This window comes from Vigna umbellata, chromosome 1 (assembly GCF_029865625.1).
Source record: "Vigna umbellata cultivar VRB3 chromosome 1, Vumbellata_1.0, whole genome shotgun sequence".
Classification (NCBI taxonomy): Eukaryota; Viridiplantae; Streptophyta; class Magnoliopsida; order Fabales; family Fabaceae; genus Vigna; species Vigna umbellata.
This window is the reverse complement of record NC_142165.1, coordinates 46719035-46860488: the sequence shown is the minus strand read 5'-3', so window position 1 is coordinate 46860488 and position 141454 is coordinate 46719035. Positions and strand designations below refer to the sequence as shown.

General features: G+C 35.8%; 15 protein-coding genes, 1 long non-coding RNA gene and 2 other non-coding genes across 24 annotated transcripts in view; 6 read left to right on the top strand and 12 right to left on the bottom strand.

Annotated features, from left to right (window-relative positions):
• The window catches only part of LOC148205505 (uncharacterized), a 3195-nt gene extending 432 nt beyond the window's left edge, over nucleotides 1-2763 (top strand). The window contains exons 2-5 of one of the 2 annotated variants that reach the window (XR_015785428.1): nucleotides 959-1126; nucleotides 1210-1252; nucleotides 1469-1546; nucleotides 1779-2763. This is a non-coding gene — a long non-coding RNA (uncharacterized LOC148205505). The other variant, XR_015785427.1, reaches the window with a different exon arrangement.
• A 1069-nt stretch (nucleotides 2764-3832) lies between these two features.
• LOC148205504 (uncharacterized) lies at nucleotides 3833-6901 on the bottom strand. Its single transcript, XM_088104678.1, has 6 exons — nucleotides 6771-6901; nucleotides 5309-5534; nucleotides 4906-5031; nucleotides 4671-4826; nucleotides 4486-4609; nucleotides 3833-4047 (listed from the first exon to the last, which is right to left on the bottom strand). Exons 1-6 carry the CDS (start codon nucleotides 6899-6901, stop codon nucleotides 3833-3835), a joined length of 978 nt encoding a protein of 325 aa, XP_087960804.1.
• A 1570-nt stretch (nucleotides 6902-8471) lies between these two features.
• On the top strand, nucleotides 8472-16519 carry LOC148205503 (signal recognition particle 9 kDa protein-like). Of its 3 annotated transcripts, none has more exons than XM_088103392.1 (5): nucleotides 8472-8621; nucleotides 10333-10469; nucleotides 10725-10793; nucleotides 15921-16014; nucleotides 16239-16519. In XM_088103392.1, exons 2-5 carry the CDS (start codon nucleotides 10398-10400, stop codon nucleotides 16313-16315), a joined length of 312 nt encoding a protein of 103 aa, XP_087959518.1. In that variant the 5' UTR covers nucleotides 8472-8621; nucleotides 10333-10397; the 3' UTR covers nucleotides 16316-16519. The 3 variants fall into 3 exon arrangements, with proteins under 3 accessions (XP_087959518.1, XP_087959517.1, XP_087959516.1); XM_088103391.1 differs by having other exon boundaries at nucleotides 8531-8810; XM_088103390.1 differs by having other exon boundaries at nucleotides 8532-8803.
• Nucleotides 16520-49498: 32979 nt separating this feature from the next.
• Nucleotides 49499-49570, bottom strand: TRNAK-UUU (transfer RNA lysine (anticodon UUU)). Its single transcript has one exon. It is a non-coding gene; the product is annotated as a tRNA-Lys (tRNA).
• A 772-nt stretch (nucleotides 49571-50342) lies between these two features.
• On the bottom strand, nucleotides 50343-51626 carry LOC148205502 (tubulin-folding cofactor C-like). Its single transcript, XM_088103389.1, has one exon. The coding sequence runs from the start codon at nucleotides 51513-51515 to the stop codon at nucleotides 50511-50513; it is 1005 nt and encodes a 334-aa protein (XP_087959515.1). The 5' UTR covers nucleotides 51516-51626; the 3' UTR covers nucleotides 50343-50510.
• An 11127-nt stretch (nucleotides 51627-62753) lies between these two features.
• On the bottom strand, nucleotides 62754-64502 carry LOC148205501 (uncharacterized). The gene has a single exon (XM_088104672.1). The coding sequence runs from the start codon at nucleotides 64500-64502 to the stop codon at nucleotides 62754-62756; it is 1749 nt and encodes a 582-aa protein (XP_087960798.1).
• Nucleotides 64503-66104: 1602 nt separating this feature from the next.
• LOC148205500 (large ribosomal subunit protein uL29c-like) lies at nucleotides 66105-68611 on the bottom strand. The gene is made up of 2 exons (XM_088103388.1): nucleotides 68229-68611; nucleotides 66105-66440 (listed from the first exon to the last, which is right to left on the bottom strand). The coding sequence occupies exons 1-2, from the start codon at nucleotides 68547-68549 to the stop codon at nucleotides 66258-66260; spliced, it is 504 nt and encodes a 167-aa protein (XP_087959514.1). The 5' UTR covers nucleotides 68550-68611; the 3' UTR covers nucleotides 66105-66257.
• Nucleotides 68612-80833: 12222 nt separating this feature from the next.
• On the top strand, nucleotides 80834-85949 carry LOC124821359 (ubiquitin carboxyl-terminal hydrolase 4). Its single transcript, XM_047293227.2, has 6 exons — nucleotides 80834-81190; nucleotides 81710-81826; nucleotides 82854-82952; nucleotides 83910-84101; nucleotides 84515-84696; nucleotides 85239-85949. The coding sequence occupies exons 1-6, from the start codon at nucleotides 81074-81076 to the stop codon at nucleotides 85642-85644; spliced, it is 1113 nt and encodes a 370-aa protein (XP_047149183.2). The 5' UTR covers nucleotides 80834-81073; the 3' UTR covers nucleotides 85645-85949.
• Nucleotides 85950-86951: 1002 nt separating this feature from the next.
• Nucleotides 86952-93487, bottom strand: LOC124821358 (calmodulin-binding transcription activator 3). Of its 2 annotated transcripts, none has more exons than XM_088103387.1 (13): nucleotides 93355-93487; nucleotides 92743-92862; nucleotides 92201-92316; nucleotides 91969-92057; nucleotides 91588-91630; nucleotides 90890-91094; nucleotides 90624-90734; nucleotides 90070-90395; nucleotides 89192-89749; nucleotides 88390-89087; nucleotides 87673-88246; nucleotides 87269-87592; nucleotides 86952-87200 (listed from the first exon to the last, which is right to left on the bottom strand). In XM_088103387.1, the coding sequence occupies exons 1-13, from the start codon at nucleotides 93398-93400 to the stop codon at nucleotides 87090-87092; spliced, it is 3321 nt and encodes a 1106-aa protein (XP_087959513.1). In that variant the 5' UTR covers nucleotides 93401-93487; the 3' UTR covers nucleotides 86952-87089. The 2 variants fall into 2 exon arrangements, with proteins under 2 accessions (XP_087959513.1, XP_047149182.2); XM_047293226.2 differs by lacking the exon at nucleotides 93355-93487 and adding an exon at nucleotides 93059-93344.
• Nucleotides 93488-95790: 2303 nt separating this feature from the next.
• On the bottom strand, nucleotides 95791-99480 carry LOC124821365 (putative mitochondrial adenine nucleotide transporter BTL3). The gene is made up of 4 exons (XM_047293235.2): nucleotides 98834-99480; nucleotides 97914-98217; nucleotides 96681-97148; nucleotides 95791-96184 (listed from the first exon to the last, which is right to left on the bottom strand). Exons 1-4 carry the CDS (start codon nucleotides 99244-99246, stop codon nucleotides 96110-96112), a joined length of 1260 nt encoding a protein of 419 aa, XP_047149191.1. The 5' UTR covers nucleotides 99247-99480; the 3' UTR covers nucleotides 95791-96109.
• Nucleotides 99481-102579: 3099 nt separating this feature from the next.
• Nucleotides 102580-105814, bottom strand: LOC124821363 (ras-related protein RABH1e). Its single transcript, XM_047293230.2, has 6 exons — nucleotides 105498-105814; nucleotides 104517-104587; nucleotides 104282-104370; nucleotides 103796-103907; nucleotides 103359-103449; nucleotides 102580-103108 (listed from the first exon to the last, which is right to left on the bottom strand). Exons 1-6 carry the CDS (start codon nucleotides 105612-105614, stop codon nucleotides 102965-102967), a joined length of 624 nt encoding a protein of 207 aa, XP_047149186.1. The 5' UTR covers nucleotides 105615-105814; the 3' UTR covers nucleotides 102580-102964.
• A 3256-nt stretch (nucleotides 105815-109070) lies between these two features.
• Nucleotides 109071-112674, top strand: LOC124821356 (BTB/POZ domain-containing protein DOT3). Of its 2 annotated transcripts, none has more exons than XM_088103386.1 (6): nucleotides 109071-109301; nucleotides 109430-109499; nucleotides 109974-110872; nucleotides 111061-111334; nucleotides 111436-111564; nucleotides 112116-112674. In XM_088103386.1, exons 1-6 carry the CDS (start codon nucleotides 109180-109182, stop codon nucleotides 112491-112493), a joined length of 1872 nt encoding a protein of 623 aa, XP_087959512.1. In that variant the 5' UTR covers nucleotides 109071-109179; the 3' UTR covers nucleotides 112494-112674. The 2 variants fall into 2 exon arrangements, with proteins under 2 accessions (XP_087959512.1, XP_047149181.2); XM_047293225.2 differs by having other exon boundaries at nucleotides 111058-111334.
• A 2706-nt stretch (nucleotides 112675-115380) lies between these two features.
• Nucleotides 115381-120371, bottom strand: LOC124821362 (UDP-N-acetylglucosamine transporter ROCK1). The gene is made up of 7 exons (XM_047293229.2): nucleotides 120026-120371; nucleotides 118301-118349; nucleotides 117969-118195; nucleotides 116947-117145; nucleotides 116717-116860; nucleotides 116208-116282; nucleotides 115381-115759 (listed from the first exon to the last, which is right to left on the bottom strand). Exons 1-7 carry the CDS (start codon nucleotides 120157-120159, stop codon nucleotides 115598-115600), a joined length of 990 nt encoding a protein of 329 aa, XP_047149185.1. The 5' UTR covers nucleotides 120160-120371; the 3' UTR covers nucleotides 115381-115597.
• Nucleotides 120372-122797: 2426 nt separating this feature from the next.
• On the bottom strand, nucleotides 122798-126720 carry LOC124821361 (uncharacterized). 2 transcript variants are annotated; one of them, XM_088103385.1, is made up of 9 exons: nucleotides 126325-126720; nucleotides 126118-126237; nucleotides 125438-125955; nucleotides 125270-125342; nucleotides 124328-124408; nucleotides 124150-124213; nucleotides 123717-123804; nucleotides 123492-123576; nucleotides 122798-123300 (listed from the first exon to the last, which is right to left on the bottom strand). In XM_088103385.1, the coding sequence occupies exons 2-9, from the start codon at nucleotides 126226-126228 to the stop codon at nucleotides 123217-123219; spliced, it is 1104 nt and encodes a 367-aa protein (XP_087959511.1). In that variant the 5' UTR covers nucleotides 126229-126237; nucleotides 126325-126720; the 3' UTR covers nucleotides 122798-123216. The 2 variants fall into 2 exon arrangements, with proteins under 2 accessions (XP_087959511.1, XP_047149184.2); XM_047293228.2 differs by having other exon boundaries at nucleotides 126118-126720.
• Nucleotides 126622-126694, top strand: TRNAR-ACG (transfer RNA arginine (anticodon ACG)). The gene has a single exon. It is a non-coding gene; the product is annotated as a tRNA-Arg (tRNA).
• Nucleotides 126721-128420: 1700 nt separating the features above from the next.
• On the bottom strand, nucleotides 128421-131035 carry LOC148205499 (uncharacterized). The gene is made up of 5 exons (XM_088103384.1): nucleotides 130900-131035; nucleotides 130241-130366; nucleotides 129205-129275; nucleotides 129015-129101; nucleotides 128421-128906 (listed from the first exon to the last, which is right to left on the bottom strand). The coding sequence occupies exons 2-5, from the start codon at nucleotides 130362-130364 to the stop codon at nucleotides 128652-128654; spliced, it is 537 nt and encodes a 178-aa protein (XP_087959510.1). The 5' UTR covers nucleotides 130365-130366; nucleotides 130900-131035; the 3' UTR covers nucleotides 128421-128651.
• Nucleotides 131036-132382: 1347 nt separating this feature from the next.
• Nucleotides 132383-135469, top strand: LOC124821367 (annexin D2-like). Its single transcript, XM_047293237.2, has 5 exons — nucleotides 132383-132586; nucleotides 133480-133625; nucleotides 133819-134037; nucleotides 134459-134671; nucleotides 134946-135469. The coding sequence occupies exons 1-5, from the start codon at nucleotides 132511-132513 to the stop codon at nucleotides 135237-135239; spliced, it is 948 nt and encodes a 315-aa protein (XP_047149193.2). The 5' UTR covers nucleotides 132383-132510; the 3' UTR covers nucleotides 135240-135469.
• Nucleotides 135470-135603: 134 nt separating this feature from the next.
• LOC124821366 (uncharacterized) lies at nucleotides 135604-139829 on the bottom strand. Its single transcript, XM_047293236.2, has 5 exons — nucleotides 139523-139829; nucleotides 139311-139384; nucleotides 136717-136846; nucleotides 136303-136617; nucleotides 135604-136069 (listed from the first exon to the last, which is right to left on the bottom strand). Exons 1-5 carry the CDS (start codon nucleotides 139631-139633, stop codon nucleotides 135797-135799), a joined length of 903 nt encoding a protein of 300 aa, XP_047149192.2. The 5' UTR covers nucleotides 139634-139829; the 3' UTR covers nucleotides 135604-135796.
• Between the last annotated feature and the right edge of the window lie 1625 nt (nucleotides 139830-141454).

Genomic DNA, 141454 nt, shown 5'->3' with positions numbered 1-141454 from the left:
ATCGAGACTTACGGTGGTGACAGCCCGTGAGCGTCTCAGTGTTGTTTTTACGGTATCAATTTCTTGTAGTTCTCATTTTACGTTTAATAAAATTTCCATTTCCGCTTTGATTTCGCTTTTGCGTAGAGATAGGTTTTCATTGCTTTCATAGAATAGATTTCTACTGGCTACTGGATTGTGCAGAGGAGTTCCACGGAGTGACAAACCGTGGATCATTTCTCAGTGTTCTCTAGTATCGTGTTCTTATAATTTTGTTTCAATTGCAATAAAATTCAGTTTATTCTCAATTTCCTTGTTTTCTCTTTCATTTTCTGCCATTTAAAAATTGATTCTTTCCAACACTGTTATGATTTCAGGTTTTAATTTCTTTCCTGATTAGAATTTTGATTTCTTCATTCTAGAATTTAGTTTTTATTTCTGTTTTAGAAGCTCAGTTTTACTTTTGATATTTTCTTGATGATTCTGTTATGCTCCTTAGTTAGGTTTTTTTTTTACTCAATTGTTCTTCGTTTTAGGTGTTACTTGCTTTTAATTTTCTTTTCAAATTTAGATTCAATTCACGTTAATCTTTCAACTCACTATACATTTTTTTTCACTGTCCAAACTATGTCATTTCAGCATTTCATATAGCTCATGTTAATTAGCATTTAGGTCTCTTAGCTTTTACATTTGTAAATACATTTTGGATTGTTCCAACTTTAGTATATAGGTGATGTTTTGGATATAATTAGATGTTATTTCTTCGTTACTTTAGCTTAGGTTTTATTTCTTTCTTATTTTCTTTTATACAAATTTTTAGATTTTTTTTCCTTTTTAGTTTCATTTTATTCATTTTATTTTCCCCACCTAGTTTTAGATAGTTTTAGTAAATAAATAAAATAGGAATTAATTCTACATTCAAAAACTTAATTTTGCCATGTCCTTGGATTGATCCTTGGTTAACCCTATGCTTCATTAGTGGGGAAACCGAGTTTGTTCTGTTTTTGCGCGACGAAAAGCAGTTTAACAACTGGTGAAGGTGATTATGATATGTTTGCTGACGAGGATGATAATAGTAAGCCATCTACAGATGAAAATAATACAGTTAGTCAATCTTCATCGGACGCCATAAATTCTGGCACTGAGGGTAGGTAGATTGGCCTCCAAAGTCTTTGTTACTGATTTTTATTTGATTAGTATTTACTTAACATTGTTCTACTTTTCTTTCAGGTGGAGCATTGCAAAATGATTATGTGTATGATGAATCTTCTGGGTATGGCTCTTATCTTCCATGTAAATTTTGGGAAATAGTCTGATATACATGACATTATTTATCTTTGTTGTAAATTTCAAAACCAAAAAAAAAATCATTATGGTATTAAGGAGGTGGCAAAAGTTGAGGGTTTGTACCCACTTCTTCTTCTAATGAATTCTGTTACCAAAAAGAGCTGTTATAAGCTTGTTCTGACATCAATATTTGATGGTCCAGGTACTATTATAGCAGCAGTTTGGGCTATTATTATGATCCAAATACCGGGCTTTATTGCTCTGCAGCATCAGGACAATGGTACAACACATTCCTTTATCATCTTTTCGTGTGGTTTGTCAATTTTTATGCTGACATCTTTTAGCCTTTGTTTACAGTAAGTGGTGCCAAACATAGATGTGGATTTGGATGTGTCTTTAGTTGTTTGTTAAAATTTAATCTTGATTTATGATATTTTTTGTTGGAAACTATATCAAGAGATGTGATATGTGTACGTCAATTTATAGATCTTTGGTGGCATAAAAACATGCAGGGTGATTAGTTGTATAATTAACACCTTTGGCTGAGAGGAGTGATAGGTGTAAATTTTACTTGTTTTTGTTGCTTAAATTGTTGTGCTTTTGAGTAAGTTTTAGTGTTAATTCTCATGAAAAGTATGTAATTGTTGATATAAGTATAATTTTGACTGTTTAAATATTTTTTGATGCTTTTGTTTGTTTATTTCGAAGTAGAATAAGGATTGGATACTATCAAAGACTTGGAGCGCATCATTTGGCTGTCGGCATCGAGAAGAGGACGCTGTTCTTCCGAGAGTTTCACGCCCAGGTGCGAGAGAGAAGGCGCCGAGCGCGATTTTACAGAGAGTCTAGCGCCCGGGCGCGAGAGAAGGGGTGCCGGGCGCGACTTAGAAGGATGAAATAAGCCTGCGCGGACGCTCGTCGCCCAGTGAGTGGACGCCCGTCGCCCAGCGAGTGGACGCTCGTTGACCAGAGAACGAACGCCCATCGAACAGCAAGCCAGGACGTTCGTCAAGCGCGCAGCGCAGACGACGCTCGTCCAGCGCGCAGAAGAGGCTCGTCCAACGCGTAGAGGACGCTCGTCCAGAAAGCGGAGAACGCTCGCCCAGCTGGTAGAGGACGCTCGTCCAGACGCTTGTCGCCCAGAGGGGAGGCTCGTCCAGCGCGCAGAGGACGGTCGTCCAGAAAGGAGACGCTCGCCCAGCGAGAAGTGGACGCTCGCCCAGCGAGTGCACGCCCGTGACTCAACAGTGGATGCTCGCCCAGCGAATAGATGCTGCTCGCCAAACGGTTGAATATTGGGTAAAAACAGACTCCATTGGGCACATGATCCAAACAAAGTTGATGAATGAAATCACAAATATAAGCATGATAATGTGAAATATTAGGCAAAGATTATGATATTTATATCGAAGTTCATCCCAAGGAACCATTTTTTGCAGAACTCTTCATGCAAAATTGCATTGGTACCAATGGCTAAATAACTGGGGACTTAAGGCAAAGGTTTTGCACAGTCAGGTCAACAAAGAAAATGCCGTTAATTTTTAAGTGCAAATTTTTTTTTAATCGTTATTGGACATACAAGTGATGTTTAGGCAATGATTATGACATTTATATTGAAATCTATGTCCAAGGAACTACTCTTTGTAAAACTCATTATGAAGAAACAACACTGGGAGCAAAGGCCAAATAAGTGGGGAGTTCAGGCAAAGATTTTGCATACACAGGTCAACTGTGAAAATGACATTGATTTTTAAGTGAACCAATTTTTTATAAGACTTATTGGACATGTAAGTGATGTTCAGGCATTTAATATCACATTTATATTGAACTCCATGCCTAAGGAATCATTCTTTGTAAAACTCATTGTGCATAAAGAACACCGGGAGCAAAGGGCAAATAAGTGGGGAGTTCTGACAAAGGTTATGCACCCAGGGGTCAACTATGAAAATGACATTAATTTTTAAGTGAACCAATTTTTTTTTAAGACTTATTCGACATACAAGTGATATTTAGTCATTTATTATCACATTTATATCGAACTTCATGCCTAAGAAACCATTCTTTGTAAAACTCATTGCAGAAACAGCACCGGGAGCAAAGGCCAAATAAGTGGAGAGTTCAGGCAAAGGTTTTGCACGTAGGGGTCAACTGTGAAAATAACATTGATTTTAAGTGAACCAATTTTTTTTAAAGACTTATTGGACATACAAGTGATGTTCAGACATTGATTATCACCTTTATATCAAACTCCATGCCCAAGGAACCATTCTTTGTAAAAATCGTTGTACAGAAACAACATTGGTAGCAAAGACCAAATAAGTGGAGAGTTCAAGCAAAGTTTTTGCAGAGATATTTCAACTTTCAAAATGACATTGATTTTTTAATGAATTTTTTTTAACACTTATTGGACATGCAAATGATCTTCAACCATTGATTATGTCATTTATTGAACATTTCTTTGATGATTTGTAACAAAAAATATGTACATTCAAACCTAATCATCACAATTTCAAATAGTGATAAGAAATCCATAAATGACATTCGTACTATCCATTTTGTAACAACCCTAAATGTTGCAACACTTCATTCCTCCACACAATATGGCGTCCGATGAAGATTGACTAACTGTATTATTTTCATCTGTAGATGACTTACTGTTATCATCCTCGTCAGCAAACATATCATAATCACCTTCACCCGTGCTAGAGGCTTCTCCACTAGCCAAATCCAAATGTTGATTTGATGGGCCTTCTTTTGCCCGGGCTAACTTCTCATATCCTTCTGAAAAGGGGAGAATGTAGAAGGCATAAGCATTAAGCAGTTAATACCACGAAACAGGCACCCTTCACTCCTTCTCATAAACCTAAATATCGACAACATCATAGAAAGAAGAAAGAAGAGCGAAGGAAAAATTGAAAATTAATAACCTGCCCCAAAATCCAACACTTAACTAATATGGAGGCCCAAAGATAGTTTCTCCAAACACTAAGAATAAACAAACACCATGTATGATATTGATAATAGAACAATAAGTTCTATCTTGCATCATGACCATAATAACAACATAAGTTGAACAGTATTATAATAGTAAAACCAAGTAGTTAAATCAAATAAATTATAAAATCAAACAGCATATTACATCATGTTGTTAACAATGTAAACATAATGAAACAAAAAAACATAATATAAGTAGAATAAAGCATAGTGTATAACACTAACCCGCTTCACGATCAAAAACCTCTCGCTTTTCATGATAAAAAACCAGTGATTGCCTAAAACAAATGGATGATCTACAACTACTCTGGAGTGAATTGGAAAATAAATATTGTATTTTACAATGATACTTCAGTAGAACAAAGAAATAAAAAAATCAGAAAATTAAGAATGATAAAATACATACATACCGTTTCCCCAGGTTCAAGAACATTTGCAATCCGCCTCTTCATGACGGCAATATCTTTAGAAGAAAGGTCAGGCATGCCCTCATCCACATCATTAGTTGGTACAGATTTTAATGAAGAATATTTTGGATCAAATTCAATATTATCAAGCCATGCATCCTGCAAGGATCCCTAATTTATTAATAGAATTCAAATGAAATATCACAAATAAAGAAAGAAAACAACATAAATCCCTCACCTTAATCTCATTCTCTCTTACATATTCAACAAAATTGGCTGCTGCATGAAAATAACCTTCTTCCCTTTCTTTATCTAGGTTGAAAGGCTCAATTTGAATCCCGTCATCGACAAAATTCTCGCTATCCTGCCACAAGATATCACACATCACTGCCTGCCTATCTTTTACGTATCCAGTAACAGCTCATTGCACCAATAAACTTACTATAAAAATTATGTCAAATTAGGAATAAATCAGACTACAATAATACATTTGAACAGAAGCCCACATGAAATAAGCTTTACAAGCAAAATATTTACTCTACTAGTGTCCATGAAAAAGCACTTGATAGAAAGAGTAAAGATTTAGTTTAGATAAAAAAGTTCGTCCAGGTTGAAAACTTAAAGAAAACTTCAAAACAAACCTCATATGTCACTTCACCAACTGATAAGTCTATTCCGATACCTCCAGTGTCCTCACTAAAGAGTTCAGCAGTAAATTGATTTCTTAGATTTGCCCGCTCTTTGGCAGCTTTGGCAGCTACTTGGGGATTCGTTAAGTCAACTTCACCCTCCTCGACATTTCCTTTGTCCACAACTTCATCTCCTGGCTTCCCTTTCTTGCCCTTTGGAAACCTAACCCTTTTTGCTCTGTATAAATTCAACAGAAAATCTCAAAATTCAGTTCCACAAGCCAATCATTACAGCCTCTAAAGTTAAAGCCCCAACAAGGGGACTCATACACACACAACATATTACCACGAATGGGGTGTGAATGAACAGAAAACGGAAACTTAATACATAGTATTCATATTCAAGCACAATGAATTTAATTTAAACTCTCTTTAAGAAATGTCAGATATTTGAACTAGACAGGAGGTGACCAACATGATAGCAATCCCCAAATCAAAATGACGTCGGACCTGCGGCGCCCCTGAAACGGAACGGGCTGGAGGCGTTCGATCTCTCCGACACGGCCTTCAACAGTGAACGGCGGCACTCCGGCAAGCACTCCGTCTCTCTCTCTCTCGCTCGTGAACCCTTTCTCCAACTCTCTCGTCTCTCTGTCTAGGTCACAACATCCGTCCCTAATGTTCGCGCCGCTTCTCTCTCTACGAAGTTCGAAAATGAATTTCAAATTTGAAACGCAACTTCTACTCTGCCCGTGCCCGTCCCTCGCCACGTCAGAATTGAAGCAGGTTTTCTCAGATTTCAACAGCTTTTTCCCATCAAAACGTGGACCGCTCACATGCTGACACGTAGGCTGTGTCGAAATGTTGTCAAATTAAGTTGTTCGAGTATCATTTTCCTAAAGTAAAATAGTTTTACATAAACAATTTAAACGTCTTGTCAAATAAAATATCTTAAAAAGCGAATGGGTCATTTGATTGTTATTTTCTTTATTTCTAAATTCTTATTTTTTTATTGTATTTTAATACATAAAAAACGAGTCATAGTAAGAAGAATAACAAAATTGAAAAAAAATTGACATTTGATATAAGAAATTTAATTCAAACTTTTTCAAAAAAACTGTTTATAAATATTGTTACGTTTTTAGAATGAATTGAAATAAAAAAAAAAACTTTAAATTACTTATTTATAAAAATGATAATCTTTAAGGATCTTGGACTAAAATTAAAGTTCCAGGTATACATTTACAAATGTGATAAGCTTTCGTTCAGCATTAATTAATTAAAATTTAAAGTCCTTATTTGTAAAAAAAGAAAAAGGTAAACTTTTGGGGATATCTGTGTATTTTATTTTTCCTATTTGCAGAAGTTAAAACGCCTCTCTAAAACATGACGAAAAAAAAACTGAGTTTTTCCTTTAAGCAGATCTAAGTCTAACCCAATTTTATTGTTTAAAAGGCTTGCTTGCAGTGCCTACGAGCTTTCGGCTTTGCCACTATTGAGGCTCTTTCGGATTGAATAGAAAACGCTCGAAGTGCTCCCATCGAAGGTTTTCACTGCCTCATTTTGTTTCTCGTAGTTCGCGGTAAACACTGAATCGATTTTCATTTTTCTTCTATGGATCAAAATTGACTCAAATTGATAATATGTTTTACTTTTCATGGATCATTTGATTTGGATTGATTCTTAAATGGTTATTGTCACGTCGTTGTTGAATGATGAGAGTGATGTTAGAAGGATTTTTCCATTTTTGTTTTGGTTGTATTGTACTGAGGATTTCATGACATGCTGTAATTGATAGTTGTAGGTCCCCACTTATGTGGGTATTTACTCTATGCAATTAAGTGAGTTTTCTTTTTTTTAGCTAGTCACTTGTGAGTGTGTGTGTTCAAAGTGTAGGCTTAAATGGCTTGCAATGTGGCATTGGTGGGTTTTGGATCCTTGAAGGAACCTGGTACTTCTTGAATGACTTCTCTTGTGATGTTCCTCTCTTTTAATAGGGTAACTTGCATTGTTGTTTGCATAATTTTCTAAGAAAGTAGGGTTGTAGACAAATCAAAGATTGATAAGAATGAGATATTCCTTCAATATAAATCTAATTTGTTTTTTTTGACAAGTTTTTTATTTTATTATAAACGTGAGTTTCTTTTTGTCGGAGAATGTGGATTGGTTCATTCGGTTGATAATATTCGTGTGAAATTTCGGGAGGTGTGAGACTATGCATTTGAATTTGTTGTTTTTTTAGTTTTGTTGATATAACGAAATTCAATTGTTGACTATAGATCCTAATTTTTCATCATATGTACACTTTGTTATCAATTTAGTGACACTGGTTTTTTATATTTTCATTTTTTTCTCATTGACATGCAAGTGAACTTAGTTGACCAGAGCTTGCCAATTGGTAGAAAATTGTTTCGAAGTCTCTGTCTGGTGCGATGGTTTACATAACTGAGTGGGACAAATTTGTGGAGCAATCCATTCAGTTGTTCCGTGTTGATCCTGATTCTGTAATTCTATACCTTCAACGTTTTCTCGTTTCTTAAAGTAACAGAAGCCTGACAAACTTCATTCAGACTTTTGTTTTATTTTACTGTTATAAAAGCCTTTAATGGGTATATTTGCTCTGTTTTCATATTCAGTTGTGCAATACTCAATTGATTTTTTATAATTTAGTTTCTTGATTGTCCAAGTTATCCAACTTGTCCTTCTTGTTCTATTAAAACGTACTGAAAATGAAATTTCTTCAATTGTATTTGGAGCAGACACGGTATGTCATTAAGTGGGTGATAACTCCTTAAATTTGCATTCTTTTAGGTGTTTATGAGTCTATGTTAGTCTATTTTAGTCTTTACTTGTTTAGAATTAGGCTAGATTTAGGTTTTTCTTTAAATTCTTTAGTTTTGTATAATTTTAGTTAAAAATAGGTTTTTAGGTGTATTTTGTAGAATTTTTAAATAATTAGAAAATTAAAATTGTTTTTAGAAAATCTTTTGATAAAAGTTCTTTTTTTTATTTGATTTTCTCTTTTTTTCTTTAATTTTGGATTAATACTCTTTGTGCAGTGGTGCTCCTGGACTCTTTGGGCTGTTTGAATTGAAGCTGATTAACATTTGGGCCACTGCTGCCACGCTTGAAGTTGGTGCTGATGCCACTGAATTGGGCCGTCTTAAGCTGGGCCGCGAGGAAGCTTTCTGCACCGCTGCTGGAATGCACTGAATTGGCGCTGCTGGCATAGACCGGGTTGATTGCACAAGCAGCAGCTGCCTTGGGGGTCTCTTCCCCTCGTTTTTATTTGAAGAAAGAACCCAAAGCTAGGGCAAAGCTAAAGGTGAGAGAGGAAAGCTCCCAATGTTCATAGAGAGACAATTCTTTAGTTTCATAGAGTAGAGAGCGGCGGGTGACAGACACTGCGTTATAGGTTTATCGCTTTCATGGTTTATCGCGCTTTTCTTCGATTCTAGATTTCACTGAGTTGCGAGGGTGACAGGCCGTGATTTTCGGTGATTTCTGGTATCATGTACTTTTATCTTCAATGTTTAATGTTTAATGCAATTCTGATTCCTTTTATGGATTCTTTTGATTGGTTGATAATAGTTTAGGTTTTATTACTTGATTTCATTTGCTGTTCACGATAAGTTGTTTCTGGCAGTTTGTTTTCATTGAAAATTTATAGGTTTTTAGAATTAGATTGTATGTTTTAAGTGCATCTAGACTAGACTGTGCATTTGATATTGAATAAAAGCTTGCATCAGACTCACAATTGCTATGGTTTGGTACAGAGAGTATACAAGAGGGTATGATTTTACAGGATGTCTTCCTGAGTTGCAAGTGAATACTATTCTGCACTAATCTTTGCTTTTAGGTTTCTGATTCATGGTTTTAACCAATGAGTTTGTTCTGCTCCTTAGTTAGGTGTTACTTGTTAAATTGTTCTTCATTTTAGTTTGAGCATTCTATCTGCAACCTGTAGGTCTAGTTACTTGTTTTCTATTTTTTTTAAATTGGAACTCTTTCTCATAGATTAGAAATTCTTTTCCATGTTAATTTCATTTTTTTATGTTACTGTGGATTGGAAATTAAAATAGTTTTAGTTTAGATTTTTCTGTATTTTCAATTTCAGATTTTATTCTTTGATCATGATACACAGTCTTAAGTTTTGTTTCAGTTGTGTGTAAATAGTAATAGATCCAGTTTAATGAGTGACAGTTAAATAGCTTTTCATATAGGATGTTGTTCATTTAGAATAGTTTAGTTTTGACATTTTCTCTTTTTGATTAATTTCATTTTTTTCTTTTAAACAGTTTACAGATTTTAAATTCTCTTTTCCTTTATAAATTTCATTCTTTCATTTTTATTTCCCCACCTTGCATTAGTTAATAGGTAGTAAATAAATAAAATACAAGAGTTAACTTTAATTGTACTGAGTCCTTGGATTGATACCTAGGTTGACTCCTACATTAGTGGAAAAACTTAGTTTGTTCTGATTTTAGGTGACAAAAATCAGTTTAACAGTGGGTTTTGTATTTTTAGCTAGTCACTTGTGAGTGTGTGTGTGTTTTCAAAGTGTAGGCTTAAATGGCATGCAATGTGGCATTGTGGGTTTTGGATCCCTGAAGGAACTTGGTACTTCTTGAATGGCTTCTCTTGTCATGTTCCTCTCTTTTAATAGGGTAACTTGCATTGTTCTTTGCATAATTTACTAAGAAAGTAGGGTTGTAGACAAATCGAGGATCGATAAGAATGAGATATCTTCAATATAAATCTAATTTGTTTTTTCTGACAAGTTTTTTATTTCATTATAAACGTGAGTTTCTATTTTTACCAGAGAATGTGGATTGGTTCATTCGGTTGATAATATTTGTGTGAAATTTCGGGAGGTGTGAGACTATGCATTTGAATTTGTTGTTTTTTTAGTTTTGTTGACATAATGAAATTTAATTGCTGACTATAGATCCTAATTTTTCATCATATGTACACTTTGTTATCAATTTAGTGACACTGGTTTTTTATATTTTCATTTTTTTCTCATTGATATGCAGGTGAACTTAGTTGACCAGAGCTTGACAATTGGCAGAAAATTGTTTCGAAGTATCTGTCTGGTGCGATGGTTTACATAACTGAGTGGGACAAATTTGTGGAGCAATCCATTCAGTTGTTTCGTGCTGATCCTGACTCTGTAATTCTATACCTTCAACGTTTTCTCGTTTCTTAAAGTAACATAACCCTGACAAACTTCATTCAGACTTTTGTTTTATTTTACTGTTATAAAAGCCTTTAATTGGAATATTTGCTCTGTTTTCATATTCACTTGGGCAATACTCAATTGATTTTTTATAATTCAGTTTCTTGATTGTCCAAGTTATCCAACTTGTCCTTCTTGTTCTATTAAAACGTACTGAAAATGAAATTTCTTCAATTGTATTTGGAGCAGACACGGTATGTCATGAAGTACAGGCATTGTGATGGCAAGTTGGTACTTAGGGTCACTGATAACCGGCAGGTATCAGTTTGTTTTTCTAGAACAAAACAAATATATATTCAATGTATTTTAATTTTTAAATGCCAGTCTTTTGTGCATGTTTGAGATTGTAAATGTGGATTAACATGAAATCATAATTTGATTCTTCTATACAAAATGTGTTAATGGGTTTAAAGTGTTCAGCCAAGTTTATCTGCTGAGAGATAGAGTTAACTTGTTTCCTCCATCCAAAATTACATAACAGTTTATTAGTTAACTAGAGAGTTTGGCAATCTTGCAGTTCATGGTTGTCTATTTTTGCTGCCAACTTAATGAATGGCATGATCCAATTATTTTCTTTGCTCCCTAATGAGTTGTGTGCCATGCTGAATTGGTTCCATGGGTGAATTACTTTGGATTGTTACTCCAAGGTCGTATCACCCATTTTGATCAAAATACCCTAATTGCTGCACGACCCTTTCCTAATACATGATCCCTCTCTCTGCCTTTGTTTGTTCCTCTTTTCCCTTGTAATTCTCCCTCTCTACTCTAACCTACTGGATCCTCTCTTTCCTCTTGTTTTGTGTTCTGTTCTCCTTCTAAAGTTACTGTAAATGTTAAAAAGGTGGAGGTGCTTGTAGAATAAATTACACTAATCAGTCGTAAGGTTATGTGAAATTACACAAGCACCTTCTGCTTATTAACATCTACCTTATAGGGGTAGACGGTGTAATGCTTTCAAACAATTAGGGTGGTTACTGTAATGCATAAAGAATGTTAGTATAATGTTTTTTAAACAATTAAGGGAGGTGTGCAGGGATGGAAAAATTCAGGAATGTTTTTTGTATTTTTAAGAGGTGGTTAGTGCAATTTACTCTACTATTTATTTTGTTGTTGATGTGATTTGAAAGTTGAGGTTTGTAATCTAGTGATTATTTACTATCTGATTATATTAGTATCTCACTTTATAAGGTATTTGGTTTGGATAGAGGATAAATGGACTACTCTTCTTCTAGGACTATAAACACCTCATTCTGTTTTGCTTAAAGTCTAAATTAGTTCTTTTGTTTTTTGGCGAGCATCAATGTCATGAACATTGCCTGACTGTGTTTCCAAATAATTTGGAATGAAATATGAGTTTAAGGCTGATCAATGGCCTAATTGGACATTAAGTTAATGTTTTGTTGAATGTTCCGTTCTCCTCTGGCATATATATAATTTTAGAGAAATGTTAGCAATACACCAAGGAATTCAACTTGGGATTGTATTGAGACTTGGAAAGGGGATACAAAATCGTAAACCATGGAACCACAACATGATGCATAAGGTTCTATAAGATATATAAAATTCGTACAAATGCATGTAATATAAGAGAGAAAAACCCATGTAACATTTAATTAAGGTTAAATTTATAATCACATACTAATAAGCATATGAAAGTCAGTGGCTAAACCCCACACAAAGCTCATTTCACAAGTCATAAATAACAAAGCAGCATAAAAATGACTGTAGTAGTGCCAAGTAGCAAAACACAACATTTGAACTCTTAGACTAGACCTCTAAAATAGATCATCCAAATTGAAATCATAATTGCTCTAGAGATCCTTATTTCTTCCACAGTAGAGAATCAATGGACCAACCAAGCCGAGCAGCAGAAGTAGAGAAACCAAACAGAGAGTCTGCAACCTCAAGCACACAATAAAGAGCTCTGGTTGCAGTGGTTCATGCAATGCATTTTGGGGGCCTGGTACGAGATGACACATGTTGCAATAGAGTTTGAAAAGGATGTGGTGATGTCAGGTCAATGAAGGTGTTTTTCTCTGTTGCTAGTGGGTTTTATGGGCTTAGGTTTACAAGAGCCCAAAATGAAAAAGAAACTTAACACGGTTCCAAAAGTTGGCTCTCAAAAAGGATCCACACAAACTTAAAAGCTCTCAAATTCCACGTTTTTTACACAATAAAGGCATTTTTGACGTCAAGCTGAAATTGTCTAATGGTGAATGGCTGTAATGGAAAAGAGAAGTCAAATAGATGTCATTTTAGTAATAGGAGGGGAGGTGTCAATATAATCTTGGCCATAGATTTGTGTGTAGCTTTTGGCAACCAGTCCAATTTTATAGCGACCAATGGTTCCATCTTGTCTTGTTTTAAGAGTATACAACCATTATCACCAAACAATTGATTTTCTAGCTGGAAGAGGAACCAACACCTAAGTACCACTACTTTGAAATGCACACTTCTCCCTCAATCATTGGTTGTCTCCACTCTGGATGGGATAGAGTTTCACCGTGTGACTTAGGAAAATTAATAGAAGATAATGTGGATATACAAGCATAGTGTATGGTGGAAAGTTGATGATAACTAAGGTTTGTATGGTGCGGACGAGGGTTAATGATAGAATGTATACCTTCTGAACAAAAATAGGCCGATCATTTTTAGAGGAGACCGGATCTAGTGCAGGAAAGGTTGATGGGGAAGGATTAGGCATGTCCTCCACTATACCTATGAAGATCAGAAGAGAAAAGTCGATACCATTTTTGACAAGGATTATATCCCATGAAGACACATTTAAATAACCAAGGAAAAATTTATCTCAACCAAGTGTGATGTTTTGTACAATAAAGATTGTACAGAGGGCAACAAGGAAAAAAGGACACAGCGGGCTACCCAATTCTTAAGGAAAGATGATGACATCCAATTAATGAGATAGCATGTTCTAAGGATAACATGTCCCATGTCCCCAAAATTGGTGAAGATGACTATGAAGAAGTACCCAAATAGTATGAATAAAATATATGTTTTTGTTTTTGGCTTCTCCTTTTTGTTGAGGATTATGATTACACGAAGTCTGGTGAATGATATATTTGATAACTTATTGAAATTGGCTCGACAAATATTCACATGAGCATTGCCACCACGAAAAAAAGTTATGCATATATAATATTGTGTTTTGATTTCATAAATATAAGTTTGAAACATAGAAAACACTTTCGATCATTCAATAACCATGTCTAGATATATCTAGAATAACCATAAAATCCAAGTACATGTAGAATAACCATCAATAAAGGTAACAATATTTAAAATAAAAAGGGGTAATAGTATGGGAAGGATGCCAAATATCAGAGTGAATTAAAGGAAAAGAGACAACTTGTTTATTAAGACAGTCAAGAAAAGATCGAGGAACATGTTTACTTAATTATGATTCACATTTCAAAGAAGACAGACATTGCCTTTTGCAATTTTGTCAACCTGGGATGTCTTAATTTTTAATGAATCATCATTGATAGATCACCGAAGCACATAGCCGTGGTGATGGAGAGAGGTAGTAAAAGCCATGTGACTCAAATCTAGCATCAATTGTCTGGTTTGATATCCGATCCTTCAAGGTAACATTATTTTTAATAAAGTTCAAGATAATATCATGGGAATTGGTTAAATGGGTAATAGAAAGTAAATTAGGAGATCAATTACGGGTATAAAAACAACAAAGTCAACTGTAAGGTATGAGAAGGGTTATGTAGTACTTATGCTACAAGCTTGTGTTTGTGAACCATTAATTGCAGTTATAAAAGGAAAATTGACAACGGTAGTAAAGGAAGAGAAAAGAGAAGGATTACTAGATACATGATCAATTGCACTGGAGTCAATGACCCAAGGACCAAGGGAGGGAGATTGAGAGAGACCAGTGAATGAATTACGGTGTGTGCCACCAAAGCAGTGTTACTGGAGGATTGGCATGTTGCATACCATAAAGTGTTTAAACATTGGTGTAGATAAATCAACCAATAAGGTAGGAGCAACAGGTGACTTAACAATATATGGTTGGGCAATATTGTGTGATTGAGGGGTTTTCCCATTTAGCTTCAAATACCTATCAATTGTATGTCCAATGCGATGACATAACATGGTTTGCATTTTGGATGATGTTTGTGGATGAATTGGCACGATGCGATCACAACCCTATATTTGCTGGAAAGAGTGGTGGTTGTCAAAAACTCATTGGAAGCTGTGCCTAAATAGTGAAAGGGAACCTGTGAAAGGTTTGCAAAAAAATAAAAATCCTTCAAAGACAAATGGGTCTACCGGACACATTTCCGAAAAACAAGATCTTATGATAAACTTTAGAAAAGAAAGAAACATTGAGCTAAGACCGTGTTTATGAAGCAACGTGGGTGTTTCAATTATATCTATCTAGAAAAAGGAATGAATGCAATGAATAGATGAAATTTGATATCCTCTGAAAATAAATGTGATATGGAAATAAATAAAAACATTCCTAATAATACATATATAATCTAGATTATGTTGATTATATAATATCAATTTTGTTGGAATAATAATTAAATCTGTGTATGCTAGTGTAATCACTAAGTCTAAAGTAGGGAGTAGTGTGTTGGGAAGTCTCTTCCAACTATACCTAGTTCTGTTCCTAGCAGTCAAGTACAGTCCTTTGATTTTTTCATCTCCCTAGTGTATCAGCTCTTTATTGTTATAAATAGAAGACCATAAGAGGGTCCTTTAAGCCCTCCAAAAGTGTTTTCTCTGTTTTTAATCTTAAGTAACTCCATACTTCTTTAACTACGGCAATACACGTGAAGTTACCCATTAATGTTTCAGTTGGGTTGCCCTTTTAATTCGGGTGGTATATAACTCTGCCAATAAAATTATTCTATCAGATTCTCTAAAGAAGAATATAATATGCATAAAAGAAGCTTAAGATTAAAACAGAGAGGAAATATATTTTTGAGGGCTTGAAAGACCCCTCTAATCATCTTCTATTTATAATGATAGAAATCTGATATAATGGGAAGATGAAAGATCAAAAAAGTTTACTAGATACCTAGGGACATAACTAGGTACAACAGGAAGCAGCTCCCAACACACTACTCCCTTCTTAGACTTAATAATGACTCTAACATTATAATTATTCTGACAAAGAAAATAATATACTAATAAAATTCTCATGATTGTTGGTGGTGAAAATTTAATTTAGCCGCGTATGAGCTCTCATTTTAATTAGCAGAACAAAATCTGTTATTCAATGATTTGTAATAATTATATTCCTAGCAATTAGCATCATTTTCCATTGTTTTATGATTGACTGCCTCTTACATTATTAGCCTCGTAATCTTAATTTCTAATTGTCAATTGTTGTACTTTTTACAGTGTCTAAAGTACAAGACAGACCAAGCACAGGAGGCTAAGAAGATGGAAAAACTGAACAATATGTTCTTTGCTTTGATGGCCCGTGGTCCTGATGGTATGTCTTACTCTAAGCTGTTAATGTGATGATGCTTTAACTAAAAAGACTTCTGTGCAACATTCGTGTTATCTATAAAACTGGTCAAAGACAGATTCTTTTGAGAATACGAAACCACTCAGTGCAATATTCCTTTATGGTTTACATTGATTGTGTTTTGGATATTCTTTCTTGTCTGGTGCTGAGATTTCTTTCTACATTCTCCGTCACTTGTAATTCTGCAGTTGATCTATCAGAAGTCACTGGAAAAGAGCAAATGGATGCTCAACCAAGCAAGAAAGGAAGAGGAAGGAAGCAATAACTTGCTCTTTGCGAGACATGATGGTTTTGAGTCAGAGGACTTTCTAAGAATTTGAACAGTTATACTTTTCCCGATCTAATTATTACTTCTTCAGATTCTATGATGAAAGTGGTTGTATATTGAAGTTTTGAAGTCTGAATTTCTGATCTTTTGGAAGTCTTGAGTATTACAGAATTTAGTTATGCCACCAAGATTTACTGTGCATCGTTACCGTTATTGAATCCTTTTATATCCAATGGTGCAGCCAAACCACTGTGTCAGCAGTTCATCATCAAACTAGAATTTCCTTACTAACTTAGCAATTACAAAATATTGTTGAAGCTACAACAGGCTAAGGCCAACTTACAGGATTCATAGTTCATAGTCACTGGGAGTGAATATTGGATGCCATCCCCCAAGGAGTATGGAATTTTAGATTACACGTTATTGGTATGGTATGGTATGGGATTGACTGCTGCTTCCAACACCTTTTTTTTTTCCTGCACCGTTATAAAACTATAAATTCCATTTTACCCTTATTCATTCATTCTTTGACCACCACAAACCCATGACGGTTTTATTCAATCACTGTTCAAGAGATCATTCTAACGTGACTTTGCAACGTAAACCTGCGTTACTTATTTTTTCGTATGAAATTAGTTCACCGCTTCTATGTTAGTTCATGGGCATGAATCTCGTTAAGGAGTGGTATTAAAATTAAGAAAATAATTGATAATATAAAATTACAATTGCTTATAGGGCTAAAGGGTGTACATAAACCAAAAAATTTAAATACTTATCTGAATTAATAGTTACTTATCTGAATTAAAAAAAATTCAAGATATTTTAATAAAATTTAAATGGTTCTAATACTTCTGTTAGTTTAGGACATGCAGATTCTTAATCTTATTCTTCAAAATTATAAACTGAAATTGTGAAAGATACCATTATAATACAATCAACAAATTATGTTAAAGTAAAATAGTTTTACATAAACAATTTAAACGTCTTGTCAAATAAAATATCTTAAAAAGCAAATGGGTCATTTGATTGTTGTAACATCCCAAAATATAGTAATACCATAATTCAGAATTAATTACAATTAACAGTGAACAGTAAACAGTCTTAATATTAACAGTAAACCAAGGTTCAAAGCCTAACGGCTGATGTACAATTAACGAGCGTATTCAAGTACAGAGAATTTAAAACAGAACACTTAAGGTTTCAGAGTTACAATTTCAGCTCAAAAATAACGAGCACTAATAACGAACGGTTTTACAAAAATGATAACCGAACGTTCCAAAATGAACTAATACATATACAGTACTAAACTAACGAGCGCTCTAAGGCTCGGCTTTAACTTCAACTTCCACCAGATTTGCATCCTCCAAATTTTCTTCTTCCAGCATGACTTCAAGGGATGCATCACCATCTGCTCACATCCACAACGGATGATCATTGCATTTTGACAAGACGGAAATACATGGACAGTAGACAACACAAATGGAAAACGCAAGGGTAAGCTTATACTGTTTAATTAATACAACACACATACAGTTCGTAATTCGATTCACACACACATCAAGTAACTTGTTCATGTAATTTAACATAGAAAGTTATATAAGACAGACCGTCCGAACTGTATGAACCGTGTAGCTACAGGCGTCCTTGCACCCGAGTGATGTAGTAACTGGGATACCCTCAACAGCTGCCACTCGAGGTTAATCCTTCGCCCCTGCTAAGTGAGGGATACGAAAGACCTCCTGCCATTCCCACACATGACTACTCCCTTCTACGTGAAGATGAGCATCACGGAATATCAGGATGGACCAAGCCAGCATTAGCTAACCATAGTCATACTTTACCAATTCAATCTTTCAATATATATATGTGAGACGTTCCTCCCTGGAACGCTCGTCCAAAATCCAACATCATAAATTCAGTTCTCATAGTGTTCACACTTTAACTTATCATATTCTATCATCGTTTACATCATTAGGTTCAGGAGTCAAAAATAACGAACGCTCAATCCATTGAAGAAGTAGGACGAACGTCCAAATAAAGTTACTGGATACTCAGGGAAATATACAACAAACAGAATTTTCTATTTGGCCAGTTAGATGAACTGACTCGACTTGAAGTGTACTGGTGCTTAGAAAATATTTGTGATAAAAATATGGACCAGATTTAATACACAATGGATTGTCAAGAATACTTAGAATCATATTTGAAGATGGTTGCATAATGAAAACTAAGGCCAGAGATTTATCGGACGTACGGAGAATGAATGTCTAATACTTTAGAACGAACGCTATTTTATCAAATAATTATTCAATTAGTACGAACGCGAGGTATGAGACCAAGCGAGATTTAGAATGGACGCTCGTGACAAGACCGAACGCATTATTAAGAACGGACGTTCGACATAAGGCCGAACGCTATGAATGACGAATCGCTCGACATAAGGCCGAACAATATAAAGGACGAACGCTCGACATAAGGACGAACGCTATCAAAGACGAACGTTCAACAGAAGGCCGAACGCTATTTAGGACGAACACTTCGGTATAAGACCGAGCGTTACTTATTCATAAAGTTTTAAATATTTAAATACGGCTGAGCTAGACGAACGCTCAGACATTCAATTTGGGACACTCGTTCATGAGCAGAATTCCTTCCAAATGAAAAAATCCCAATCTAAGTTACTTTACTGAAAAACCGAACGGTCTAAGACCGTACAGTGACGAGCGTCATTTATCAGAAGGGATGATTTGAAATTTCAGATTTTTCAATCTTAACAGAATTTTCCAGATTTCCAATTTTATAAACTTCATAACTTTCATTCCAGATTTAATTCACTGTAAACATCATCATCATACAGATTTCAACATTTTAATCATTCCAACTATACAATCACCATAATTCCATTTATACATGATCAGATCAACATGCATTTAATCAAAATCAAAAACAACATACATAATACATACAAGCAGTATTTGTCCATGACAGATTAAACCAACACCAGAAATCATATCAGATATCAGAAATCGTTCATAACAGTTCCAACATCAGACTTTACATACATGCAACTCAGATCACAAAATCAAGCAGTATGAATTAAACTTATAAGCTTCCCTTACCTGATCTAGCAGTGTACTTCCAATTGCTTAAGATTTTCTCTGTCAATAGCAGCTTTCTACCCAATGAATCACTCCACGATTTTCACTAAATCTAAGATACCAAAAATGACATAAGATTCAAACCTATAACCCATGCATGCAACCAGGATTTTGGTTTGCATGAACTAAATGAACGAAGGTGCAAAGGCGAGAACTTACCAGTTCAGTTCTCAATTCTGTTCGGATCAGAATGAGGTTCACAGAGCAGGGAAGGTTTCTATGGTGTCTGAAATGAGATCAGAGGTTTGATAGTGAGTTATCTTAGAGAAAAGATGAAAACGGTTTAGAGAGAGGGTAGAGAATTTGGAAGCAGAAATTCTGAGAAGAAGATGAAGCATGCAGGAGGAAGAGGGAGAGTTTTTCAGAATTATTTTTCTCATCCCAATGCAGAATAAACTCCCCAACCTCCATACGCCACTTGTCTCCCACTAACCATTCTCAGAATACTCCAAACGTGACACATGGCAGGCGCATGCAGTGGAAGTGTGAGTGCATTTTGACGTGTCACGGTGCATTAAAATAGTGATCAGAGAATGAATTAGTGTATATTAATTTATCAGGTTCTCACATTCCCCCTAACTACAAAAATTTTCGTCCTCGAAAATTCTAAAGCTTACCAGGGAATAGGCGAGGGTACAATTTCTTCACAGCCTCTTCCACCTCCCATGTTGAGTCACCAGTCTTGGCATTCCACACCACTTTCACGAGACGAATATCTTTGCCTTTGTAGAGTCTGGTGCGGCTGTCTTCCACACAAACAGGTTGCATCTCCAGTGTCCGGTCTGGGCGAATTTGGATGTCTTCTAACTCCAGTACATGTGATGGATCAGCTATATACTTCCGGAGTTGTGAAACGTGAAAGACTGGATGAAGGTTGGACAGTTGAGGAGGTAAAGCCAGTTCATACGCCACTGCTCCAATCTTTTTCAGAATCTGATAGGGTCCTACGTACTTTGGTGAAAGCTTCTTTGGACGAAGAACTCTTCCCACACCAGTGATTGGATTCAACCTCAGAAAGACGTGATCTCCAGCAGCGAATTCTAAGGGTCTTCTTCTCCTATCTGCATACGATTTCTGCCTGCTTTGAGAAGTCTTCAAACGTTCTTGAATCAGTTTCACCTTCTCAGTTGTTTGCTGGATTAACTCAGGTCCAGTTACTGCAGTTTCACCTTCTTGGAACCAACACAAAGGAGTTCTACACTTTCTTCCATAAAGAGCTTCAAACGGTGCCATTCCTATGCTTGCTTGAAAGCTATTGTTGTACGTGAATTCAACAAGCGGCAGAACCTCATCCCATACTCCCATATGATCTATAACGCAAGTCCTCAACAAGTCTTCAAGAGTCTGGATGGTTCGCTCAGATTGGCCATCCGTTTGAGGGTGATAAGCGGAACTCATTTGCAGTTTGCTTCCCAATTCTCCTTGCAATGACTGCCAAAAACGAGATGTGAATCTCGTGTCCCGATCTGATATAATACTCGAAGGAACTCCATGCAGTCTAACAATCTCTCTAATGTACAATTTGGCCAAGTTTGTCATGGACATCTTTAAATTAACAGCCAGGAAATGGGCGCTCTTAGTCAATCTATCCACAATTACCCAAATTGAATCATGGTTTCGGACTGTACGTGGCAGATGAGTCACGAAATCCATGGAGATGCTATCCCACTTCCATTCTGGAATCTCCAACGGCTGCAGTAATCCTCCTGGTCTTTGATGTTCAGCCTTGGCTCTTTGACAGGTTAAACAAGATGACACAAAACGTGCAATGTCACTCTTCATACCAGGCCACCAGAATGACAAACGAAGGTCCTGATACATCTTAGTCATGCCAGGATGCATGCTAAGACGACTATGATGTGCCTCTTCTAAAATAATCCGCTTCAGCTCTCCATCATTAGGGATGCACGTTCTACCAAGGTAACGTAGCATACCGTCCGTCCCAGCATTAAACTCCTTGGCCTGATCTGTACCAAGCACGTTAAAAATTTTCACCAATTCTTCATCCTCACGTTGCTTCATCCAAATTCTGTCAAACACATCACTGGAAATTCTAAGATTACAGCACTTTATAACGTTCGCTCCTAAGTCAAATTGTAATCTTAGATCTCTAAAACTCTCCACCAATTTCAGTTCCTTCACCATCATTGCAGAAACTCTTACGGCCTTCCTACTCAAGGCATCAGCCACCACATTAGCTTTTCCAGGATGATACAACAGTTCGAATTCATAATCCTTCAAGAATTCAAGCCACCTCCTTTGCCTCATATTTAATTCCTTTTGATCAAAGAGGTACTTGAGACTCTTGTGATCACTAAACACTTGAAACGTTGCACCATACAGATAATGCCTCCAGATTTTTAATGCAAACACGACTGCTGCTAGCTCCAGGTCATGAGTGGGATAATTCTTCTCATGAATTTTCAGCTGTCTGGAAGCATAAGCCACTGCCCTCTTTTCCTGCATCAGTACACAGCCCAAACCTTGATAGGATGCATCACAATACACTTCAAAAGGTTTGGCTGTATCTGGAATGACCAACACAGGAGCGCTTGTCAATTTCCTCTTCAATTCCTGGAAGCTCTCTTCACATTTATCTGTCCAAGCAAACGGCTGGTCCTTCCTGGTGAGGTAAGTCAGAGGGGCTACTATCTTAGAAAATCCCTCAATGAACCGCCTATAGTAGCCCGCAAGTCCCACAAAGCTTCTAACTTCCGTGACAGAACGTGGACTCTCCCAATCTAGCACTGCCTTCACCTTGGCTGGATCCACTGCAATACCCCCAGCAGAAACAACGTGCCCCAAAAATTGGATCTCCTTCATCCAGAATTCACACTTTGAACGCTTGGCATACAGCTCTTTCTCCCTCAATACGCTCAAGACAATCCTCAAGTGGTCTTCATGTTCTTCAAAGTTCTTGGAATATATGAGGATGTCATCAATAAACACCACAACAAACTTATCAAGGTACGGCCTGAAAATTCTGTTCATATAGTCCATGAAGATTGCAGGTGCGTTTGTCACTCCAAAGGGCATCACCACATACTCATAATGGCCATAACGAGACCGAAATGCAGTCTTCTGAATGTCCTCTTCTTTCACTCTAATCTGATGATAGCCCGAACGTAAATCAATTTTAGAAAATACACACGCACCGTGCAACTGGTCCAGCAGGTCATCAATCCTTGGAAGAGGATACTTGTTCTTGATGGTCAGCTTATTAAGTTGTCTATAATCAATGCATAGCCGTGAGCTGCCATCCTTCTTCTTGACCAACAATACAGGCGCTCCCCATGGTGAAGCACTTGGCCTGATGAACTTCTTATCCATTAACTCTTCAATTTGCTTCTTAAGCTCCACCAACTCAACTGGTGCCATTCTGTAAGGTTGAACCGAGATGGGTGCAGCAGTGGTTACCAAATCAATTGTGAATTCTACCTCACGGATGGGAGGTAGACCAGGTACTTCATCCGGAAAAACATCTGGAAATTCATCCACTACTGTTCGTTCTCCACTGTTATCAACATTGGATGAACGCTCCATCTCACTGCCTTCATACGTCATGATAAGGAAACAGCTTGCTCCCTCCATGATGTCCTCCCTAAACTGCCCAACAGTGATTGACAGTTCTTCCTCTTCTTCACTTGGAAAAACTAATTCCTTCTTCCCACAATCTATAATAATATGGTTGGTAGCCAACCAATCCATTCCTAGAATTATTTCCAAGTCCTTCAAAGGTAAACAGATTAAGTTCACCTTATAACTATGCCCCTCAACCACAATAGGACATCTAGTGCACACGGTAGATGTCCTAATCTCTCCAGCCGCTGGTGTTGATACCACCAAGTCAAACTGCATATCCCTCTCCACTATTCCCAGCTTTTCAACACACGCCTTCGAGATGAAGGAGTGCGTCGCCCCAGAATCAAACAGTACATGACAAGGCATTCCAAACAGCAAGCATTCACCAGTTATAAGATTACCTGCGCTTGCTGCCTCCGCTCCAGTGATAGCGTACACACGACCTACTGCTTGTGCTCGTCCCCCCCTGGGCTGATTTCTTCCAGCGTTTGGTGGTCTCATCACTGCTCTTCCACTCATGTTACACTCGTTCCCCAAGTGTCCATTTCGTCCACATCGGTTGCAGTATTTTCCTCCCACTAGTTGAGGGCAGGACGAACGATAATGCGGCCCCCCACATTGAAAGCAAGTTACATTTCCTTGTCCAGTTTGGCCGACAGGAATCAATGCTTGAGAACCACTCTTATTGGCTGATTGATTCGGACGAGAGTAAGGTAGTCTCCTTTGAACAGAACCTCCCCTGGACACAATTGGTCCCCTACTAACTTGTTGTTGCTTCTTGTGTCGTTCCGCCTCTGCCAAGTTCTTCTCCAACACCTTGGTCCTCTCAACCATAGCAGGGAACGTTCTGATACACAAACTGGAAATTACAACCTTTAGATCACTGCGTAGACCGTTCTCAAATTTTCTGCACTGCCACTCCTCACTGGCGGCCATCGTATTGAAACGAATCAAGTGTTTGAACTTGTTCGTATATTCAGAAACTGACATTCCCCCCTGAACCAGCTGTAAAAATTCAACCTCCTTTGCAAAACGGACACTGTCAGGAAAGTACTCTTCATAGAATTTGTTTCTGAACACTTCCCAGGTAATCTGCTGGTGAGTGTCCGTTAAAATGGCTCTAGCACTAGCCCACCAGTGGCTTGCTTCTCCCGTCAACAAGTACTCAGTGTACGCTAAACGGTTCTCATCCGGACACCTCTTAGCATTGAAGATCCTCTCCATATCCCTTAGCCACTGGTCTGCCTCATCAGGAAGGCATTTCCCACTGAATTTAGCCGGATGATGTTGGAGGAAACTCTCCAAACTCCATTCAGCTGCAGGCTGGGCAGCGTTAGAAGAAGATGCTCCAGGCGCACCCCTAGTTGCAGCCAAGATCTCCATCAACTGCCTTTGCGTGTTTTCAGAGTTAACACGCGAGGCCTCTAAACCTTGCATAGCAGCTTGGTTCTGCTGCATCAGAGTGGCGTTCTGCTCCAGCAACGTTGTGTTTTGTTGATGTAGCCTCTCAACCACAGTTTCCAACAACCTAGTGTTGCTGGACGTATCGGACTCACTCGGTTGGGGAGGAGGAGGAAGTCTAGGTGCCATTTGTTCTCTGGATGCAGAGAAAAACAAACGAGCGTTAGTTATGTCCAAGAGTTAAAACAATAATAACTCATTAAACATGAAATAAGCACACAGCAAAAACTCAGTGCACTCATAACCCTACAGTGTCCCTTAATAGAACAAAACTGCTCTGATACCACTAATGTAACATCCCAAAATATAGTAATACCATAATTCAGAATTAATTACAATTAACAGTGAACAGTAAACAGTCTTAATATTAACAGTAAACCAAGGTTCAAAGCCTAACGGCTGATGTACAATTAACGAGCGTATTCAAGTACAGAGAATTTAAAACAGAACACTTAAGGTTTCAGAGTTACAATTTCAGCTCAAAAATAACGAGCACTAATAACGAACGGTTTTACAAAAATGATAACCGAACGTTCCAAAATGAACTAATACATATACAGTACTAAACTAACGAGCGCTCTAAGGCTCGGCTTTAACTTCAACTTCCACCAGATTTGCATCCTCCAAATTTTCTTCTTCCAGCATGACTTCAAGGGATGCATCACCATCTGCTCACATCCACAACGGATGATCATTGCATTTTGACAAGACGGAAATACATGGACAGTAGACAACACAAATGGAAAACGCAAGGGTAAGCTTATACTGTTTAATTAATACAACACACATACAGTTCGTAATTCGATTCACACACACATCAAGTAACTTGTTCATGTAATTTAACATAGAAAGTTATATAAGACAGACCGTCCGGACTGTATGAACCGTGTAGCTACAGGCGTCCTTGCACCCGAGTGATGTAGTAACTGGGATACCCTCAACAGCTGCCACTCGAGGTTAATCCTTCGCCCCTGCTAAGTGAGGGATACGAAAGACCTCCTGCCATTCCCACACATGACTACTCCCTTCTACGTGAAGATGAGCATCACGGAATATCAGGATGGACCAAGCCAGCATTAGCTAACCATAGTCATACTTTACCAATTCAATCTTTCAATATATATATATGTGAGACGTTCCTCCCTGGAACGCTCGTCCAAAATCCAACATCATAAATTCAGTTCTCATAGTGTTCACACTTTAACTTATCATATTCTATCATCGTTTACATCATTAGGTTCAGGAGTCAAAAATAACGAACGCTCAATCCATTGAAGAAGTAGGACGAACGTCCAAATAAAGTTACTGGATACTCAGGGAAATATACAACAAACAGAATTTTCTATTTGGCCAGTTAGATGAACTGACTCGACTTGAAGTGTACTGGTGCTTAGAAAATATTTGTGATAAAAATATGGACCAGATTTAATACACAATGGATTGTCAAGAATACTTAGAATCATATTTGAAGATGGTTGCATAATGAAAACTAAGGCCAGAGATTTATCGGACGTACGGAGAATGAATGTCTAATACTTTAGAACGAACGCTATTTTATCAAATAATTATTCAATTAGTACGAACGCGAGGTATGAGACCAAGCGAGATTTAGAATGGACGCTCGTGACAAGACCGAACGCATTATTAAGAACGGACGTTCGACATAAGGCCGAACGCTATGAATGACGAATCGCTCGACATAAGGCCGAACAATATAAAGGACGAACGCTCGACATAAGGACGAACGCTATCAAAGACGAACGTTCAACAGAAGGCCGAACGCTATTTAGGACGAACACTTCGGTATAAGACCGAGCGTTACTTATTCATAAAGTTTAAAATATTTAAATACGGCTGAGCTAGACGAACGCTCAGACATTCAATTTGGGACACTCGTTCATGAGCAGAATTCCTTCCAAATGAAAAAATCCCAATCTAAGTTACTTTACTGAAAACCGAACGGTCTAAGACCGTACAGTGACGAGCGTCATTTATCAGAAGGGATGATTTGAAATTTCAGATTTTTCAATCTTAACAGAATTTTCCAGATTTCCAATTTTATAAACTTCATAACTTTCATTCCAGATTTAATTCACTGTAAACATCATCATCATACAGATTTCAACATTTTAATCATTCCAACTATACAATCAACATAATTCCATTTATACATGATCAGATCAACATGCATTTAATCAAAATCAAAAACAACATACATAATACATACAAGCAGTATTTGTCCATGACAGATTAAACCAACACCAGAAATCATATCAGATATCAGAAATCGTTCATAACAGTTCCAACATCAGACTTTACATACATGCAACTCAGATCACAAAATCAAGCAGTATGAATTAAACTTATAAGCTTCCCTTACCTGATCTAGCAGTGTACTTCCAATTGCTTAAGATTTTCTCTGTCAATAGCAGCTTTCTACCCAATGAATCACTCCACGATTTTCACTAAATCTAAGATACCAAAAATGACATAAGATTCAAACCTATAACCCATGCATGCAACCAGGATTTTGGTTTGCATGAACTAAATGAACGAAGGTGCAAAGGCGAGAACTTACCAGTTCAGTTCTCAATTCTGTTCGGATCAGAATGAGGTTCACAGAGCAGGGAAGGTTTCTATGGTGTCTGAAATGAGATCAGAGGTTTGATAGTGAGTTATCTTAGAGAAAAGATGAAAACGGTTTAGAGAGAGGGTAGAGAATTTGGAAGCAGAAATTCTGAGAAGAAGATGAAGCATGCAGGAGGAAGAGGGAGAGTTTTTCAGAATTATTTTTCTCATCCCAATGCAGAATAAACTCCCCAACCTCCATACGCCACTTGTCTCCCACTAACCATTCTCAGAATACTCCAAACGTGACACATGGCAGGCGCATGCAGTGGAAGTGTGAGTGCATTTTGACGTGTCACGGTGCATTAAAATAGTGATCAGAGAATGAATTAGTGTATATTAATTTATCAGGTTCTCACAATTGTTATTTTCTTTATTTCTAAATTCTTATTTTTTTATTGTATTTTAATACATAAAAAACGAGTCATAGTAAGAAGAATAACAAAATTGAAAAAAAATTGACATTTGATATAAGAAACTTAATTCAAACTTTTTCAAAAAAAACTGTTTATAAATATTGTTACGTTTTTAGAATGAATTGAAATAAAAAAAAAACTTTAAATTACTTATTTATAAAAATGATAATCTTTGAGGATCTTGGACTAAAATTAAAGTTCCAGGTATACATTTACAAATGTGATAAGCTTTCGTTCAGCATTAATTAATTAAAATTTAAAGTCCTTATTTTTAAAAAAAGAAAAAGGTAAACTTTTGGGGATATCTGTGTATTTTATTTTTCCTATTTGCAGAAGTTAAAACGCCTCTCTAAAACATGACGATAAAAAAACTGAGTTTTTCCTTTAAGCAGATCTAAGTCTAACCCAATTTTATTGTTTAAAAGGCTTGCTTGCAGTGCCTACGAGCTTTCGGCTTTTCCACTATTGAGGCTCTTTCGGATTGAATAGAAAACGCTCGAAGTGCTCCCATCGAAGGGTTTTCACTGCCTCATTTTGTTTCTCGTAGTTCGCGATAAACACTGAATCGATTTTCATTTTTCTTCTATGGATCAAAATTGACTCAAATTGATAATATGTTTTACTTTTCATGGATCATTTGATTTGGATTGATTCTTAAATGGTTATTGTCACGTCGTTGTTGAATGATGAGAGTGATGTTAGAAGGATTTTTCCATTTTTGTTTTGGTTGTCATGTACTGAGGATTTCATGACATGTTGTAATTGATAGTTGTAGGTCCCCACTTATGTGGGTATTTACTCTATGCAATTAAGTGAGTTTTCTTTTTTTTAGCTAGTCACTTGTGAGTGTGTGTGTTCAAAGTGTAGGCTTAAATGGCTTGCAATGTGGCATTGGTGGGTTTTGGATCCTTGAAGGAACCTGGTACTTCTTGAATGGCTTCTCTTGTGATGTTCCTCTCTTTTAATAGGGTAACTTGCATTGTTGTTTGCATAATTTTCTAAGAAAGTAGGGTTGTAGACAAATCAAAGATTGTAAAAAGCCGAACGTCTGTGATATTCGATTCTTGAACGAACGCCTCAGACTCTTTGGACGAACTCTAAGAATCACGAAGGGCGAACGTTAAAAACGAATCAACTGGATCCAACACTATTGGGCCGAACACTGACATCAAATCAAACTAGACCGAACGCACTAAACTGAACGCTAATCAAAATAAAGCACCATTAGTACGTACGCAGAAGACCAACATCATGCAGACCGAACGTTAATTTCACCAACCGAACGTTCCAATGAAGAGACCGAGCGTTCTTTTAAACAATAATGACCGAACGCTAATAATTACTAAAGAACGAACGGTAAACATGCGAGGCCGATCGGTCGAATACTTGAATAGTGGAACACTTGAGGATGACGGTTATATATTGAAACGCTTGAGTATGACCGAACGGTAGTGTGTGGAAAGCTTGATGATGACCGAACGGTTGAAACGAAGGACGAGCGTCCTAAAGGACCGAGTGGCCGAACGGTCGACTAGTGAATGCCTCATGGATGACCGAACGTTTAAGGTGAGATCGAAATGCTGAACAATTGAGGATGAGCGATCGGTTGAGGCTGAGAACTAACGAACGTCCTATCAAACTGAATGACCGAACGGTTGAGCACAAGCGGGCGAGCGTCATTGAGACGCATGGTAAAGGACGATAGGTTTCATGCAGAGGATGGAACCGAACGCGCTCAATGGAGGACGAACGTTGTTTTTTTTTTTTGTTATTTTTTTTATTTTATTTATTATATTTTCTTCTTCCCTTGTTTATTTATTTATTTATTTGTTTATTTGTTATTTTTTTCTTTTTATATACATATATTTTTTTAATTTTTCTTTTTACGATAAAATAAATTTATGGCTTAATTACCTACTTAGTCCCCATGTTCGGAGGTAATTTGCTGTTTAGTACCCGGTTTTAAAAATGTAGGCATTTGATACCTATGTTTTGAAATTTGTATCAATTGAATCCTACCCACTTAACGCCGTTATAAATCTAACGTTTTTCTGACTGTGTATGTGATTTGTGAACGAGCGTTTGTGGACGAGCGACGAGGACGCTCGTCCAGCGAAGAGGACGCTCGTCCAACGAGGCAGAAGAGGACGCTCGTCCAGCGAAGCGAACGCCTAGTCAGGCAGAAGAGGACGCTCGTCCAGCGAAGCGAACGCCCAGTCAGGCAGAAGAGGACGCTCGTCCAGCGAAGCGAACGCCCAGTCAGGCAGAAGAGGACGCTCGTCCAACGAAGCGAACGCTCGTCCATAACCGCTCGTCCACAAATCACATACACAGTCAGAAAAAACGTTAGATTTATAACGGCGTTAAGTGGGTAGGATTCAATTGATACAAATTTCAAAACATAGGTATCAAATGCCTACATTTTTAAAACCGGGTACTAAACAGCAAATTACCTCTGAACATGGGGACTAAGTAGGTAATTAAGCCTAAATTTATCTAGTCAATCCGGACGAAATTGGGTGTTGACAGTAGTTATATATTGACTTGTGTAAAATTTGGTTTTCATGATTATAATTTCTTATTTTCGAGTTACTGTGGTGAAAAATTTCTATTAATTGTTTTCACCGTTGGATTTAGCTAAAATTTTAGTGTGTGAATCCTAAGACCTATTACTAAACTTTGACCGTTCGGATTTGAAAATTGAAGTCTGTACTTGGAGAAACAAATACTGCAATTTTGAGTAAATTAGTTACCCTGTAGTTCTGTTACTAAGTTGCCTCGGTAAAAATATAGATTTTGATCTATTTAACCGTTAGATCAACCTCAAAATTTGATATATGATTCTTAGGACATATTAATACAATTTGACCGATCGGATTTGTAATTGAAGGTCTATGTTTAGAGAAAGAAATTTCGAAAGTGTGAAACAATCGAATGAACACTGTATTGCTGTTCTTAAGCTATCATGGTACAAATTTCATATATATTTCATCTACCGTTAGATTGAGCCCAAACTTTAGTATGTAGTTCATTACACATATTAAGTGATCTTGACCGTTCAGATTTGGAATTAGATGTCTGTGCTTAGAGGAATTCATTCCGCATTTTGAGTTTAACCGAGAACCACTTAAATTTCTGTCTCTGAGTTACCTCGGTAAAATCTCCATATCTACTTAGATAACCGTTAGATTAATCTGAACTTTTAGTATGTTGTTCCTAAGAGATAGTGGCATACTTCGACCGTTTGGATTTTAGATCGGAGTTACAGATTTAGAGATATTAATTTCGTATCTTCTCAGGGATCTCAATATTGCTTAATTTATGTTTTTGGATCATTTATACAAAAATTATGATTTCCGCCTCATTAACCGTTGGATTGGACTGAAAATTTTACCATATGAGTTAAACATGCTGATTATTAGTTTGATTGGTTCAGATCTGTAATTAATGATATGAGTGAAGAAAAATCTTTTCACGAAATAGTAAATTTATTTGCATTGAGTAAAAAAAAAAACTTGGATAATTATATCCTTAAATTGTATGTGTAGTTGTATTTTGGAGATTGGAGGATGAGTAATATAATATATTCTATATTATAAAATTTAATTATATTGAACATTCTGAGTTGTCATAATTATTTGAGTTAAATCATGAATTGTAAATAAGTTGATGGTAAATTTGGATGGGTAGTATAGGCATTATTGTCATAATTGTAAATCTGAATTTTTATTTATTTTCCTACGACTTTGGTAAGTCGAGAGGGGAAAGGTTTGAAGCCGGACACTACTTTGGTAAGTAGGTGGGAAAATGAGAGGTGAATTTAACATAAACCGTACTACTTTGGTAAGTAGGCTGAATATTACCTTCTTGTGCTACTTTGGTAAGTAGACAATATCACCTTATTGTGCTACTTTGTTAAGTAGACAATATCACCTCATTGTACTACTTTTGTAAGTAGACAATATTACCTTATTGTGCTACTTTGGTAAGTAGACAATATCATCTTGTTGTACTACTTTGGTAAGTAGAAGATGTCACCTTATTGTGCTACTTTGGTAAGTAGACAATATCATCTTATTGTACTACTTTGGTAAGTAGAAGATGTCACCTTATTGTGCTACTTTGCTAAGTAGACAATATCATCTTGTTGTACTACTTTGGTAAGTAGATAATAAAAATCACCTTGTTAGATTACTTTGGTAAGTAATCAGTATATCATGGTTATACTACTTTGGTAAGTAGACAGAAGGATTGTTGACTATTGTGCTTTGGTAAGTAGGCAGATTAATAATATGTTGTATTGACTCTAGTGAATCGACTGATGATTTTGACTGGAGAAATATTATGAAGTATCAGTGTAATAGTTGGTTTTTGAGTATGTTTGAGATGCATGTATTTGACTGATTGCCACACTTGTGATGTTAGTAAGATTGTGGATGATGTATATTTCTTGAATCGGTTAGCTCACCCTACTGTTTGTGTTTGTGCATGTGAATGCAATGATCGTATAATGTGTGATATTATACGGGAGCAAAAACTATTTCAGATGAATTAGCAGATGGTTCTGGACTTGCTTAGAAGATGAGAGATCTGTGGGGGAAAAAGGAGACATGGGGAATTTCTAAAATAAATCTGTATTTGAATTTCCGAACTGTGGGAAATTTTAAATTTCAGAAGTTTATGAACTGTGTGGGATTTTATTTTCAGAAGACTTGTGTTGTAATAAAGAACTTAATATTTTGTTGATGTTGAAATTAAATTTAGAAAAAAAAAATTATATGTATTTTATGGAACATAAATTGTAACGCCAAATTCGGGGTGTTACAGGACAAATTTGTGGAGCAATCCATTCAATTGTTTCGTGCTGATCCTGACTCTGTAATTCTATACCTTCAACGTTTTCGCGTTTCTTAAAGTAACAGAAGCCTGACAAACTTCATTCAGACTTTTGTTTTATTTTACTGTTATAAAAGCTTTTAATTGGTATATTTGCTTTCTTTTCATATTCAGTTGTGCAATACTCAATTGATTTTTTATAATTCAGATTCTTGATTGTCCAAGTTATCCAACTTGTCCTTCTTGTTCTATTAAAACGTACTGAAAATGAAATTTCTTCAATTGTATTTGAAGCATACGTGGTATGTCATGAAGTACATGCACTATGATGGCAAGTTGGTAGTTAAGGTCACTGATAAACGGTAAATATCAGTTTGTTTTTCTAGAACAAAACAAATATATATTCAATGTATTTTAATTTTTAAATGCCAGTGTTTTATGCATGTTTGAGATTGTGTAAATGTGGATTGACATGAAATCATAATCTGATTCTTCTATACAACATGTGTTAATGGGTTTAATGTGTTCAGCCAAGTTTATCTACTGAGAGATACAATTAACTTCTTTCCTCAATCCAAAATTACATAAAAGTTTGTTAGTTAACTAGAGAGTTTGGCAATCTTGCAGTTCACGGTTGTCGATTTTTTCTGCCAACTTGATGAATGGCATGATCCAATTATTTTTTTTCCTCCCTAATGAGGTTTGTGCCATGCTGAATTGTTTCCATGGGTGAATTACTTTGGATTGTTACTCCAAGGTCGTATCACCCATTTTGATCAAAATACCCTAATTGCCCTAATTGTTGCATGACCCTTTCCTAATACATGATCCCTCTCTCTGCCTTTGTTTCTTCCTATCTTCCCTTGTAATTATCCCTCTCTACTTTAACCTACTGGATCCTCTCTTTCCTCTTGTTTCGTGTTCTGTTCTCCTTCTAAAGTTACTTTAAATGTTAAAAAGGTGGAGGTGGTTGTAGAATAAATTACACTAAGCAGTCGTAAGGTTATGTGAAATTACACAAGCACCTTCTGCTTATTAACATCTTCCTTATAGGAGTAGACGGTGTAATCCTTTCAAACAATTAGGGTTGTTACTGTAATGCATAAAGAATGTTAGTATAATGTTTTTTAAACAATTAAGGGAGTTGTGCAGGGATGGAAAAATTCAGGAATGTTTTTTGTATTTTTAAGAGGTGGTTAGTGCAATTTACTCTACTATTTATTTTTTCGTTGATGTGATTTGAAAGTTGAGGTTTGTAATCTAGTGACTATTTACTTTCTGACTATATTAGTATCTCACTTTATAACTTGTTTTGTTTAGATAGAGGATTAATGGACTACTCTTCTTCTAGGGCTATAAATGTAAGGAATCGTAAGTTAAAAAAAAAAAAAAAAGACAAAACAAACGGGGAAGGAAGGAACGAGCGCTGGAAAGCGCCAGTTTTGTTGGCCACAAGGGACAGCAAACGTTGCTTCCATTCCCCATTTAAAAAAAAAAAAAGGGGAGGCTCGTAGGAGATAAAAAGGGGTATGGGTTCTGCACTTAGGGAGTAATATCCTTGCTGCAAAATTCTGTGAGAGGTGAAGTTGAGAGTTCTGGAATTGGGAGAAGGCCTTGGTATTGCAAGTTCTGGGAGAGGAGAAGTAGAGAGCTTTTGGAGTTGAAGAGAGATCAAATCCTTTGGAGATATATTCAAGGAAGTCTTCAAGAGGTAAGGGGAGTTAGATTTTTTGTTTGATCGTTGATTCATACTGTATTAATGCAAATCTGGAAATTGGGGATGAATATTGGGTTTCTGGTTTTCTGGGTTTCTGGATTTTGCGATTCTGCAGAATTCTGCAGAACGTGCGTACGTCCAATTTTGATGAGTCAAAATTGGACGCTCGTCCAAATGGCTCGACCAATTAGTGGTCGGCCAAAATATTGAACGTTCGTCCGCACAGTGCTCGACCAGTGGTCGGTCAGAATATCAAGAACGTTCGGTTTTGTGTTCGGCGAGCGTTAGCGTTCGTCCTTCTTTCTCAGTATACCGTTCGGTCGAGACTTGTGTTCGGTTAAGTGTGGTTCGGTGAGGATGGTAGACGTTCGTCCTAATTTGGTAGTCTCGGCTGGTGAACCTGAGCGTTCGGTCTTGAATTGATAGGTTGCAATTTTGAGCGTCCGGTCATGGTGAAATAGTGATCGTTGGTGTTCGTCCATAAATTGCTATTCTCAGGAAGTGATATTAAACGTTCGGCCTCGGTAGGGTTGTGAGGAGAGCGTTCTTACTTGGTATTGTTGTGAGTGTAGCGTTCGGTCTTCATTTTGATATTCTAAGTTTGAATCTTAAACGTTCGGCTTTGGTGTATAAGAAAGTATAAGCATTCGTTCTTAACTTGGTATTCTCGGGTAGCAATCTTGAGCGTTCGTTCTTAACTTGATAGTGTTAAGTGTGGATCTTGAGCGTTCGGTATTTTTATGTGATTAGTAAAATATAGCGTTCGACTTGGAACAGGTATTCGAGGTTTAGACTGCAAGCGTTCGGTCTTGATAATGGTTGATCTTTTAGCGCTCGTTCAAACAATGATGAATTCAATATGGTGTCCAATGGTTTAGCATTCGGCCTAGGATCCGATAACGTCCGTTCTTATAATATTCAGGAATTAGCGTTCGGCAGAGAGCGTTCGGCCTTAAACTTAGGGTCTCGAACGATCGGTTTTGGAGTATTCGTGAACGTTCTGTAGATCGCGTTCGCCAGATAGCGTGCGTCAGATAGCGTTCGTCCAGATGGTGTTCGGCCTTGATATTTGAGCGCTCGGCCAAATAGTGTTGAATCCAATATGACGTTCGGTTTTAGCGTTCGGCCTGATAGTGTAGGATTTAATAACATTCGTTCAAACAGTGTTTAATTCAATAGGGTGTTCGATGGTTTTATCGTTCGGCCAAATTGTGTTCAGTGTTCGGTTTTAGCGTTCGGCCTAATTGTGTTCAGTGTTCGGTTTTAGCGTTCGTCCAATTGTGTTAAATCTCTTAGCGTTCGTTCAATTGGCATAGTTTGCGTTCGGTTTATAACGCTCGGTGAATAGTGTTCGTCCATCTAATTGTCTGCAAATGGTAATGGGTTCTAAGTTCCTTTGCTCTTGGGTTGAATTATGTATACCAATGTTTGGAATATATGCTGTAACGTGAATTATGTGAAAATATGTGAATGTATGAGATATGTTGGATTTGTTGAGATAATATGGTGGTATCTGGTTATTCATGGCTTGGGTTAAGGTTCAAAGTAACAGTATGATTCATGAACGTAATTCCATGATCCTCAAGGAGAGGATACATGGTGGTGTTTTGGGGTTGTATAGAATGATTACATGGTAGCTCAGTTTTGGGGGTCATCCTGAATCTCCAATGGTCTTTCTTCTCATGTAGAGAGGATTGAACATGTGGTGAGAAGTAGCAGGAGGTCCTAGTCTTGGATGCTTCCATATGATCCAAGGTGAGTGATAACGGATTAACCTCGTGATTGTGGCCGGGCGGGAGTGCCCAAAAGTTCCACCAGGCGGTAGTGCCCAAGTTTCACAAGGCGGTAGTGCCAGGGCGGGAGTGCCCAAGTTTCATAAAGCCACCACGAGTGCAAGACCCGCCATAGCTCGGTAATCATTCTAGTCTGGACGAGTCGGTCTATAAAGCAACAAGTCGGGGTTTAAAGTAACAAGTCTTGTGATGTCAGTTTACCATGTTTGGATGAATGTTTACATGTCATGGGAGTGTGTGAAATATGGATCAATGAGTATGCTTTAATTGTTCTTTTATATGAATCTATGAATGATTGCATGAATTAACTGTGCTGTATGTATAACATGCTTTTTATATCTAGCTCACCCTTGCATTGTTTGTGTTGTGTGCTGTTTGGGTATGTTTCTTTGGCGATGATCATCCACAAGAGGAGCCTCGGCCTCGAATCATTTTTTCGGATAAAGCTACCCCATCAAGATGAAGCCGCCGCATCACCGCCAGGAATCTCCTCCGCAAGCCATTAATGCCACTATAAATACCTTTGCGAAATTGTGCCTCTTTGCAGAGAACGCCTCCAAATCAGGTCCATCCATCAGCCTCCGTCGCGCCACCGGACACCGCTGCCACAGGGGAATCATTAATTCATCCCCATCGCCTCCCAAACGCGGTCACGCTGATCCTACTAAAGTGGTGGAGACCACCGAACTCCTATCCACGGTGCATCTCAACAAGAACAGCCCACACCAGCACCTTCATTGGCGCCACTCCTCAGATCCCAAAACGCACAATCAAAACCAACCCCAATTCGGTCATGGTTCATCCACCAGACTTCAGTTCCTGTCTCCTTAAAACTTAAGGACACAGAGGTACACCAGAAAACCCTAAAATTCCCAAATCACAACCCAATGCCAGGAGCTCGGTTCCAGTCACCTGAGCAGGCTCGCCGGCAGCAAACTCGCAGTTTTCGCGGAGGACTCCCACACGAAAGATCACCTCGCCGTCCGGTTCCGCCTCCGCGCCATCCGCAGCGCCACGAGCCAGGGCTAGGTTTGCGTTTCCGCCAGTCCATCCCAAACCTAGGGATTCCATGGTTTTCGATCACCTTGATCGGCCGTTCCGCAGTGTGGCTGGTTCTAGGGTTTTTTAGGGCAGAAAAGGATTTTACAGAGAAGCGGGAAGAAGACGGTTGTCACCCAGGGTAAACCCTTTCGGTGTCTTGTCAGACCCATTCTCCACGTCTTCCGTAACCCTCGCACAATTCACGCGTCGTTCGATTCTGCCTCCACATCATCCAACTAACTTGGCCTGAACCCTATTTTTAAGGATGAGATACTGAACCATCCGATCCGTCCGACACATAGACTCAACGATCCTCCAGGATCGCCCACTTTGTCAACCATTGGCGATAGACAGCAGACGGTCGTCCTCGACCGATCGTACATTTTGTCGACCACTGATACGACAACACCTCGATCGATCGTCCACTCAGTCGACCACTAGTGAATCCACAACATACGGTCGACCTTAACCGATCGGACGCTCATTTAGAGGAACGACAGCGAGGCCATCAGTGACCATAAGCGCTGCAGCACTCGATCGAACGACAGCGAGGCCGTTCGATCATTTTCTTGTCGACCGTCACGAATAAGCCGCCACCACTTAGGTCGTCCACCTTGGTCGACAGCAAGACCGGGTGTCGACCGTGACCGCTCGACAAAACCTTCCTCATCACCGTTCGACAATGTCCGGATCGGCCATCCGTGGCCTCGAGCATTCGGCCACCGGTCTCAGTAAGGTTCGGCCATCCTTGGTCTCGACCGTTCGGCCACCCGTCTCCCTTACGTTCGACAATTCCCGCACGCAGGAAGCGTTCGGTCATTCAGATTCACTCACATTCAGCCATTCGGTCTATTTCGGCCATAGATTCCCGAACGTTCGGCGATTCAGCCTATTTCGTTCGGCCATCCGCCAATCAAGCTTTCCAACGATCAGCCATTCGGCCTCCTGACGTTCGGCAGTTTGGCCTTGACCGTTCGGCCTTCCTTACAGACGTTCCTCATTTTGTTTCAAACAGTCGACCATAAATGTCAACGAACGTTCAAAGAGTCGACCGTTCGGCCTTAAAAGCGTTCATCAGTTGGTTTCAACCGCTCGACAATCTCTGTGTACGAGCGTTAAAACAGTCGGCCGTTCGGCCTCAAAGGTATTCGCCATTTGGTATCAACCGCTCGACAATCCATCTGTATGACCGGTCAACATCTGTACGAGCGTTCGACAACCTATGTGTCGAGCGTTCAAACCGTCCTCACGTTCGGCCTCCCTTAGGTTTCAACCGCTCGGCCTCACATGCCACCCGGCCGCTCGACAACGTATGTGTCGAGCGTTCAAACCATACTCATATTGGGCCTAACTAACGTTCGGCCCTTCGGCCTCTATCGCTAGACCATCCATCGGCACGCGCACTCAAGCACTGGGCCATTCGACCCCACTGATGTTCAGCTAGTCGAACTCAATAATGATGACCGCACATTGGTCCTGACGTTCGCAATCTTAGCTTGACCCGTTCGGCCAATCGCTTTATTGATGTTCGGCAATTCGCGTAGGAAGTGTTCGGCCATTCGACTAACCCGACGCTCGCCCATTGGCCCTCAATGGCGTTCGGCGTCTTTGCGTCAACCGTTCCGCCAACAACTCTCATTGACGTTCGGAAAAAAATCAACATGAAGCGTTTCAGCATTCGTTCGGACGGCCGTTCGGCCTAAAGCGTACGACATTTCGCTTACCATTGACGTTCGGTCACTACTGCTCGACAATACACCAACACGAGCGCTCCAACATTCGGCCACACTCATGATCGGCCTCCTGACGTTCAGCACCTGGGCCTTAACCATTCGACACTTCGGCCTCACTGGCCATTAGCCATCCGGCCTCCCTGGCGATCACCCATCCGGCCTCCCGAACGCTCAACCTTTCACCCATTCGGTCTCATTTGTTCAAAACATTCAACCTCGAACGTTCCGGCTTTCGGCCACTCAGCCTCATTGACTCTCGGCCTTTTGGCCTCTACCGCTCGACCATACATCTATACGAGCACTCAACCCCAGTGATGATCAGCCAGTCGGACTCAATAACGTTCGTCCGTTTGCCTTAGTTCAGCTGTAGGTCTCAATGACGTTCGGCTGCCTGGCCTCCACCCTTTCGCCTCAATCATTCGGCGATTTGCGTCTCAAGCATTCCAGCATTCGTTTTTCACGAACACTCTACCTAAAGCGTTCAACACTCAGCCTCCCTGACGTTCGACCACTCGGCCTCTACGGCTGACCATATATCGAAACGACCGCTCTACCATGCGATCCTATTGACGTTCGACCGCCAGGTTTAAAACGCTCTATATTTTTATATATTGTATATCTTATGCAGGTCACAGTAGACGGCCAACAGAAAACCGAGCGTTCTACGGGATACACTCCCTCTGGTAGTTGTTCGCCCAAGAACACCCAGAACATCAACCGCTCGACAAATCATGTCCACGAGCGTTCTACGGGATACACTCCCATCGATCACTGTTCGCCCAAGAACACCCAGTACATTCGGGATACACTTCCATGGGTAACTGTTCGCCCAAGAACACCCAGTACATTCGAGATACACTCTCACGGGTAACTATGCCCAAGAACACCCAGTACATTCGGGATACCCTCCCACGGGTAACTGTTCGCCCAAGAACACCCAGTACATGCGGGATACCCTCCCACGGGTAACTGTTCTCCCTTGAACACCCGATATACCCTTACTCGACCATCCATTTGTATGAGCGTTCAAAACAGTCGGTCGTTCGGCCTCAAAGGTGTTCGCCCTTTGGTTTCAAACCGCTCGACAATCTCTGTGTACGAGCGTTCAAGAAGTCGACCGTTCGGCCTCCTTTTGGTTTCAACCGCTCGACCATCCATGTGTACGAGCGTTCAACATCTGTACGAGCGTTCGGCCTCAAAGGTGTTCGCTCTTTGGTTTCAAACCGCTCGACAATCTCTGTGTACGAGCGTTCAAGCAGTCGACCGTTCGGCCTCCTTTTGGTTTCAACCGCTCGACCATCCATGTGTACGAGCGTTCAACATCTGTACGAGCGTTCGGCCTCAAAGGTGTTCGCTCTTTGGTTTCAAACCGCTCGACAACCTCTGTGTACGAGCGTTCAAGCAGTCGACCGTTCGGCCTCCTTTTGGTTTCAACCGCTCGACCATCCATGTGTACGAGCGTTCAACATCTGTACGAGCGTTCGGCCTCAAAGGTGTTCGCTCTTTGGTTTCAACCGCTCGACAATCTCTGTACGAGCGTTCAAACAGTCGACCGTTCGGCCTCCTTTTGCTTTCAAACCGCTCGACAACCTTTGCACGAGCGTTCAAAGCAGTCGGCCGTTCGACGCCATTAATGTTGTCCATTCGGCCTCAATGACGTTCGTCCGCTTGGCTTCAGTCATTCGGCCTCACATGCCACTCGACTTCTACCGTTCGTGGCCTCACGCATTCAGCTCCTATGACCTTCGGCTATACAGCCCCTACCGCTCGGCCATCCAGGTCCTCACATCTTTTCGGTCCTTCAAACTCAACCGCGCGGTCATCCTTGGTTTGAAACGTTCAGACCACAGCAAATACAGCCTCCCCCCTCAAACTCATAAGTCCTATAGTTACCACGTCCGTAAAACGGAACCGTTAACTCGGACTTGGGGGGCATGTTATGTAGTAAGATATTTATTACATAAAATATCTTAGATATTATATTACATAAAATATCTTAAGATATTTATAAAGTAACTAACCATATTTTTAGGTAAGGTGGTTATTTCTTATTTTGCTTATAAATACAGTAACAGGGCAAAGGTCCAGGTACATTCTCTTTAGGTTCTAGAGACCCTGAATAATATTTCAGAGCAGTATCATAATCACTCTCTTGAGAGCTGAGGCTCCATAACTCACATCTGACTTGAGCGTCGGAGTATCTTTGCAGGTACCTCCCCCTCCTTTGGAGAATATGAACAACAACAATTGGAGAAAAGCGCGCGTCCCAGACAGCAGGAGCAACAAAGACACACTGGAAAATATCTACACCGAAACAAAACGTAAAAGAAAAATATTCTTTTAATAATTTTTTTTTACAGATAATTTATGATTGATCCGTTTGAAATATTCGAATAAAAGAAATTATTATTATATTATGATTCATCACAAAAATCATCTTCACGAAAACCATCTTTCTCTTTCTCTCATTTTTTTATTTTCTTTTATTCTTGGATATTAACCTTTTCTAGTGTTTATTACTAAATATAATATCATTAAGTACTTTTTGAATTTTTTTGGAATGTATTATGAAAGACATGCACAATATATTATGTCAGACCCCATTAAAACACATCCAAAATCTCAAGTAGTGGGATCCATGTACCAAGAAGAGACTGAGCGTCTCAGTTAGTGGAAAACAGGTGGCTGCAGGAGAGTGGTCGTTCATTATGAGTGACGACAGTATTTAAGGACAAATTTCAAATGTTGTGCCACTTCTCTGCATGCCTTTCTTCTTCTCCAAACTGCTGAAACTCTTTTCTCCTCCTTCTCTCTAAAATCTCCTCATTCTCTCTAAGAAAACCTCACTTTTTCTTCTTCCGATCACCTCTCAGGCACCGCTGGAACACTCTCGGCATCAAGAGCTTCCGTTTAAACCGATCGGTTTGTGATTCTGAGCTGGTGAGTTTCTTCCTCTTTAGCACGTTCGTTTATTCTCGCATGCAAACCTCTATTCCTGGTCGCCTGAGCGAGTGGTATTATTCTGAACGTTTCTGGTTTTCTGTGTGGTTCAGTATTCCTAAAACGTTGTCGTCGGACATTAAGTCTTTGGTAGTAGGGAGCTCTAATTCTGCATAGTTGAGCGTTCAGTTACGTATAGAGGTAAGAAAAGCTTATATAATTTGATTTAGATTGTTGTGTTGAATGTTTGTATGCTTGCATGATACGTTGTTTGATTATTTGATGAGTATGAAATATGATTGTACTGCTTGTTTGGATGTATGGATGGATGTATGATATACGCTGTGAACTGAGTTGGGATAGAGTTTAATCTTCGAACCGTAGTATTCTGAGCAAAGGTGATAGTATGGTCGAGCGTCATTAGCGAGCGTTCGGTTCTTCTTGGAAGTGCATGGTCTTACTTGAATTATCATGCATTACGAATAGTGTTTAAGAGTCTTTCTGTAATATTAGATAGTAATAGATAAACTGTGACCGAGAGTTTGTATTCATCGTTCAGTTTTCATTGAGCGTCCGTTCATATTAAGTTCTTCTTCTAGAAAGGATTTCGTTAATGAAGAGCGTGTTATAATAGTAGATATGTATATATGAGTGTTCAGCCTAAGTGTAGTTCTTCTTTAGACTTCCTAAACAGTTTAGTTAATGTGTTATATACTACTTAAGGTTGTAGACGTTATTGTTCTTTTTCATTTAGAATAAGTGGTGGCTCAATTGTATAGATTTATATTCATTCGTTTTATGTGAGTTTATTAGTGATCGGTCTTGGATCAAGCGTTCAGTCTCAGTAGCGCTCGTTCTTGATAAGCACTTGGTCTTGGATTAGCGCTCGTTCAATAGTGTTCGATTTCTACAGGGCTCGGTCTTAAACCAAGCGCTGGGTCTTGTTTTCTATAATATATATTATTACCACTCTTAGAATAAGAGTCTTTATTCAAACTTGATAGCGTTTGTTACTCATAGTTTATTATTCGTATTAGTATTATGCGTCAAACAGTGTTGGTCTTTAAAAGGTGTTTGGCCTAGAGTCTTAGTACTCGGCCTAGGCTTCGTGACGTCCGTTTTGAACTCTTAGTGGTATGTTTATTTAAGTTAATAAGTAACGCTCAGTCATGTTAGTTTCTAAGAAGTGTTATTCCAATCGAATTTATGAGATAATGAGAGAGTGTGATCGTATTTCAGTCGAATGTATTAATGATTGATTTTAATGGAGTTTGACATGTGATGTGAATGAAATAGCGTGATTATGAACGAGTATTCCAGGGAGGAATATCTCAGGAAGTGGTTATTGATTGGTAAAGTATGAATGTGGGCAAAACTTAGCGGGCGTTCATCCTGATATTCCATGATTACTCGTTCTCATGTAGAGAGGAGTAAGTCATGTATGGGAATGACAGGAGGTCCTAGTCCATAAGATTAACTTGGACGGAACGGATCAACCTCGGGTGGGAGCTGTTGAGGGTATCCTAGTTACTACATCACCCGGGTGCACGAACGTCGTAGCTACACATGATTCATACAGTTCGGACAGTTAGAGTCAAGTGGTCGTTATTTGCATGCATTGATGTATGAATGATGAATTGGGTGTTGTTGGTTTAATTATGAATGTTGTATGTTGTTATTGAATAAATTAAATTACATAAGCTTACCCTGTTTATCATTTTTGTCTGTGTTGTGCGTCCTGTCGTTGTCCTGTTGCAATGATCATCCGTGTGGATGTGAACAGAAAGAGAAGAGCTGCTGGAAGAGGTATTGGAAGATGCAACGGAAGTGAAGGCCGAACCTTGAGAGCGTTCGGTATGGTGTTGGCTTTATCTTTTGTAAAGACCGTGCGGTATTAGTGTATTTTGTTAAACGTTCGGTCTAGAAGTAGTTAACGTACTTTTTTTTAAATCCCTTGTTATTGTGTAAGGCCGTTCGGCTATAATCGTATCTCGTTCTGTGTAGAACTGATCTGTAGTATTATTAATATGTGATGTGTAACATCCCAAAATTATACAGTCAGCAACTATATAATAGAATATTTACATGTATTAATATAATAAAACAGTCTTACAGATAAGGAGATAATTCTCGCAAGTGGCCGAACGGCCTTACATAAATACCAATAAACATACGAGCGTTCACTAAAATTTAAGAACGAACAGTTTACAAAAATAGAAATACCGAACGTCCAAATATTGATTTAAAGAAAAAGGCGCACGTTCTAGAATGGCCCACTATTCTAACTAAACTAGCAAATAACCGAATGTACTACTGTTCGGCCTTCACTTCAACCTCTACAAGATTCTCTTCAGCAATGAATCCTTCCTCAAGTGCTTGCTCCAGAGAAGCATCTCCCTCTGCTCACATCCACATGGATGATCATTGCATTGACAATACGAACGTACATATACAGACAACACAATGGAAAATGCAAGGGTAAGCTTATTGAATTTAATTCAAGTAAAACATACATTTCATATCCTATCAATTACACATCAAGTAAGTCACAATACATACTTCAATTCATTCATTAAGTCAATACAAATCCTGATACTAGACCGACCGTCCGGACTGTATGAATCCTATGTAGCTAAGGCGTTCGTGCACACAGGTGGAATAACTGGAATGCTCATCAGTCGCCACCTGAGGTTAGTCTGTTCTGTCCAAGTTACAGTTATGGACTAGACCTCCTGCCATTCCCACACATGACATACTCCTCTCTACTTGAGAACGAGCACTCACGGAATATCAGGATGAACCACCATCTAAGCTTACCACGTTCATACTTTACAAATCTAAATTTCCATTCAAGAGTCGTTCCTCCCTGGAACGCTCGTTCAAAATCCATAATCATAAATTCAGTTCTTATAGTGATCACACATCTTAATACTTCCTCTTACTAACATTTTCATTCTTTGTTCCACTCCCATAAAAAGACGAGCGTTCAATCCTCTTCATAACGAGGACGAACGTCAAGAGCGAGACTGAAGGAACTTCTTTTCCGTAGAGATAAAACTGACCCACCTTTCATGACGAACGTTATTACCATTTGAATCAGTTAAATGAACTGATTTTAGAACAATTCAACTTATACTTAGAATAATTCACTTGACAAGATTTCAGATTCAATTCAACTGAATGAAGATAAAATACGAGTACTAACAAGTAATAAGTACAATTTAGTTGGAATAACCGACTTCCAGTGAATGACCGAACGCGGTACGAAAATTTACTGAAATTTAGGACGAACGCTATTTAAAATTCATGGACGAACGCTATTAAAATTCAGGACGAACGCTATTTCAGCTTGTTGATAATTACGGAAAGAATAAGCGTTTGGTATAGGACCTAGCGCTACTTATCACTTACAATTTTAGGACGAGCGTTCGGTCTAAGACCGAGCGCCACTTAGGACGTACGCTTTTAGTTCGAGGCTATTCGCTGATACAAAATCATAGAAATTTATGATTTATATAAGATGAAATACTTAAAGTTTATGTTTTAATAATTTGACTAAGAGTTCAAAGGTATATTTTCAGGCTTTTCAAATTCTCACACAGCACTCATGATGTCTACGTTTGGCCGAACGCTCAAACGTAAAGCTAATATAAGAGGGCGTTCGTCCTCAAATAGAATCCTTTCCCAATGAAAGGGTTCAGCTATTTTAAAGAATTTACTGAGAATACCGAACGGTCAAAGACCGTTTCGATAACGAACATTCATTATCATACACCTCTCATATTCAATTTCTCACTTACAGTAACTCATTTTCCAGTATAAACTTTCATACATTTTAATTAACCATATCATAGTATATCCCAAAATTCTCATGCATCGAATCATAATCATATACCAAACATCCAATATCAAAATCATACTGCATACAAATTTACAAAACGTTCATACAGTACAACACATCTAATTTACAGAACATTCATACATCACAGTATAACGCAAGAGTTAAATCTAATAAGCTTCCCTTACCTGGTTCAGTAGTGAACGTCTAAGAGTGTGATTTTGACTCGTCCAACTATGGTTCTCTACTCTCAATAATTTTCTTACGTTCTTCAGCTAAATCTAACCAAAAGAAAACGCAAGGATTTAGTCTACACCCTTGCATGCAGCTGAATCTGGATTCGCAGGTAATCCAGAAACGAGCTTCTAGGTTGGGAACTTACCGGTTATAGAATCGGGAGTTGTTCGGTCCAAAATGGAGCTCACAATGCAGGGAACGTTCCTACGGCTCTGAAACGTGATCGGAGAAGAGAATGGTAAGTTGCAGAAGAGAGAAGGAGAATGGTGTTTAGAGAGAAGACAGAGGAAGATGAAAAATCAAGTTTTTGGAAAGAAGGTGCATGCAGAGGAGAATGAAGGGTTTTTCTGAAAAACTCAGTTTTGCTCCATGGTTGAAAACGAACGTCCCCCTCTCCAATTGACACCTGGTTTCCACTCACTGTTTTCGAACCTTCCGAATGGACATATGGCAGACGCGAGTCAGAGAGGGGATAAGTGCACATTAATGGCACTACACGTGTGACGTGGGTGCATTAATGGAAGCATCCTGATGACTCAGCAGTCCAATTAATTGAGACGTGACATGATGATTCTCGTATATGATTTTATACTGTATTGTTTGGATGTTGCATATTAAAACTTAAAAAATTATAAACATCACTTTATATCTACATTTTTAATATTTAAAATATTCTAAATTTTAAATAATCTTTTTTATTGAAATTTAAAATGTAAAAAACAAAATTAATTTTAATATATTTAAGTGTAGTAATTTGATGTATAAATTTTAAAAAATATTTTAACATGTTATTTATATATATATATATATATATATATATATATATATATATAAAAATTATAATTCTTAATTATTATTTAATTTCATTTTAGAGAATGATAACATTATTCTATTTAAAAAAATAGAGTTAATTGTGACAAAGTTAGAGAATGAATTGAATATCAACACCAACACTTTATGCTCATAATTACACTGATACTTACACTAATACGTGAGACAACAATAACGTGATACGCGTTAAAAAATTGAAAAAATAAGGTTTAATCCTTTACTACATTCCTATTTATGTACGAATTTCTCAATTGGGTCCTCGTTTTTTAAAGTGTATCAAAATGGTCCCTAATTTTGAAAATTGATATCAATTGAGTCCTTTCCGTTAAGTTGGCTGGACGGCGTTAAAAAAATTGATGAGTGGATGCTGAGATGACAAACGAGCGCTCGTCCACCAGCGAACGAACGCTCGTCCAGCAGCAAACGAACGCTCGTCCACCAGAGAACGAACGCTCGTCGACCTCTTACTGCTGGACAACTGTTCGTTCCACACTGGACGACCTCTTAATTGCATCAGTGAAATCTTTTTTTTCAGCAAAGTATGTTCCCAGTTGCCATTTATATTCTTTCATAGTAACTGGCTCTGAAAAGATCCCAAAATCTCCATATCCAGTTGTTTCATTATCTGACTCATCACTTAAATAAATACTGCCACAACTATCAGATTCCCACTCACTATCAGATAATCCCCGGGCCTGTACATGCTTTTTTCGAGTAGGACATCCACTTCTTGTACCCACTTCAGCAAACAAACTACCTTCAGATTCCTCTTGTTCGGGTTCTTCATCTCCTTCCAATATAACATCCTCCAAATCATCTCCTTCCAATATAACATCCTCCAAATCATCTTCATTCACAGAAGCTTCTTCATCAGAACCTACCCAACTACTAACATCAAACTCATCCTGTACATCCCCTACACCACCATCTACACCACCATCTACACCACCACCAATGATATCATCTTCACCAACTTGTTGTTCACCATCCTCACCATGTTCAGGCAGTTGACCTTGAACATCCTCAACATCCTCACCAACTTCTTGTTCACCATCCTCACCATGTTCAGGCAGTTGACCTTGAACATCCTCAACATCCTGACCAACTTCTTGTTCACCATGCTCACCAATTCCTTCTTCACCACCATTCTGACCAACCTCACCAACCTCATCATCGTGATCTTCACCTTCATGACGATGTTCCAACATTTCTATATAATCTGGTTCGGACACCGTGTGAACCACAAATAAATGAGCTTGACCATTCAATATCGCAATGCTGACCACATGCATTGCACATATGTCATCACTTACCAATTCCAACCTAGCTTCTAATACAGAACCACCCAGGGAATACCACACCTCCTTAACATTTCTATATCCCATCTCCTTCAGTATGGACAAGATTTCAAAATAACTCCATCTGTCTGTGTCAACCATCAAGGTACTGGTAGAACCTCCATGGTATCTAAATGACCCATCATTCACAAACTTACCCCCATGGTGAAACACCACCTCAACATCAGGGTCTGACATTTTCTTTAATTGTCAACTATTATATGCCTATATAAAAGTAAGTGTCAGACTACATATGGAACAATTTAATGACCTTCACATGCATCTACTATCATTATTTAATGACCTTCACATGCATTGTAAAGATGCCACGTTTTTAACAGCTATTAAACAATTAGGCATACAAAGTTAATTACACCAAAACTTCTGGATTCACCTACAACATTCCATTTTGTCTCAATGCTTAAATAAATACGCAAGGACCACACAATAAACAACAACCACTCATGGGGAACCAAAAACATACAAACAATAAGCATAAGAAAACGACAGGCACTAAAGAAAGGGACCACTCCAAACACAACAAAGGGGACCACGATAGGAACACAACATGACACACTAAGGGGACAAGAATCCAACATATTACCATGGGGGACCGAAACTACATAAAAGAAATCATAAAAACTGCACCTTTCACCTTTTCGCCTCCAAAGGGATACCGCTATCGCTATCGCTCACCCGCCGCCAAAGGGATACCGCTATCGCTCACCTTTTCGCTCAACAAATCTCGTTCCACAACCACGACAATCCTTCACTCAGTATCAACCTTTGCTCGCAAATCCTTCCACACTATCAACCACAACAATGAATGAAAAATCCCCAATTTCTAACTTACTATTCGTAGCCCTCTTGAACGTACAAAAAAAAAAACCCTAGTTTATTTCCCCAATTTAAAAAACGTTACCCCATTTCAATTTCCCAAATCAGCCTGCCACGTCAACTCACTTAAGCCACCTCATTGCCACGCTTGCACAAATCACGTACACAGTCAGAAAAACGTTATCAATTATAACGGCGTTAAGTGGATAGGATTCAATTGATACAAATTTCAAAACATAGGTATCAAATGCCTACATTTTTAAAACCGGGTACTAAATAGCAAATTACCTCCCAACATGGGGACTAAGTAGGTAATTAAGCCTTAATTAAAATAACAAAGAGACCAACTTAAATAACTAAAATGTATGTTAAAAGTATTAAAAAACCTTACATTATTGGTGCATATGACATGACGGCCAATAGGCACGACTTTTTTTAACCTAAACTTAATCACTTTATTTCATTTCATTGATAATAGTAAAATAAATATAACAAGGTTACATAGATGTGAGGTAGAGTTGTAAGTTTATAAAATATAACAATAAAATTAGGAGGAAAATAATATGGAAATTTCTTGACGATGATTTAAATGATTTTCTAGTAAGAGATACAAGATTTTTATCTAATATTTATCAAATATGAAATATGTTATTCTTGAACGGAGAGAATTAATAATACTGTAAGGAATATATTCACTAATATAAAAATTTTGTAATCGTAAATTCTAAATGATTCACTAATATTATGTTTAAATATTTAAATAAATATATAAAATATCAAACGAAAAAAAACAAACGCCGTCTGTGGGGATCGAACCCACGACCACGTGGTTAAAAGCCACGCGCTCTACCACTGAGCTAAGACGGCTTTGATGGAGGTTAACCTACAGTAATATACAATCCTAGGTATTTTTCTAGCGCCCTTCCTCCATTATCATCGAAACAAATGCTTTTTTAGATTCTGGTATTACTGCTGTTTCTCGTTAGATATGTTCACCAATTTCTGTTCTTAACTGTCAACAAAATATGTTTGTTATTCCAATGTTCAATTAACGCATCATCTCACTCGCAAATGTGTTGAACATCCCTTTTTTTGGAGTCAATTTGTAGTGTTCAGGAATTTTATCATTTGAGAACAATTGATCATGCACCCAACAAAGTTCAGATCAAGATACAAGAAAGTAAAAGATGAGGAGAAATTGGTTAAGAATAACCAAACCGAGTATATCTTTTGATTCAATGCTACACTTGTAGCCTCGAGCTATCATGCAACAAAACAAAACAACACTAACTATAAATTCGAAACAACATCATCATACGTAATGATAAATCATTTGAAGCACAGTAAGAACATGTACTTGCAGTTCATTGATCACTAAATTCAGACACCATACTACCAATGTTTCAAGTCTTTCATAACACATTCATAAACAATTTGGCAAGCCGTGATTATAATTTGCACAACACTGCAGTAAAATGTATAGTTAACAGCTTCCTAGAAGAAACAATCCAACCATTATTTACCAATGAATTACAAAAGCAAACAAATACTTAACAACCAGCAATTCCAAACCATGATAAGATCAAACTAACATTGTAGAAGCCAAACAATAATAGAAAAGAGAAAATGGAACCCTACATGGAAGCAACACAGAAAATTCATTCCTACACCGAAATTAAACATGTCCAAAACCATTTCAATTGATTGCACTATTGAAACCAAAATCAGCTTATCTCAACATCAAATTCCGATAAAGGAACATACCAAGACTCAATCACACATAAAAGGAACAATGCTGAGACTCGGATCAAATTTCCTCATCCCCATTTTTCAAATTCGATACATCAACAATCCCAACCCTTTCACTCTCCGGCAAAACCGACCAATTCGGAGACTGCACCGCCCGCAGCCACCGGAAATCATCCACATTTTCCCAATTCCCGGTCTCGGTGTCGAGACCGGCGCTGCGAAGATCCTCCTCGATCCCTGAGTAACTCAAACAATACGGCGCAAACCTCACGCCGTTACTGTCCTCAATTATTGGCTTACTCCTAACCCTAAGGTAGAAATCGCTTTTTCTGGCAGAGTGAATCCGAATCTGATGAGACGCCATCACGAAGACGCAACCCTCAGCTTCCTCAATAAGAACAGAGCCAGTCACGGGCCCCACGTAAACCCTACAATTCTTCAACCGGTGTACAAAAAGCGCCCTAACGGAACCTATTATCCTCACTTCGCAGGAATCGAGATCCGAAACGGCGAATTCCCCTACCTCGGAGCCCCTGAACTCGGCGACTAAAACCTCACCAACTTTGTTTCTGAAGCCGGGAGATTCGCGCGTGGCGAGGCGCGTGTCGGGAATGGAGGGTTGAGGGGGTTGTTTGGGTTGCGGAATGGCAGTGTCCTTGGGGTCCTTCTTGGTGGGTTTATTCTTGAAGGAGAATCTGGTTTTGGGGATGAGTTGGTTGGTGAGGTTTTGGAGGGATTGTCTTAGGTCGGAGACGGTTTTGAGGGAGGTTCGGACGTCGTAAGAGGGTAGGAGGTAGGAGTTTTGGGCGACGAGTTTTTCCAAATCGGAGATTGATTCGGAGATGTTCTGGAAATGGAGTTTGAGGTTTGGTGGATCGGAGGAAAGAGATTGGGATTGTTGGAGTTGGAACTCTATGGAGGTTTTCAGTTGGGAGAAGTGTGAGAGGACGGAGGAGGTAGATTCTGTTGAAGATTCGGGCTTTGTTGAACGGCTTTGGGGGCGCTTCGAAAGCCTTTCCACCATTGCTAAGTGCTTCTTCTGTTTCTCTGTTTCGTCTTCCATGGAGGATGACTGTTCGCCTTTCTGGGATTCCTCAAACTCAATTCATAGTACATTCATGGTGTTCAGATTCAGACTTCATTTTTCATTATCAGACTTTTCCAAACAATGAATAAGTAGTTCATTTTTTGATACGTTAACTTTAATTTATTCATTTTTTTTCCTGCCATGGTATTGATTTAAACTGTTGCCATTCATTTATTTGATTATAGTTTTAATTTAAATACAAAACCTTTTCATATTCTTATCTAAACAGAAACATTCCTCGTGCATCCTATAGGTCTTATTCACTTGAGTGGATTTGTGAGAGAATAATTGAGGGGATTTGAAAGAATTTGAAAATAAATTTTTTTGTTGATTATTTGAATGAATTTGGAGGTAAATGAGATTAGATTTGGAAGTAAATTTTTTTAATCTGTCACGTCAATCAAATCCTACACTAATTCTGAGAATCTTTACTTCCAAATTCATTCTCACTTACCTCCAAATTGACTCAAATAAATAACAAAATAATTTATTTTCAAATCCTCTCAAATCCCCTCAATTACTCTTTCTCAAATCCACTCAAGTGAAGAAGGTCTTCGTTTTATAATTAGTATCTTTAAAATCATTCAAAAAATTATTTGTATTCGTCGATTGTATAAAATTTTCCATATCCTAGATAATCACAATTTCTTCTTCGTAATTAAGTTAATTTTCAGTCACATGATGTGACATTTTATGTTCAAAAGAAAAGTTGTATTTAGAAAACAAATTTTTATAATAAAAAAAAGAAAAAATGTGTGTGAGATCTAATAAATTAGAGTAATACATTATTATCGGATAAACTATTGGATTAATTGTTTTATGAATATCAAATTTTGTTATAAATGAGTACTTTACTAGTTATTTTATCACTTGTTTGGTTATATAGAGGATAAAATATGTCAATTGTTTGGTTACATAGAAAAATTAGAATAAAATTTGTGTTTTTTAAGAGATTTAGAAGTAAAAATAAATTATATAGAAATGAAGTTTGTAATTAATTTGACTTATAGACAAATGAAAAAAACTTAATAAATTAAAATATAAGATTATTATTTTACTTTTATAGTAAAAATTAATATATTATTATTATTATATAAACCAAACATATATTAATACCAACCTATAAATTTCTTATCAGAAATTAAGAAGTTATATATTAACAAAGTACATTTATTTGAATACAATGGTAAATAATGTGGGAAAATAATAAATTATAACTGTAACCAAATATGTTTGACATAGACTGCATCAATTTAGTGAATGGAAGAGTTTGAAGAAACACACAGCACTAAAATCCAATGCAAACGACTTAATGAAAATAGAGGTTTGTTGAAATCATAATATCCTTATTTTACAACTTACTTTAATTGATTTGATTTTGTCATTTTAGACTTAAAACTCACTTTTTTTTTAATATGATATTAAAGTTATAAGTTAAAATCTATCATAGTAAAATTAGTCATTTATTTGATATATTGTGTCAATCATTATTAAAAAATTTATTATTGATTAAATCAATTTTTTTTACCGTTATCAGATTATCTATTAATATTTTGTTTCTGACATATTGTGTCACTTGTTATTAAAAAATTTATTATTTATTAGATATATTCTTTTACCGGACTACATATTAATATATAGTTTCACACACGATATATATATATATATATATATATATATATATATATATATATATATATATATATATATATATATATATATATATATATATATATATATATATATATATATATATATATATATATATATATATATATATATATATATATATATATATATATATAAAAGAAAAGTATATTAGAATTCCCACGTTGACGAGTAACAAAATCAATTTAAAATATATAAATGAATGTAAATCTTACTTTAAAAATCATACTGTTTCAGTAGGGATGTGGAGACCGAGATACAAACCTAACAAAACTGGACTGCTTCTTCCAGTAATGCCTGTTACGAAGCTTCCTCCCTCTCTCTACACTCTGTTCTTTGGGAAAAGGTGGGCTGGGTACCTGCAAAGGCACTCCGACGCTCAAGTCAAGATAGGGATATCTGATTAATCTTCAGAATAAGAATCTATTGATTTCTCCTAGGGGAAAAAACGTACCTTTTTTTTGGTGTGCTTTGTATATTTAAAACAGTCAAATAAACCGTTACCTGCAAATCCGGACTGTTACTGAAGTGGATTATTTGGAAGTTGTAACTGCTAGATCGTGTATTGACACTGAGTCAACTACTTCCGTGATTCGTGGCGTTGGTTAGCTCGTATGTGTAACTGCTTATCCGTAACCGCTAAACCGCCTACTACGATATTGCGTTCCGTATGTCGATCGTCCTGTGTGTCGATATGGAAGGTCGACATGTCGTGCGAGCACTACATGTCGTGACACTACTGTTTGGTTGTCGAGCACCACTGTTTGGTTGTCGAGCACCTAGTGGTCGACGACAATATGTGCTCGCACGACACTACGACCTTGAGAAGATCTTGCATTGGTTTCACTGTCGCCAGGTCGTCCAGGTTACTGGTCGACCATTGGAGGATCAGGTATCCTATAGTACATGCCCCCCGAGTCTGAGTAATTGAGCATAGCTTTAGCGGGCGAATTTACGAAAGGACGTTGAGTGTTGTTTCATAGGGAGAATGATGCGCACCGTTTTGACGTTACGCTTTTTTATGGTTTTCCCGCTCTTTTAGGGAAGCGAGGGGACGCGAATTGGTAGCCCTTGGATTAAAAAGAATCCTGCGGCGCCAGACGATTAAACGCTCTGCCTTCTTCAACACGATTCAGGAAGGAGTTTGTCACTTTTGCAGAAGAACAGAGATTGATAGTGTGCATCGAGAGTGAGATTGTTTCCCCTCCATCATCATTGCTTACGCTGCTGCAAGTATCTACCAGGTAACCCTAAAATCTCCTTCGTCTTAGTGTATTTACTGCTGACCATGGAAGAAAGGGGGCATAATACCGGTGACGATACGCCGGGGCCGTCATCAACGGCGGAATGCCCCGAAGTCACCACTATACCTTATGGTGATGAAGCGTTTGTATATGGGAACGTGTATAGTGAGGGTCCAGGGGGGCGCGTAGTGTCTCCGATTAGCGGGGATGAGTACGATTGGGCGGCGCGTGAGGTAAAAGGACTTATGAATCAGTTCAGGAGTAGAGCAGTCATAGCAAACTGGATTGAAAATAGCTGTATTTTGAGGGCTTTAGGGTATCAAACCTGTATTAGGTTAATAGCCTGCCGAGACGATGAGAGGGTATGCTATGGTGGGGAGAATGCTTCCACTGAATTTTTCTACTGTTATGCCTCACTGTTCTACGATCTGTATCTGAGATTACCTTTCACTGCCTTTCAAATGGATGTTTTGCGCACCCTAAACGTCGCACCGAGTCAGTTGCATCCCAACAGCTGGGGGTATGTGCAGGCTTTTGCCGTAGTGTGTCGGGCGTTAGCAATTAGGCCCACTGCAGGTTTGTTTCTATATTTCTTTAGATGTCGACCGGTGGCCACGAAGGGATGGGTGTCATTGATTTCTGAGCCGGGTAATGCGCTGTTAGAGCTTTACCTGCAGTCATATAGGAATTTTAAAGAGAAGTTCTTTAAGGTGTCGATCACCGATATCGGTCGGAGGTATTTTTTCGATGGCGAGGGGAATCCCCGATTCCCCCTTTATTGGACGCAGGACCCGCTGAGGTTCACCTCTTGGCCGGAAGATAAGATGACGATTGAAGAGTTAGAGGCGTTGAGTGTGTTGACCTCATTGCCACGCCCCTTTTCTTCCCGTCAGCTTATAAATTGCCTCGAGTTCGACGACGCGGAGGCAAGGGTGTTTGGTATGTGTCTTTGCTTATTATTTTTGTAAATTGCTTTGTTGTGGCTGACCGTGCTGGGTTGTCCTTTGTTTTGCAGAGATAATGGGAAGAAAGGGCAGCGGTATAAATTGGTTTCAGTCTATTGGCAATGAAAGGGCGGAAGGTAACCGCCCAGGGCCATCCGCGGGACGTGCTGGTGGTCAACAACATACACCAGCCCAAACAGCTGAGCCAGCTCCCGTTGTACTGTCGGTGTCGCCTGATGAGGCGGTGGTGGTTGAAGAACAACTGAAAAGGAAGAGAAAAGTGAAGGGTGTTGGGACCAGCGGCGAGGCAGCAAAGAAGAGAAAAGAGGGGTTTGGGGAGACAGAGCGTCCCCTCCCACTCGGCGTATGGGATCCTGCTTTTACCATGGGTCATAAGGTTGAGCTGAACATGGACAGCTCGGAAAAGAAAGTTGTGGAGAACATGAGTGAGCAAGAAATAGCCGATACCATGTTGGAAATGACGACACGAGCGCAAATGTTGGCTTGGCATTTGGTCTATGCTTCCGACAGAGGTAAGCTCCGAGTTGAACTAGAGAAGACACGGAAGCAGCTGAAAGAAATCACCGAGGTTCATGCGGTATGCGACGCAAAGCAGAAGCGTTCAGAGCAACTCTTGAGAGAGGATGAAGTGCTGTTGAATGACTCTCGGGATGCTGGCCTGGCCTTGAGAAAAGAGCGTGATCAAATGTCGAGCGATTTGGAGCAGGCTAAGAAGGTGGTGGCGACAGTGGCCAAAGAGAGGGACGACTGGCGAGCGGAGGCCCTAGATAGTAAAGAGCTAGTGGAAGAGCTGAAGGATGCTATAATGATTGAACATACCAGGGGCTTTCGAAAGGCTATAAGGTAGGTCGGCCATTTGCTCGAGGTGTCGACTGAAGGGGTGGCGTTCGACATTCAAAAGGATGTGCATGAAGGCCAAATGAAACCTCTGAATGAGATTCCTGAGGACGCCTTCCTAGAAGCGGAGAAGGATGAAGAGGCGGCTGCCAACGATAAGCAAGATGAAGTCGTCGTGGAGGCGGTTGGAGACGCTGCTGATGGCGCTCCTAACATTGTAATAGATTAGAATTTATCATTAGAATGTACATATGAACATAAACTTTATGCTTGACTGTGAAACTTTAAAATTTAGAACTCTGTGAATATTTGATGTTGAAGCAGGATTTGTTGAACTTTGTGAATGTTGAGCGTTTAACTTTGCTGATTTTGCGATTTATTTGTCGTAACGACCGTTCAGTATCATTGTCGAGTGTGTTGATAACGCGGTGTATGACCGTTGAGAGTGAGGTTCGAGTAGGGGAATTTTGGGTGTTCCAGGGAGAACATCTACCAGAGGGAGTGTATCCCAGGCGGACTGGGTGTTCAAGGGTGAACATCTACCAGTGGGAGTGTATCCCAAGCGGACTGGGTGTTCAAGGATGAACATCTACCAGTGAGAGTGTATCCCAATTCGTTTGTGTGCAAAAGTGCCCGAGACGATGACCCTGGGACTCGACATGGTAGAAGTTATAAATGATACTAAGTAATAATCATAAGGAAATGTACTCTAACGAAAGTAGTAATCATAATGGAAGCGGGTCTGAATAATGTTTCAAAAATAATCGACAGAAAATGAACGTTAACTAAAGTAGTATTTAAGGTGAGTGGCATTCCATGTGTTGGGAACTGGTTGTCCATCAAGGAGCTGTAGGCGATAGGCGCCGTTCGACATGTCTTCTATAATTCGAAATGGTCCTTCCCAGTTGGCTGCAAGCTTGCCGTGGGCTCGGTTCTTCCTGGCCTCTCCCCGCTTTCGCCATACGAGATCTCCACTTTTAAAGGCTCTGGGCTTGACCTTAGTGTTGTATCGGCGAGACAGCATTCGCTTCTGTGCCTCGGCACGGATGGTGGCGACCTCTCGACGCTCAGGAAGGATGTCGAGATTCATCCGCAACTGTTCTTCATTAAGTGACATATCAGTGATATTTCGCCTTAAGGAAGGCTCGCCAACTTCGACTGGGAGCATGGCATCAGTGCCGTAAGTCAGGTTAAATGGCGTGTCCCCTGTAGATCCGTGAGGAGTGCACCTGTATGCCCACAAAACCTCTGGTAGTTCTTCCACCCATAAACCTTTGGCTTCACCGAGTCCCTTCTTTAACTCTGGCAGTATGGCTTTGTTCGCGACCTCTGCTTGGCCGTTTGTTTGAGGATGCTCGACTGAAGAGGTGACATGTTTGATGCCCAAGTTGCTAAGGAAATCTTCTAGCTTGCGCTCGATGAATTGGCGGCCGTTGTCGGTAATAATCTTCTGAGGGAGGCCGAACCGACAAATGAGGCGCTAGATGAATTTCTGCACTCGTTGGGCACTAATGACGGACAAAGGCTCGGCTTCTATCCACTTTGTGAAATAGTCGACCGCCACGAGAAGGAACTTGTTTTGCGCTTTGGCGATCGGTAATGGTCCAACTATGTCGAGGCCCCACTGAGCGAATGGCCAGGGAGACATAATACTGTGCAAATCTTCGGGAGGTGCATGGATGTCGTGACCGTGGGCCTGACAGGAGATGCATTTCTTGACTAATGTCTCACAATCTTGGTCGAGCGTGGGCCAGTAATATCCTGCGCGAAGAATGCGTGCCCTCAGTGTCCGCTTACCAGAATGAAGTCCGCATATCCCGGTATGCAATTCGCGCAGGACGTAGTCTGCCTCTTCCTCTGATATGCATTTCAACAGAGGAGTGCTATGGCGCGACGGTATAGGTCGTCGCCTATGTATACAAAACGTGCGATGCGTTTGGAATCGGTCGTAGTAATATTCTCTCCTTTGTCTTGTTTCTCCATAAGATCTTTGATCTTCTGGCGCCAGTCTGTTATGGGTGTTGATATATTGGTGACGAAGGTTTCCACCACAGGATGGTCGAGCGTTATCTTAATGATTGAAGCTAGCTGTGCGCGCTCCTTAGAATGGGTTAACTTAGACAAGAGATCTGTGATGAGAGGGTCGCACCTCCCAACAAAAGTTGTGCATAAAAGAATGCAGTATAGACTAGGAAGTGACTCCTAGGTCGTCTCTCAAGGACCAATTTGGGTTCAGTCTCAGATCAAACACGTAGTGGGGGGTTTGTGATTTTTTGGTTGCGGTAAAATTTAAAAGCGTTGAAATAAAATTCAAAACAGTAAAACGAAATTTAAAACAGTAAAATGAAATTGGTACAGTAAAAAAAAAACGAAAATACAGAAAAACATAAAATACAGAAAATAGTAAATGCAGAAAACAGTAAAACATCAAAAACAAAAATATGAAATTACAGCAGTAAACAATAACAGTAAGAACAGTGAATACAGAATTTCAAAATCAGTAAAACAGTAAAAGCAAAATACAGAAAACGAAAATACAGAAAACAGTAAATACAGAAAACAGTAAATTTAGAAAACAGTAAAAACAGAATCAAAATCACTGCAGTAAAATACAGAAAATAAAATTATAGTAAATGATCAACATGCAAAAATAAAGAAGAGCAGAAATTAAATTGCAGAAAACAACAACTGAAATTAAATTACAACAGAAATTAAATTGCAGCAGTAAAAAGAGACAGTAAAATCTGGAAATTTAGAAACAGAATTTGAAACCAAACTTTGCTTAGAAATTAAATTGTGCATGAAATTATTACAACAAAGAGCAAGAAAGCTAAATTGAAAATTAAACATTACAGCAAAGAAGATGAGTGCATCAACCGTAAACCTCCATTTTCTGTACTGTGATTCTTCTTTCTACAGCCGTGACTATTCAGCACAAATGAAAAGAAATGAAACACTCACTGCCCTCTCTACTCTTCCAGCTCAACCGTAACCCTCCATTTTTCCAGTCCCCCCCTTTTTTCTAAGTGAAAGATGATGCCTTTTTAAGGGTGGCGGCTGCTCTTTTTTTTAATGAAGAACGATTGCCCTGCTGGATGCCTTCTTCATGTGGTTGAATGTGCTGGAAGCCAAACCCAATTCAAATTGCTGGAGCTGCTGGATGCACCCTTCTGGACCAGCCCGTGCACACCCCAAGCTGCTGGGTGGAAGCTGCTGCCAAGTGTGGGCCAGGTGATGCTGGAGCGTGGATGGATTTCTGTGTGCACCTCCTAGCTTGCTGGACCGGTGGAAAGGCTCAAAAGCTGCTGGACCGTGTACCTTTTGCTTTTGCTGGAATGTGATTGTTAATTGCCTTTTGCACATGGGCTGCACCTCCTAATCTCTCTCGGTGCCTTTCTTTCTAATCACCATGCACCAAATTTTTACCACTTCTTGTCTTTTTCCCAAAAAGCAATTGGCATTTACTTCTCCTGCAAACCCCTTCCAATTGAACATATAATAAAATATTCCAAAGTTGATCTATCATTCCCGTAACTCATGCAGAAAATGAATTTGGAATTTCTTCTACCATGTAAACCGTGTCTCCTTCTTTTAGGTGTCTAATCCAAAGAAAAATGGGTAGCTTTCTACGTGGCCTTCCCTTTGTCAATCAATACACCTCCTTTCCTTACTTCACTAAAACAAATCCACCTTCTCCACTTGTTTTTTATTCCAGCCGTGGCTTCTCTATGGTGCTGGATGTGCATGTGGCTGCTTTCTTTTTTTTTCTTTGCTATTCAATAAAGCCAAGTTGTTGTATGCCTTGTTTAAGAGTGTTGGGAGGTTTTAGCACTGTCCAATTATCAATTCTAGCCACCACAATTACTAAACAGCAAGCAAACAATGCAAACAGATTAGAAATCACTCAAACAGTAATCACTGGACTGACATATGAGAGTAAAATAAATACTGGGAACAGCACAGAACGAATTTGAACAAAGTAAAAACTATACGTTAAAATAGACATCTAGACGAAACTATGAAAAAAAAATTGCATGGAAAACGGATAAGAATTGAACTCAAACGAAGACACACAAGTTGACACAAACAGCAGTAATCACTGGACTGACATATGAGAGTAAAATAAATACTGGGAACAGCACAGAATGAATTTGAACAAAGTAAAAACTATATGTTAAAATAGACATCCAGACGAAACTATGAAAAAAAACTGCATGGAAAACGGATAAGAATTGAACTCAAACGAGGTCACACAAGTTGACACAACATTCACGCGGCAGCCAGCGAAAATAAAAATGGCTAAGATGCATTGGCTCAATTGCCATTTCTCATTTAGCTTTTAAATGTCCCAAAAAGTTATCCAAAATTTTCCCGTAATTAATAATGCAAAATAATAAGCTCAGATAATTCAAATTAGTTAAAATAAGAATTTCTGATCAAATTAAGCACAATTAGGAAAAACAGGAAAATACCGGACGTTTAAGCATAATTCCCCGACTAATTCTAGCACATTAAACTAAGTGAAGTGAGGAAAATATTGGTTCATCAATCTGCTCTTGCGTTTTGCTCCCTGGGTACATGGATGACGCTAACCTCGACGAAATTTTGGAGCAAGGTTTGAGCCTTGTGGAAATAGCGTAACAGCTGATTATCCTTGACTTGATAGGTTCCGTTCACGTGGCCGACCACCAATTTTGAGTCCATCCGACACTCTAAACGATCGACCGCGAACTCTCTGGCCATGGATAGGCCAGCAATCAAGGCTTCGTATTCGGCCTGGTTGTTGCTAGCTGGAAATTTGAATGTAATGGCTTGCTCTATGACTAAACCATCCGGTCCCTCCAGGACGACACCGACTCCTCCCCCCTTTTGTCGGAGGAACCATCCACACTAAGGAGCCACTTTGTGGTTGAGTCTTCCGGTGCAGGTATTAACTCAGCTGCAAAGTCTGCCAAATGTTGACCTTTGATGGACCCCCGCGACTCGTAACGAAGTCCGAACTCTGACAGTTCCACAGACCAAGAAACCATCCGTCCTGCCAAGTCTGGTTTGCGGAGGATCTTGGCTATGGGATGATCGGTTCGGACTACTACCTGATGGCTCTGGAAATATGGTCGAAGCCGCCGTGAAGCTGTGAGCAGGGCCAGGGCAATTTTCTCAATTCGAGAATATCGTTCTTCGGCTCCCTGCAGTGTGCGGCTGATGAAGTATATCAGCTTGAGGGAGGGTGCCTCCTGTATCAAGGCGGCACTAACAGCGTGGGGGGATGCTGCGATATACAGCTGCAAATCGGACCCATCGTCCGGTCGAGCCATAATTGGAGGACTGGTGAGAATGTGTTTAACAGTGTTGAATGCTGTTTCACAATCATCGTCCCAGTGTCGAGTGGTGCCCTTTTTCAAATTCTTCAAGATGGGCTTGATGTGGTCAGCTAACTTCGGAATGAATCGGGACAAGGCTGTGAGCCGACCCACTAGGCGTTGGACCTCCCTTAGAGTTGTTGGAGCAGTCATGTCGAGTACAGCTTTGCACTTGTCTGGATTAGCTTCAATGCCTCGACGTGTAAGCATGAACCCTAAGAACTTACCTGCCGGGACACCGAAAGTACACTTGGAAGGATTAAGGCGCATGCTGTACCGTCGGAGTTGGCCAAAATCTTCCTTTAAATCCTGCAGGTGTTGTTCCACAGAATTGCTGCGAATAACCATGTCGTCGACATACACGTCCATGCATCGTCCTATTTGATGATGGAAGACTTTATCCATGAGGCGTTGATAAGTGGCCCCAGCATTCTTCAATCCGAATGGCATTACTTCATAACAGTAATTAGCGCGTTCGGTAATGAAGGCTGTCTTACTTTGATCGGGCTCGTACATTGGGATCTGGTTGTATCCCGAGTAGGCGTCGAGAAAGCTGAGTATAACATGACCCGAAGCTCCATCTACCAGACGATTGATGCTGGGTAGGGGATACGAATCTTTGGGACATGCCTTGTTGAGATCGGTGAAATCGACACACATTCTCCACTGGCCGTTCGACTTCTTGACCATGACGACGTTGGACAGCCACGTAGTGTAAGTTAACTCCCTGATGAACTGAGCGTTCATCAACTTCTCGACCTCGACTCGAATGGCCTGGCGTTTCTCTTCTCCAAACCGTCGCTTCTTCTGAGCGACAGGTCGTGCCTCCCGGAAGATGGATAATTTGTGGGCCATGACCCCGGGATGGATTCCTGGCATGTCGGCGGCCGTCCACGCGAACAAATCTGCATTGTTCCGTAGTAGATGTCCCAGATCACGCTCTTCGCTTAAAGTGAGATCTCCGCCAATGGTGGTGGTTTTTGACGCTTCTGCCGTCAATGAAAGGAGTTTGATTTCGCCTTGCGGATGAAGACGTTCGTCTATATTGGTTCTGGGGTCCAATTCGACCGCCGCTGTCTCTGCTCCTTTCGCCTTTCTGGTTGGTACGAAAGGAGTGACCTTTAGCCCGGCTACATAACACTATCGGGCTGTTCGCTGATCTGTCCTCACAGTACAAACAGTACCACGTTCTGTCGGAAACTTCATGGCGAGGTGGGGGGTAGACACAATTGCCCCAAATGCATTCAGACAAGGTCGTCCTAGCAAGGCGTTGTACGATGTATTTGCCTCGACCAACAGGAATCGAACTCTAAGTTCAGGTGCCTCCCGACTTGTTCCGAGCCGAGTTCGCAGGTCAAGGTATCCTCTGGTGTCTACTCTTTCTCCTGAGAATCCTACAATTTGTTCGTTAAACGGGGCGATGAGGTCCTCAGATAGGTCCATCTTCTGGAAGGTGGACCAATATAAAATGTTGACTGAACTCCCCTGATCGACGAGGATCTTGCTGACATCATAGCGAGCTATGTTAGCAGTGATGAGCATGGGATCATCATGATCAGGGTCGGGTGCATGGAAGTCCGCGTTCGTGAATGTGATGTCAGGGATCGACCTAGGTTGTCGATCGACCATATGGACCGACTTCAACTGTCTCAAATGTCGCTTCCTGGCTGAAGATGACCCTCCCCCTCCGGCGAAACCGCCAGATATGGTGTCGATTCGGCCCCGGACTGAACGCTCCCTCTCTATCCGTCGAGGCGGGCTGCGTGATCTCCTGCGGTGTCGATCATCTCTCGGGGGTGATCGTTGAGGACTTCGCCTAGAAGGATCCTTTCGGCGAGGGGTGGCGGCTCGAGTGGAGACTCTATCCTTGATGTAGTTCTGGAGGTAGCCTGCACGGATGAGTCGCTCTAGTTCGTCCTTCACCATGTTGCATTCCTCCGTGTCGTGCCCATGGTTCATATGGAACCGGCAGGCTTTGCTATTGTCAGCATTCTTTGGAGTAGCCTTTCGCCGCACGGTCAAGAGTTCGGCGTGCAAGGCCTCTTCAAGCACCCTCGCCCTTGGTGCATTAAGGGTCGTGTAACGATCGTATTTAGACATCCACCCTGACTCCTTCCGGGGTGTTCGGTCTGGCTTGTAGTCGTTGGTGGATCGCTTTGCGGGTTTCTTTGTCTCGTGATTGGGGACATCCGGATGTTGTTTCTTCCTAGAATTACGGTGGTCCTCTATGCGGATGAACTTTGCAATAGTGGATTGCAATTCTTCCATAGATGTTGGAGGGTCCGCATATAATTGTTCTGCAAAATGCCCCGGCCTCAAGCAGGACGGTAGATTGCTGATGATGAAAGTAGGAGTGATATCCTTCACGCGTCGGGCCGTCTCGGTGTACCGTTGCATGAAGGCTTTCAGGGTCTCATCTTTTTCCTGTTTGGTATTGACGAGCTCCGCAGCAGTCATCGCCGGTTTCTTATTGGCCGCATACTGCTTTCGGAATAAGGATTCGATTGTTGCAAAACAATCTACAGAATTTCGTGGAAGAGTATGGAACCATTCCAGGGCTTCGTCCCTAAGAGATAAAGAGAAAGCTCTGCAGATCACCGGGTCATTGTCAGTATAGAATGCCATGGCATCTATAAAATTACGTAAATGGTTGTCAGGATCGTCGGAACCACTGTAACGTTCGAGGGCTGGAGGAGGTTTATCTGGCATATTTGCTTGCATAATGGCCTCTGTGAACGGAAGCATGCTGGTGAGGCGCATGGAAGTAGGTCCCTTCCTCCCCCCGCCAATGGGATCAGAGGGTCCTCCATGATGGCTTACTTCGTTATCATCTTGTCTGTTCGACGCAGACAACTCCGGTGGTGGGCGCTGTGCCCTTAACGCCGCCATCTCCTCCGCCTGTTTGTGCTAGATCTCCTGCTGCTCTCTGATAGTTTGTGCCTGGGCCTCAATTTGAGCCTGCAGCTGCTTGATCAATTCGCGAGTGTTGAAGTCTTCCATTGCTCCGGTGGTCGTTGTTGGGATATCAAATCTCGGCCTCACGGTGGGCGCCAAAATGTTTCAGTAGGGATGTGGAGACCGAGATACAAACCTAACAAAACTGGACTGCTTCTTCCTGTAATGCCGGTTACGAAGCTTCCTCCCTCTCTCTACGCTCTGTTCTTTGGGAAAAGGTGGGCTGGGTACCTGCAAAGGCACTCTGACGCTCAAGTCAAGATAGGGATATCTGATTAATCTTCAGAATAAGAATCTATTGATTTCTCCTAGGGAAAAAACGTACCTTTTTTCTGGTGTGCTTTGTATATTTAAAACAGTCAAATAAACCGTTACCTAAAAATCCGGACTGTTACTGAAGTGGATTATTTGGAAGTTGTAACTGCTAGATCGTGTATTGACACTGAGTCAACTACTTCCGTGATTCGTGGCGTTGGTTAGCTCGTATGTGTAACTGCTTATCCGTAACCGCTAAATCGCCTACTACGATATTGCGTTCCGTATGTCGATCGTCCTGTGTGTCGATATGGAAGGTCGACATGTCGTGCGAGCACTACATGTCGCGACACTACTCTTTGGTTGTCGAGCACCACTGTTTGGTTGTCGAGCACCTAGTGGTCGGCGACAATATGTGCTCGCACGACAATATGTGCTCGCACGACACTACAACCTTGAGAAGATCTTGCATTGGTTTCACTGTCGCCAGGTCGTCCAGGTTACTGGTCGACCATTGGAGGATCAGGTATCCTATAGTACACATACCTTATAAGTCAATCTTTTAAAATTAAATTAAATTTAAAGTCTACTTCTTCCTTATCTTTCCTCGTAAAAATTACTTCGTAAATATGGGAAAGTTGATGAGAACCAATTCCCTCACATGTAAGGTTCGAGAACCGATGTCTTTCGTATTAACCATTCAAAGAACTAGTTCCAACAAACCAAGAACCGATTCCCCCAACACTCCAACGTCCACACAAGTCTGTTTTCTCCCTAAAACATCGTGTGTCTAGCAGCTCCTTTGCATTACACAATCGCAGTGAGGTTGCCATGGCAACCATGGAGGTGCAGCACCCTTCCCTGACACGAGCAGGTTCGAGAAGAACAAGACCACACTCTTTCCTGTATGTTCCATGAATCTCCCAGTGTGAAGCTAGAACCAAAGTCCGAGAGTGTGTGCATGAAATAAAATATGTCAACCATGCACGTGAAAAAAGCCAATGCACGTGATTATTTACCAAGGACATTATTGCTAACACACATACGATCTTTTTTCCTCAAGTGAGATTGGATCAGGTCACCATCCTGATAATTCGCTCTCTCAATCGCTCTCAAATCAGTGCAAACAAACACATACCATCTTTGCAAATCCGCGCTCTCTAATCCCTTTACACAGGAAATCATCTTAAACGAACATAGTCTAAAGCTCAAAAAAAAAATGGTGATCATCATTTATGCAAGCAACTACAAGCGAATTTTTGATAAAAATGAAATTCCAAGTTAAGAAAATGTTTATCTTATTTTTGATCATGAATCTCGTCACAAAATAAAAGGCATGAACCTTCTCGCAGGAACAAAATAAAATTACTACCAACAATATATTATACACAATGAAAACCACTGAACTCTGAAAATTGCAAATTAAGTGTTAGCTCACGCAGCCTTTTCAGCTTCTGCGGCTTCTGCTGCTGCTTCTTCCTCCCGAAGCTTCTTTAAAGATGGAGGTGGTCTTACAACAATGCTTTTCTTCCATTTTTTATCAAGCTTTCTGGACAACCTCTTACCAATACCCTCCTCAATTTCTCTTTCCCTCTTCACAGTAAGCATACGAGCAATCTGTATGGATATTTGCAATCACGGTATCATTCACCTAAAATATAAATAGAGACAAGAAATGCACAATGTAGACTCCAGAAAAGGACCTCATTTGTTAGTAATTGGTAAAGCCCTCTAGCGTCATTTCATCATTTTAAGTTGTAAAGATAATAAGTTAATCTCAGTAGGAGTCGTGAAGGTCAATATAATTTAAAAGATGAAAATGGTAAATGGCAGCACAAATGAATTTTATTGGGGATTTAAATTTAAAATTCAGAAAAAAAGATTGACGTATTTATCTATTACAGCTCAACAGAGTGAAAATTATACCATGATCAAATGAACATTGGAAACCAACTTGGACAAACCTGGGAACATGAGTTATAGACATTGTAATTACTTCACAGAGAAACTGAAGTACACATCTAGCATAACTCAAAAAACATACAGAAATTATGAGAAGAGGGCCTAATCAAGAAAAAGATAAAGCTACTTCACTGTGTTTCTTAGATGTGTTGAATTACTTTGCACACATGAATATATTTTTCACTGTATTTTCATGTTCATAGCTTAGAGAGATGTGATGCTAATATGCTATAATTTTAATTTTGAAGTAAAAGTTGGTACTGAATCTATGCCCGAAATTGGAATCAAGTGTTAGAGCTCGAAGGACCATTCAAGGTTTTATTCTGATCCGGCTAGTTGTCAGAGAAATTTGTTTCTAGGTGAGCTTTCTTTTTTCAGGTTCAGAGAATAAACACAGTATGAAAAGGAGATTGAAAATTATGAGCTCAGATTGGATTAATTCATGTGAATCTAGAAACAAGAGTTCTAAAATCTTAACATTTTAATGAATGAACGACAAATGTTGTAGTTTAATCAATCAAAACAACTGAGTTATATAAGCATTCAAAGCACAAAGAAAACAAGGAAACAAAAGGTAATGGATGAAATGGTCTTCACATAATTTGTCCAGAGGATCACCACTTCCTGAAGTAAAATACATTAGTAGCTGAGTACACCAGATACTTGCTTAAGGGTGCATCTGAATAAACAAATAAATTGTGACACATCATACAAGGGTTTATGCCATAAATTTGATGGTAATACCAGTTAGAATAAGATTTAAAAGAGCTAATATTAACAAGTCAAACAAAGAAATTTATTGAAATATGCTAAAAAAACTTGTTAGCATTATAAACTATTTCTAGAAGCTCTAGTAAGCTCATAATAAGCTCAACCAAATGCCACCTGAATAACTACCGATTTACAGCCTCTCACCTTGCCTTCCAAATTCCAATGTTCATCTCTCTGTTGAACCTGATGAAATTCCCTTTTAGTTTTAAATTTTACCCTAACAGAGAGAGGAAAGAACAGAAACAGGATCTGGATCAAGGCTTCTTGCCTCAACATTTCCCTTTACAAAAGCCAAGTGGAGCTAACACTCAAGAAGATTTTACAAAAGGGTCACTACCATATGTTTTATTGCAATGTCAAGGTTTCTGGAGTCTCAACAACCGCAACGTGACGGCAATTGAGGCTCCATTGGCTACATTTATTCATAATTTCCTACAATATCAAGCTTTGAGACGTGACTGCAAGCGCAATTTGAAACATTCTCAAGCTAATCACAGTAGTTAATTTCAAAATTAAAGCAGAGAGGACCAAACTAAGCTCTCTCACAAACTTCCACAGTATGTAACCCAGAAAAGAATATATCTTAACGTATGCACATAATCTTATTTTTAGTTCAAGTGAGCTTGTAATCAAAAGCATACCAAATGAACTTAAGCGGAAAAAAAAAAGTACCCTTTTGCGCATACGACCGAATTCACTGGACTTGAACTCGTTTCGAGCGGATTTCTGAAGGCGAAGCATGACAAGCTCTCCCTTAAGGTCAATAACCTCTTCGTTGATTTGTTCGGTGGTGAGTTGTCTAATTTCCTTCAATTCTTCCACCCTCTTAGCCATCATCACCACCGGCACCGAAGCGGTGCGTTTCGTGAGTTGAACGGAGCATGTGGCATTGCGACGAAGCTGAATGCCAGTGAAGGAAGATTTGAACGGTAACGGCTTCGGGAGAAAGCTTATGGTTGAAGAAGAAGATGAAGCCACAGAGAGACTCAACATTCTCCACTCTCTCCCTTCTTCTTACCAGCGAAGTGGATACAATACAATAGCGTTGCAGATAAGATCCAACTTCCTCTTCTTTTATGGGCTACCCAATTTTATTTTTACGCAATTTTTGCAACATTGGGTGAATTAAAGTAATCTCTATACCCAGAAAAAAAAAACATTGGCATTTTTGTTAATTTTAATTTATTTTATTGGTTATTTTATTATAATACGTTGTTCGATTTAGTATTAGACAAATGAGAAGCACTTGTATGGTTTATATTTTTCAAAAATTTAACTGTGCTTTTAGTTTCCGAAAATTAGATTAATTTTTAAATATTATAATGTATAAACTATATTATATTTAAAATATCATATTTTACAATATTAGAAGATTTTTAAAAGGAATGACATTATTCGAGTAATCGTTCATTATATTTAATAAACACGATAATTAAAATATTATTTATTTATTCATTTACAATTTCATAAACTTTTTATGAAATGTAAATAAATTCAGTATATCTGATCATTGTGATAATAATTAAAAATCGTCAACGTATGTGGTTTAGATTACTTGGATTCTTTGATTAATGTTTGAGATTTAACCCTCAACTAGGATATACACTATAAGTTAAGAAGAGATTAATCTATTGGAATAGTTACTATATCTTCAAAGAAATACTATACTTTGAGAACTTCAATAACTAACAACTTTTGTTATTAATATAATAATAATAATCTGAGATACTTGTGAACTGCTTGAGTTTAATTTGTTAAATGTTCTTTAAAACTATATGTTTTTTATTAAATAAATATATTCAGACACAAAATTTAACTCAGTTCTTTGAAATGAACTTGTCTAAATTTTAAAGTGGAGGTCAGTGATTTATTTATATATTTATTTAATTTTTAAAAAATGGAACTTCGTTGAAAACATTAAAATTAAATTTGAAATTTCTGTTTTATAGTGAGGTATGGTTTATTTATTTACTTGTTGCACTGTGTAAACGTAATAGTCTAAATAATTACGGAATTGTTTTCTTTTTCACGGATTTATGTAAACTGTTCAATTCTTACGTATAATTGCTATTAAAAGATGGTAAACATGTTATCATGTAAATAAACACTAAGAAATTTAAATGAAAAAAGAATCACTCTCGTTTTGTCATCAAAACTTAGATCAGAAAAGATTTAACACAACATTAATAGAGTTTTATTTGTAAATGAAGTTTCAAATTTCACATTCAATTCATAAAATAAATAAGAAATTGTCAAAGAAATATAAGATCAAGATCAAGGTTAAAAAAAATAAAAATATGAAAGAAAGTACAAGATCAGGTGAAGTTTAAATGGGTGTTATGTTAGTAATATGTTATTATATAAGATTAATATCGTCTGTGGAAAAAAAAAAGTCTTAAAACACTTTTATGCTTTAATCATCATACTAATGTTTTGTCTCGGTACTTTTACTTTATTTAGAGTTAATCTTGAATACAATTAATAAACAATTTTCTTCCATAATTTATTTAGGTTACTTTTAAGACAAAATTATCACATAGTCACTATAAATAAAGTGAGTGAAAAATAATCATAACATCTCAAATATTATGAATAATAGTTTTAAAAGAAAATGATATGAAAATACATAATTATCACATAATTTAAAATCGATTTAGCTTGAATTCTTATTATTACCTGTCAGAGTCATTAAATTCAGCAGCAAGGATCCAAGTGGGTGCAGCGGATTGGACCAAATGGATTTTGACGGTAGGATATAATTAATTTTCTCAAAAACCTCGAGGCATTTTCTGCATGTACCTTCTTCTCCAAAAGTTTCTGAATTTCAATTTTCTCCTCCTTCTTTCAAAACTTCTTCTCCTTCTCTCTACAAATTCTTACTTGTTTCTTCCTCCGATCATTACTCAGGCAACACCTAAGTATTCTTGGTGTCAAGCTCTCTCTTTTAAACCGATCAAGTTGTTGTTTTGGAGTTAGTAAGTTAAATTCCTTCGTTCTTTTAAGATTTATGCATTTACTGTTACATGCAAGCACTGTTCAGCTTGCATGTATTCATCAATCTTCCCCTCTGAATATATCTTCTGTCTTTGGTTCTATGATTGGTTCATTTTCACCAATCAAAAGTTTGTAGGAGATTATAGAAGTTACTAGCAGTATAGGCAATACTGTGGAAGCATAGAAGTTTTATGGGTTTCGAGGTAAGGGAAGCTTGTAATTTAATTATGATTCCCTGGTTGTGAATGGTTGCATGTTCGAATGATGTTATGTTCGGTGATTAGTTGATATTGAATATTGAAATTGTTGTATGTCAATTTGTATGTGTTAGTGATTGATAAATGGTATGAATTGGGTAGGAATAGAGTTTGATTCTAATTCTGCAGTATACGGCGAAATTCTGTAATTGTCACCGAGAGTTATTCGTGACCGTTTGGTTTTCCATTGGTGCATTCGATCTTGACTAGATTCTCCTTCTATAGAGAATTTCAGTTAATGACTGATCGGTTTTCTATTAATATATTCGAAAAATAAGCACTTTGTCTCAATAGTGCTCGGTCATGTACTAGCACTCGGTCTCAGTAGCACTCGGTCTTGTACTAGTACTCGGTCTTAGTAGTGCTCGGTCTTGCACTAGGCATTCGGTCTCAATAGTGCTCGGTCTTGCACTAGCACTTGGTCTCAATATTGCTTGGTCTTGTACTAGCACTCGGTCTCAGTAGTGCTCGATCTTGCACTAAGCACTCGGTCTCGTCATAGTACCCAATTGTGTAATTGTAATTGAAACTAAGAGTGTTCGGCCTAATTTAAGAGTGTTCGGCCTAATTTAAGAGTGTTCGACTTAAGCTTGTAGTGTTCGACCTAGGCTCTTAGGTTTCGGTTAAAAGCTTTTAGTATTCGGTCATGTCTAAGTATAAGTGTCCTATAGTATTTAATCAATTGTGTGGGTTTTGTCTAGTAAAGATCGTTCGGTTATAGCCTTTGAGTAGCAAGAAATCGTTCAGTATCATAATAAGTATTCGGTTCAACTAAAGTGTTTAGCCTGGTTATAGCGTTCGGTTATGTTAGCTCTAAGAAGTGTTCTCTCGTTCGATCTTGTTCATAAGTATGATGATATCTCTTTCGGTTTTGTTCAAGAATGGGATTTTATTTTATTGTTCGGTTTGACTGTATTGATGGTTAAGTATGATGATATCTAAAGTATGACATGAATTGAATAGTATGGATATGAAAGAGTATTCCAAGGAGGAATATCTCATGGTTGGTTACTGAATAGTAAAGTATGAATGTGGTTATGCTTAGCTGTCATTTATCCTGATATTTTGTGATTACTCATTCTCACGTAGAGAGGAGTAACTCATGTGTGAGAATGGCAAGAGGTCCTAGTCCATAAGGTTAACTTGGGCGAGGTATAACGGACTAACCTCGGGTGGCAACTGTTGAGGGAATCCCAGCTACTACACCATCCGGGTGGATAAATGTCGTAGTTACATAATTCATACAATCCGGATGAGGCAAGACAATGGTCGGTAATTACATGTATATTGCTGTTGGTTATTGTCTGAAATTTTATGTGTGATGATTGTATGCTATACGTGAATCTGTTAGGTTTTTATGATTAATTAAATTACTCAAGCTTACCCTACTCTCCTGTCTTGTCTATGTTGTCCGTTCGGTCATCCTTCTTGTTGCAATGATCATCTTGTGGATGTGAGCAGAAGGGGACGAGGGTTCGCTAGAATAAGCTTTGGAGGGAGAGAATATTGAAGTTGTACCTTAGGACCGTTCGGTCGGTAGGATTAGTATCATTTGGTACCACTATTCGGTTTAAGCGTAGTTTTGGAACCGTTCGGTTTGTTCTTCTAATCTGTACTAGACTTTATTAGTTATTGTAAAGTTTTAAATGCTCGACATTTTTAGTTTATCTAGAACTCTTATTGTAAATCTGATAACTGTCCTATCAAATTATTATATGTTGACTCCTTCATATAGTTTTAAGCTATATTGTGGGATGTTACATTACCACTCTAGTTTTATTAAGAAATATTGAGATGTCATGTATAAGGAGATTATACATGTTGTCCAAGATTTCTACATAAATGGTATTGTACCAAATGAAAGTAATGCATCCTTCATCACCTTAGTGTCTAAATCAAATAATTTAGGGCTTAAACAACTATAAACCTATCTCTTTAATAGGATGCATGTACAATATAAAAAATCTTGGCTTATAGATTGAAGAAGTTCTATATAAAGTAATAGACGGGTCCTAATCTACATTTATATTAGGTAGAGAATTGCTACATAACATACTTGTAGTTAATGAGGTGGTGAAAGTGATCAAATAGAAAACATAAAATGCGGTAACATTGAAGATAGATTATATATGATTCGGTAAACTAGGAGTTTCTTTATTACATGATGAAGAGACTAGGTTTATGTAGGTAATGAATAAAGTGGATTAAGGAATATTTAATTGTCAGTCTTTATCTTAATCTTGATGAATAGTAACCTAATCAAAGAATTTAATACATCTAGAGAAATGAGACAAGGTGGAATTGAGATAAGGTGATCCTATAACACCTTTCCTACTCTTAATAGTGCTATATGATCTTTTTGGAATGGTAAATCGGACACCTAGAACATAACTCTATACAAAATAGAAGTAGGACACAATAAAATTGGTTAACTTGCCTAGGGTTTTCAAAATGGGTTGGAACCCGTGAGCCGGGTTATTTATTTATTTTTTTAAATTTTGATATGGATTAATTTTGAATTCGGCTCACTAAGAACCTAGCTCACCCATTGAACCTGTGGTGAATTGGATTGTCTCACAAACCCACCTAATTTTTCTAATAAGTATATTTTTAGGTTAGTTATTTTACAAAATATTGAATGGAGGCTCGATTGAAATTATTTTTGTATAGAATAATTATACAACATGAAAAATCCACAAATCTATACTTATTAACTCAATTTTTATGCAGAAACAAATTTGAATCGCTATGAAGTCATTAAAATTTTTGTTGAGGAGATTCTGTGATATCTTTAGATTTTGTGATATCTTTGTGTGAATGAAATCTTATATTTGATTGATGATAAATATAATTTAAGACCCTTCCCCTTTATTTAGAATTGAATTAAAAAAAATTGTTAATTTTTTTAATAGAAAAAAAAACTTGTAATTAAGTCAGTCAACTCGTTTAACCCACCAACCCGTGATGGGCTGTGTTGGATTCAAATTTTTTCGGTTTGCTAATAAGTGAGTCGAGTTGGGTTAGCTCACTAAATGACTAACCCATAGTGGGTCGAGCTAGGTTAGGCCGAATGACCCATTTTGACACCTATAAACTTACCACTATTTGTTAAGGACAATTAAAAGTATGCTTAGATGCTTTATTATGTCTTTAGCGCGCAGGGTTAACTTCCACAAAAGCAAGATTTAGGAGTACACGATAGCATAACACATGCATTTTTTGAATTGTAATAGTATGGAAGTTATGTTCAAATACTTGGGGTTGAGGTGTAATCCAACAAGTCTTTTGGCAGATCAATAAAATATAAAAGAAGTTGTCCATGTGGAAAGAGAGGAACTTATCATTTGTAGGATGAATATGTCTTATAAAATATGTGATCAAAGCGTATTCCTTACCATTTTTCCTTTTTTTTAAAGCCTCAAAAGATGTATCTAAGACTATCAAGAAATTACAAAGAAACTTTTTGTGAGGGGTGAGAAAATGAATGTAGGAAAATAGCTTAGGTCAGATGGGAGGAATTATGTAAATGAAGAATGGAAGGAGGAATGGGTATAAAAGACATTGAGATGTTCAATAAAACTATACTTACCAAATGAAAATGGAGGCTTGGTAAGGAAGAGTGAAAAGATATTTTGGAATCAAAACATGGGTTTTGGAGAGCCCTCATGGGGAAAAGTAGTCATTATATGTTTATGCGATGGAAAGACTTAAGGAAGGTAAAAGTAGTCATTATATGTCTATGCGATGGAAAGACTTAAGGAAGGTAAAAGTAGTCATTATATGTCTATGCGATGGAAAGACTTAAGGAAGGTAAAAGTAGTCATTATATGTCTATGCGATGGAAAGACTTAAGGAAGGTAAGCGGGGAAAAGGAAGAAGGGAGATGGTTTGACCAAAATATATAATGTAAAGTAGGATCAGGCTTCGTCATAAAATTTTGGGAAGATGCTTGGCTTGGACTAGATCCCTTAAAGCTTAGGGTCCTTATGTTATATAGAAATTCTATACTTAAGGACAAAGTCGTAATGGAGATTGGGAAACAGGAAAATAACGAGTGGGAATGAGGAGTAAAATAAAGAAGGAAATGGTTTTAGTGGGAGTTGCCTCAAGTAGATGATGAATTTAGGCACCTTATACAATGAACAACAGTAAAGAAGGAGAGTGGGGATTCATGATTTTGGAAAGATGAGGAAGGTAAATATATTGTCAAATATGGATATGTAAAAATGGAAAACTTTTTCTAGTGGGAAAAACTTTAATTTGTACAATATGTTATGGATGGTAAAGATAACTCTTTTTGCACAATTTTTAGCTTGAAAGGTAATCATGAATAAGATGCCTACAAAGATAAATATTAGGAGGATAGAAGAACAATTAAGTGATGTTTCCGATGTATTGTGTGGGTTGAAAAAAAAAACTAGTACACACACTTATTTCTCACTTATAATATAGCAAAAGAGATTTGGAACATGTGAAACAAATTAGTGGAAGTGAGAACGATGCATCATAATCAACTTAAATCCTTAATAGTAAAGGAAATAAGTTATGGAAAGGGGGTATGAATTCCAATTATAAGGAACATATGGATCTTAAGAACAAAATTGTGTCTAGGCAAGGAAAAGTATACGCAGAAGAAATATTTACTTTGACACAATTAAATGCTTGAGTTGGGATGAAGAATAAAATTGGTAATTTTAATTTATCTTATTTAGACTAGATTCTTTTCTAATTCAGTGTATTCATTCAGTCACTTAGAAAATATAACCAGAACTACAAATAAAAAACTAAACAGGGACTAGGAATTCTTATTAGTAAGCACCAAATGAGAGTCTCGAGTTATGTTTTAACTCTTTCAAGACAATCTAACCATGTCAAGCTTTTAGTTTAGAGTTTGTTTCATCTGTGCAGAAAATCATGGAAGAATTTTATCCGAAACAGCACTTAACATATTTAGAGGCAACTTGGACAAACTAGCAAAATCACACAAAGCAAAAGAGTAATGTAACATCCCAAAATTATACAGTCAGCAACTATATAATAGAATATTCACATGTATTAATATAACAAAACAGTCTTACAATAAAAGAGGCAGGGTTCGCAAGTGGCCGAACGGCCTTACATATAAACATAAATGTAGCGTTCACTAATATTTAAGGACGAACGGTTTACAAAAATAAAATACCAAACGTCCAAATATTTACATAAAGCAAAAGGGCGCTCGTTCTAAAGCAGCCCGCTAACTTATTAAAACTAACATATAACCGAACGTTCTATTGTTCGGCCTTCACTTCAACATCTACCAAATTTTCTTCCGCCAGGATACCTTCCTCTAACGTTTCTTCCAGAGAAGCATCTCCCTCTGCTCACATCCACATGGATGATCATTGCAAGGACAAGACGGATACACATATACAGACAACACAATGAAAACGCAAGGGTAAGCTTATTGCATTTAATTCAAGTAACATACATTTCATAACATATTAAATACACGTCAAATAAATCACAATACATACATCAATTCATTCATTTATTCAATCCAAATCCTGATACTAGACCGACTGTCCGGACTGTATGAATCCTGTGTAGCTAAGGCGTTCGTGCACCCAGGTGAGTTAACTGGAATGCTCATCAGTCACCACCTGAGGTTAGTCTGTTCTGTCCAAGTTACAGTTATGGACTAGACCTCCTGCCATTCCCACACATGACATACTCCTCTCTACTTGAGAACGAGCACTCACGGAATATCAGGATGAACCACCATCTAAGCTTACCACGTTCATACTTTACAAATCTCAATTCTCTATTCAAGAGTCGTTCCTCCTTGGAACGCTCGTTCAAATTTCACAATCATAATTTCATCTCTTATACCGTTCGCACATCTTAATCTTTCCTCTTATTCACATTCTCAATCTTAGTTCCACTTTCATAAAAGAACGAACGTCCAGTCCTCTTTGTAATAGAGGACGAACGTTAAGACAATACCAAGAAAGGCTCATTAACGAATAGAGTAAAACCAACACAGGTTATTAGACGGACTTCATTACAACTTGAATCAGTTAGATGAACTGATTCTAGTACGATCTGGAAAATACTTAGAATAATTTAAGTTCAATAACGCTAGAGCGAATCCAATGGATATATACATCACAAATTTGTTTAGATAAATAAACCGAGCACGATTTAATTCAGGAGACAAACCGCCAGTCGATGACCGAGCGCGAAAATAGACATTTAATGAAGTTTTGGACGAACGTCACTGAAGTCTTGGACGAACGTTAATAAATCTATTGGACGAACGCTATTTAACTCTTCATTCAAGAATAACTGAAAAGAACGGGCGTTCGGTATAGGACCGAGCGCTACTTATCACTTACAATTTTAGGACGAGCGTTCGGTCTAAGACCGAGCGCCACTTAGGACGTACGCTTTTAGGTCGAGGCTATTTGCTGATTCAAAATCATAGAAATTTGGGATTTATGTAGGATGAGACACTTAAAGTTTATGTTTTAATAATTTGACTAAGAGTTCAAAGGGACATTTTCAGGTTTTTCTCAAATTCTCACACAACACTCATGATGTCTACGTTTGGCCGAACGCTCAATCGTAAAGCTATATATAAGAGGGCGTTCGTCCTCGAATAGAATCCTTTCCAAATGAAAGGGGTTCTGCTATTTTAAATAATTTACTGAGAATATCGAACGGTCAAAGACCGTTTCGATAACGAACGTTCATTATCATACAATTTCAATTTTCAAACTCAACTTACAGTAAACACATTTTACCGTAGAGATTTTCATACATTACAATGCTCATATCATAGTACAAATCCATACTTTTTCATGCATCATCTCATCATACAGCTCATTTTTCAATTTAATCAAACCATAGAACATTTCATCATTTCCATACATAAATTCCTGATCATATACCAACATCCAATATCAAAAACTCATACTGCATACAATTTACAGAACATGCATACAGTATATTGCATATACTTCACTGAACATTCATACAACACAATATTACTTAGGAATTAAATTTAATAAGCTTCCCTTACCCGGATTAGAAGTGTGCGTTCTAAGAGTGAGTGATCTTGATTCGTCCAACTAAGACTCTCTCAACCTTTCTCTTAAGCTCTCCAACTAAAACTAACCAAAAGAAAACGAAAAGGCTTAGTTTACACTCTTGCATGCAGCTGAATCCGGTTTGCAAGAGTTCCAGAAATGAGCGTCCAAGTGGAAACTTACCAGAACTGGAAGTTGTTCGGTTCAAGATGGAGCTCACGGTGCAGGGAACGTTTCTGCGTTTTCTGAAACGTGATCGGAGAAGAGGATGGTGAGTTGCAGAAGAGAGAAGGGGAAGGGTTCTAGAGAGATGGAGGAGAAAAGAAAAGTCTGAGTTTTGAAGGGGAGGAGGTGCGCGTAGAGAGTGGGAGATTTTCCAGAAAATTTTACTTTTGTTCAATCCCACTGTCAGACGGACGAGCGTCCCTCTAGTCGACACCTGCACCCCACCACTGACTTCAGAAGTTTCCAAATTGACAAGTGGCGTGCATGCATAGTTCGGTAGTGGATTTTTAATGCACTGAACATGTGGCACGGTGCATTAATGTAAGCAGCTAGGTGACTCAGCACCGAAATAAATGGGACGTGACAAGTAACAACAAACAGATAGGAGAGACTCAATAATAAAACTTAGATCTCTTGAAGTATATCATTGTCTGATATAACTCCAATTTCTTTGGTCTTAAATCTAATAAAATTGATTTATGGAATGAATTTTGGTAAAATGAAGTCATTTTTAGAATGTTTTTTAAGAATAACTTTGACATAATTTATAGTATAATTACTAAATGAGCATATAATTACAAAATTTTGTTATATTTGAATGTATAATATCTATTATTGTTTTCATAAACATAAATATGTCATTTTGTAATAGTATTTAATAATGCTGTCAAAATGGGTTGTAATCCACGAGTCAACCCGACTCACCACGGGTTTGAGCCGAGTTTGGTTTGAAAAAAATGTAATTTTTTTATGCGAATTAGTTTTCAACCCGGCTCAGCACGGTGAGTCGGATTGGCTCACCAACCCACCTAATTTAATTTAATTATTTATTATTTTGTGTTTCAATATTATTAGTTAGCATTTTTTTTATTATATTGTAGATGGTGATAAAGAAGAAGATGTTTCAAGAGGGAAAAATATTATAGATTTATCTATTCAAGACTCTAATATTATAAATGGACAAAGTGATACAAAAATTATCAATATTAAAAACTTATTTGTTCGCCTTTTGTACATGGTTGTGAATTACGCTTGGATTCTATGATATATTTTTTTATTTTGAATTGTTTGGAGTTTAAGATCATTTTAGAGTGATATTTATTTATATTTGAATAAAAAAATTATAATTTTAAGAAAAACTTATAATTAAATGAGCTAGTGAACCAACCCGTTTAACCCACCAACCCGTGGTGGGTTGAGCTGGGTTCAAATTTTTTCACCTCACTAATAAGTGAGCCGGGTTGGGTTGACTCAATAAGTGATCAACCCGTGGTGGACCGAGCCTGATCGAGCTGGATTACCCGTTTTGACAGCTCTAGTATTTAAACAACCAAATGCTTTGTAATTATTTTTTATAAAATTTGTACTGTATGGTCACCTGGTGAGCCAAGGGTTGGACGATCAACCATGGGAGAAAATGATCAACTGGTCTAGAACAACCATTAATTAATAATTAATCTGAGTAATAACAACTATTGATGAGAAATTAATAGAAATAATGAAAGTCATTTATTAGTAATTAGTGGATCACCTAGTGGTAAATTGATTATAATATTTATAAATAAATGTTTGACAGAGTAGGTGAGGTAATTAATTCTAATTAATAATTTTTATTACAAGATTATTTGACAAACATGACTTGAACAAAAAGAAAAAAGAGCAGATGACATAACTCAAATGATGAGAAGATTATTAGGGAGCTCATCCGGCCTTTAAAATAGCCTCAAATGCACTTCAATCCCTTTCTTAAAACACAAATATATATTATTTTTTGTTAATAAAAAAACATAATTGAAAATTCCATGTTCGCTCATTTTTATTTTTATATTTCTTACATCACATCATTTTAAGTCAGCATAGTTTCAAATAAATTCCACCAAGTTGAATGGTGTACAATTTTCTTTTTATCATATTTCTTTAATGCTTCCTTTTTATACGAGCTTTGTTTTTATTTTTTAAGGAATAAAAAATATAAATGATGTCATTATTAAGAGTCCAGCTAAAATCAAACTGATTTATTGTGTTTTAAGTTTTGTTGTCATTCTCATATTTATTTTCTCCTTCTTTTCAATGAAGTTTATTTGTGCAACCACAAACTTAAAACTTTATTTGCGCAAAAACAAAGAATCACTTTCAAAAGGATTGTAGACAATCAACATAGATACAAATTTTTTTATGGCTTTTCTTCTTTTCGTTTTGTTTACTTATGAATGAATTTCCTCCAAGAATGGTGCACATTTCTCGATTGTTCAAAATAATGTATGATAAATAAAATCGATTATTAAGCACAAACTTTTCTAAAGGGCATTTCACTCACGTGTTTGAAGCAATTTTTTTCATTAAAAACAATAGATATTCAAGAAGTGTTAGTGTATAAATTAAAGTTCATAAAAAAAAGTGTACATTAAACATGCCATTTAAGTATATTTTTACGAACCAAACAAATAGTTTATTCTTGTATTCATAAATTATCTTCTTAAATTGTTGTTACAAAATTTATATGTAACATGTCGGATATTTACAGATTAATTAATTATCATAAAAACTTTTACCTCAAATAAAAGAGTGATAGTTTGTGTGTTTATTTTCTTTAACGATAGTCATATTTATTGACTTTTCTTTGAATTGAGATGTTTGAGATAAATTTCAATTACACGAAAATTTAGTTTTCTTTTGTCAAGGATACAGAGACATATAATGTTTTAGAACAAATCCGTTATTTCTTTATTTAATTTTCCTCAACTCCTCCTTAAATTTTCATCAGCATTTCGTCCTTCTTCGTTTTCTTTCTCTCTCACGGGAAACCCTTGTTTCATTTCTTGCTATCATATCTATAGAGAAAACCTGAAACCAGAAAGAGGTTCTTTCTGCGATAAACCCTAGCGATCCAAACGGTCATTCAGCATTTCATGGTGCGAATCACCGAGTTGAATCGCATAGCAATCTGAGTTTCTGATCGGTTGACGCGGTCATGGGTGCTGCGGGCTCCAAGCTTGAGAAGGCTCTTGGCGACCAATTCCCCGAAGGAGAGCGTTACTTCGGCCTTGAGAATTTCGGCAACACTTGTTACTGCAACAGCGTCTTGCAGGTCTTCAATCTGATTTACGATTTTTCGTTTTTCGTTCTATTTTTTTCGCGTTCCATCGATACTCCAATCTTTACTGCATCTTTGCTTTTTGTTCTGGTTTCTAGTGGTGGATTCTCTGTTCTGTTAGAGTTGTTTTTATTGCAATTTCGAGTGTATTGTCAGGAGAATTTAGTGCTTTAATGCATATCAGTGTTTTGGACGCTCTGTTGATCTGTTCAGTGGACTCTTCAAGCACTGGATTTTTGTTATAATTCATAGTTTTGTTAAAATTAAAAGTTGGATATACTGTTCAATCTTTTATACGTTTCATTCAATTTTATCATCAGCGTTTCTTTTGGCGTAAACGTCAATTTAAAAATTGTTGGCTGGTTGCACTCGATATGTCTGCCATATATAAAATATCAGTAACGGCACTTGAAGTGTCTGGAGAACTTACTTGAAGATTGTCGGTTTGCTATTTTTCGCCATGGTTTTTAGGTTCTTTTGCTAACAAGTTTCTTGTTCTGCCTCCTTGTACAGGCACTATACTTTTGTGTTCCTTTTCGTGAACAATTACTGGAGTATTATGGAAATAACAAAAGCATACTGGATGGGGAGGAAAATCTTTTGACGTGCTTGGCGGATTTGTTTTCTCAGGTAATCAGTCTGTAGTTTGTAATTTTTTGGCATTTCATACTGGATGCCCCCCAAGCTTGTTTATATTTGGTTGGTCAAGCGATATTCACCATTTGAAAGTTGTACCGTCTTCACTAATTGTGGCTGTATTGCTTGGCATGGACTTTTATAGAAGGAGCTCTAGATTTCCTAGATTTGTTCGATTCTTCATTTATTTGATCATATGAATCAAAGTACATTTTTTTTCTTTGAATGCCTCATTGTGGATCTTGTCATCTTTAGTTTTGGATTTGTGACCTTGCTTTCTCTAGTAACATTGGCTACCAAATGACATTGACCATTCAATAGACAGCTCTGAGGAAACTTGGATGAATTCTTAGTCTCCATTTAATGTAAAATATTATTTTCATGATCTTATGCACTTGCTGTTCTTTATAGATTTCATTTTCTTAACCATATGTGGAAGGACTTTTGCTATGCTGATGAAATTTGTGCTTGTAACATAGAGAAATGCATATTTGTTCATTTTGTGGTTCAGTTCAGTTCTTCCTTGCAAAGCATACTGTGATTGTATTGATCGGTTGAAGTTTATCAAACAGGACTTCCTGCCTATAATGTATAAAATATATATAGGTAGCTGACATTTGTTGTTAGCTTTGTATTGTTTCATGTCGCTCTTTTTCGGAGAAATATGGAATTGACATAGATTATCTAAATTTAACATTAAAGTATCTTCGAATATGAATGCTATTACTTTTATCTGAGAAATTGTCTCAAATTATTTGTCTAATTGTCTCAAATGTCTATTTAATAGTCATTTACATGTCTATTTAATGGGCACTTAGATACCCATTTCCTATGATGCTCAAGAACTTGCTTCAAGATATTTGTAGTGTGTTTTTAGTAAGTATCTTCATTTTGTATGTCTTGAATAATATTTTCCAATTATTTTTGTGAATCAAATGACCATTTAATTTTAGTGGCATTTGCATGCCTGTTTATTTCTCTCCTGGCTGTAAATGTAACTTATTTATTTCTTTTGGTGTAGATAAGTTCCCAGAAGAAAAAAACTGGTGTTGTTGCTCCCAAACGATTTGTACAGAGGCTGAAAAAACAGAATGAACTCTTCCGTAGCTATATGCACCAGGTATGTGTTTAAACTGTCAAGAATGAGCTTCATGTGTAGAAAGGCAATTATTCTAGAAAACCTTTAAATTTCTTTTGACAGTAATGTTTGTATTACAATAAGGAGGTTAATTTTTATCATGGTCACAAACAAAGTTTTCTATGTTTTTATTTTTCTCCGTGCTTATGAAAGTATGTCATGCTTATCGGCATCTTATGCACATGCCCTTTCCTATAAGTTGCAGCTTATTTAAACATGAATCCTAGCTAGAGATGCTACTGTATGTATTAAAGATTTCTCGCTGGCCTTGTTGAGGTATATTATCAGTTGTCATGTTGGCAGATCAAGAGTTAGATTAGTGTTACCTTTGTAATGCATCTCGTCTAGTTTGGTTTGGACCAAATTTTCAGGTTTACAATTTGTGCTCTTGAACTTGGTATGAACATCTTTTAATAAACAGGAAATTCTTTTGAACTGTTTGTAATAAAATTAATTTGAAATGTTCATGTTGCTTGTACATTTTTGGGCCTTTTTTATATACTTTAACTGGAACATGTACACTTCAAATTGGATTCCTATTATATATCCTGTTGGAAGCATATAATACCATTACTTTGGCAACAACTCTTTTGACTTTGGCATATTGTATCATTGCTTTATTATGTCTAGTGATGCTTTTACTGTGTATCAGTGCATTGTCTTATTAGTTTTCCCCCCTTCTCTTTTGAGTAAATTATCTTGTGACTCATGTTCAGTGTTCATCTTTGGAAATGGCTTTAACTGAGTTTGTACAATGACAATTTGTTATTTTTGAATGAGGTTGTTTATTATAAATGTTACCAAACTCGTGTGCGTATAAGGGTATTTTTTATTTCTTGATTGTTATTCTCTGTTAAACTCTGCTTCATTGATTGCATAAGGGCTCTTGTTAAAGTTTTTTAGCAGACAACATTTTTATTGTGGATCTTTTTATGGTAGGATGCCCATGAATTTTTGAACTTTTTGCTGAATGAACTTGTTGACATTCTTGAGAAAGAGAGCCAAGCTGCAAAAACTGCTGATCAGGAGACCTCACCACCTTCTGAAAAGGCCGCTAATGGCCCCAAGAATGGTCAAGCTAATGGTGTTCACAAAGAGCCCTTAGTTACTTGGGTACACAAAAATTTTCAGGTGACTTGCTTTGTCAATTCAATGTTTATATTTTTTAGCATGTTTCCTACTGCATGAGAGGGGACCATAAATAGCTAACTTTCTATTTAATCAGTCAATTACATCTCTTTTAAAGTGCACATGAATTGTTGTTTGCTAGTTTAGGTTTCTTAAATTTATGGATAATCCATTCATATTGGCTTCTATGTAAATTATAAGAGAAACCTGTGCATTTTCGTAGATTCTATTACACTATTAATTTATTACAGATTAACTTTATTACTAAACAATGTGCAAAATAGTAATTTCACTCGTACTTTATTTATTTTTATTGTGGGGAGAGGGTGTGGTTGATCTTCCTCTGCACTCTAGTGATACAATATATTTTACTTCTATTTTTGTGGAATTTTATTGTTGTAACTTGGTCTGACCAGGGAATACTCACCAATGAGACAAGGTGCTTGCAATGTGAAACAGTGACAGCTAGAGATGAAACATTTTTAGACTTGAGTCTTGATATTGAGCAGAACAGCTCAATTACAAGCTGTTTGAAAAATTTCAGTTCCACTGAGACACTGAACGCTGAAGACAAGTTCTTTTGTGACAAATGCTGCAGGTATACGGCTTTTTGGCACAATTTGTTTCTGTAGTTACCTGTTCAACCGTTTTGAATCATGTGTATAGCTGAACTAATCTGCTGCTTGTTTATTTAGTAAGGGCAACAGCAATCGAGTCTTGTCCCACTAGATTTAATTGTCTGTGTGGATTTGTCATGTCATTTTTTATGTTGAAAACCAAATTTTCAGAAAATCTTTTGGATCAAGATCATTTCTAACAGTTTTTCCTCAAGTTTCTAGAGTGCATCTTCTACCTCTTGTAACTGGAGTGAAATAGTTTGTGATCAAACACATCTTAAAAAGCTTAAATATCTTATTTTGTTTTGTGGAAATTCCATCTTTTTATAAAAAAAATGAAATTCATGTTTATGAACCAATACTACAATTTTAAAAAAGCAAACGATGCTATGTTCACTTCTCCATTCATTGATTGTTATTTGAGTGAGATTTGTTGGTTTTCAGTTTAGTGAGTGAAATATGTGCAGTCTGTTTTCTTGTTTTTCATGTCCGTACCGAGATGTAATCTTTTTTATGGGGTTAGTTTGCAAGAAGCTCAGAAGAGGATGAAGATAAAGAAACCACCTCACATCTTGGTCATCCATCTTAAGCGTTTTAAGTACATGGAGCAGCTTGGCCGCTACAAGAAGTTGTCATATCGGGTTGTTTTTCCCCTGGAGCTGAAGTTGAGTAACACTGTTGAAGATGCAGATATAGAGTATTCTCTATTTGCGGTAGTTGTCCATGTTGGGAGTGGGCCCAACCATGGGCATTATGTCAGTCTTGTGAAAAGCCATAACCACTGGTTATTTTTTGATGACGAAAATGTAGAGATGATTGACGAATCTGCTGTGCAGACGTTCTTTGGATCATCACAGGAATATTCAAGTAATACAGATCATGGGTACATTTTGTTCTATGAGAGCCTTGGCTCTGGTAACAGGAATTAGATGGAGGAGTTCTACAACTCTTCTGTAATCATTTGGACTTCTTTTCACCAGGTTTCCATATTTATTTTCCTTTCTACCGTTTTCCCTTTATTCAACATCCCCCAGAGGATTCGGGTTGTGAAAATTTATACTTAGGTGGTTGCCATGTACAGTGGATAGTGTTAGCACTGTCCTTTTTCTTTTTACTCTTTCTCACAATAAGAACAGTATATATATCGGGTGAAAATTTCACCAACGATGTGTATTCATGGTTGCAAACGCTCAACCAACATTAGAAACAAATGGAAATTGATCCTTGATCCAAACTCGTGGTAGATTATTTTGTATTGTTTGTTAGACCAATTCATAGGTCGTAGGCAGGCATTTTTCTAAGGTCTAGTAAACATAAATCATGTATATAATTTCATAATTATTGCAGTTGTCCACTATTCCAAATATAAACTATTTTTGTGCATCCCTTTAAGGGGGATGTTGGACATTAAGTAACTGTTAGGGACGACCTTGGCTCTCCTGACGGTTAAGCATGCAATGAAAAATTGACTGTATACTTTCATTTTGAAATTTAACCAGATTATTTTAGTGAATGAAGTTTTTGCATTGATATATAGTTATAAGGCGTGACTTAATTTTTATAATATCTTCTTACAGACGATTTTTGATTGATTAAAGTATACATCTTTGTTCCGGTAAAAAGCTTAGTGTTTTAAACCGAAGAAAAAAATACGGTGAATTATTTAACTCAGATCATGATTACTTTAAGTTCGTTCCTTGGCCATAGAGATTAATCTTTTATTTATAAGTAAATCTGTTACAAATTAGTTTTATTTTCCGGAAAATTCAATATTTCACTTAAAAAAAATAATAAAATAACAAGATACAAATCTCCTATACAATAATATCGGCTAACATTATTTAACCTAACTACAGCATGGTACTTGGCCCAATTTGTGGCCTATTTCTTGAAGTTTCCCCAGCTGAACTAGCCTTTGTGGAGGCAGACATGGATCAAAATGACACTTGTTTTTACATTTCAGTGTGAATATAGGGTTGGATCCCACCAGGTGGTTAAAATAAAACTTTCGTAAAGGCATTGCAATCCGTATTTGACAGGAAAATCTCGTCTATTTTGCACTTATAACTACAACGGAAATATTTTAGTTGTGTACATTGAGATATTTTTATCCATAACTAAATTATAGTAGAATTAATACACACTTTTCTTCCCCCTATATACTTTTCTATTATTTTTAATTTTTAAATAGAGAGAAAAGGATTGTCTTTTTCGTAGTTCTAAGGTTGGTTACACATTTTTCTCTTAAATGTTAGCAAGTGATACTTTAAAAAGAATTAGAATTAATATTACTATAACGATCAACATAAGACGGTTCATGACCTGACTGTGCTGTTAAATTATAAGCCACACAAGTGACGATGAAATCTAACTTCTAAGTTGCTGTAGGCATGAAAATATCTTCGTCCAACAGTGCTTCAAGGTCAGTGAGGTTATTGAAGTCTCTTATTTCTTCTGAATTGTTACAACTGCTATCATGCTTTACCTGCAAAACAAACACTACATGGTGTGAATATCATTAAAATTAGCGATGAGAGAAAAGGGGTAAAATACCTGATTTTCTTGGATCTGAGTTACTACATTCAACACCCTATGGTATTGGTCCCTTGCCTCTGGATACTGAATCATTGACTTCACCCTGGCCAGGGCTTTCTGCAATCTTTGCTCTGTTTGCTTCCTGCCTTCTTTTAAGACATCATAGTGATCCTCAGAGGATGTTACATCTTCTATCATAGTTACTTCAGAATTGGCCTCTGATTTAAATCCTCGCAAACCACTACCTTTTCGACGCCAACGCAAAATAACTTTCTCCAATATCCCAACAGACCAAATTATCTTCCCACAATTTTTCCTAACCTGGTGTCCTCTCACGTGAGCCTATAAAATAGACACTTGTAAATTGGATCTAATAAAATCAAAACCATAATAAATTCTATTCATTTCCACACAAAATGTACCTGAATTTTTACTATACGTTGTCGAATCATCAAAAAATCTTTTCTGCCTTTCCAACCGCGGAATTTGTTCTGGATACGTATTGCAGCAGCATGGACCGGCTCATCGCGTGATCCAGACTTGTGTGATTTCCCATTCTTTTTTACAAGTGAAAGAGCACGTTCGTCAGATATTCCAAATTTGTCATCACCAAATTCCTTCAGCTGCTTTCTCTGGAATGATTGCATTCTGAAGACTTGATGAATACGAGCCGCAGCTTGGGTGGCATTGCACACTGCAGCCAATGAATCTTTCAGTGACTGTTCATATGATAGAACATCAAGATCATTAACTGGGGCAATGTCTTGGATTCTTTGGACCACTTTGTTTCCCGAATTTTCTCCCACATCCTTGTTCAAATCAAGAGTAGTGAGCTGTGCACTTAGTGAAGATTCTGCGAGATACCCTGCAATTCCTTTATGCCCGTTTGTAGAAGCTAGATCAGCCGGTGTTCTACCAGAAGGATGTTCTGGACATGGGTCAGTCAGTAATCCAGGTGCTGCGCCAAGGGATATGAGGAAAGCAACCGTGCGCTCCCTGATGAAGTAATACACAAGAAAATGAAAATAAAATTCAAAGCATTAAGTTAATGTAAGGTATATCGTGCTAGATTAATACGATGAACTAAAAATTCAATTTTTACGAAATGTGCTTCATACTGCAAGCACTGAGGTGCTCACCTGCCATAAAATGCTGCCCAATGAAGAGCAGTCCATCCATTTATGTCACGAAAGTTCACATTCACACCAGCAACTACTGTGGGTTCTAGTGCCCAATCGTAGCCAAGAGCAGCAGCAAAATGAAGCACACCTTGGCCACCCTCATCCAATACATTGGGGCCTTTTCCATCGTCTGTAATTTTCTGAAGGAGCCATGCGTGCAACTTATCTTTTAGAAGATTTTGAAGCAGCTGCTCCTGTAAATCTTCTGGAGAAATATCTTTCTCTTGAGTAAGTTCCAGTAGCTTGTCCCAAACATCATCCTCCCCCCTTAGCAAAGAACTGATTTTACTTCTCAGTTCAGATTTCTCATTTTCGCTGATTGAATCTGAATTCTGAGGAACGGCATGCCCCAGGGACAACAGTTCTCCAAATCGTCTACTAAGAGTATGAAAAACGATGGCTCTATCCTCACCTGCAGTGTTGACTTCTTGAGTACAGTTGACCTGGAAATCAAATTCTCGGACTTCACTGCATGCTAACCTATTGGAACAAGTTACATAGAAAGGTACCCTCCCAGCCTTGTGCAGAGGAGTATGACAGCAAAGAACATCTTTTGCAAGTATCACTGCTGGCACTTCTACCTCACCAAACATGCATGACCATTTACATTGTTCTGCTTCTTGTTGGCTTCTTAAGAATCGTCCAGAAATGATAATCTATACATTTTTTTTCACAAGTGAAGAAATAAATAATCAGAATAACTGACAGATGAGTAAAAAGGAAACTAGAACAATTCCATGAGCATATCGAAAGAGAATACCTTAACTTCTGACCCTTCAAATGCCCAGCTTGGTGAATAGTCAATAATGCTAAAAAGCTGCTCATTGGAAACAGATGGATCCAATACATAGGTGTCTAGGTGCCCTTGGGAAGGAATAGTTGTGCTGCCAACCTCACTTTCACTTTCAACTGTATCCCAATAAGCACCAGAAGTAGATGGTTTATTTGATTCTTCCACATCTCCAAGCTCTTTACTCATCCATTGGTTGAAACTGTCAAGCTTCTTCAGACCCTCTTCTGCTGGGGATCCATCTAACAGAGTCCTTTTAAAAGTGAAACGTTGGTCTTCTATTCCATCCAGGGTTCTACTGGCCTCAAAATCTGATTTTAGATAATCAAGCATTATCTCTTGAGGATCATTTTGCATGAGAACCTTGTTTTGTTTGTGTTGATGGAGAAGAGACTGTTGCAAGGATTTCTGAATATCAAATTCATTAACTTCATGCTCACAGTTGCTACAACTAACCTCACATGTTGAGCTTGAATGGATATTATCTATAGGCCAACTGGACACACGTAAAGAATCAACACTATATCCCTGTTAACAGATTAGACTTTAATCAATTAAATGAGTTTGAAGGAAAGAAATAAAAGTTAAGTAACATGTTATCGGTCATAAAGCAAAATCAGTTGCTTGATTATATATTTTTTCCACAGAAACATGAAACAGGTAATTCAAAAATCAAAAACATTTGCAGCATCATACCAATATCATTTTGTTGTGACACATTAGTTTCAAGTCTTTTTACTTTTGACAAAAGCTACAATACCATTTCAAAGCTCCTTATCATGCAACATAAAAATATTGCAAAAAGTGCTCCATGAAAATGAAGTACCAATAGTACCAGTACACAATACCTGCCAACTTCCTTCAGCTTGTATGAGACTTCCATTGTCATGCAGCTTAGCAATGCTGGTGGTCAAATGTGGCACCATTATGTCATATCCTTGACAAAAACTGCTATTGACTGCCATTTCATCAGGTTGCATTTCAGGAAATAAAGGCTGAAAAGGCATGTGTTGACTTTCACCATTATTTTCTAAGATATCTTCCCATGAGGAAAATCCCAGGGGTTTTGGGGATTCATATGTCAATCCACCATTATGAATGTCTATGAATTTTCTGTCTTGGGTGAGTGAGATATAATTCATATCATCAATGACAGGTAACTTCTTTTGCTCATCTGTCCCAGTTTCAATAGAAAAACTTATGTTAGTTATGGACTTTACTGATCAAAAGGCCAGTATGTATAAAAATATGAACAAGGTATTTGATTTTGAGAACTCTGATTCCTATAATTACCTCAAAAGCTATACTCTTCAATTGATATGAATGTAAGACTGCGCTATGGTGTAAATTTATAGTGACAAAGCATAGAAGTTAAACTAACAATTTAGAATGAAGAACTTACTTATGAGTGGGTGAGGAGAATAAGAATCAGCAGGTTGATCTATAATCTTCTCAACAGGGCGTTGTAACTCAAGGAAAGAATAAAACTCAGAACTTGCATGGCTATTGAATGCTGTAAAAATTACATCAATTTAAAAAAAAAATTAATACACAAGAAAAAGTGACAACGGGGGACAAAGGCTTAACAAAGGTTACTATAAATGTCATCTAGATATGAAAAACTGAAAACAGAACATTTTAATTATTAATGTGCAGCAAAAGAAGTACCAGATTCAGCTTCCTCATATTCTGATACTTGAGCACTGTTCATGCTTGAATCCATAGTTTGTGAAGGAACCTGGTAACTGTTTGGATGAAGAGCGGACGAAAAAGAAGTGTCCATCTCTGCTTTGAGCATAATTTTGTCAGTTTGTTCAGCACAAGGAAGAGATTCTTCATTTTCTTTAGCACACGTATAATTTGCCTTGGTTCCCTAATTATTTTGAACAAGACAGTTGAGTGAAAGGAATGACAGCCCAAAATGAAATTATTCATAGATGGGAAGACATAGCATATCACGATTATATTCCATTACATGCTTCAGAAAATTTACTCCTAAAAGAATCAAAGTATAGAGTCAACATCCTTGATGAGGGAAGAGAGAATTGTACATAGTCTTAGACAGAAATTATGTTACAAAATTATAGTTTCTAATATCGAAAAAAATAGTATGATGCTGAAATTTCTCAGAGCAACTTAAGAAAACGGTGGCAGCTTTGTTTGGGAAAATCTAGTAACATAATGCTAAAGTTATGATGGAATTTCCATGTTTTACTTTCCTACTTCATACATATTTCAGCAACCCAATTATATTTTACTAGTTCGTTATTCTATTAATGGAACTGGAAATGTAGAAGTAGCTATTCCTCGAGTTATTATCAAATGACAACTAGGAAAGAAATACTAATAAAATCTTAACCTGTTACCTTCACTTGTCGATAATGAACGAGAACAATGTTAGAGTGTTCCCTGCAACAGCGTTGAACAAAAAAGGGTGAGAAGGGAAGGCCCATCCATAGACAAAAACCATAGAAAATAAATGAGAAATTTCTAGAAGCCTATTATAATTAGTTTAAACCAATAAAATGGAGCAACATGCACTGTTCTATCTTATTAATTATAGGTTAAAGCATAGCATCCTCGAGAAAGAACAAACACATTAAAAGAAAATGTTCCTTCTTTCTGGATACTACCTAATATGAGATGGAGAATGAGAAGAATGCAAAGAGCAGAATCAGGCAAAAGAAGACAAATAAAGAGGGAAATTTTTGCAGTAAACTTTGAAAACATTAAACATAAACACTTACTCTTCAAGCAGCCAATATGTGCGTCTCTGAAAACTCTCATCTTCTTCTCCATGAGCATAATAGCAGTGCAACACATCCACACTTCCAGCCTGAGAGCATCATATTATCCCTCATTCAGTGCAACAATATACAAAGAAGAAAGATTCTCTCAATACATTCTACTTCCTAAAGCGTAATTAACTTCAACGATAGAAATAAAGCCTACAGCAACTTAAACGCAGTATAATTTTACCTTTAGTCTCTCATGTGCTTCTCTTACTGTTTTTCCATCTTTTTTCTTCCTCCAGTTGTGGCCATCCTTTCTGAAGTATCTCAGCACCTTCCGATCAAATAAGAAAAGTGAACCACCTAACGTCAAGGAAAAAATACGATAAGACCTAACGATGAGCATTATTACAATTAGGTTCTACTTAAATAAACTTCTCTATAAATGAATTGAGCTTCTCTCACAAAGGTAAAATTAACTTATGTACTTGGGTTTTTATATAGAAGTTATGTACATGAGTTGAAGAATTTCAATTTCACCTTTTTACTTTCTTCTCCTACAAGAGCATACATGCAGAGAAGTTTATTGAAACATGGATGTGATATTTCGCATAATTTTGTTAAGTTTTCAGTGTCCCAGTGCCAATAAGATATAATTTCTAAAAGATTAAAATCCTAAACCTCCAGCTTCCCCTTAAATAGAAAACCAAACACAATTTTACAAATCCTTTTCTCCTAATCAAGCTATTAAGAAACTAAGACAACTTCTTGGCAGAAAAGAAACCATACTTGGTGGCATAGTAGCAGGTTCTGGAGCAATTCGAAACTTCTTATAGTTGCTGAGAATTGCACAAATTTCCGCCGGACGCAGCCATCGATGCTGTGCTTCCACGATAATTTGCTTGATATCTATGCCCATAAAGAAACATAGAAATTCAAAAATAGAGTCAGCAACAATAAGTAACAAACTTGAACTTTGCGATAAAGGGTTAGCATTTCAATGCTCCACTATCATGGGTACTTCTAAAAAGGGTTTCTTTCTTCAGAGTTTGAATTATTGGAATGTCAAGCAACAAAAGGGGAATCAAAGAGAAGAAAAGCTGACCCAATTGAGAGGGGGGAAAGTACTGTCTGGCCTCAGCCATGAAAGCTCAAAGCTGAGCTCAAAGCTTCAATTTTGTTAGGACCAGTAAGGCAAACAAGAGGTAGGAGAGGACCTTTTTTCTAAATCTAAGAGAAGCAAAAGGAAAGATGGTAGTATATTGTGATGTATGTATAATAAATTGCAATAACTGGGAAAGTTCCACAATGAATTTTAACGCGGAGAGAGAGTGTAACGAGTGTTCAGAGGCTGTGACCAATGAACGAAAAAGGAAAAGTTTTCAACGCGGGAAGTCTTACACTCTGAAAGCGTTATTGTGTTGTGTTGCATTGCATTGCATTGCATCGCAGCGAATAGAAGAGAAGAAAATGAAAGAGAGAAAAATATTGTTTAAGTGAAAACCGCAAAAGCGATTCCACTTTGACTGATCCTTGGCTTATCCTTTCTTCGTCGCACCTTCTCACATCTTTTTCTTGGCTCAAACTCGGTCACTGTATGACGTCATTTTCATGTCTCTTCACAAACATACCAAAAAAATAGTTTCTCAGTTAAAACAAAATAACACATTTTTATTTAACAACATTAAAATCTTCAAAATTACATATATGAAAAAGCTCTAAATTTAGATTTTGAATTTCTTAAAAAAATTAAATTTTGAATATAATATTTTATTTTAAGACAAATGGAATGACACATTGGTCTCTGTAACCTTGTAGGATTTTGAGAAACTGATAAAGGTGGGCCACCACAGGGTGGTGTATTGAACCACCTGGCTTACCATTTTAGAAGCATGGTCCAACTCACTTTACAGAATAATTTTATCAATTATTTTATATTTATTTCATTTAAAAATAAATATTGTGGAACTTAATATATTCATATGTACTCACCAGATTATATTATATATTGTCTAATGTGTAAAAATATAATGCTTTAGACAAAATAAGATAAATATAATAAATGAATGAATAACTCAATAAGTAAAAATTCATAAATATTGACAACTTGTCCAAATGTATTATATTATATTATATACAAATGCATTATTATTTATCGCATAAGTTAAAGAGAATATGTTTATCTTTTTCCTTAAAACATGGTTTATTTTGAATTGTGTGATTTTCTTCCGAAATAGGTGTAACAAATGCCTATAATATATAAAATAGAACTAAAACCATTTTCACGTAAATAAATGGGCATGTATATATTTACTTATTTAACACTATATTCTTATAGTTGTCGTAAACTAATTCTCATCTATTTTGTTTTTTTACATTATAGTAATCTTAATGGCATAAAGAGGTCATATTACTAATTTTGTTATTTTGATGTAGGTGTCTGCATTTGCGTGTAGAGGGTAGAACCATCAACACATAAATTGTAATGATTTTTTTTTTTTATATTATCTATTTAGGGTTAAGAAAGAGAATAATTGTGGAGAATAAATCATCCAACACACTTTCGTTATCATGGGTTTGTCTTTGTAACACTTCTTGTTGTCTACTTCTGCTTTATAGTGTTGATTAATACTTACTATTCGTAGGATTTGTTTCAAATGGAAATTCTTTTTCCAATATTTGAGTCTTGGACAATTATTCTTTATGAAAAGTTTAGCTACTACTAATATTCCTTTTTCGACTGATAATATTCACACAACTCAATTACACAAACTATTTTCGCATAAGGAATAAATACATTGAGTTTTCTTGGTAAAAATACCATTTTTTTTCTACTGTCACTCGGTTAATCATATAGTTTATATATATACTATATTGAAAATATCGACCATTCTTGCTCATCGTAGTACTTCAAATTGGGATGATGAATTGAAGAGGTTTTGTTTAACTGAAATAGAAAAAGTTATGTGAATGGGAAATCCTTAAAGAATTTGGTTCAATGTTGTATTTGATGTGTTGATGATCTTTTTACTAGATTCACAATAAGATATCAATCCAACTCATAAAGAATTGTGACTTCTTTTTACCAAAAACCTTAAAAAATAATAAATTGAAAAACATTTTTTTCTATATGTTCCTTAATATTCTTACTAGTGTTCATACTTATATGAAAATAGGTTGTTGGTTGATGAATTGAACTACGATAAAAAAAAAAAAAAAGGTTGTTATCCATTATTCTTTATTGAACTCATCAATTCTTGAACAAAAATTTGTTTATAACCAAAATATGGATGCTTTACTGGTATGGAAGTATTAAGACAATTGTTTTGAAAGTCTCATCTACTGCTTTAAAATCAAAGCGATTAGTTGTTTTAAATGTTTCTTGCATCTTTATTATTACATGATGGTAAGACAGCTCATTACATATTTTTCATACCATTGGTCACTAATAATTTTTCTAGTTACAATGTAGGGAAAACAAGTGCTTGAGCTAACTTCCTACTTCTTTAAAAATTAATAATTTGGGATAAATCCCAATACTGAACAAATTCTGCTTTAAAGCAGTTGACCATACCATTAGCTATGAGATTTCCTTTCAGTTTCAGAGAAACCAATTTTCATTGTCTGTGTTTTCTTACAATATCTATAAATAAATGTCAAGAACAATTTATTTTTTTGGTTGGATTGTACTTACCTAGACTCTTTCACTCATGTGCAGTTGTATGTTGCAGTATCTGAAGTAAAAATTGGAGAAAAGGTATGAAAATTTTTATTTTAGATGATGAGATTAGAAATTTTCCTGAACTTCAAATGTTGTACACTTATTTTAGATGTTAATAAGAATAGAACCTTTCGTGAACTACAAATGTCGGAAATAGGGAAATGTTCCAAAATATGTACACTCGACCTTTTAAATTCTAATAAAGCGTTTTTCTTTCTTTGGATTATTATTAAGTAAACAACATAAAATCAGTAAGAGATCCAACAGAAAAACATAACTAATTAGTTCTACGAGACACCCTTGATTCTTCTGACATCCAGCAACATTCCAACACCCAGCAAAAACAGGGGTGACAGACTAAGAAAATAAGCAGAAAATTCCCATTTTTTCAAAGATCAAATATATTTCTAGCTTTAGTATCGCTGGCCTTATCATCTATGTTGACTCTACTTTGAGAACTACCTTCATGAACTCGTAAACAAAATAACTAATAGCAGCTGATGGTAACACCTGAAAAGTCACAAAATTAAAAACAACATATTGAAACATCAATAAAAGGTTGTCAGTAGTATTAAGAACTTGTCATAAATAGACTAAAGATGAAAACCAGCTCTCAAAACTAGCTGAAACTAAAAGAATAGAGAAGTTGGTACAAGTCCATCCTCTGAACTTTAGGAAGGTTTGGAACAATTAATCCAATCTACACAAGGTTAATACAGCTAAAATAATTTTTTATCCTCTCTTATCTTGCTTATTATTTTATAGCTAGGAGAATTTCACAAGTTATACATCATGCTGAGACACTCACTGAAACTAAACATTGTTCATAGCAGGCGATTTCACTTAAGGCATTGATTAAGAAACAATATTTCATGGACTGGACATATGCTGAAATTTTTATGAAGTTTAAGTTCACTGTCAATTATCATAGACTCATTTTACTTGTTTACTGAAATTTAAAGAGTTTTCACGGATCAAAGCATATTATCAAGAATAGAAACCATACCTGCAATAAACTAGGAGTTAGTCCTGCATAGAGGGCGGGAACACCTCCTTGCTCAACAATCTTGACACAAGTTGCCAGTGCATTCAACCTTGTTGCTCGTACTTGCAATTGAAGCTGTCTCCTTACAACTTCAAAGGGGTAAGTAGCAGCTTCAGAACAGCAACCAGCAATAGCACCATATAATAGAGTTCTGATAGGACCCAATTCCAATTGTTCCAGTGCATTCAAGTCTTGGGCCTCTTCTTTCATGCGTTGGATTCTTTTCCTTCCTTCAGGTGATTGCAGATATGCTGACTTTAAGATATCATAAACACCATAGTAGACAGCACCTGAAGGTGCCATACTGATAATGGAGGGTACTAAACCCTTGTAAAGAGAAAAGAAGCCCTCTGTTCTTATCATGTGGCGGAAGGCACCAATCACACCTCCTAAGGCTTCACCACCAGGTGCTACCATTACCGTCCTGATCTGAAAGAAATCACTCTTAGAACACAAGCACAAAAAACTCAATAAAAGATTGAACTATGTCGTACTACTTTGTTTGAGTAGGCTTCATGAAATTCAAGAGAAAGACTTTTTTAGTGCTCCAAATGTTGAAGGCAAGGCACACGTGAGTGAAGTGACAACAGACCATGAAAAATTTCTGGTATTCAACCAAAATCTTAAGCAACGACAAGATTTCATAGAGTGATTACAATCAAGAAGCATCATGGAGGAACATATATATCAAAAGGTAAGATGGGAATGCATGAATATGTGACAAAAGAGAACATGCTTACAATTTCCAAAAGTTTATCAATGTAAAGAGCTCTAAACAATTATTGTTGCTAGCAAATAAGAATAGGACTAAGCATCAACTAAACTCACAGAATCACCTGAGAGAGGTGGGCAGATAAGAGGAACATCACTATTCCTCTTTAGTTTTGTAAACTACTAATTGAGAGAGATTGAATTGAAGTTAGCTAGCAACATTGCCAATTCAAAGTCAGTAAATAAATTGGACCTATGCGATTGCACCAAACCGGTGTACAAAGACCACATAAACAAGCCTGCATTAATTCATACCCATCATTTCACCCTTCTTATAGCATCACACCAAAAGAAAGTGTACCTATACTTAAACAGTACCTATAAAGTCATAGCAGTCCTATCCTATCATACTCTTCAAATCATCAGAATTCGAAATGCTAGCACTAGAGAGAACAAATAACATGATTTTGAATTTCCACTCACAGTGTCCATGGGCAAGCAGAGCAATGTAGCTGTTATCCCAGAAGCAGCACCAGCAACAAATCTCTCTAAGTTAGTAGATTCTTCATTCCCCAACATCCTTGTCAACTTGTTTCTGTAAGTATCATAGGCATAAAAATTTATAGCCTTAAAAGGCGCTGTACGCAGAATATTCACAAAGTTCCCTTTCCAAAAGCCTTTCAACCCTTGAGAAGTCGCAATTTCCTGAATGAGCACAAAAAGATTCTTCTGTTCCCCACGAACTATGTACTCCAACTTAAGTCTCTCGAGAGGCGCAACAAAAGTCCTGATAGAATAAGCACATATCAAACTTATACCATTGTGCATAATGCTTTTAAATTTAATGCTTCAGACGAAAGAAGAATTAATAACAAGGACTTCTATGCTGTCATCATATAGAAAATCACCACATATTATATGATAATTTTGTTGACTTTTATAACAATTAGTTAAAGAGAAGTGTTTATAACACACTCTTTGACACATTCCTTCTAGCACTGCGTCTTTATTTATTACAATTTATTGAAAGAATGCGACCAGAAAGGAGAAATTGTTACATAGTATCAGACCGCCATAGTCACAGTAAGCAATTTCCTTGGGACACATAACCAAGTCTTAATAACTCTCTCTTGTAAACTAAAAAATTCGGTTCATATGGTAATCTAAATCATCTAATTATTTCTCATTCAAAAAAGTGTGTTAGAAAGGCGTTGCTGAATTTCTTACTGCCTTAAAAGTACAAATTTTACACTAACACCCTATCAAAATCGTACAAGAATGAGTGCAGTGGGCAAACGTAAGGAAAGTGCAAAGCTGCAGAAAATATGAAATTAAGCAAAAGCGAGGTAACGTGCGTGTGAGTGGAACGATAATGTAGAAATTAAAGGAATGATTTTGAAGACCTGGAAACCATGGCAGCAAAAGCACCAGACCATAGATGTTTAGTCATGTTGACAGCACCCGATCCATTGATCTCAACCTTCTCTTTCTCTTCACTCAAACCATCATCAACATCTTCCACCTTCTTATGATGGTGTCCAAGAATTTCACCCGATTCTTTTCCATACTTCTGATCCCCACCGGTTCCGTTTAAGGACAAACTCAATGACAAGAACGCACGGCCACCTACGCCACCTTCCACCCTCAAACATCTTTCCCAACAAACACATGATACTTTTATAGGATCAGAAGAAGAAGGAGAAGGAGGAGGAGGAAGGTAGCAAGTGAAGGAGGAGGGGAGTGTGTGACCGTTGAGGAACAGACCACCGGGGAGGAACGAATCGGAGGATTCCGGCGGTGTGATTAAGTGGAGCATTGTTGTAGGTTTTGTCGTGGTCGTTGGTTTTTGTTTGTTTCAGGTTGTTTGTTTGGTACAACGTAGGAGCAGTTTTGTTGGGTCTGACTCAGTTTTTGAAGAATTGGAAGAATTGAAATACATGAGAGATGATAGAGAAAAGAGAATCTGATGCGATTTCAGATGCATAGCTTCCACCGCCGCATCTACAATGCTGCCATCCGTCACCGGTTAGCTAGCGTGGGAGGTTGATGCTCTCCTGCTTATTTATTTAAGTAATATAATAATCACTAATTTACACAACTGCAAAAAAAACGTTTTTTTTCTGTTGAAAGTAACGGGTTTTATGCGTCGTGTTTTGTTGAAAAGTGTTTTTTTGTACTTTTTTTTTAATATTTTTCTTAATATAATTTTTAAGATATTTTATCATAAAAAATGATAAAATAATATAATGTTGAAGATTTGTTGAGTTTTAATTTTTGTTTTTATTCTTCATGGGTGAGGTTTTATTTAAGAGGGGTGAATTCTGTTCATATTTATTTATGGTTATAGGAAATTTCAACTTTCCTTTGTTATTATAACTTAATAAGTAAATTAGTGAGAGAATGGTAAAAATATTGATAGTGCATGCGTGTGGATTTCTCACGTGTAGAGCACATTCGTGTGGTCGGTGTGGGCCCAAAAGTAATAACAACGCCGTTTGGTTTGTATACGCGGCACCCCGAGTCATCTTGTTATTTTAACGGGTAAATAATATTATGGTTTTTTTAAGAAAATATAGCTCTCTAATATAACCTCTAGTATTTTTCTCTATTATTTATAATGACTGTAAAATGTTATTTTTTGTGCTTTGGATATAAAATGTTTAAGAATAAGATAAAATAAATAAATAAAAAACAATATATTGGATACCTAATATTCATTAGATGGATGAGGCAACCCTTAGCGCAACTATGGTGGGGAATACTATCCTAGCATAAACACTAAATAAAAACTATTATAGAGAATTTTGTTGTTAAGGAGAAATTTGGTGGATCCAATTTGAATTTGAGTTGAGTGCAGTAGCAAATATTTATCGAAGAAAAGTTTATGTATCTTTAAAGTATTCCAACTTTTGTATTATACAATCTATTTGATGAATCTTGTAAGTGAAAAAATTGATTGAGTTGTTTAAAACACGAAATATAATTTGACACCGCAAAAAATATAAAATATTATTAAAGGAAAAATAGAAGAGAAACTTTAGGGAGTTTGTAGGCTAACATGCTATTAGTGGGATTGTGTAATTTGCTTTCTGTAACTTTCGTCTTTAAAGTTACACGTAACTTTCATGTTGAAGAAAACGAATTTTTTGTTTTCTATATTGAGTTTGAGAACGGTGTTTCTTTCCTTCGTACAGTTGTCACGAAGCTTTTATTTTATATTGGGGCATAGTGCCACTCCATGTAACCCTGAGACAGATAACTTAATAAGGTGTGGACAATATTCTTAGACAGCTATATATATTGTTGCCATTTTTGTTATTATTTATCAAAGATAAATCTCAATTCAATTTAAAACAAGCTATTTTGGTAGTAAGAAACTTTTAATTTTAATTAAATGAAACCCATGTCTCTTTGCCTTCCTCATTCTATTTAAAATAAATACAATAATTTATTGTGTTAAAAAGGCAAATGCTGCTAGTGGAAAATTTTGCCTAAAGCGTATCATCAAGCTGACAAACAAAAGAAAGTTCATATAAAATATGAACAAAAATTCTTTTATTTTATTATAGGTTTAATCCTATACTACATCCCTATTTATGTACCAATGTCTCAATTGGGTCCTCATTTTTTAAAATGTATCAAAATGGTCCTTAATTTTGAAAATTGATATCAATTGAGTCCTTTCCGTTAAGTTGGCTGGACGGCGTTAAAAAAATTGATGAGTGGATGCTGAGATGACGAACGAACGCTCGTCCACCAGCGAACGAACGCTCGTCGACCACCGAACGAACGGTATTCCAGTGTGGAACGAACGGTCGTCCAGCAGTAAGAGGTCGACGAGCGTTCGTTCTCTGGTGGACGAGCATTCGTTCGCTGGTGGACGAGCGTTCGTTCGCTGGTGGACGAGCGTTCGTTCGTCATCTCAGCATCCACTCATCAATTTTTTTAACGCCGTCCAGCCAACTTAACGGAAAGGACTCAATTGATATCAATTTTCAAAATTAAGGACCATTTTGATACACTTTAAAAAACGAGGACCCAATTGAGACATTCGTACATAAATAGGAATGTAGTATAGGATTAAACCTTTATTATATGAACTTATATTTTGGTAATTTTTTAATCTTTCGAACAATATAGCTACATAAAACAAAGTTGGGAATGCCTAAGTTTTGTGTCAAAGAATATGCGTATATTTGTGACAACTTTTATGAACTTGCTTAATTTTATTCCTTGTATATTGTTCCTTTTCTTATAGTGTTAAGAGAAACAAATAATAAATTTACAGTTATTAACCAATAAATCATATTAGATTCCACTAACAAATAATCTTAATATATAATCAGATGTGTTCGAGCAAATTGATAAGTTTACAATGGATGGTTTTTGTAAGTTAGGCTTGGGATTTTCTACTTTAGTTAGAATGGAATGGAATGCGATGGGGTACAATTCAGGAAGTAGTAATACACGTAAAAACCCAAATGTTTAAGTCAAGAAACAATTTTAAAAGAGTTAAAAAGGATTGAAGATCATTCACATGTGAGAAAAGATAGAGGAAGGTGATCGATCCTGGTAATGATAATAACTACCAACTCTAATGGTCACTACTTACAGTTACTCTAACGAAATATAAAAAACTTTGAAATATGTAACAGTAAAGTAAAATTAGTCATCGATGAATTTTTTTATGAACCGTCAATGCTAATTTAATAGTATTTTTGTCTAATATGTGATAGCAGTAGACATAATGGACATAATAAAGGAAATGAATGAAATTTTCTAAAACACAATAGTTTTAAAAAGTGATTAAACTATTCTCTTGATACAAGTTATATGACGGAGATAATGTCGGACTGAACAGCTACCTTTTTAACAAAACAAATTCATATATAACAATAGATTAGATGTAGCATTTGTAGAAACTATCATTTTTTTACATCTTCGAATTCAAATGCTAAAGTTTGAAAAAATAAAAATACATCAATCATTACAATGACAAGATATTATTTACCTTCGAGTTTGGTTGAGACAATTATTATGGCAATGCATCTCGGTTACGTGAATTAATTTTTTTTATGCTTATCTAAGCCTAGATAGATCGTTCAACAAGGGAATTCTAACAGTAGGGTCTCAGTTAAAAAGATCCAAATTGACTCTACAAACCAATCAACTCTGCTTTGGATGACCATCCATGCCACAAAAAGAACAAGGGCCAGATGGAGGGTTACATACGTCTTGTCTTGCCTTCGGCACAAGCTATGCATTTCTACAGTATAACCATAAACCTATGACGGATTGAGCGAGCTTGTTTATTATCTGTATTCTAACATCACGGGACTAATTGTATAACAAATAAAAAGAACAACGTTCGTACATCAAAACCACTACTGTAATTTGTCCCCCCACCCAAAAACTGAATGATCATTGCTACGAAAGCACGCTTCCTCCAGCACCAGCATTAACCATTTAATCAGCCAATCCCAGAATCATATTCGGTGAACTACTTACTATTGGCACTTTTGAGATAGTCTTCTCTAGCAGGAGCAACCTCCTCCTTGCTGCTCTGCCTGGGATGAATTCACTGTGGGCTTTAAATTTACATCGACCATGTCTTCCTGCTTTGTGGAAGAAAGAGTTTCCATCCCTGGCAGGGCAGCAGCAATCTTACGAAACAAAGGCTGCACTTTGCATTGACACAACATTAAGGGAACAGAACAAACATATGAAAGAAGATAATTTTGGGAAACAAAGATGGTGCATATGACATATCATCGGCAGCATTGTTCAGAAGAATGATTTAGTAAATGACTGAAAAGCTCACTAATTTTCGCCTTGACGTCATATATGACATATCACCGGCATCCTTGTTCATAAGAATGATTTAGTAAACTAAATATTGGGATGACTGAAAAGTTCACTAATTTTCACCTTGATATTGAAGCCTGCTTTTGCACTGGTTTCTATGAACATGATTCCAAACTCACGGGACTTTGCATCTCCTTCTTCTATTGAAACTTGCCTGTTTCAGTATCAAAATGGCTTTGTAAAGAAAATTTCAGATGGTGAAAACAAAATACTACAATGGAAACACTAGAGGCAAGCCGGTTAGTAAATGGACTAACTATGATTTCTACTATTTGTAACTACTAATACATGCAAAGTTCATGCCCTGAGACAAATTTTAAGCTATCCAAAAATTATATTTAATCGACCAAAATTTTACTGTTTTCGGATGAAACAGAATATGGAAACACTAAAACTGAGAAGATCGAAGCATAATATGGAAACCCCACTATGATAATAAGCAAACACATAAAACATCCAATCAGCATTATAAAAATCATATAGACCAAATTAATACTCACCTTTTATCAACAAGATCAGTTTTGTTTCCAACCAAGACAATAATAACATCACTGCCACGTTCTGTGCGGACCTCCTCAACCCACTTGTTAGTGTTCAGAAATGATTGCCTGTCTGCATAAGAACAGCTTACCTAGCTTAAATAATCATAAAATGCTGTTAAATTTTTATTATCATATGAAAAATGAAAACTAAAGCATTTACAAATCCACATGCAAACACATAAAACAAAAAAATATGCTATAGAACCGGCAGAGTGTAAGCAAGCAAGCACACAAACAACACATTAGGTTGTAATAACATGTGCATTGGAATGTAAGAACAGAACATTCACTCCCTTAAATATATTATGCCCTAGAAAACCCTCTTTTGAGTTACATGGTCAAATAATTTGGAAAGTTATGTCATGAAAAAATCGATGAAGATCCAGAAAAGATCCTGTTAAGTAGACAATGAAAATGCTATATAAAAGAACATATAAAACTCACTAGCAACATCATATACTATAACTGCAACAGAAGAATCTCTTATGTAGCTTGGAATCAGACTTCTAAATCTTTCTTGCCCGGCAGTATCCCTGTGAAGTTAACATAAACTAAGCTCAGAAAGTGTAAAAGAAAATGCGTACAAGGCTATGCCACAGTAATGTGCACTCTAATATAATTATTGAAGTACAAATTAAAAACCGAGCTAGTATAAGACTTGAAGAGGAATTCAACTTACCAAAGCTGCAAGCGAACAGTTCTATCTTCCAGGTACATTGTTTTTGACAAAAAGTCAATACCAATGGTTGCCTGAAATTTAAATAACCAAATATTGTCAGCAACCAAACCGCAGGAAGGGTAAAAAAGGTCAATCATTGAAGAGAAAAATAAAATACAAAAAACTCAAGAAAGAAACAAGTCCCCACATGTCCATTATAAGTTATTTTATGTTATACCCAATATAAGCAAAAACAAGACAACCTTTCACATGCCACCAGCAGTGTACTTTCATCTCATTTCTCTCATTCTCTCTTCGTGTAGTCGCATTACGCGCGATACCATTCATTTCTCTCTTTCTTTTCCTATCTTTCACAAGGTATATATACCCACGGACTGTTTACCCAATATATTTCCTAAAAAATAAGCATTACAAGCAATCAGAAGTCTCACTAAACAAGCCTCTTAAAAATCAACACAAAGAGGATTTAGAGTCAATCCCTTCTCAATGATTAAAACAAGCTGTTCTTCCTATTCTAGCATTTCACCAACTCAAAAAACGAGGATCCCGAGCCTAACATGTTCAATTTGAAAACGAATTTCAAACGACTCTACTTTCCATTTTAAACTGTGACTGGCAGATTGAGGATTGAATCTCAACACAAGAAAACAACCGTCCCTCAATTTCATCATCCGATTAAGTTAAGATAGCCGGAAAAAAAATCAGAGCAAAAGCATATCTCAATCTCAGAGCACATCTATCTGTCGCATAATTGATAACAAAGCTCCTACCAAATTCAAATCACAGCAAAATTTATAGCGGAACTCATCTCCCAAACAAAGTCACCAATTAAAAAATATATACAGCGTGACGTGGTGATATAATGAGGGATTGATTGACGTGAACCACATGCACATATAAAACGCATGTCGGAAACGAAAATGAATATATTAAAATTGGATAACATATATTGAGATTGACAAAGCATGGATGGAGAGAGACCTGGTAGGTGGTGTCGAATTTGTCGTACATGAAGCGGGTGATGATGCTGGTTTTCCCGACGGATTGATCGCCCAAGAAAACGAGCTTGTATTTGGCGAGAGGGGACACCGTCGCCATTTCCGAAAATCTCTTTCTTCTCTCTCAGAGACGCAAGCAGATCTGAATCTCCCAAATTCTCTTCTCTTTGATCCCAAGAAAAGAAAGCAAATGAAGGATTACCAAATTTAACCTAATTTGGAGTGCAATGCGTTATGTATGAATGAATGTGTGGGGGTTGCGAACCGCCAACCTCGATGACTATGAAGACCGTGACACGCTAATTTTCTCATTTCTATAACCTTTCATACAGCTATACAATTGGGATTATTAAACGTAAGTATCGTTAATTGAAAGTTAAGAGAGTTATTTTTGTCATATTATTTTTTGTGCAAAGTATTTTCTTTCTGTACAATATTTAGGGAATAAAGTAAACCATCAATCTAACGTGAAAACCTAATAGTATAAATAATACTTAGAAAGATATTTATAATTATTTTATTCCAAATAAATAAAAAGACTGACTTTTGACTTATAGAATGAGATCAATTATGTAAACATTGTATATTAAGAAAAGTTTTAACCTATGAGTACAGTTTTCAATTAAACTGAATTGGATAGGTTGGTCCAATCTGAACTTAATAACATTGATATAGATAATTTATACGAATCTCGCAATTTTAATAATACATTTTTAATGTGGGTGGTAAAAATCATCGTGGTTTTATTTTAAGAACTAACGTACAATTTATTAGTTTTAAAGAACAAAAACACATTTAGGTTTTATGTGATTGTAATTCAACAATTAAATTGTCTGAAAATCAAATATTTCAGGGAAGGAGTAAACATATTAATGTTGAATTTCATTTTTTAAAGGACATGGTCAAAGAAGAAAATATCAAGTTGAGTTACTACAACACTAAAAAGCAAGTAGTTGATATAATAATTAGTCCACTCAAATTGGAGCAGTTTTTAAAGATCTTAAATAAGTTGGACATGATTGGAACATCAAAAGTAAACTAATGTTTGCTTAGACATTTAGTTTAAGGGAGGGATTGGTAATAATTAAATTATGTTATTAAGTTGCTCTTTGAATTAAGTAGTGTTTTATTAAATAAACTCATGTTAATCGTTGACCGATTCCTTTAAAAATATTTAATTCTTGATTTTATTAGGTAACCACCATTATTTGTGCATGGTGGTGAGGTAGTTTTTATATTTTTGCATTCTTTTTATTGTAATAATTTGATTTTCCATTTAATAAGACGAGTAAGTATAAATTTAGATAATTTTCACCTATTTTTTGTTCACAATTTTATGAAGAAAAAAAATGATTTATTATATATAAGTATGTTCTTTTCAGTATTATACCACTTAATTATTATTATTTTATTTAGTTTTTCATATTTATCATTCATATATTTTACTACTTAACAATCGTTATGTTAAAAATATGAAAAACGATGATGTTTTAGTATAAATTTTGCAAACAATAATGTTTTAGTCTCTTTTTTTTTCATGTAATTCAATTATTATATTATAAACTTATCGAATTAGTAAAATTAATTCAAATTTAAAAGTTATATGGTAAAATATGAAGAAGAAGAAATGATAATAAAATGTATAATTCATTCACAAAATTTAAAATTAATTCAAATTAATTCACAAAATGATAATAATCAAATGATAAAATGTATCATTGATTTTTTACAATAACAAACTCATTTTATTTCACTTTGCTCACAATCAAGTTTTATGGTCACAACATCCCATAAGCCAAATGCCAATGTTTCATGCGTTTCTCTCATTAAACAATTACATAACCTATTTAAAGAAATAAATTAAACATAAAAATTCAATTAAAATATTAAAATTTTAATCCTTTAATAATTACAATTAAAAATATCTAAATCTAAATCTAAATTTATCATAATCCAAAAAATTAATTAAGTCTAAACATTTTAAAAAATATATATAAAAAGAAAAAGTTTGAAAATAGATCAGAGTCTATAACCTCTTTATTGTTTAAATAACTTATTTTTCTGAATAAAGAATATATACGTATTTTTTAAATTAAAATTATCTACTGATTTCTCACATTGTATCAACACTAAATCTCCAAAATATATGAATAAACAATGGTTTTAATATTTTAAAATATATATATTTTTAATATATTAACATCAATATACATTAAAAAAAACTCAATAGAAACACAACACTAAAATCTCAATATAGAATTTACATTCTTATTTTTCTCATCAGAAGGATAAAATGGTTTAATATTTTTCTTTTCCAAAACAAACGTTGACGAAGAAATTTAGTAGAAATAAATGAGAAATAGACGTACAATAGCTGTAAGCCACAAGTCGCAATTCCGTTGCAGTGTGGAAGCTTCAAAGCCCAAATCCTTAATAATAATAATCAAAGATTGATTTTAAAATTATTTTTGACCTCATCAAACCAAAAATAAAACAGAAATGCAACAATCATTCGGGTTTGATGTAGAAGGAACGAGAGAGATGTAATTTATTCTCTTGACAATATAAAATTATTTAATATTAGAAAATTTATGTAATATATATTTTTCAAAATATATTAAAATAAGAATTATTCCTTATCTTTATTTGATGCATCGTTATTTTTTTTATATAATTTAACAAACATAATCAAAATCATATATATTTACAATTTAATAGTCGAATTTACATTATGAGAAAAGTTATTGAATGATGTAAGGTATCATTCGACTTCTATCCAATATAAAATAATATCACATTTAATTATATTTAATTCAACAATAAAGATAATAACATGACTATAAATATAATTATAATAAGAATATTTGAAAACAATATGATTCATTAATATATTAAAGTAAAAAAAATTGTAGTAATTCAAATTGCAATATTTAATTTAAAAGTAATTTTAAAAATGATAGCATACCCATAATAACCTAAATTTCTGAAATTTCAAAATCTTAAAAAAGTAATTTCACCATAAAAAAAAATACGTGTAAGATTACTATATAAAGAGAGGGGAAATGCCGGAAAAAAAAAACAGCAGAAAAAGAAATATAGGAATTAAGACGAGAATCTGGTTTTTTAAAATGGTAAGTGAAATTTATGATGTAAGAGAAAATTGAAACATTATTATAGAAATGATAATTTGATACATACAAAATTTTCACATTTATTTGATATTATTATTTTTTGTTTAGAAATGGTATTTTGATATTTACAAATTACTATATTTGTTGTTTTTTATTTTGTTTAAAAAATATGAAAGTTGATTTTTCATTATTATTTTATTTTTGTAATATGTGTAAGATGAATGTGTATCATCTTATTATTGTTCTTTCTTTTTTAAAATATAAAAATGTATTCTTTGATAATCATTTTATCTTTATGTATAAAACAAATATAAATGTGTGTAGTAGAAAAATTACAAGATTATTATTTGGACAGAGCAACAGAATGTTATTAAAGTTAGGAAAGAAACAAGTCACCAACCATCTTAACTGCAGTCCTACACTGACCACAGAATGAACTTCTAGCATTAATACGGACATTGCTCTCTTCTTTCTCTTCTTCATTAAAAATGCTCTCTCTCTCTCAACTATACTGCAATTAGATACACTCTCACCATGAAATCCCTTCAAGTGGCTCAACCACAACAAGACTCAAGTGATAAGGTTTCTGACAAAACCATTGTCATTCCCAACAAACTCACGGCACTAGCTGATAGCTTCAAAGGAGAACACTCATGGTACAGTCTGCAAAATAACATCTTTTTTTTTTGTATGGATTAGACAGTTAAAAATTCTGCAGTAACATGTTTGAGTATGTTCACTTCCTGGTTTTCTTTTGTTTCTTTTCTGAGTTGGTCTTGTGCAGGTTCATTGCTCCTCAAATCCCAACAGACTTTTCAATTCAAGTCCAGGAAACCACTTATAATGTTCACAAGGTATAAATGCTTTGACATGTTTAAAGCACCGAGTGCAGAAAATTGTTTACTTCTCCCTCTTAATTTAGATTAATCAGCTGTGTATTTAGAGCACATGAAATTGATAGCATCGTAGAGTATACAACATATTATTTTAAAATATATTTTCCAATTTAATGAGTTATATTCCAATTTGTTTCAAACAATTTTATCTGAGTATAATTTATTTTTTATAAATAATATGATTGTTTTAGTTAGAATTTTCACAAGGCTTAAAAAATTAGCATGTCAATTCGGTATATATTTGATCAATTTTGAATATTCTTTTAACAACCCTAATTATACTTACAAAATCTTGAAAACAACATATAATGGAAATGAAGTTACATTTTGCTGTAACAGACAGACAAGCAACTTATGTCTTAATCATTATGTGTGTTAGCTTCTTTGCTGTAACATGATTACGTACTTTGATAACGTTTTCTGTAACCACAGTACCCCTTGATATCGAAGTGCGGCTACATAGGACGATTGGAGATTCAGCCTTTCATCTCAAATTCTGGGAATGCTCTGAAGCTTGAAAACTTCCCAGGTGGGTCTGAAACATTTGAAACAGTTCTAAAGTTCTGTTATGGCCTCCCAGTAGACTTCAGCCCAGATAACATAGCTGCACTAAGATGTGCATCAGAGTTCCTAGAGATGACCGAAGAACTAGAAGATGGAAATCTAATTTCCAAGACTGAAGCTTTCCTCACCTTTGTTGTGCTTTCTTCATGGAAAGACACTATCACTGTTCTGAAATCTTGTGAAAACCTATCTCCATGGGCTGAAAACCTCCAAATTGTAAGAAGATGTTGCGACTCCATTGCGTGGAAGGCTTCTAAAGATGATCACACAAGTGAGGATGCAGCGCCAAATCAAGAAAGCTGGTGGTTCAATGATGTGGCCACCTTCCGCATTGATCATTTTATGAGGATCATTTCTGCAATAAGGGCAAAAGGAACCAGAGCAGAGATCATCGGTAAGTGTATCATAGAATATGCCAAGAAATGGCTGCCAGGAATGGATGTGGAGATAGAAGGGCTAAGAGGATATGGGCATGAAAAGTATAACCTACAGTTCAGTATTTTTAGTGGGAAGAAGAAAGAGAGCAGTGGGCACAGCAAGGAGCAAAAGACAATTATTGAAACCCTGATAAGCATTATTCCTCCTCAGCCAGATGCAGTCTCATGTAAGTTCATGTTGCAGTTGCTAAAGATGGCCATGATGTATTCTGTCTCACCAGCTCTCACAACAGAACTTGAAAAGAGAGTGAGTATGGTGTTGGAAGACGCTGAGGTGAATGATCTTCTGATTCCAAGATATCAAAATGGAGATCAGGGAAAAACAGTCATGTGAGTATGCTACAATTCTCCCTTTTTTTCTTCAAAATTGGAATTGGCAAAATTATGCGATTGGTCAAATTTGATTTCACAACTCTGAACCAGAAATGCAAAAGATAAAACCCTAGAATTATGAAAATGACCAATGAAACTAATATCTATATTGTCTTTTTCTATCCTTTTTTCCTCCTCATTAGTAGCATGACTAATTCATCTGAAGAATGCACCATGCTAGACATAGACGTGGTTCAACGAATTGTTGAATACTTCTTGATGCATGAACAACAGCAGATGCAACAGCAACAGAAAACGAGGAAATTCAATATTAGTAGGCTCTTGGACAATTACCTAGCTGAGATTGCAAGAGATCCAAATCTTTCAATCACTAAATTCCAAGTATTTGCTGAATTGCTACCCGAAAATTCTCGATCATATGACGACGGTCTGTATAGAGCCATTGACACCTACCTCAAGGTCATCATTTTAATTCTTATGTTTTGTAATTCTGGTTCCTGTTAAAACTAAAGGCATTTATAAACACAGTTTTGACATTCTGATATTTGACATCCCTACAGACCCATCCTTCACTAAGCGAGCATGATCGTAAAAGACTATGCAAAATCATGAACTGTGAAAAACTCTCACTTGATGCATGCCTTCATGCCGCACAAAATGAGAGATTGCCCCTAAGAACAGTTGTCCAGGTAAAGTTTGCAATCTCTGCAATCAAACTATTTCAGCTTCATACATGATAAATTAACAAATGACCAACTATTTCGGAATTTCTGGTTCCATTCCACCAATAAAAAAAGCAAAAAATAATAGCACAATTCCGAATTCAGATTTAGCAGTGTCTGTTCAACAAATTTAGGAACCAATTAAAAATTTGAACTAATTTAGGATAGATTATACTGTGTTCATTATATTAATAATTGTGACTTTATAGACCTAGACCTCTTTCTTTTACTTTCAACGGAAAACCCTTAAAACACTAACGGAATCTGTAGGTGAATGGCAATTTTTCAAACGAAAGAAGTAACTTTATCAGAAGGAAAGAAGGATCATATTGAGGCAGGATAATACAAATACTCCTCATAGGCAGAAAAATAGAAACAAAATAGAAACACTCCCAATCCCTCCCAGAAACTATCAAGGAGAGGCTTAAAACAATCCTATCCAAATGGAAAATAGTTGACAACAGTTTAATGTACAAAGAATGGTTTTCTAGTGCTAATATAACAAGAGTGAAATGCAGGTTCTGTTTTCAGAGCAAGTGAAAATGAGGACAGCAATGCAGGAGAAGGAGCCAGCACAAAGCGGAATCCAATCTGAACAAGAAGGAAACCAGACATCTGCATCTATGGACATTAAGGCACTCAAAGCAGAACTTGAGAATGTAAAGACCAAAATGGTAGATCTGCAGAATGACTATTTTGAATTGCAACAGGAGTATGAAAAGTTAAGCAACAAGCCAAAGAATTCATCAGGCTGGATTTTACATTGGCGGAAGATTAAGAACTCCTTACATACAAAACCAGCAGGAATTGAAATTGGAGACAGACAGGACACACCCAAGTCACCAAACACCGTTCTACGTATACTAAACCCTAGAAGAAGGCTCTCCATGTCTTAAAGTGTTACCTGCTTCAAGTTTCAACATAAAAAGTACTGTAGTAAAAACACCTAGCAAGCCATTCTTTATATGAAGCACATGGTCTAAATTTTGTATCTTAAGATATTGTTAGTCATAGGCTTTAGCTTCCATATACAGACTAAGACTCCCAAATGCAGCAATACAAGTACACAAGTTTACACATCTAAGAACAAAACAGAAAAATAGCTACAATACTGATACAAGCTCATGGACCCTAACAACTTACAGTTGATAGAACATCGACCTTTTAAGTTCAGCAAAGAACCATAAAAAATGTTGATGAAGGGAAGACACAATGCTCTAGCATAGCCAAAACAAAAAATGTAACTTGAATGGAAACAACATTTGTAATTTAGGAGGATGTTTGCTTATACTGGTTTAGTGATTAATAAGTCCCTTATAACAACTGAGTGCTCAATGATTTCCTAAATAAAGATTCTTGGAATCATGGTCATACGGTTCAATGTTCGTAGCAACAAGATTGTTGACGTTCGAGGTAAGCAACAAACTGAACATGGTGTTGAAAGTTCCGAACTCAAATTCCGGGTACATTAGTAAAATTAATGGCATCAATTCAAATTATCATTGTAAGAAACTAAATAGAATAATTTACCATTTCAAACATCACTGTTGAACTGTACTGAAAAAAATACACCGCTGACACAATTGGACCAGGAAGAGTAGAATTTGAAGGCTTATAGCTCCAAATTCGGATGCAAAAGGGTTGCACTTGACACGACGTATGACAACCAACAAGTTCATATACAGAGAACAATGGATCTCACTTCCTAGAACAAGCACATGATGCTGCAGAATTACTGAGATAAATTTGTGTCAACAATCGATTCAGCTAAAATACCATCCCTATGGGCAACATAAGCATTAGCATGTCTAAGTAGTGGAATCGTTTCTTTCTCATTCCGAGCATGATTCTATTTTATTAGTGTGTGCTTCCCCGACAACCACAACTCATCAAAATTAAAAAAAAAACATTTTTTATTATAAATTACCCTCATGATTTCTCTATAACATTTGATATTCCAGAAAAGGATTTAACTTTTGTTTTTGGGATAAACCATTCATTTCAGAATTGACTTTCCTAAACATAAAAAAGCCATTTCAGAATGAATGAATTGAATGGGAGGTGACTCAAGAAACTTCTTAGATTTTGAAACAAATACCATACAGAAAGTTACAGATAAACGTGAGCCACAAATCTAAAAACCTCGACATTGCGCCAAAAATGCAGACGTGGACCACTTCTTAAAACCGTACGAAGCATAATCCTCGTTAATCAATAAACTCCAACAAACTAATGTAGTTACCATTCTATGTTTTTCTATGCCCAAATGGAACAAAAGAGAGAGAGAGAGAGAGAGAGAGAGAGAGAGAGAGAGAGAGAAAAGAGTGAATTGAAACCCACAAAACTACAGACCTAGCTGTGAGTGGTCAACGTCTTCTCATTCTTGTTGTCTTGGAGGGTGAAAGCAAAGGGGAAAGGGTTGTGGGAGGAAGAAAGCGGGTTCTTGAGGGTGACATAGGCCTTCTTGTAATCAGGTTTTGCGACCAAGGAACCCGCGTAACGCTTCTTCTTGCCCTTCATGATAAGAGTTCGCACCTTTTGGACCTCCAAGCCATAGAAGGATTCTAGGAAGCACTTGATTTGGAGCTTGGAAGCCGAAGGTGCAGTCTTAAATGCGATTTCTTTGATTTCATTTGAAGAAGTGGTAGGAATGAGTGGCATCATCGGAAGGTTTGTGATGTGCGCCATCTCTTCTTTAAAGCTTGGACCTTTCTCCCACCTTCCTTAAGCACTGCTTCCAATGCTAAAAAAACCCTCTAGTGCGTTTATCATACCCCTAAAATCTTAGAATTTGTTTTTTCCTTTTGTATCTTTTTTTTTTTCAGTTTTGATCTTTTGTGATTCAAAATATGTTTTTTTTTTGTAATCAGGCTTTGCCAAAATGTTTATTATTGTTGGTAACATTTGTTTGTAGCAATTATTCTTCAATTTAAAATGTTGACATCAATTCAAAATGAAAAGATAACTTTCCGTTTTTCTTAAAATTTGAAGTTACGTAAATGAAATTAATTTGAGTGTTTTTAATAAAATATTACTATTTTAAAATAGATCGTACCAACTTAAAATGAATTACATAAAAATTGGTCTACAATTTAGATTTTTTTTTTTCAACTTGGAGCAAACTTTTTTTAGAGGCTATTCAAGTTGGTCTATCAAATTAAATCTGTTTGTCAGTTATAAAACAAGACATTCTTTAATACTTTCCTCCTAACACACTTTAATATTGGTTGAAATTTATTGAAAAAGAAAAAATAACCATAAAAGAAAGTTATTAAGTAGGACGTGAGATACAAAATTCTGCTTATGATTTTCTAGAAATTACATTTAATATAAGAGGGTGTGTTAAAAGATGTATTTTCTCCTGTTGAATCTTCGTCAGGTTGGTTTCAAATTCACACAAGTGATCCTAACAAAAAGAATTGGATGGGAAGGAACCGATATAAAAAATAGTTGTTTTTATGATATATTGATCATTCACTTTTAGTTGCAAAATTAAATCGCAGAATTAGTTACTTCCGGATTAGGAATCCACAATGTAAAAACACATTCTGAATTGGTGTGGAAAGCAAGTGCCATACATACATCTAATCACAATGGGTCCATGCACATCTAGTGTTAGACTAGTGTAGGAATTGATAAAAAATATTCCTAATGTTAAATTCATCAGAGATAAAGGATTAATAGACAACAAACGTTTTTATGCGTGAATTTCGTTGGTGATACAGGGAATCTATCCAATGATATAAATTTCAAATCAAAATCCTGTTATCCACACAATGAAGAGGAGACAAATAAATGACCATTTAAAGATTCCAGAATATTAAAGAACAAAACAAACTCTGTATAACACCCTAATTATATTGAGACTGAGAAGACATCGAAAAGAATGCTTTGCCTTCTATGTTCTATCATTTACAATATGCTATATTCAGGATAAAAAAACAAAGTAGTTTTAGTGGGGAACTAATGAATAAATCCCCATGCTATAATAGGCCAGATTCTATGACTCCTTCTTCTTAACCTGATAGGGGTATTTCTGGTATATTGAAATGCTAGTGACCACTATTGGAAGAGCCACAAGGCAATACAGCGAAGGTGGTTTTCCATCGAAAACAAACTGTAGCAGTGCTGTAATCAGTAAAGCCGACACAATGACAAAGCCCTGCAACCACGTTGAATAAATGCCACTGTAAGTAGATTCGTACAAAACAAAAAAATGCGGAGTGTTTTCTCCCCTAATATTTCCTGTGAAATGACTTCAGAAGTCATAAAATTGTCATCATGTCCAGCAACTCAAGTTTCTCAATAATTTTAAGTTGTCCACTACCAAATTAGTAATCACTCGAAGGACCAAAAGTTTGTGCAGTTACTGCCTTGAATGCTCCATCAATATGGTGCAATAATAATTTCTCTTAATCAACATTAATAATGCATGTTAGAATTCAGATTAAAGCCCCGATAAAACAAATTTATACAATCTGTTTTCTCTAATTGACCAAATTGCAAACTAACAATAAGGGCTGATTAACACCTGACCACCATTTTACTTGTCATCTGAGGATAGTGCATACCTAAAGTAATTCAATAACAATTTACAAAGTTAAACTTACCTTTCGAACACCACCAGCGTGGCTTGTAACTAAACCAACAAGAATTCCACCAAAGGCGTTGAACATTACTGGAATCTGAATTGAATAAAAAAAGATAAGTAACGTTTTAAAGTTGATGTACATCAATATCTATTAAAGACACATCAGCTATGGATAAAAATAGCCAGAACAAGGCACTATAAAGTCCATTATCTGAATTTCCAAGTAGTTATCATACTCACTATTCAGTAATGTAGTTATCACAGATTTGCCATCAACAAGAATGTGAGGGAATTAATCAACCCCCCTCGTCTCCCCAACAAAAATAAAATTGTTACCAATCCTGATATAAAAAAGTATCAGACCCAATTTACATGTATATTCATGTGCTTGGGACAGACAGCAGAATGCCAAAATTTGAGCCTTTCAGTATTCTTTGTCTATGTTCCTCTCTTCACGCATAAGCATAACAACAGTCTAACAGTTCTAAGAATTAAATTACAGAAGTCAAACAGCGGTAAGAACATTACCAAAGTAAGAGGAGTCCACCCATAGAAAAATCCATGTTGTCTCATAGCTTCCCCATCTGGAGATTTAAAAGTACTGGCTAGCAAACATAGACTTCCAACGATAGACATTTCTATAGTCATCAAGTATGATGAGTGTTTTTTAACCTGTGACAGAAGGAATAAATACATAAACAATAATATTGATCAAGAAAGCAATTAAAATTTGAATAGAAATTGAAAGTTGTGGTAACCTGAGAGGCCCACTGACACAAGGAAGAAGCCAGTCCAGAGAGCACTGAAGCAACTAATACAGGAATAATTCCATAGAATAAAATTTGATCAGCATTACTACTAGAGGAACCTTTGCTAGAGCCTTCGCCAACACTTAAAAGAACTGCCGCAACAATTAGCAAAAACAAGGCCCCAATCTGTTCAATTGATTGTTTTTGCCTGTATGAAGCATTATCAGATGGCATGTAGTGTAAAATGTTAGCATTATAGGTCCAAGTTTCAAGAAGGAAAAGATGACGATGATGACCTAGAATATATGAAAATACAACAATGGATGAATCTATTAAAAAAACCCTAATCCAATATTCATTCAATCCTGTTTATGCTAATAATTTGGTCAAGTACTATCAGTACTTGTACCCGCCAACAATAAGAACAATAACCTTATAAACAGAAGAATTAAAAATAAAGACAACCCATTTAAACAGAAGTTATCACAAAGAAGGGAAAGAAACCCAGCAACATAAAAGATCGTTGAACCATCCAAACACAGCAAAGAAAAGCAGAAATCTAGTACGAGAAGCTAGTAAGTAAGAGAAGAAGAGAAGAAATGCTTCTCAAAAGTGTCTCCCTATAATCACCCACTGAAAGTGTTGCAGAAGCACCCCAACAACAGAAGAAATCAACATATCCAAAACACCTAACAAAATTTAGACGAAGGTTCCAGAAAACACCAAGTGCACATATGGCCTCAACCCAACCCTCCAACTGCAAGAATATAGTAGGTTCAAATCAAACATCCTAAACAACACCAAAAATATACCTTAACCAGCCAAAACCACAAGAAACCGGTAGAACTTCTGTTCCTAAGAATAAATTACTTTTAGTTTGAGTTTGTTCTACAGACACAACAGCTATTGAGTGAAACCATTTACTTAACAAACATAGATAATAATTTAGCTTATCCTCTATCACACATGTGAACACATAGGTCTTGCCAAAAATAGCAGAAATATTAATTAATTGTAATGTAGGAACATACCTCAATATGAGATATGTAAAGAATGCAGTGAAAAATATTTTTGTCTGATTCAGCATTGAGAATGTGAGTGAATCAAGATTCTTGTAAGAAATTTGCAGCAAACTATTTTGCAATGCATATATAGCTGCAGGAAGTCCTGATGCAGTCAGTGCACCAACCAAAGTCCATTCTTTATACGCTTTCCTTAGAGTACCATCTTTTGCCATGATAAACAATGCACATAAAACCTAAAAGGCAGATCACAGAGATGGATGACTGTCAATAAAAGTAGGTTATAGTACAGGTTTTACAATAACCAATGCCAAAACTATGTAGAACAGTTCAAGATTTACCTTTGCTAGCTCACATATCAAAACAGATGAAGTCACAATAACCTCACGTCTGCAGGAAGAGGAAAATAGGTTATAAGACATGCTTCACATGGTCATTCACAATTAATGGTTTGATGCCCAAGGAAATGAATGCCTTCAAAAATGTTAAATTTTAATTTCGGCAAATCACAATTAATATTATGATGATTACCAAACAATACTGGTGTTAACATCATATCCAGGCCCGATACACAAATCAGATATGCCATCTTGGATATGCATTTTTTCCATTTTAATTATTTGTGCCGTCTGGATGGAATGGAATTGGGATAGAAGGCAAATGCTAACCAGTTTCCCATTGGTTAAGGAATTAAAAGGGGGATTTTTTTTAATTGGGATGCAGAGAAATGCACTTTTCTGTGATTTTCCCATGTGATTTTCAATAAGAATTTTCTCCTTTTAATTGTTTAAACAATGCCCTTAGGGGCCCTAATTAGCAGGACCCTTAGGGGCCCTAATAAGATAGTGGATAATGACTAACGGTGAGTTTTGAAACGTCTGTGCCTCTTTTTAATTTTGATTATAGGATTTTCACTAGGAATAACCATGCATAAATGCTTACATTTTGAGTTCAAGTGATCGTGTTATAGTTTATGTTTGTGTTGATCATCAATTTTTCATGTTATAAACAAACTCTGACGTATCCCTCTTTTTACTGAATTTATTTGCATCCTTGTATCCACTAAGTAAAACAGAAAGCACATTTGCTGGCACAGGAATCATGCACAAGGAAAATTATGTAAATACAAATATTAAAAAAATAGATGGAAAAACAGCCCAATTTTGTTCTCATATTTTCTAGACTACATGCACATGACAAAGATACGTGGGCTATGCTTAAAACATCATGTAACACTATATGCTATTTAGAGCAAGAATAACTGCATGGGCAACCGACAAATAGTTGTAACATTATCAGACTCTAAAATAATGAACAAGGATGTATTTAGCTCCTCCAAAGTGAGGAAAATGCACTTCAGAGGATAAGTGTCATTATGGCCGTTAATTAGAAATCAACAGTTAGGAATTTTAACAACTTCATAATTTTATAAATGGCTGTCTTCAATTATGTAAATTTAGTATGACAAGCGAAACAAGGTGAAAAAATGCAGCCAATTCTAAATGGTTCACTAGAATCCCCACTTGCAGATAAAGCCATGCACCAAACTACGTAGACCATCAAATCCCATATGCCCAAGCATCAACACAAAAAAGGAAAAGATACATTCAACTGCTGATTTCTCAAATGATTCATACAATTTTTTCATACATTATACTCGATCAACTGGACTTCCACTCTTTAAAGACTCTTAATCTTTTCCAGCGGGATTGCATACCCTCCAAAGTTCCACCATTCCCGATTTTTATACAGTTAAAAAAAAATAGTTTGTTCAATTAAGTCAAATTAGGATTAGGATTCCTAATCCACCCCGCACTACTACTAAATTCTAAATTCTAACCACTCTTACTACAACAGCCACAGCATAGATCAGACCGGAAATATTATTAACTCCGATAACTAAAGTAACGACTATTTTGTAGTAATAGAAAAATTGGCGACTAAATTCAAGTTGCAGAACTTTTATTTTACTTCAAAGGAGATGAAAATGGTCGCGCAAACAAGAAGAAAAGAGGAAAGTATAGAATTGAAACGGTGAAGGTGAAAAGTGGTGTGAAAAGAAAAACCTGACAAAGCGTTTGGAGATCAAAGGTTGAGCGCCGTATTGCAGAGCGAGGAGAAGGGAAAAGAACTGAATCCTGGAAGCATTGCTGCTTACCTGAGTAGCCCCTCTTGATTTGGGTGGTGGCGGCGGCGCCATTCGGGGCTTTGATTCTGATTCCTCTGCTGATTTCAATTCTCCGATTCGATTTGACGGTGACTGAGTGTCGATATGATATAGATGCACATGCCTATCACAGACTCCAAGTAACGCCGTAAACCACCACCCTACCCACGCCTGCAACAGAACGACGTCGTTGCGCAACCATCACTGTTTCAATGAACGAATTTTCAGCACATTTGCAGCGCTTTTGCTTTTGGCCTTAATAAACCCATGGAAAAAAGAAAAACAGTGGTAAAAATAAGAATTCTGAAAATTTGAAAATGCTTTTGATATTAACTGTTCTTATTACACTTCTTTTTTATCATAACAGTGAGAATATCAGTTGTGAATAGTAAATACAAGGTTCTTTTTTACAATAAAGTGTTATTCAAACATATTATATTTAATTTCATAAGAAATATTTTACATATATGTGTATAAGGGTTAAATTTATGTATCATTAAAGTGATTATCTTAAAGATTCATATTTATTACATTTCACTAACATGGGTTTTTTTTAAGTATTGTTTGAATTCAATGATCATCAAATTTAATAACATATATATATATATAATTAACATATTAATAATTAATATTTGTTAATCCACAAAAAGGTAAGAAAAACAAGTTTTATACTCCGAATAAGTATAAACAATATATTAGTATATTAAACTGTTTAATGATGTTTTTTCTTTTCTATTATATGCTAACATTTTCTTGTAATACTTCTTCTATTGCTAAGTCTAATGAGTTAAAAATCGATATCCATATCATTTTTAACTTTTAATCTATTAAATAAAATATAAACATTATAATTTATGCAACTTTATCTATTATATTTATAAAAACTAGTGAAAACACTGTATTAACATTTTTCATGATAATAAAATTATTATTAAATTTAAATAATTTTTACAATTTTAATATAAATAATTATTTCAATATAAAAACTGGTTAAATTTTAAAAATGCTCAAATAAAAAAACTTAGTCGTAAAAAATGTCACTTAAAGGATATAATTGACAAAGTAATTATTTTAATTTTAAAAAAGTAATTATTTAAAAGATAAAAATGAAAAATAAATGCATATATCAAAATAAGAAATTATTTATATAATTGTATAGATTGATAAAATTAATAGTAAAATGTGTACACCAAGATACTATTATTATTATGTAGTTAAAACAAATATCATTGTAGATATATATGAATAAAGACACATTTGTAACATTTTTTTATGATAATAAAAATAATAAAATTATTATTGCTATTATTGCATTAGTCTATTTAATGATATTACAGTGGTTAAATATATTTGTAATTCTTAAAATAAAATTAAAATTTGTTTTTTTTCGAAATTTTAATATAATTTAGTCATTAATTTTTAAAAATAAATAAATATAATATTTATAATTCAATTATATTAAATTTGTTTAATACCTTAATAAGTGTTTGAGAATAATGTTTGAACTATTTATATCATCGAACAAGTTTTAGTTAATGTAAGTCCGAAACATATTAAATACTAAAAAATATTTTTGTATTAAAATCAGTATATTTAAAAAAAAATTAAATTTTGAAACAAAAATGTTTTAAATTTAAGATATAAAAAAATTTAAATTTCATCAAAGTTTATGAAGTAAAAATATATTTAATTCTATTATAGTTTTATTAGTTGAATTATTATATTTTTTTGAAAGATTTTATAATAGAATGTGGATTTGTCTAAAAGAAAAATAGTTTCCCCTTGACTTCTTTTTGTGAGGCACGTGAAGTGTGTGTGAAATTGATTTTGAAAAGCTATATGGAAGTGGTTGTTACGCATGCGTTTGTGATGATGTATTTACCGAAAGTGCGCGTATCATTTCGTTTTGCCCGTCATCCATTTGTGCAATTGCATCATGTATGGCTTGAATTGAATGGTTTCTCAAATGTTTTCTTCTTTTTTGGTGGTGGGGACAATGACTCATGCTGTTCAAGAAAAAGGAACATAAAAAAAAGTGATGTTGTATACTCTGTAGTTGCCTTAAAGAACAGACGAAAAAGATACTATACTGGTAACATCATATAATCACTCCACATCTACCTACATTAGGGCTTGTTTAAAACTAATTTATATTTCCAGGAACTGTTCACATTATTTTTTTTTATAAAAAATAATGCTTTAATACATTTTTAATTTAGTTGATTTTTTCAATTTTGAGAAATTTATTTTTGCAGGATTTATGTTTTTGATTGATCGGGAATCTATATCAGCAGCCGCTATAGGAGATGCTTGCTACTAAAGATGGAAGTAAATATATTTGGTTTCAAAATCATGTATTTAATTCCAATTTAAGATTTGCATTAGAAAACATTACAAAATGTAGCGTTAATCTGATATTAAACCATCTCAATAATGATGATCATTTTGATAAAAGGAATCAAAGTTTCTGTTAAAAACGGAAGGTTTCTTCTTAATAAACTAGCCTTTATAGCAGCTATCCTAGAACATTTTAAAGCATCTTAATTGGTATCCTTTGTTAATAAAGAAAAAAACATAATTACCGATCAGGGTAATCCGTTTAATTCATTCGTTTAGGTGGGTTGAATACACAATAGACAGAAAACATTGATTTAATAATACATTAAAAATATCAGGTGAACTGATAAACAGAACAACTATTAGAAAATAAAAAAACTGTTCTTAACAATGTTTTTAGTTTGATCAGTTTGTACCTTCTTTTATTCTTTCATAGGCTTTTGAGCCGAAAGTTATCCTGCGTTTTCCTTCATGTGCATTACTTAAATATGCAAACGCATAAATTTGCTCTAGATTTTATTCCCCACAAAATCAGCCATTTTGTAATGGGTATGAACCTGTATATACAACATTGCAAATATTTACAAGCACGTTACAAGGTGGTAACATGAGTGGATGGATACATGGAATTTCTTCATCGTATTGTCTATCAATCAACTTTGCATCCCTTGCTATTGTCATGTTTACGAGTCAGCAGCATCAGCATTCCATAAAATGCACGCACCAAGTCATTGATACTTATCCAGAGATATTTTAGCTGCGACAGATCCCCGGTGCCTCTGTTCTGATTAATTCCATCATTTCCTCATACTTTGTAGGAAATACGAAGCCCCACAACTGCATGGAAGAAAGAAAGAGCTTTTGTTATGAGTTTATTGTTTTGTTGGGAGTAAATATCTCTAAAACTAATGGAGTTGGATTTGGTGGGCAACTAATCAGCTAGAACAATCAGATTAAGGGAAACAGACAAGGGGAGTCAGATGAATGTGAGTGAGGGGTTTGTGTAGGTTGAGAAGCTTTATGCCCACCTCTACTCCCTTCACTTCAAACTCTTGAGAATGTGCGAGGCATGGATTCCCGTAAGTTTCTGAAACCGAACTTGATCCGTTCAATCTTGAGCAGATATGTCAGAAATAGTAACCCACAAACACAATAAAAGAAAATTCAGGTCAATGATACTGTAGAGGGAAGGCTAATGATTTGTTTGGGAGAAGGGTAGAAAAGATAGCATAATGAATGAACAAGGTTCTTACAGATCACCCTCTAAATAAAGCGCAAAATGACCTCCCCCACCAATTGCTAGAAAGTCAGTGGAGCAAAGTGTGAAGTAGCGGTTTACTCCTGCAATGTTGTGGTTAATCCGTAAGAAGAAACGAAACATACGGAATTCCAAAACAAACAGATATACATGCCAGACTCCATTTAACAGAGTTACCAACGGACACCAAATTTAACACATTTTAGTTTTGTAGGAACAAAAAATGCACGACAATTTTAAAGGTACGAAAAGTTAGTTGCCCAAATTTTAGAGGGAGCAAAACCGTATTTTACTGCAAAAATCAAAATGTTCATTTATCGATTAAGTCATTCATAAATCAATGATTGGTTTTGATAACAAGCATAGTGCAGTATAGCCATAATGGCAAAATATAAAGAAATGGCATACTCAAACTCGATGAAAAATACCTGTTGGCCGATATATAACAGGACAACCAGAGGTGTCTGTGAAAACAAATGAATTGTTTGTTCCCTGTGGAAAATTTAATGCCAACAAGATAAAAAAAAATAAAAATCAACATGTTGCAAAATGAAGCAGCCAATGCCCAACATCATAGATAGTAGAGATAAGAGGTGAGTGGTGGACCTGGTATTTTTTCTTGTTAGATGGTCTAAGAGGAGCTTCAACCACACCACCAAACACTGCTCCTTTACGGTCTCCAACAACCTGGAACAGAAAAGCTGATACTGAGAACCCATTCAAGAATGAAGAGAATAGAAATTAGTCTTGCTGAGTAAAGGACACAAAAATGCATATACCTTTACCGATCAGATAAAGCCAACCCATGGTAATATAAAAGAATTTCAAGATGTGTTCTCTATAATTAAATACATAGTCATGGTAAACTACTGCATGCTATTACAATACTATTAGTTACAAGATCCCACTTTCTTATTTGATATACAAACTAAATTGCGATCTTCAATGAAGCAGGGCTAGCAGAACAGTTTAAAAATCAGTCATGCATCCATACAAATCATCAATCTGACGAATATAAACTACAAAAAAGGGTTAAAATCACCTTGAACCAACACAATATACTGCTCATTATTAACAAAAAACAGGTCACACTGAAAAGTAATATCCATCAATCCATGGACTTAATTATCATTTGTATAGCTAAATTCTAAAGGGAAAAAAAATCTTTTTAGGTACCATAGAACCATATGTTAGTATCCATTTGCTCAGCAAGTTCCAATAATAAAAAGAAAATGTTGTCAAAATTAATAGTTATTTTTTTCTGCTTCTGCCAAATTTAATCAAAAACAGCTTGTTCGTGTGTAAAATATGTATTCTGACAGTTAAAGTGGAACTAAACTTAAATTAAAGTAACCGTAATGCATGACTTATCTCAAATTCAACGTGCGCTAATTTTTTTATCAATCAAGAAAAGTACAAGCAGACTTCAACTAGTCCACTCAATTCAGAAATTTGTTTAATGGCAAAATGTCAAATGAAGAACACACATAGATAATTCACAAACAATGCATAATATTGGTAATCTTCCCTAGGTCAATGAAACTTTACCAGCAAACTCACTCCAGGCCAAAGCATGCTTCTCCGATAGAGAGTTGAAAGTGATATACCATGCTTCGAAGTGCTGCACAAACGAAGAGTTTCAAACTTATCCTCAGAACAGCACAATCAACAAGAAGAGTTCCAAATGCCTTCACATTCATCCTTAGACATTCATACCTGTACAGCAGCATCCATTTCCGGCCGTGAAGAACCGACGGAAGTGAAGCATACACAGCATCCCTCAACCCATTGGAGACGAGCATTGAAGGCTCAGAAATTTCAGGCGGATGGTGACCAGCCACAGCCACAGCCACAGCCACAGCCACAGGCTCCTTCACAATGCACTTCATCTCAACGCCGCGGCGCCCTTCGTCCGTGTATTTACTATCCCTGCTGCGAAATCCACCCATTTTGGAAGCTTGGTGAATGGCCCAACCAAGTGAATGCCTGCCCCTGGAAAACAAACTTCTCCTCACAACAAAACTTTCCTTCGTGGCAGAGTCTGGTAATGAAGAGTCATCATCTGCCACCCCATCATCATTCTTCTCATCAGCTTCACCAATGTTATCTCCAGAATCCGAAGAAGACAACAGAGAATATAGAAACGCAGTGAATGAAGAAGTATCAGGCCCATCAATTATTTCATCATGACTACCAACCTTTGACCCATCATCATCTTCGTCTCCTTCTTCTACCTACACAACGATCATATAAATTTCACAAAACCGTGTCAAAAATTGCTACCAAAGAATCAATTCAATTGAATTCAATAACAATAAGATAGTCACCATTTAAAAATCACAGCACATAATAAATTAATTGAAGAAAAAACTAATAACAAGAGAGTGAATACTTACGGATAGAGGGATAGAGGGGGATTTGTTGTCAGAAATAGGGTTGAGAAGAACAGTGGCTAAATCAGAAACAAAGTAAGCTGCTTTGCTCCGAAACGATTGCTCTTTACCCATATGCTATTCCTATTTATGGAATAAGATGCAATTCACGAAGAATTTCCACCGCTAAAAATTAAAATAAAAAAAGAACTAAGATTCCAATATTCCCACCGCTCTCATTCATTCATTCGCCCCCTTTTTCTCTGCGCCAAAAAAACTCCACTTTTCTTCTTCTTCTTATTATTATTACGATACGACTTTATAAAAGTAGGAAGAAAACAACGCCGGCAGATAATAAATAATAATAATATATAGGATAATTGGTGCTAGTGGCTTCGTGCACCATACTTGGCTGCGGTTGCTGAGAAGTTGGTTCGATCAAACAGCGGCAAAAGGTGGCAAAGAAAGATGCAGCTTAACTTGAAAGAAAAAAGGTCAATTAACTAATATGAAACATCGATATCAAAGGACTTCATGGCCCAATGGATAAGGCGCTGGTCTACGGAACCAGAGATTCTGGGTTCGATCCCCAGTGAAGTCGTCTTTTTAGCTTCGTCGCTACGGAAACAGCCGAAATATTTTGCTTATAAATTTTTAATTTTTGGTTTCGATATTTAAAATAATATTCTGTTGCTACCAAGTTATTCTCACCATCAACAATGTCATTATCATACCAATATAACTTTAATTTAATTTTAACATGATATAGGATAAATCTTTTGCATTAACAAGCCATAGAAATTAAACTCTGATATATAATTAATATATGTCCATATTTCAGTCTTTCAACGTCTAGAAAAGATTAAACTAATTATTATTCATTTTCCTGTAATTTCTTGCCTATTACAAAGACAATAGATCAAAATGTTTTTACCTCCTAATGTAATATATTGGTAATTGATCATTTGGAATGACAAAAAGAAAATCGTATATATTTGTGATTATAATCTTTCAAAGATATATTCAGTGGATATTTAAAAAACAAGTATGAACATATTAACTGTTTATTTGTTGGTATGGAAAATATAGATATCAAGATAAATTACTCATGAATATCTAGTAATTATTTTCAGTGAATTTCATTTAACTACTTTTTTTCAACAAATCTGGTAATTATAATAAAATTAATGGAAAATAAATATTAACTATTAAAAAGTTACTTACAATTTATATATATATAGTAATTATTTTCAGTGAATTTGATTTAAATATTTTTTCAACAAATCAGGTGATTATAATAAAATTAAAGGAAAATAAATATTGACTACCAATTTATATATATTTTAATTAATTAAAATAATTTCTTTTACTATTTTATCATTTTAATAAGTATTTTTTAAAAATTTAAATAATTATTTATAATAAAAAAATTAACAATAAAAATGATTTATTTTTCTAATTATTTTAATAAAAAATATTTTATAATTTAATAAACTTTTTCTAGAATAAAAAAAAAACACTAGTATTTCCACTAGTGGGGAACACAGACACAATATCACCTCCTCTCCTTGGGTACATATCTTTTATGATAATTCTTCTTGTTTAAAGTTTAAATAACTTCAAACCAGAATATTCAAATATCTATAACTTTAAATTATCTTTCTATTTTATAGCTAATATATTTGTTCATTAAACAATAATATATATGTCTAAAGATCTATTAAGATATGAAATTAAAACATTTCTGATCAGTATGTAGGTGTTTTCCAGAATTATGACAGTACACGACAAATACGGCGTTTAAGAACTCATATTAGTATACTCCTTGTTACACGATCTCTAGGCACTTAAATCAATACCTAAACGTTCAAACCAATAAGTACACATTGATGTCATCTAAGAAAGCAAAAACAAGATTTCAAATACGAACCTTCGTTTCTTAAGAGAATGAAAAAGAAGCCTTCAATTGAAGAATACCTTTACTGAAATAGATAGCTAAACATTCTCACCGATGAGTACACATTGATGCCATTTATGAAAATAAAAACAAGATTCCAAAAACGAACCTTCATTTCCAATGAAAAAGAAGTTCTAGATATCATCTTCATTTCCTTATCCCTCAATTGAAGTTATAGTTAAAATCAAAACAATTTAAATACACATTCCTCTTCTAACTCTTTAAGTCACCTTCTAATGCAAAAACCATGAAAAAGTTGTAGGTTTCAAAACGAATAATAATACCATGAATGACCTTAACTATAGCTTAATGAACTTGAGATCAGAATAATTATAAAAATAATAATATGGTACGAGTAGGAGATCAAATGTAAAGAAAAAGCAGCTATGATCTGTTATTGATATTATATTTCATACCACTTTATGGAAGATAAGCACAAAAACGGAAAACAAGACACAAGATCTTGTTCAGTTTTGAATTACAATAATACACAAGACATCATTGTCATGTTGCACTCTGTTCTGTTGAATTCTAGTGTACTATGCAAAAGGCTTACACCAGTAACATGTTAGATTTATAACCTTAATCAAAAAGGATGTACTCAACGGGGTTTCTTGCCGAAACCTTTTTTACCATGATTCTTTTTACCACCTTTCCCTTTCCATGTATTGGACATATTGGTTCCAGTTTCACGATCTCTTGGTGGGGCCGAATTCAACAAATGCTTCACGTTGAGTATGCCATTTCTAAAATGACCTTCACTCAACTTCAAACCCTTGTTTTCGGGCTTGTGCTTCACAGCTGATTTCTTACTGCTACCTCCGAGCTTTCCCCCAAATTGTCCCATAATCAAACGCTAAAAGTCACAGTAGTACATATCATACATGAATAATGTCAGTAAGAGACCGACAAAAAATCACAATAGGGCACAAAATAAAAGTGGGGAATGATAGAAATTAATTACCTCTTGGAGCATTTTATGCTCCCTCTCTTTTTGTTTCTTCATCATTGGCCGTGCCACACTTAAAGGTAATCTCTGATTCTTGGGGGCCTACATATGATAAAAATTAAGAATTTTGTTTACCGAGCATCCTTGTAATACTATTTGGATTGACACATGCTGATCAAAATAGAATATAAAAAATATCCTTCACCTTTCCACCAAGAGAAACAATATTTCTATCTTCAATTTTCTTGCGTTCTTTCCATGTCATATGTGAGTAACCTGCAAAATACGATAATTAGCAGCCATTATGAGAAGCAACTGCACCATCTTATTTGCTAGACATAATGGAAAGGCAAAAAACACCAGGTGAACTTGGAATGGTTACCATAAATTTTTCAGCTCTAACCACCCAAAATTAAAATAAAGGAGCAAACATTTTCTAAGAAGCGTTCTTATATTTCCATAAACAACAGAAATCCTCAACACTTACACAACTGTCTATTAACCATGGAATTCAATCCTCTAAATCATCCTGGCTGGTTAAAAAAGATGTAGTCATAAACTACTGAAGAATTAACATATGTTACATGCAGCCCTGTTATAGATGTTACAAGAGAAATTGAAACCTCTGTCACGTATCCTAAATCAAAAGTTTAGGTTGAATATTTTCAACTAAGAGTAACTAATGTTTCGCACAAAAAAGAGGAGACTTTATACGGAAAGGAGAACAAACCACAAGGAAGAAGATATGAATACCCATGAAAGTCAATTCCTTGACTAACAAAATTAAGAATTTTTACAAGTTACTTACTCCTCCATGAACTTCCAAAACCCTAAACCAAATATTAATTGAAACATACAATAACAATACATAATTTCCTTCAGCAATACAATGTCACCTGTTCAAATGACACTAAGCTTCTAAACTATGAGATCAGTGTCAGCGTATAAATCAATACAGTGCTTTAAAATCAAAGAGTTCAGCAACAAAGTATGCATTGCACAGCTATTCAAGAATCAAGCAGCATCACAGCCGAGTAAAGAAATCCAATCTAACTATATAAAAATATAAATATTATCCTAATAAGCAAGAACATAGTCATTAACTTTTCATAATGCAGTGTTTCTATTGGATTGAATATTCAATACGCCTCAACAACAGAAAGCAGATGCAAAGAAAAGATACAGACCAGATTCATGTAAAAGAAAAGAAAGCCAAAATGAAGAAGGAAAATGGACATTACTAAAATTTTCAACATCTTTCATAATCTTCCTTATATCCATCTCTTGGTCCCGCATATCCGTATGCTCTCTTGGAGAACTATGCCCTCCAGATTTTTTCCTATTCTTCTTGCCCATCTTTCCCATCACTGCATTCAAAAGGAAGGATAAATGAGATTTAAGGGAAGAGGTTACAAGTCCCTTGACTACATCATATTATGAAAATAAAAAATAGTTCAAATCGATCTTGAAATTCGTCGTACAGAATGCTACAAAACTATTAGCATTCCTTCTCATGCAGCAAAGACACGATTAAAACAGTAAAACTCACACGTATGAGGTTTGGGTATACTGAGGTAAAAATCCCCACTATCTTTCTTCTACTAATGATTCAACAATTACATGTTCATTCACTGAATATATATAAAATTCCAATAAACGCAATGAATAATCTTGCAAACTGCATTATTAATTTCCTAGACCAATTTCACAGCAATTTTGGGCATTTTCTGTGAGACAAATTTGACAAAGAAACCTTGAAAAAATTGGCAATGTTTAGGATTGATTAAAACACACTTTGTGGATTTCACGACCAAATAGGCTGATGTACTACATCATCCTTCAATTCGGCTGCCAAAGCTAAATTAGAAGAAGGGAACGAAAAAGAGAATAACAAGTTTACCTGTGACTTCGTCTAGAATGGGTGAAGCAAACCTAAGTGAACTGCTCAAGGAGCCGCTGACGAAAAAGATCAGAATTTTGAAACCCTATTGTTGTTAGAAGATGATGCGCACATTTAAAACGATTTATTAATATCTTATATGAATTAATGGTAGTGGTAAGTACTCATTGTAGACTAGTAACGATTACAGTGTCAAATAAAATATTATCTTATTTAAATTTAGATTAAAAATTAACCGCTTTAATAATTCAATATTTGGTTCTTATTTTTTTCGTTATCACCATTTATATGATTGAACTAAAAAATGCCAAAAGTTTTAAACAACTTTACTAGAATTAGAAACACTATTTATAATTATATGCTCAAAAGGTGTATTAAAATCAAGTTAAAAATATATACATATAAAATTTTAGTTATAACTATTCATTTTTATTTTTGTCAGAAAATTATTAAGTTGGTTTTCAATTTTTTTTTCTTCTCATTGGTTCTGACATTTATAAAAGTGATTCAATTTAATTATTTTGTTACATAGACAATGTTACATTACATTAGTTCCTATATTTATTTTTTTATTTAATTTAGTTTCAATTTTTTTTAAAATAAAGTAATATTATCTTCTTCAAATTAAAATTAAAAAATAACTTTTGAAATACATAATAATTATAAAATTATTTATATATATATAATTTTAAAAATGTCAAGATTAAATTGAGATGAAAAAATTGTAACCCATTTGGATGAGACTCAGTTAAAAAAAGTATGCTAAAAAAAATATTATGCAAATTATAATTTCATCTCAGTTTTTACATTAATCTTTGATTAGAATTTCTTATCAAATACTAATACGAGAATAAAAGATTTAAGGACCGTTGGAGATGAATAAGGGTTGAAAGAAAAGTAAAAAATTCATGATTTAGAAAGGGACTTTTCATTATACAATCGGTTTCATAACAACATAAAATTATAAAATACGGAAGGAAATGTTAAAAATTGACATATAACTAAATTTTAAAGATACCAAAAGTTTAAGTCCTGCGGTTTGAAAAACAAAATTTAAAGAGGAAATATTTTACTAAAGTTACTAAATCCCTCATAAATTATTCATTAATAAAGTTAATAAATATTTAATAGTAATACACAAATACAAAAAATTATAATAAAAAAGAGTCAGGATTTTCAGTACATTTTTAAAAAATAATTAATATGTTATTAAAATAGTAATCCGTTTATACTTGTTATTTTATTATAAGATACATTTTAGAGAAAAAATGCTAATTATTTCTATAAAATATTTTATCTTTTTTATTTATATTAAATTATAAGTATGCGTTATCTATCAATAAATACCAAAGAAAGAATTTTAAAGCCAAATGCTAATTTGATATATTGATATATTAATATTTTAAAACGAATAAAGTAAATTATTTTTTTCCCAATGTCATTATATTAGAAATGTGTTGTCACAAAGTCAAGAACGTGTTGTCTGAGGCATTACAAAAGCCAATAGTTTCGTGCTCTCTCTTGGTATAAATGAAGGTAACAATTCCTCACATTCCTCTCAATTTTCAGCATCATATCACATTGTCTTGGGGACAGAGATTGTGAGCGAAAATGGCGACGTTGAAGGTTCCTCCTAATTCTCCTCCTCCATCGGAAGACAGTGAGCAATTGCGAAAAGCTTTTCAAGGTTACATTCGCTCATTTATTTCTTTTATTTCACTGATTTTCATTTTGTTAATGGATCATCGCTCTGCGTAACACTTTCTCGATCTACATCCTCTCCGGATTCGACTGGTTTGCTGTGTTCGTGATCTGACTGTGTTCGGTTTATTATCTATCAAGTTTTAATCGTAACGCTTCTGTTCTGATCAAATTTTACATGTTCTATGTTTGATTTATGGGGTCACTGTTAATTATTTGTGCTTCTTGATGCATGAGTGAATGAATGAATGCTGGAACAGCTTTCGTGCTGTCATGTTTTTCACACATGCATTGCAGTCAGCAAACTTTGACCGTTGATCTGATATTTGGATGAATATCAGACAACTCTGGTCTCAAATAAAAAATGTTTTTAAGTTCCATTTTAATATATAATACAAGCCTTTTGATCTTCATCCAACGGTTACAATTTGCTCACTGCGTGAACATGTTGAAAATTTGACCGTAGCGAATGATGATCATTCAGATTTGGTTTGGTTGCCGATGGTGTCTACTCTTGTGTTTCTAAGAGTGAAATGGAACGGTTTCATGCACATGTTTGACACAGCCTTAACAATAAGTAATAAGCTACCTGTGTAAATGAAAGTAATTTTTCTAGTTTCTGTGCTGATAAAAAAAAAATAGTTTCTGTACCTGTGACTGTGTATGTGTTCAATGTCAGTAAAATAAGTGCAGTGCAGATTACTATTACAGAAAATTAATACATTGTGAAATTGGAAATTTGAATTATTCAGAGGTGCTAAAACAAATCAGGGAATTTACTCTGTTCCTTTGTTTTATCGTGGCATGAGTCCCTTTTATTCTCTCATTAGGAAGTTTGTTTTCATTGTCCATCCAATTGTCACTGGCATATCTTTGCAGGCTGGGGAACGAATGAAGCATTGATAATATCAATCCTGGCACATAGAAATGCAGTTCAGCGTAAGTTGATTCGTGAAGCTTATAATGTAGCCTATGGAGAAGATCTTCTTAAAGATCTAGACAAAGAACTTTCAAGTGACTTCGAGGTCAGTTTAAATCTATTGATATCTGGTTTCTTTAGGTAATTGATAATTTGACGCACATTTCACTTGTCAGAACGTAGAACTTTCAATTTCACCATCTTTTACCAACATTTCAATTTTCATTCTTTATGTATACGGATAGTTGCAGTGATGAAGTTCGTTTCTTGTCTAATGTTTGATGTTGTGAACATAAAAGCGGATTGTGCTGTTGTGGACACTGGATCCTGCTGAGCGTGATGCCTTTTTAGCTAATGAAGCCACTAAGAAGTTGACTTTCAGTCATTGGGTCCTTTTGGAAATTGCTACCACTAGATCTTCAATTGATCTCCTCAAAGCTAAGCAAGCATATCAATCCCGCTTCAAAAAGTCCATTGAAGAAGATGTTGCCTATTATACTTCTGGGGACATACGCAAGGTAAAACCTTAACTTTGTAATGTACGTGTTTATCTCTTGATAGGAAAAGTTGCCTCTGGTAGATGTTGTTTCTTCATCAATCAGTTTTTTCCAAAATAAATAAACCTTTTGTATTTTTAAAAGAGAACCTTTGTTTAGGAAACGTGTTCCCAGATTTACGTCCAAATAATGAGTACGTGCCCCTTTAGAATATGGATATAACCATTCGGTTGAATTGTTTTATTTAAAAGCTAATCCCCTTTTCTTTATGCATTACTAAGCCATGTATAAGATGCGTGTTTTGTGGCAAAGATAACTTTTTCTACGTTACTTAGCGAACTTTAAAAAATAGGCGATTCGAGACATGCACGGGATCTAACAATTCTTTTCAGACATTTTTTTTTTCCATTACCTGATGAAACTTTGTTTTTGATAATAACAGCTATTGGTTCCTCTTGTGAGCACATACCGTTATGAGGGGGAGGAGGTGAGCATGACACTGGCAAAATCTGAGGCTAAACTGCTTCACGAGAAGATTTCAAATAAGGCCTACAATGATGAAGAACTGATCAGGATTTTGTCAACAAGGAGTAGAGCACAGTTAGCAGCAACTCTAAATCACTACAAAGATGAGTTCGGGAATGCCATAAACAAGGTATAGACGACCTGGCCGAGTATGAATCAATTCTAGTATCAACTGCAGTGCTGAACTTTTGTTGACGACAATGTTACTGTTCACTTTAAGAAACATGATTTCCTGTTATAATTTTATTTAGTAAATGCATCGATTACTACATTTAAAAGGACAATATTCTGGGATTACTTCAAAACGAAAATATATAAAGACAAGATAGAAATTGTCATTAAGTGATTATTATAAGATTAATCAGTGGCTTGTTGTTGAACTAACAATTCGCTTATGTCTACAGGATCTGAAAACTGATCCGAAAGATGAATATCTGAAATTATTGAGGGCTGCCATTAAGTGTTTGACATTCCCTGAGAAATATTTTGCCAAAGTCTTGAGGCTTGCTATAAACAAACTGGGAACTGATGAATGGGCCCTTACTAGAGTGGTGGCAACCAGAGCCGAGGTTGATTTGCAGCGAGTTGGTGAGGAATACCAAAGAAGAAATAGCATTCCTCTGGACCGTGCAATAGCTAATGACACTTCTGGAGATTACGAGAAATTTCTCCTTGCACTGGCTGGGCACGATAATTAAGAGTTCTCATGGAATTGCTGGTTAGACTTATTGCTTTTTTCTCTAATCATAAATGCGATATTGTTGTTAATATATCTGGACGGGGGAATTCGGTGTCTTTCTGTTAATACTGCTTATGAGGGCATAAACTATCGTGGTGTTTTTAAAATAATATGTTTTGAATGTCGGAAATTCATGACATAGAGCTGTACCCTTTCAATAATGAAATATAGGTTGCATCTTTATCTACAGCTATTGAGGATCTATTGTTTCTACAACATATTATCACACTTCACAATAGGCTGGTCTATACGGAGCATAAAATCAACTCTAATTTCTCAACAATGAAATGCATAAACCATATGTACTGTAAAAATTTCTTATGTAGAAAAAAAAATCTTAATAATTTTATTTATCAATATTGTGTTTATCAACATCAACATAATTAAACAATTGCACCCGTTACGGTAAACGCTAATTATTCTGTGTCGGGGGTTATACCATAAATATACAATTTTGAGAACACGAGGAATCTAGAGAACGCACACAGTTAATGGGGGCGAGTTTAGATAACCACTTTAAAACAGCGAGATGCTGCTTCCTCCGCCAGGGGGTCTGCGGGCACCTCGTATATGGTCTCTGTTTTCTGCCTTTCCATCAGCAAATATGTTATTCCCAGCCAATTCTCTGAGTTTAGCTCTGCTCGAAGTTTTCTCTTGTGATCCTGCAGGAACGTCTCCCTTGAAAATATTATTGCCCGTCAGCTCTGCAAACTTCTGCTCGTGTATTTTCCTTGATGTATTCTTAACTGGCTCTTCACCGAATAAGAAATTTCTTTGGACACCTCCAGCCTACAACAATAAGCAAACTAGGGTCAAAAAAATAAACACGTGGACGGGTAAAGGCACATAAGCTAAAGGTATTTGCACCATCAAAGGTAAAATTCACCGGAATGAATACCCATGGATATGCATAAGACGGGATTAGAAATAACAACAAAAGTTTCTTTAGACGTTCATCCAATATAAATGATGGTTAAGTAAACATGACTCGTGATTGGTCTTCTTGTCCAAGAGACACTTACATTAGAAACTTGCACCGAAGCGCGCACTTTTCGTGGAACAGGTTCTCTCGTGTCTTTACTTTGTTTTGATTCCAAATTGCATCCAGCACCCCTGGAACGAGGCAGAATTTCCGGAGAAGGGGCAAATATATCACTTCCGCTGAGCTCCTTGGTCTTGGCACTTGATATGTGCTTCTTGGTCTTCGTTTCTGATTCATTTTGATATGTTCCACTAAGTTCACGCTGCTTTGCTATCTCTGGAAGAGAGGTTGGTATCTTAGGGGAAACGTTTCCTTCGGTGCTGAATGATATCTGACTGATTCTATTCATTGCTTGCTGAAATGCAATTGTAGGGAAATAAAACAAGAACACTGTTAACACAACGAGTTCGTATTTGAAAAACACTTTCAAATGATGAAATCTCCTCTTGCATACCTGATATACCCGTATGCTTGTTCTGTTTTCTGAATTTCCAGACTTAGCTTCTGATGTGGTATTTTCAGCATTACCAGAAAATATACCACTTCCAGTCATCTCTTTCATTTTATATCCGGAGCATAGTTTCCTGAGTATCAAGAACAGGATAAGGAAAACAACAAGACCAAGGATTGGATCACTCTGATACCACGATAGAAGAGAAAAAAATAAAAAATGATAGGTTGGACGAGATGGAACTTGACTTCATTCATTGGGCGGGAAGCCTATTTATAAAAACTGCCATAAAGCTATAAGCAGAAAATTAAGGCTATTGAAGGTAGTTATAATCACAACAGAGCAAAATAATAAACCGATCAATTAATAACAGAAAGAAACAACTATCCATTCTGCAGATTGACAACGAATCATTTAACAGCGGAAACATGGAAAGATATATTTGACAACAAAATTATTTGACATGAACCTTTGAACTTAACAGGTAACAAACATTCTGCAGTTTAAGTTCGTTATTTCTTTGTTTAATTTTGACGTTCTATTAGGGTAAAGATTGTTACTATTAATTAATAACATATTATCCTAAATAATAAATAGACTTTTAAAGAAAAAATTAATTAAAATATGTTCATTATATAATTTTACATTATCATTCTTTTTGCAAATAGTTATGTTGGAAGTCTATTAATTTTCATGATACTTGCTTTAAAAATTATATCCAAAATGATTTTTAATTAATTGACAATGTAAGAAGTCAAAATTTTGTTCTCTTACAACATTCTAATTAATATTAAGAATAACTTTTAATATCTGAATGCATGTGGCTTCATTCTGAAAAAGACTAGCAATAGAAATAGTCGTAGTCACAACACCCAATTGTGTAAAAATGATAGGTTAAGAATAAGAACAATAATAAATATTTCCAAAAAACTACTTTAATACAGAACAAAAAAAATGCATTGAAAAAAAAATGCATTCTATGTTTTGAAACCAAAACAAAAATCCATATTCATCATATAAAATACTTCTTCTCAACGATACGTAAACAAAAAAGAAGTTATATTGAGTGACTTAAATAAAATTAAATTTTAAATGCCTCAATTTCAGTTAATTGTATTACTTTAACATATTTTATGTTTACACAATGATACTAAGCCCAATAAATATGATTGAAGGTGATTTAAAAATATATTTCTTTATTTTATAAAATAAAAGTAACAAATAGAATTTAATAATCTGTATGAAATTTGAGTCCATAACTAATATATAAACAATTTTTGTGAGAGGATTTAGAATTATGCTACTAATAAAAATTCCTTTAATAGTAAACCAATCAATCATGCTTTAAGCATGCAAAAATAATTTGGCGTTGATTGCTCATCATTACAGAGTCTGAGAATTTTAAAACAATTGAATGTAGGAGAGCAATGACCAGCTTTTCATTATGTTCCCAGTAAGGGTTGGAGAAGAGAAATGGAAAAAAGCAGGAGAGAGAAGAAAAAACTTATTCAGATGAAAAATAAATAAATAAATAAATAATAAATAGAAAAGAGATATTTTAATTTAAAAAACATAAATAATAATAATAAATTTATTATTTTATTACTATAAAAAATAAGTTTATAAATTATAGACTATAACTATCTGGCATAAAGGCATGCATTGTGAATCTGAATTTTTTAAATATTTATATTTATTATATTGAAATTAATTAAATTAATATATAAGAGAAAAAAATAAAAATAATGAAAAATATTTTAATATTAGTAGTAAAAACTATAAATATAATAAAAAATAAAAAGAAAAAAATGTATGATAGTTTTATATAAAATATTTTTAATTAACGTTAGTTTCTAACAAATCAGTCAATAATTATAATTTCAAAATTAATTAATAATTATATTATAAAAGATAAATTGAAAATAAAAGTTATATACACAAAAATATATATCTAAGTATAGGTTATGCTGTGAAAATAACAAATTTAAAAATATTTATAAAAAATATATAAGTTCTCACAATAGTTTTTTCTCTTCTAATTACTAATTGATGAACGTAAGAAGGGTTTCTGTTTTATTCATCAATTCATTTCAAAAGTCGCGTTATTATATATATATATATATATATATATATATATATATATATATATATATATATATATATATTACTGAGATAAATAGGTATTTCTGTTTTAAATTATTAAAATATATATAATTTATTTGAGGTTCTATTTTACTATAATTTTTTAATTTTGGTTTTCTATTTAATGTTAAAGAGAAAAAATATATAATTTTTCATATTAAAATTTTAATAACGTCTTGTTTCTAATTTCTTATTTTTACACAAATTTCATAACATAAGAGGCTGAGGGTAAAATCATAATCCATACTTTTTCCTCTTTTCATGAGAAAGGAGACATAAAAATAGTGAAAAAAACTCGACACAAACTACCCCGCAAAAGTAAAAGCTTCAGCAACGTAAATTAAAAAGAAATTTTCATGAAAAAACACAACAACACAAATAGCAGATCTGAATGCACACTTACCAACACTGGAATAGAATTGAAAAACAAAAAACAATAAAGATGATAATATTACTTTTTGGCAACACTCTGCGCTTCTTCATCCCTGAGCTGGCTTCCGCGGAGAACTTCCCCGATTTTATCGGAAGGCTAAGATACCGATAACGAATTGAAGAAAAACAAACAAAACAATCATTATACATCTTTCACGACAGATTGAATTGAACAAACCAAAGCGATGCTCAAACAATTTTTTCAAAGAAAAACAGAGGCAGTAACAGTAGTGACCTGGCGAGAGCGGTGGCCGGAACGGGAGAATTGCGGCGGAGGTTGGTCGGACCATGTGAGGAGATCGGAGGTGGAAGAGTGAGGGTTTCGTAGCGGCATGGTTTTCTGCATTTTGGTTTTTTGTTTGAGAGTGAGGAATGAAGTGAGTGAGTATGAGCGAGGGGTGAGATTTGAAAATACGTTTCAACGATATCGAATGAAAAGAATGATTATTATTATATAATCTGAATCCTCTTCTTTGAAATTTGCAACTGCATCTAACTATGCCACCTACAATTACGAATAATAATGTAACAAACTTTGGCAGCTACAAATGCATACACGGTGCGATGTACATGCCGAACATGTGTCGTTCCGCTCTCTTATATATTACTTTGAGTAGTACTTCATTACTGCCACCTTTCTAAAATCAAAACTCTAAATATATTAAAAATAAATTTAGATGTTAGTAACAGTTTCATATATATCCTCACGACTACTTTTTTTTATAAATGAAAAAAATGTAATAAATAAATATTTTAAATGTATAAATGTTATTTAAAATTTAAAATGAATTATGAACTAATAATTTCATCAACATAGAAACAAATTTACCAATCAAGTCATAGGAAATTTTGTTTTAAACAGCATGTTTTAACAGTATAAATAAAAAGTAAAACAAGCAAGTGAGGGATTATTGGATTTAGGAACTGTTTGTTTAATTTATTTTAATAAAGTTTAAGATATAATTCTTGTGTATAAAAAAAGTTAGCTCCATCTTGTTTTTAGTGTTCTTCCCTCAAATAATTTTATTTAAATATAAATGGTCTCAGAAAAATAAATGAGAAGTGTTTGAAAATTATTTAACTACTTTTTTAGGAAATTAATTCCTCTAAATGAGAATACATGTTTTGAAAGATAAGATGTGTTTTTTTAAACAAGTAAATTTATTAAAAAATATAAACACTTACATAAAGCATGTTTTTAATAATCAAAATATTGGTTATTTATGAAGAAATAGACCTGTTTTCAGTTTTTGACGAAGGATCAAGCTAAACCAGTTTTGATAATATTAAAACTAAATTTCAAAATATTTCAATAAACTAAAAAGTACTTTATCCTAGCTTTTGACATCTCCATTATAGCCTACAAAAAGATATAACTTAACTAAGTAAAATTTCAAATTATAAACATGCTGAATAAAAAACCATGTATTTAATGGGAGATGTTAATTATGATATTTGACGAATACTAATTATATCAGCACTTAATCATTGGTGGGTTTATCTCTAAATAAGTAGCTTAGACGTTCCCCTCTTAGAGTGATATCACATATCAATGCTTAAAGTTCTGTTTCCTTAATTATTGCCGAAAGTTTTGTTCATAAACGTAGCTAACAATTAATTATTTCGTGTTTCTTAATTATCTCCTTCGTCAATTTAATAGTACTATGTTTCCTGGGTAAGTAAAAACTAAAAAGAGTAAATAGCCCACTTTAACTCTTTAATTCATGGCAGAAAAATGGCAGAACATGTTCATGGTGGTATTTACTTCTAATTTTTGTGCCTTCTTTAAGAAAGTTGCACTCAAGTAACTTTTAATAAATACAATCAGAGAAGACGAAAAAGCAATTAATTAGTTTTGAATATAAAGAAATTGACTTTAAAGGTACTTTGTTTAGGTTTGGTGATTACATTTACACTCAATTAGTATTTAATCACTTATATGCATTCTACACATTCTCTCTCTTGAAAGGGTTGTGCGTGTTTGACTAGTGCTTCACTTAAAAAATTGAATTACTATAACCAAATTCAACTCTTCTTCTTAGTTAGTTTATATATAGGTAAATTTAGTTAACTAACTACAACAAAAATAATAGTTCACTATACATTGACCAATTTTTTTTAAACAGCTTTTTGGTAATTTAATAAATAATAATGTAGAAAAAGATAG

Excerpts from the sequence above, each read along its gene's own strand:
- LOC148205504 (XM_088104678.1), bottom strand. The coding sequence starts at position 6,901 with ATGAAAATCGATTCAGTGTTTACCGCGAACTACGAGAAACAAAATGAG. Across the intron at positions 4,827-4,905 it reads TAAGAGAGAATGAGATTAAG|GATGCATGGCTTGATAATAT; the intron begins GTGAGGGATTTA and ends GGATCCTTGCAG. Across the intron at positions 4,610-4,670 it reads TTCTTGAACCTGGGGAAACG|TATCATTGTAAAATACAATA; the intron begins GTATGTATGTAT and ends GTTCTACTGAAG.
- LOC124821359 (XM_047293227.2), top strand. The coding sequence starts at position 81,074 with ATGGGTGCTGCGGGCTCCAAGCTTGAGAAGGCTCTTGGCGACCAATTC. Across the intron at positions 81,827-82,853 it reads TGGCGGATTTGTTTTCTCAG|ATAAGTTCCCAGAAGAAAAA; the intron begins GTAATCAGTCTG and ends CTTTTGGTGTAG. Across the intron at positions 82,953-83,909 it reads TCCGTAGCTATATGCACCAG|GATGCCCATGAATTTTTGAA; the intron begins GTATGTGTTTAA and ends TTTTTATGGTAG.
- LOC124821356 (XM_047293225.2), top strand. The coding sequence starts at position 109,180 with ATGAAATCCCTTCAAGTGGCTCAACCACAACAAGACTCAAGTGATAAG. Across the intron at positions 109,500-109,973 it reads CCACTTATAATGTTCACAAG|TACCCCTTGATATCGAAGTG; the intron begins GTATAAATGCTT and ends CTGTAACCACAG. Across the intron at positions 111,335-111,435 it reads CCATTGACACCTACCTCAAG|ACCCATCCTTCACTAAGCGA; the intron begins GTCATCATTTTA and ends ACATCCCTACAG.
- LOC124821361 (XM_047293228.2), bottom strand. The coding sequence starts at position 126,228 with ATGGGTAAAGAGCAATCGTTTCGGAGCAAAGCAGCTTACTTTGTTTCT. Across the intron at positions 124,409-125,269 it reads GGCCTGGAGTGAGTTTGCTG|GTTGTTGGAGACCGTAAAGG; the intron begins GTAAAGTTTCAT and ends TTTCTGTTCCAG. Across the intron at positions 123,301-123,491 it reads TTGAAGTGAAGGGAGTAGAG|TTGTGGGGCTTCGTATTTCC; the intron begins GTGGGCATAAAG and ends TCTTCCATGCAG.
- LOC124821366 (XM_047293236.2), bottom strand. The coding sequence starts at position 139,633 with ATGCAGAAAACCATGCCGCTACGAAACCCTCACTCTTCCACCTCCGAT. Across the intron at positions 139,385-139,522 it reads CCGGCCACCGCTCTCGCCAG|CCTTCCGATAAAATCGGGGA; the intron begins GTCACTACTGTT and ends TCGGTATCTTAG. Across the intron at positions 136,847-139,310 it reads GCGCAGAGTGTTGCCAAAAA|GAAACTATGCTCCGGATATA; the intron begins GTAATATTATCA and ends CTTGATACTCAG.
- LOC124821363 (XM_047293230.2), bottom strand. The coding sequence starts at position 105,614 with ATGGCGACGGTGTCCCCTCTCGCCAAATACAAGCTCGTTTTCTTGGGC. Across the intron at positions 104,588-105,497 it reads AATTCGACACCACCTACCAG|GCAACCATTGGTATTGACTT; the intron begins GTCTCTCTCCAT and ends TTTAAATTTCAG. Across the intron at positions 103,450-103,795 it reads ACTGATCTTGTTGATAAAAG|GCAAGTTTCAATAGAAGAAG; the intron begins GTGAGTATTAAT and ends ATACTGAAACAG.
- LOC148205503 (XM_088103392.1), top strand. The coding sequence starts at position 10,398 with ATGGTTTACATAACTGAGTGGGACAAATTTGTGGAGCAATCCATTCAG. Across the intron at positions 10,794-15,920 it reads GGGTCACTGATAACCGGCAG|TGTCTAAAGTACAAGACAGA; the intron begins GTATCAGTTTGT and ends TACTTTTTACAG. Across the intron at positions 16,015-16,238 it reads GATGGCCCGTGGTCCTGATG|TTGATCTATCAGAAGTCACT; the intron begins GTATGTCTTACT and ends GTAATTCTGCAG.
- LOC124821367 (XM_047293237.2), top strand. The coding sequence starts at position 132,511 with ATGGCGACGTTGAAGGTTCCTCCTAATTCTCCTCCTCCATCGGAAGAC. Across the intron at positions 132,587-133,479 it reads ATTGCGAAAAGCTTTTCAAG|GCTGGGGAACGAATGAAGCA; the intron begins GTTACATTCGCT and ends ATATCTTTGCAG. Across the intron at positions 134,038-134,458 it reads CTTCTGGGGACATACGCAAG|CTATTGGTTCCTCTTGTGAG; the intron begins GTAAAACCTTAA and ends TGATAATAACAG.
- LOC124821365 (XM_047293235.2), bottom strand. The coding sequence starts at position 99,246 with ATGCTCCACTTAATCACACCGCCGGAATCCTCCGATTCGTTCCTCCCC. Across the intron at positions 98,218-98,833 it reads TTTGCTGCCATGGTTTCCAG|GACTTTTGTTGCGCCTCTCG; the intron begins GTCTTCAAAATC and ends TTATTCTATCAG. Across the intron at positions 97,149-97,913 it reads TCTGCTTGCCCATGGACACT|ATCAGGACGGTAATGGTAGC; the intron begins GTGAGTGGAAAT and ends GATTTCTTTCAG.
- LOC148205500 (XM_088103388.1), bottom strand. The coding sequence starts at position 68,549 with ATGTTGAGTCTCTCTGTGGCTTCATCTTCTTCTTCAACCATAAGCTTT. Across the intron at positions 66,441-68,228 it reads TCGGTCGTATGCGCAAAAGG|ATTGCTCGTATGCTTACTGT; the intron begins GTACTTTTTTTT and ends ATATCCATACAG.
- LOC124821362 (XM_047293229.2), bottom strand. The coding sequence starts at position 120,159 with ATGGCGCCGCCGCCACCACCCAAATCAAGAGGGGCTACTCAGGTAAGC. Across the intron at positions 117,146-117,968 it reads TTTACATATCTCATATTGAG|GCAAAAACAATCAATTGAAC; the intron begins GTATGTTCCTAC and ends TGCTTCATACAG. Across the intron at positions 116,283-116,716 it reads GGTGGACTCCTCTTACTTTG|ATTCCAGTAATGTTCAACGC; the intron begins GTAATGTTCTTA and ends TATTCAATTCAG.
- LOC124821358 (XM_088103387.1), bottom strand. The coding sequence starts at position 93,400 with ATGCAATGCAATGCAATGCAACACAACACAATAACGCTTTCAGAGT. Across the intron at positions 91,095-91,587 it reads TTCATTATCGACAAGTGAAG|GGAACCAAGGCAAATTATAC; the intron begins GTAACAGGTTAA and ends CAAAATAATTAG. Across the intron at positions 87,201-87,268 it reads CTCAGATCCAAGAAAATCAG|GTAAAGCATGATAGCAGTTG; the intron begins GTATTTTACCCC and ends TTTGTTTTGCAG.
- LOC148205502 (XM_088103389.1), bottom strand. The coding sequence starts at position 51,515 with ATGGAAGACGAAACAGAGAAACAGAAGAAGCACTTAGCAATGGTGGAA.
- LOC148205501 (XM_088104672.1), bottom strand. The coding sequence starts at position 64,502 with ATGGCGGCGTTAAGGGCACAGCGCCCACCACCGGAGTTGTCTGCGTCG.
- LOC148205499 (XM_088103384.1), bottom strand. The coding sequence starts at position 130,364 with ATGGGAAAGATGGGCAAGAAGAATAGGAAAAAATCTGGAGGGCATAGT. Across the intron at positions 129,276-130,240 it reads GAAAGATGTTGAAAATTTTA|GTTACTCACATATGACATGG; the intron begins GTAATGTCCATT and ends CGTATTTTGCAG. Across the intron at positions 129,102-129,204 it reads TTGTTTCTCTTGGTGGAAAG|GCCCCCAAGAATCAGAGATT; the intron begins GTGAAGGATATT and ends TATCATATGTAG.